The 143,629-nt window shown below is 45.1% G+C and overlaps 2 protein-coding genes across 5 annotated transcripts; both read right to left on the bottom strand.

Annotated features, from left to right (window-relative positions):
• Positions 1-14,149: 14,149 nt before the first annotated feature.
• On the bottom strand, positions 14,150-40,652 carry IL13RA1 (interleukin 13 receptor subunit alpha 1). Of its 2 annotated transcripts, XR_015259755.1 has the most exons (11): positions 40,532-40,652; positions 37,240-37,397; positions 35,010-35,145; positions 29,661-29,781; positions 27,313-27,497; positions 26,722-26,873; positions 25,373-25,505; positions 24,801-24,897; positions 24,119-24,203; positions 14,560-14,706; positions 14,150-14,334 (listed from the first exon to the last, which is right to left on the bottom strand). XR_015259755.1 is itself a non-coding variant. In XM_086756632.1 (10 exons), exons 1-10 carry the CDS (start codon positions 40,608-40,610, stop codon positions 23,262-23,264), a joined length of 1,266 nt encoding a protein of 421 aa, XP_086612758.1. In that variant the 5' UTR covers positions 40,611-40,652; the 3' UTR covers positions 20,002-23,261. The 2 variants fall into 2 exon arrangements, 1 of the variants encoding a protein (XP_086612758.1); XM_086756632.1 differs by lacking the exons at positions 14,150-14,334; positions 14,560-14,706 and adding an exon at positions 20,002-23,381.
• A 6,078-nt stretch (positions 40,653-46,730) lies between these two features.
• DOCK11 (dedicator of cytokinesis 11) lies at positions 46,731-132,265 on the bottom strand. 3 transcript variants are annotated; one of them, XM_086756729.1, is made up of 54 exons: positions 132,125-132,265; positions 112,538-112,654; positions 112,223-112,312; positions 111,418-111,500; positions 110,223-110,292; positions 107,930-108,025; positions 104,712-104,846; positions 103,324-103,501; positions 102,792-102,871; positions 102,142-102,225; positions 99,958-100,098; positions 98,096-98,305; positions 97,601-97,723; positions 96,595-96,677; positions 94,966-95,088; positions 94,708-94,784; positions 93,379-93,563; positions 93,211-93,276; positions 92,950-93,042; positions 92,429-92,552; positions 91,637-91,758; positions 91,098-91,184; positions 89,864-89,953; positions 88,239-88,357; positions 85,654-85,723; positions 85,451-85,576; positions 84,817-84,888; positions 84,079-84,225; positions 83,519-83,602; positions 82,975-83,086; positions 79,152-79,330; positions 77,041-77,157; positions 76,263-76,338; positions 75,852-75,955; positions 73,862-73,973; positions 73,669-73,735; positions 73,111-73,158; positions 72,832-72,909; positions 72,444-72,586; positions 71,726-71,841; positions 68,446-68,583; positions 63,598-63,780; positions 62,846-62,959; positions 60,909-61,124; positions 60,770-60,827; positions 59,207-59,313; positions 58,086-58,208; positions 57,057-57,170; positions 55,120-55,266; positions 53,849-54,059; positions 53,322-53,512; positions 52,586-52,686; positions 50,901-51,039; positions 46,731-48,334 (listed from the first exon to the last, which is right to left on the bottom strand). In XM_086756729.1, the coding sequence occupies exons 1-54, from the start codon at positions 132,224-132,226 to the stop codon at positions 48,212-48,214; spliced, it is 6,294 nt and encodes a 2,097-aa protein (XP_086612855.1). In that variant the 5' UTR covers positions 132,227-132,265; the 3' UTR covers positions 46,731-48,211. The 3 variants fall into 3 exon arrangements, with proteins under 3 accessions (XP_086612855.1, XP_086612857.1, XP_086612856.1); XM_086756731.1 differs by having other exon boundaries at positions 63,598-63,699; XM_086756730.1 differs by lacking the exon at positions 72,832-72,909.
• Positions 132,266-143,629: the final 11,364 nt, after the last annotated feature.

The following is a 143,629-nucleotide window of genomic DNA, read 5'->3' as shown; positions in this document are numbered from 1 at the left end:
CTAAAGCCAAGAATTTCAAAGTTAGGCAGTCTTTCCATCCTTAACTCACTGTGGTTTGAACCGAAAAACAAACTCACAGTGATGTTAGTTAAGGACAGGCTTGTGGCTCATGCTGGAATATTTTTTTTTCCGACTTGCCAGTTTGTTAAGCCTTTACTGTTATTAAAATATTTACTTTCTTCTGCACCTTTTAAAAAATAACATGACTTTTAAAGGCTTCTACGTGATAGTTACATGTCTATGTTACCTAGGAGCCTATAAGGGCTTCATTTTGACATGTGGAATATTTAAGGCAAGTATTTGCTGAAAGTTTGTACCATATTTTTAAATTAAAAAATGTTTTTGATAGGAATTTCTACTGACACAAAGCTTTTTTTAATTATGTACAGTGGTTCAGTAAATAGATGAATGAACATCCACTCATGGAGCTTCTGAATCCTGCCCGGTTCATTCTGCTCAAACATACTTAAAGCACTTCTCCTCTTACTTTTTAATGATCTTTAGAATATGACCCTTGAAAAAAAATGCTGATAAATGAAATACAAGGATTTTTGTTTCATGCTTTTAATGCATCACCGTCCCTCTGTTCCTCTTTTGGCTCTAAGGCTCTGCTTTTCTTTTTCTATCCTTTTGTTACCTTGATTTTTCTCCCCAGGATCCCACTAACAGGTTATCTCAGCCTTGTCTGGATTTCACAGTCTCCCTCACATATTTCCTCTTGAAGGCACCTATTTACTTTGTATCAGAGAGAGTGCTAATTGCCAGTCCATGCTTCCTGTTTTGAGGCCATATACTGAGATTTTTGGCTTTCTATGCATTTCTGACTTGCATGCAGCTTAATATCACATGAAAGGGACTGTAACCAATTTATGTAATAGAGTAAGCGCTATCCCAATTGCTATGCATGTGACAAGGTGTTCTCCTCCGTAATGAGATCTGTGGTTATCTCCCACCCATGGCAGATTGACCAAGAGAACTGCAGCAACAACACAAAGCCAAACGTTCAGCAGAAAGGCAGCACTTTTTTGTGCCGTACTCGCTCAGAAAGGCTTGGGATGATACGGTGAGCGAAGCCAGGGAGGAATATCTGTCAGGGGATCTTAAGTAATCAGCTGGTCACATAATGACTGAATCATCGAGCCAGGCTGTGAAGTGAGGTAGGCTGGCAGCATAACATCTAAGAAAAGGGTTGTAATATTGTATGACACTCTGTAATTAGCAAGTTCTAATTTGTGCATTAAGAAAGTCAGATGGTCAGTTGCTGATATTGCCGTATGAAAGACCTTCCCTGTCCCCTCCCAGTCCGCCCTGTAAATACCAGTTGCTGCTCTTTTCCAAGACTTAAAATGTGTCTATAATTCACTTAGAACAGCTCACGGGGCCTCACAGTAGTGATGTGACCCAAGACAGACCTTCTACTGTTTCATGCATTTAACTACTATTTTTGTGTTGCTGGTGTGAAAATATAATTATTTTTACATTGGAAGACTGCAGGGAGCTAGTAAAAACACTAGGCTCTTTGAGAGTGCATGCACCGTGTTAGCTGGTTTAGACCTACCACAAAAAATGGTAGAAATTTCTCTCAAACTTCCAAACATAAATGAATAAAATGTAATTACTTACACTGCTAAATAGAAAAGTACTGCATCTTATAGCTGTGGACGCCTCAGAGTGATTTGCTGAGGTGAGGGAGGTAGTGGGTGTCTGATCTGGTTCCAGCAGAGCTGATGCAAACTCACCATTGGGAAAGACCCCATCAGAGTCACGCATTTGTCTAGGAAATGCAATGCCTTGTTTCTATGTATCAGGGTGGATCTGGGTATTTTAAACTCTCATGCCTTTGCAAAGTTCAGCCAGCTGGTGCAGTGTTGACCCGGGCTCATGGATCAGCGCAGGATCCCATGTGGTGCATTTAGAGGTGACTCCACAATTCTCCTCCTTTGCCTTTGTCTCGGTATAAGCAGCCCAGCTAATGGGTCATCACACAAAAGTGGAATACAGCATCCCAAACTGGTAACATTCAATGCCTTTCATGTTTTTACGTTTGAAACACTCTGACAAAGATGTTGTGGAGGTTAAAGTTGACTGGGATGGAGAAAAAGGGCTGCATATTTATTTTATTAATGAGAAGACCAGAGATGTAAAAGGAAAAAAATGAAAATGTTTTTTTCAAGGATATAATTTATCCGTTCTTCAACATAAATCAGTCTCTGATTAATGAACATTAGGGAAGTCACTTTGTCATAAAGGCAACTTATTCAGCATCTGCAGAATTTCCAGCACTGCCGCTAGAAACTGCTGATACTAACATTGGAGATAGAGGTAGCTCTTGTCAATCCCATATTACAATTTTGATATTTCTCTATTCAGTTAATTGTTTAAAATTATAAAGCCTTGCAGTTGAACTAGAACCAGTACCACAGTACATCCACTTCTGCCCACCACTTTCCTTTCCACACCCTGTATCCACCCTCTTTGCCTCTCCTCATTCTTCCGCTCCTGCAGCATCCGACCTTCCCTGCTGCCCGTGCGACCCAGCATGGCTGTTGCAGCCCGAGTGCAGGACATGAAGCAGAGGTTCCCCTTGTTCCCAGCACAGTGACAGCAGCCCCATGCCACAAGGAGAACTGGCTGGCAAAAGCCTTCTCCAGCCCTGGGTTCCCCCAGAGGAGCCAGCTCAGTCATTCTGCAGGACAGCGGGTACAAGGAGCTCCTTCAGCACGAATGGTTTATTTAGAGAATTCGGCTGCCAAAATCTGCCAGTGTCAACTAAGGGTTCATAAACGGAGATTTTCATATAATATAGCCAACTTGTGTTTTTTTCTCCAGGAGAAAACAATGGCACATCCTTGACACAAAAATGATGATTCCATGTCCTCCCTATTTCTTAGCAGGGCAAAATGATACATCTTCCTGCAATCTTCTTCTTAGAAATGGCTGAACTATTTTTTAATTGACGCTTCCTGTACTTTTAAGGAAAATTGTTAGGCTGAGGTAAATGCCTAGAATGGAAAAGGTGGGTGAGGGATGCTGGTTCACCATCTCTTTCAATGCAAGGACTGAGGGTCATTAAATCAAACAAGCAGGTGCCAAGTTCAAAACAAACAGAAGTTTGTTTTGAAGGCAATTCTTCACACAAGGTATATTTATGCTGGCAAACTCCTTGCTAGAGGCCAGAAGTGACCAGACAATTTAATGGAAAAAAAAAAAAGAAAAAACAACATTGAGAAATACTATTTATAAAAACCTGCACCTCTGGTTGAGGAAGTATGTGAGCTGCAAACCCCTGCAGGTGAGTGCAAACGTTGCCCCTGCTCACTCCATTCTCACGCGTTTCCCTAAGCCCCTGCGGCTGGCTCCAGCCAGCGATGAGCTGCTGTGGTAGACGGGCTTTGTCCTGGCATGATCGGCCTGTTCCCATGTTGAAGTTTCAACTGGGAGCATCAACATTTGGCCAAGCCTTACCCAGCTGAGACGGGAGGAACTGTCCTGTGACAGTAGGCAAAACTACTTGCTAACAGGACAAGAAGACTTGGTACCCATGGTACCAGATGAGTCTGTAGCACAGTTTCATTTCTTTCCTGGGAGTTCTTCATTGACGTAATCTTTAATTTACCATAACAAGAAAAAGGTTCAGTAAGTTGTCTTATGCAACTAAGCTAATAGTGAGTGTGTATCGTATCGGTGTGGCGAATGGTGAATCACTATGTGACTAAGGATTATGATAAATCGAATGGACTGTTCACAAGTTCAAGGGCAAACTTTCCACCTCCAGCACAAGAAGATCCTTGAACTGGTGAACTTTTTATTTCAGTATAGTATTTGGATTAAAGCAGCCAGTCTTCTGTAGGGTAGTCCTGTGCTTCCAAGATTGCAACATCAGTGAGATGAGCTTAGTGTTGTGTTTCCAATCTCTTTGTTATAAATACACTCTACTTACACTTCCATCTGTAAAATAAACCAAACACACACACACGTATATATATTTATAGATAATTATATCCAATTCAGTAGTTTAACATCACAGAACATTGACCTTCTCAAATGAATGTTCTCATGTATTGTCCTCCCTGCTTGCAAATATATTTTATTATTTTAAATAACTCTTCCTTGCTCTAATTTCCCCCTTAGCAGGAAACCAAAATTTCAGCAAAGCTCACGCTCTTGGAATACCAAAAATAGTTTGGCCACAACAGTGGAAGGGGTGAAGGAAGTGAGTGAGAGGCCCCGCCAGTGGGCAAACAAAACACCAGCCCCATCAGCACAGTGTCTTTGCATAGCCGGTACAAACTTTTTTTTTTTTTTTTTTGGTGAAATACATACAGTATTTATAGAATTTTAAAAAATTCCATATAAGGGAACAGCTACAAGAAGCTGGTTCTGGTGGAATTCCTATACTAACAAAGCATTGGCTCCAAAGGGGGGAGAGGCTGATAGCCCCGGGCAGGGTGCTTGTGGGGGCAGGCTGCTCTTAGCACCCACTTCTGCCAGCACCAAGAAAAGGGTGGGGAGAAAGAAAGAGACAAGAGGGGTTAAAAGAGAGACAAACAAAGGAAAAGAAAGATACATTTTTTAAAAGATTCCCACAGAAAGACCAGGGAGGGAATTAAATGAAAGGGGAAAGGAAAAGGGAAAAAAATAAATTCAGGGAGAAGTGGTATCTCTTCTCAGTAGTTCTCACCTGGAATTACTGTCCTAAAGAAAGGGATCCCCATACCTTTTCTACCACATCTTCAACATTTTTTCGTGCCTGGCTTCTCTTGCTCTCAAGAAGAGGGTGGTCTCATCAGCTCAGCCCCCAGCCATGCTAGTCCAGGCCTGCAGCAAGGCAGTGATGATTTGATGAAGGCAACTGGGAGGAAAAGAAGAGAAAAATGAAGTGCTGGGAGCACTACCTGTGAGCAGGAGACTGCTTTTCCCCAGCCATGCCAGGCTTTCTGCACCAAAACAGAGCCACACAAACACGTGTATGTGTGCACACACACATATGCATGTGCACAGACACATGCACGCACACGCACACCCATTTTTCAGCCGGTCTCCCCAGAGCCTTAGCCATCCCTCCTGAGAGGCCAGGACCATCATCTCGCTTTGTGCTGCTCTGCCACATGCCTCCCTCTCAACCCCGTTCCCCTCCGCACTGGCTGCAGCGACAACGCCTGCCTGTTGGGCCCTGACAGCGCTTGGCTCCCGGGAAGAAGCATTCACACACGATGGCAGCTCGAGAGAAAAGTTTGAAAAGGAATCAAAGCCATCTCTGTTGAAATAAACATCTGCTCTGCGTTCAGTATCGTGGCAACAGGGCTCACAAAATGCACGGGCAGCCCTCCAAGGGCTCCTGGCACATCACAGCTATCAGTACCTGCTGAAAACAGGCTGGCGGAGAGGTCACGGCATGGTAGGGAGCACAGACGGGGACGCTGAGAAGATAAAACTTTGGTCAAAACTAGAAATAAATTCATAGTTCCCTTGGAGGAATACGGCTTAGAAATCCACCACCCCTGCAGCGATGCTGGCAGATAGGAAGAGACAGCAGCATCGTGGGTCCTTCCATGTGGCTGGGGCACGTGCTCATCACCACAGCCCATGGACGGTTTCTTGCCAGTTGCCCCAGTGAAGCAGGAGGAAGAAAGCAGTGGGATGCGGTTGTGGAGAAGCACTTGCCCCTGGAGCCCGTGCAAGGGGAGATGTGTGTCTGGTGGTGCTCAGTTAACATGCAGTTCCTTGAGGAGCTGCCAGGGTAGGCAGAGACCCATTGTCTACAGCTTCTGCAAGGCCAAACTGGGATATTAAATACAAGCATCTCTACTCTCTGTTTCTAGCTTTGTATTTCCGTGTCCCTGCAGAGGCAGCACTGTGACGTAACGGCGAGCCGAGTCCGAATGAGGCAGTGAGCTCTAACCATTGGGACGGTATTGCTGTCACAGCCAGCACACCCGAGTGCTGTATTTGTCGTGTATACCCTTTACTATCAATGACGATGCCTTAACAGGAGAAGGACCATAGCTCGGCTCACAGAGACCCACCTGAGCCTCCAGCTGGAACTTCATAACAATGGCAACGAGTCTTTTCAATGAGTGAATTGGATGTGATTGAGCCAGGAATCAATGGGAAGGGACAGCCTGATACTATCACTGTTACTGAGCTCCTTCTCAGAGCAGAAATGCACATGAAATACAGGAATCCGATACCTTCCTGGGAGAAGGAACAGAGAAATTTTTGTCTCCAGTCCAATTTACCCAAATTCCTCCCAGAGCATTAAGTGACAAACACTGAGAGCTTCAAAAGGAAATTGCTGTTTGCATAAAAGACATTCCAAGTTGAGTTGGTTGTTAAAAGGGAACTTGAGCAAGAAGAGGGAATGGAACAAATCTCTTGGAAAAATGTCCCAAACCCACTGGATTGTGGGAAATGAGGCCCAACATCTGTGTCCCAGTTGGGCTGTCACTTGATGAGAACAGCAAGCGCCTGGCTTTGGGTGTGCTGCTAGACATCACAGAGGGTGGCTCCTGTGTAGAGAAAATCAGAAGATGCTCAAGACTTCAAAAAGGACAGTAAGAGGGAAAAAGAGGGGACTAAGAAGCTGAGGTGAGGACAGTTTAGAGTTTTGCTAGTCTCACGGCAAGACAGAGTAAAAGGATAACAGAAATGAAAAGGAAACACAGGGTTACCAGAAAATCCTGCTAGGTTTTCATCTCCATGTGAATGTGTGTAGGGTGATCTGGAAACTTTCCTGCCTTCACAATTGTTGCTTCCCGGAAATGAACCCTCAAGCAACACTGCAAACCAACCCAGCTGCCAGTACATTGCAACTAGCTGGGGGGCAAACAGGGTGACGACAGGGTTGACGATTCTCAGTCCCAGTTCTGCAATCTGACTGGTACAAACAGAACCTGGTAGGTAAAATATAACTCCATGCCAGGGCCAGGGTCTCTTTGGGTGAATGGGTGATGCCAAGGCACCAGCGTGGTGAGCTGCCTGCATCTAAGTGAGTTCAGTGACAGAGGCTGCAGCAAGTAAGGGAAATTTCCAGTACAGCTCTGTGTGTACGGAGTGATTTTTCTGCCAACTGGGAGCAACTGAAGAGCAGATGACTCATAAGTCCACATCTCTCCTGGTTGCTTTGGGAGCTCTCCTCTATCTGATCCAACTGCTACATACACTTATCCCTTGTGCTGACGAGGAAGTCAGACATAAATAAGTGGATCAAGGCCAGCAAGGCTTCTGGTGAGACGGTAAATGCCATGATGGTGACAGTGTGACCCATGTGCTGCATCTATAAAGTACACAGCGGTTGGTGTGTCCTTCGTGCGGGCTAGTGCTTGACCACCCTTGCATCCAGGAAAGTGGCTAAATAATGGTGAGACTTAGATAAGTACCACCTTCCACCAGCAGATGTTGAGCAGCACACTCAGTCTGGGAAACTGCCACTACAAAGGTTAAAGTAAGGGGAGGGTATGAGTGAGAAAGGGAAGAAGGGAAGAGGAAGCATCGCAGACCCTATTACCATTCACTGCAAATGAGCTGCTGAATACATGGGCCATTGGTTCCCTCTTTCTCCATGTGTGAATGAGGAATGATAGCAAAATAACCTACCTACCAGCAGAGCAAAAGCATCCCCGGAGATGTGTCAAGAGTGCCTGACCTTCCTGCTATGTTTGGAGAGGCTGCCACAGGGCGAAATGTTTACTAGACTGACTCAGATACTAATGGGAGTCAGGGGATAAGTGGGAGAAGAGGGAAACAAAGAAGTCAGTGCAGCAGAGGAGAGCTGAACTTTCATAAGAGGGAAGTGAGGAAAGCTTGTTTATGAGCTGCTTTGCCAGGAAGTCCTGTGACTAACCTTATTTCACACACCCATTTTATGGACCAAAAATGTATTTATGGCATGCAGGACCAATGCAGAACAAAGCTGTGAAAAGGTGGGCTTGTTCTTCCTCTGTAAGGTTATAGCAAACTCCCTGACAGCTCTCCTGCGACCAGAGCAGCCCACCAGAGCAAGGCTTTGCCTTTGCAGCTGAGACTGTCGCGCGGGCGCCTGGGAGCAGATTTTGTAACCCCTGGGAGGAAACAAACCCAGCAGAGCTGTGTGTTCTTGCGAAAAGAACTGTTCTTTTTGCAATTTGAAGAAAGAAAATTTGACGTGCTGTAGTTTTGCGCTGTGTCGGTTTGATTGTCCCGTGCAGCACAACAGGGCATCTCTTCCTTTTCTGTTCCCCCTCTCCTGCACCTGCCCCCTCCTCTTTGCACTCAAAGGAAACTTATGGACCACATGGGAAATGTAAAGGATTGCACAGGGGCCTTCTCGAGCGGAACTTTCCACTTTCTGCCCGTAGCACAATGTGGACAGAAGACCAGAGGTGATTTGGGAGTTTGTGCAAGCCAAACAGGATGGACGTGAAGCACAGCGTCACCTGGAAAAGCCTGTGTTCATGGCAGGGCAAGTCAAGGAAGATGCTGACAGACTGAAAAAATCAGGGAAGGACAAGAGGGAAGGCTCAAGGGCAGCAGTGCCAATGCAGGAAGATTATAACAAAATAATGCTTGGCTTGGTTAAACATCAACTCACAGATAAGAGGAACAAGCCAGTCTCCTGAAAGGGTTTGCACAAGTCAAAAAGATGAACTGTTCCGGCTAGGCCATATAGGCATGTGTAACAAAACCAAATAAACACATAAATTAAGTTATTTTTTCAGAAGCAGGTGAAATAACAGCAAAAATGTCGCAGTGGCAGGAGGTACTAGCCTGGGCTGTGGAGCCCAGTGAGCGGAACGAGGTGCGTGTGGGATCTCAGCTTCATCGCTGCTCTCCGCCCACGCTGCCTGCACCCATGCCACTGATGTGGGGACAAGAGACTGGTGGTGGTGCTGCTGGGCAGGGTGAGCAGACACCGCCTAATGTCTTCCCTGCCCCACATCCTGCTGCCAAGGAGGGGAAGCTCTTCAAAGAACTAACCCTCCCCCATCAGCTCCTGGGGGAAGATAGGTCACGGATCTGCCAGTGTAAGGTCAGAAAGGACAAGTAATGTACCCAGGCTGACCTAACATGGTGCCAAACCACGGAGGTTTATGCTTCAGCTGCTTTCCACAGACTTTCCTCAGCCCATGAGCAGCTCGGGGCAGCAACAAGCCCTGAGAAACAGGCCCAGCCATCAAATATTTGGTCTGATGCCCCCACGGATTAGGTAGGTCCCACCTGGCCAGCTTATTGTCCTCAGTGTCTTCTCTGGCACATCTTCCCATGCTGCAGTTTGGTGGTTTATGGCTGCTCTGATGGATGAATTGATGGCTTGTCCCTGTGAAAATGCCAGCCTAATTACCAGAGTTGGAACTGCCTGCTGTTGGCAAGGTCACACCATCAGCTATGTTTTCATCTGTAGTGCTGTTCTTTTACTTCTCCCTGCTGTGGTGGGCAAAGAGGGTGGAAACCTCCTTTTCTCCAGTGGAGGGCTGTAGAGGGAGTGGGGACACAGCCAGCAGCAGTGGATCAGCCCCCGGCAGAGACGCACAGCATGGCACAGTCCCACAGGAGCTGTGGGTTTGCACTCACCAGGACACAGGGATTCTTCATGCCAAGTCCCAGTGGCACCTGTGCCCATAACCCTCCCACCCCTCCTGCTCCCAGCACAGGCAGTGTCACCAGAAATTCATCACATCAGGGCTAGACAGACACAGAAGCCTTGCTGTACAGTTGCATTCACCTCCCAGGTAATTATAGCTGGAGTAGATTGAAGCCTCTCGTGGTGCTTCCCTGTCTGGCGTGGCATGTTTTGGTGGGCAGGTAAGGGCCTGTCAGCATATCCCACTTCCCACTCCCTCCCTGTCCCCCCCATGGCTCTGCACAGCCCTGACCATCCAGGGCTGCCACACTGCAGCAGGGACCGTGCTGAACCTCACCTGCGTCTCCAGCGCTTCCCCTGGGTTTCCCCAGCACTCTGCACGGTGGTTTCCATAAGTGGTTTCTGTAGGTGGTTTCTGCAGGTGCTTTGCTCTGCTCCAGAGGTGCCTGTATAGGTGGATCCTGTTTAACCCACTTTGATTAACATGCTTCTGCTATCAGCTCTAGCACCTTCCCTCCCTCCATCCGTGGTGTGCCCATGCTGGTATTTCTGTGGCATGCAAGTGCCTGAATTTTGGAGCAATTCGTGCCAGCTGGATATCACTGCTGGTACTATATCAAAATGAAACACCAAATCTTTCACACGAATTTTCAAGTATCTGTATGCATAGCCTTCAGCCCCTGCTTTCCATTGCTGCAAGAAGCACCCTGATGCATCTTACAGCACTGCTTCCTCAGCCTTCCAGTTTTGTCCCACTTGTTCCCCCAGCCTGGGCTTTTTTCCTGGGGAGGGACCTGAAGAGTGGGCCATGGCACAGAAAGACCCTGTGTGGTTCCCTGGGGTCCAACATAGGTGACACTTTGCCCTGGACTGTCTTTTGAGACGTGCCTCCACGGGTGGCTGGCTCAGACCTGGGTGCATGTCTCTGGCCCATGCCAATGTGGAGGGCTACGGCTTCCTTCCCTGCAGGGCTCCCTGCAACTCCCTGGGCATTAAGGAGAAGGGGACCCTTGCAAGGAGCTCTCTGCAACCTGCTTCTATTTTCTCACTCCAGCAAGATGGCAGGGATGGGGGAGTAGTTTGAGCTCAGCATGCCCCTCCTCCCCCAAGATTCTACTCTGTCTCCAACCTAGGAAAGGAAAACACAGCCTGGCAGCATGCTCAGCCCAGCAGCCTGCAGTAGGACCAGGGTCAGAGTCAGATCTTATCAGGTCAGGTAAGGTGGAGATGGGAGCCTCCCTGTGCGAGCCAGCCCCCAACTAGGAGACTGAATCCAATTGACACCTGCTTTTCTCATTACAAAAGGCACTCTGAAGAACAGTGACATGTCCCTGCAAAGGTCCTATTCCCTGGAAAGCCATTCCACACCAGCCCTTTCCACCCAAAAGTGCCCACTCTCCTCTGCTTTGGGGGATAAGGGAAAAAAACAGAAGGCAAGCAGCAACCTGTGTCCTTCCCCAGCATTAACTCTCACCTCTCAAAGAGACAGCAAGCATCTGGTGAAGCAAGGCCTCTCCCCCAGTTTTTTGGTAGATATTTATCACATAACACCAACACCTGCACCAGCACTGCCTTTGAAGCTGATTTGTTTAGGAAACAAAAATGAGAGAAAATAACCAAGTCACCTGAGGTGTCTGAGCACGAAAAGTAAGCTCAATAGTCAATTAGCTTCCCTCTGCAGCCTGAAGTGGATGGGGATTTGGAGGCGGAGGAGATAAGACAGCAGATTAGCCGACTTTCATTCATTTGCAAGGCCATCTGGTTCAGCAGGATTTCTGGCTGCTGACATCAGAGCCAGACAAGGCAGATCCAAAGAGACGGTCTTTAGTGGCTTATTAATAAAATGTCACCCTTCCCTATCATCAGGGCCTGTGCACCCCACTCTCTGCCCCTAAGGGATTTCCCAAGGGTACTTTACCTTCACTAATTTGGGCTGTCCTGGCAGAGCAGACCCAAGTCCTTTCTTATTTATTTGTCCCATTGCACCAATTTCTCTTCATCTGGCAGGAGCAGGTATCATGTGTGTGCCGCATTGACAGATGCTCCTCTGGGTACCAGTGCTGGATGCCCATGATCCCACGGGAAGCCTGTGATGCAGAGGTAACCTGCTGACCACAGAGAGAGGCTTTATCGGTGCCATGTCCTGCATGCAGGGTGACCGCAGCACCCGTCTTCTGATACTGGGAGCCCTAAAGCAGGGTGTAGCACATTGTCAAACCTCCAAGAGTCCCTGCCAGAGGTGACAGGCTGCTCAGTCCTGCTTGTCAGAAAACACAGATTCAGTCAAAACAAGAAAAACAGATTTTGTTGAAGTATCAGAGACTGGCTGTTGCCTGGAAGCAAGGGCCAAAGGTGGCTGCAAGAACCCTCTCTGCAAAAGGGAATGTGAGATCTGCTCCTGACACTGGTTAGCTCTTGGGTAATGCAGCCATGAGCAGCTCTCACCTACTGCACTTGCTTGAAAAATAATTAAGTTTCAGGAGACGTATCTGTAGGCAGCTCCTGGCAGATACACACCACGAGGGCCGCATCCATCCCTCGCCCACCCCTCTCACCCTTGGGCTGCATTTTGCACCTCGACCAAAGCCCCGTCTGGTCTCACTGGGTGCTGCTCCGTGCCTGGCTGCGGGCAAGCAGAGAAGCGGGAAGGGCAGCAGGACTCTCCCACAGGAGCAGGATGTTGGCGGGAGGCTGTAGATCAGGGACATTCCCAGGCAGAACGTCCCTGTGCTCTGAGAAGTGTTTGGAGCTGTTAATCCCTCACAGCCAGACATCCCCCAGTTTATTCAAAGAGCTGGAAGGATGCGTTCCCGCTGCTCACCCAACAAGCCATGTGCCCGGTGTCAGCTCTGCTGTGGGCCATGCCTTGGAGCCTGCGTGTATGCCTGGGTATACCTGCATCCCTCCCCCAGCACTCTTGCACGCCCACGAGCACACCTGCACACCCAGCCCTGGGGATGCCGCCGGCCGCAATGCTACTGAGCGCCCAGGCACACAGGGCATGGGGGGCTGGATGTGCACAGAGGGTGGCTGGGCAAGTGTGGGGGTGGTCGAGTGTGCGTTGGGTGGGGGTCCTGGGCATGCACAAGGGTGGCTGAGCGTGTATGGGGGTGGGTGCTGGACGTGCATAGGAAGTGCTTAGGCATGCATGAGGGGTGGCCTGGCATAGAATCACAGAACAGTTTGGGTTGGAAAGGACCTTTAAAGGCCACCCAGTCCAACCCCCCTGCAAGGAGCAACCAGATCAGGTTGCTCAGAGCCTCATCCAACTTGGCCTTGCATGTTTCCAGGGATGGAGCATCCACCACCTCTCCGGGCAACCTGTGCCAGTGTTCCACCAGCCTCATTGTAAAAAAATTTTTCCTTACATCCCGTCTGAATCTGCCTCCCTCTATTTTAAAACCATTACCCTTCGTCCTATCACAACAGGCCCTGCTGAAGAGTTTCTCCTTGACTTTCCTGTAGGCCCCCCTTTAGGTACTGGCACGCATAGGGGGCGGACAGGGGTGCAGAGTGCGGCCGGTGCGGGTGGTGACAGCCCCGGGAGGGAGCGGACAGCCCCGGGAGGGAGCGGGCAGCCCCGCCAGCCCCCGTTCGCGGGCGGCTCCTGCCCCCCAGTGCCGGCTGCGGGCAGCGCCGTGCGCCCGCGGCCCGCCCGCTGCTCCCGCCCGCTCCCAGCCCGCGTTGGCTCGCCGGAAGCAGGGGGCTTGCAGCCGAACTTACTTTTAAACATCAGTTTAAACAAACAAAAACTCAACCAAACAACCAAAAAAATCGAAAACAAACCCAAAAACCCCACCAAACAAACAAACAAACAAACAAAAAACAACAACAAAAAAAACCCCGAAACCACTAAAACCTAACCCCCCCAGCCACAGAAACATCCCAAACGTGTGGGAGACAGGGACAAACTCCCCGTGGGCGTCAGCGGGTCTGTCCCCCCGTGCTGGCCGTGCCAGCTGCTCCCACGGCTGGTGACGGTGAGAGGCACCCCCAGCGCTCCCCTGCTCTTCTCTGGTCTCTCTGGTTTGCACTCACGTTTTACATCCCCATTTCTTGTGTAAACCTGACTTTTTGGGGGTGCAGGGTGAGGTCTGAGTGCTTCCCCTCCTCGCCAGAGTAACTTTTGGACCTTCTGGCAGCTTTCAGCTCAAAGGGCTCTTCCATGGATCTGCTCCTACGACCTTGTGAGGCTGGGAGATAGATGAGACCCATGACTGCGTCCAAGGAAAGGGATGACAGTGCATCTACCTGCCAAGGGGCAGTCAGGGAGCACACAGCACAAACCTGCATGAATCAAGACTTCATGCATTTTGGTGCTCACAGCCTCGTTCTTTGGCATGGAAAGTGCAACACCTTTCTCCCTGTCCACCCTCCGAGCTACGAAAACAAAATGTGAGAGGACCCCAAGTTCTCCCAAGGAGCTAGTTATCCTCCAGCATTCATAACTACAGACAGACGTGTCCGAGTTGCAGCTGGCAATAGCATCACCTCACAGTATCTTACTATCTGTAAACAAAGTGCAAGTAACAGCAGCGTCTGCTATGAATCTCAGTGTTTTTGACTTTTCCCAGAGCTCCATGTCCTGGAGACAAATGGCTACAGCTTTCCCCAGAAAGCAAAGCTTTTACCTTCCTTATTATTAAGAAAGAGCCAGGAACTCACCTGATTGCACCAAGAAGGCAAAGAAGCTGGGGGGGCGGGGGGGGAGATATTATGTCATCCATCTGTATTTGTGTTGCAGATCCTGATCAGTCAGTTTGGATTTGGAGCTTCTGGAGGTACAACATGATAAAGCTTTCAACTTTATCTGGATTTACCTTTAAAAATAGAAGCTTTTAAAAATTCTCCCCCATCTCCCCAAAGTGGAAGGTTTTACTCCTGCGACTAAGGATTCAAAACAGGACTACAACAGCAGCTTTCCTTAATTGTTTCTCTATCAGGCATTCAGAGGCATCTTGTAACAGTTCAGCAGCATAGCAACAGCATTAATTGTGTACCAGCTCCTGTAGAGGCCGCACACAACTAATTTATAACAGCAGCAGGGCCCTCGGTAGGAGGATCTGCTAACAAGTCTGTCCTTGGTATCACCAGCTCTGCACGCTTCAGAAACTGCTGCTTTTGTAAGCTTATTTCCCTTATCTGACCTAGCGAGGAAGAAAAGTGGAAAAACAGTTCACAAGTCAGGAGATTGATGTAACAGAAACACGTTTAGGAAAATCATTCAGAAAACACCTTCACTCTGTCATGTCTGTTTTTTAAACATGAAGTATCGTGGTTAGATTCCAGATCATTCAGAAAGACACTTTAATCCCATTACACGAGGAAAACTTGTCCCTTGCATGCTGGTGTTGAAGAGCTGGGTCAGTACAGACAGGAGGAAAAGCTGAAAGGCCAGGAGCAGCCGTGCCCAAGGGAGAGCACCCCGGGAGATGCCTGGGGAGGAATCTCAGGGCTGCAGCAAGTGGAGGGCAGCTGCCTCCAGTTCCCTGCCCTGGCCGGTCCATGGCGCAGGCCGAGCACAGTGGGATGTGTGCTGGCTCCTTGGCTGCTTCTCCGCTGATGGGGCTGGGAATGCTACTTCCGCTCCGAGTCAGCCGGCATTGCACCCCTTTCTGGGCTGCCTACCTGTGCCTGGGAGAGGGAAAACAGCTGGGCGAAGGTCCACTCTGCACTAGGGACAAAGCCCTCAGCTGGTCCCCCTTCCTAGTTCTTTACCAAAAAAAAAAAAAAAAAAAAAATTACATTTCCCAATACCAGGCAGGGTGTTGCATTTGCTCAAGAGGAAGCTGAGCTGTACAACAGCTGAGTCAGCTCCGGGTTGCGTAAACTACATCTCCGGCTCCCAAGGAGAGACATCCACTCTAATCCCAGCATTAGTAACATCCACAAATCCACATGGACCACCTCATTTTATGGTAAATTCCTAACCCTGGAGGTCTTCACATAAGTAAAATGAACACTACAAAACCCATGTGCATTAAGAGACTGCTATATAGCTCACCCACTTATAGATAAAATGAAAGGCTGTAGGTGTAAATTAGACCATTTAAAGACCAGTATCACGAAGCTGGGCCCTAGCAAGCTGAAAATCTCTTACTACTTACAGCGCGTCTTATGTGAGCACAACAGAGCCCTCAACTCTCTGGCTCCTGTTTCTTAGAGCACACTTCCCATTTTTATTCTACCTCAAGAGCACAGAAACAGAGAAAAAAAATTGCATTACATGCACTTTCAAAATTTTTTTTTCAAACATTTTTAAAATTACCATTGTCAAAACGGGTTGACGTGCATGCTGGCAGGGCTCTGCCTCCCCGCGTTCCCACCAGGCACTTGTACCATATTTGGTAGAGTAATGATGGGAGATGAGAGACCAGAAGGAAAAGCCTGGCTTGGCAGGCAGCAGACAATAAAGCCTGTTTTGTACAAGCTGTAATTTGTGGTCACTATCTTGGTGAGTACTGATGCCTTTCATTCACTCTGAGCACGCCCTTCCTCTGCCCTCCAGCCCTCACCCCACCAGGGACGGGCTGTGAACCAGGGCTTCCAGCACAACTGAGGGCATGAAAGCAACAGGCTAAAATGAGTCCTGATTAACAGGGGACAAAACAGACAAGAAAAGAGCCTTTGGATACCCTACCAGCTAAAGGAAGATAAAGTGCAGGCTCACAACCTGATGGGAAAGATCAGAATGAGCCCGCTGCAGTGAAGCTTGGTGCAATTTTTCATTTGTTCTTTTGTCTTTACAAAAAGGATTATATATAGCAAGAGCAAATTAACAAGCAAACAAACACACATCCAGATGAACAGGCTGCAGAACGTTCGGATCTAGCAGGTGTCTTCAGGTGGGCAGAGTCTTATTAATCCTGCAGCATGTAACGATCTAAACACGGATGCAACCCAAAACACAGGCAGTTTTCCTTTAGGCCTGTAGCACACAGAAGTCTTTAAAAACTGAAGGACAAACATCTTGTTTGTCTTCAGAAAGGAAGCATCCAAGAAATTATTGGTTCATTTGTCCAACTTTTATCCCTAGAGTAATTCTGGAACAAAGTGAACAGTATTTTTTTATCCCTTTCCCACATTGTTTACCAGTTATCAAGAACAGTTTGTGCCAAACCAGTGCAGTTTCCCTTTTTGACAGGCCTAATGTATGAGGCAACATCCCTCTAATCAGCTTGAGGAAATGTAACAGTTAATCACCGAGACGGATATACAGCTAGCTGAAAAAAACACCCAACCAAACACATTAAGGAGCATTGACCACCCAGCAGGAGAGTGAATGCTGCTGTTTCACAGGAGTCTGGCAGGTTAGCAGCTTTATTCAGCATTTTAAACAATTGGAGGCAATCAGATTATATCAATGGATAAATGGTTAGAAAGATGTCTGGGGACACAATTAGAGTATTAAAAAAAAAAAAGTAGCCATTTTCCAAATGGCACAGTAACACAAGTGACAAAAATGCAATTCAATAAAATTGTTAGAAGCAGTCCTCTCAGGCAGAAGAAATCAATTTTGCAGTAAGGAGTGACTGATAGGGCAGCAGCATTGCTAGAAGGCTCGGAAATTATAGAAAGTCACACACTGCGGAACAGCTATACGACAGCCCATTGCCACAGAAAGAAGCAGCTAGTCGCTCTGGACGAACGTGGAGAAAGAGAACTGAGAAACAAGTAAGGTCTCTGTTCTGCTGGCTTGGGGATGATGCAGTCTGGCTTAGATAGCAACATACTCAGGTCTAGATAAGACCAACAAGAATGATGAATTATTTAGAAAACATAATTTAGGAGGTTAAAAGGTGGAAGTTGAAAGAGTCTGCTTTTTTTTTTTTCAAAGCAGAAAAGAGCAGAGACAGAACTCAAGGCAGCATGATCAAAGTGCAACCATGCTAAACAACCATGGTCCCCAGTGATGGGAGGAAGGAGAAGGCAACTTAATTTGCAGTAAAATCAATTTAGGTCAGTAATTGGAGGAGTTTTCTAATTAAGGAGAATACAGCAGTGGGACAAAACATTTGGGAGACTCTTTCACTAGAGATTTTTTTAGAAGTTGGACAAACCTTCACCAAGAACACTCTATCCTGGCACTGCTCAGCAGAAAAGCACGGGGCAGGCAGTGCCCTGACAATTCTTCCAGCTCTATATAGGCTTTAATAAATGGAGGATCAATGCCATTTTACATACATCCCAGAAACAAACAAAAAAAAATAATTAATGTTACGCACCTAATAAAAATGACCTATTGTTTCCAAGGCTGCAGGATTTTTGCTCCAATCCAAGCTCAAACATATCAGCTTTTCTACCTTTTATTCCTCTTAGGAAAACAAGTCACAAGGTCTCGAATGTAATAAAGTGCTATGAAAATCAGTTGTGGAAAAATGTCAGCTCATGACTCTGCCTTAGTACCTGCTGGTCTCATCAGGGTTTTCTGCAGCTGAGTATTCTCCTAGAACATGATAGGATGTGAAGTTAAAATTAAATAGCGATACCCTGAATAACTTTCCCTGTAGCCAACTTTGACATTTGAAGGACTGAGCAGTTTCACACCTTTTGAGTACCTAGCTGGCATTTCTGAAGTTTCTACACTGACATTTTCTGTGAAGGAAGGAAACTAGTGAGGCTAAGAGGCTTTGAAATGCAGGATGGAGAAAGGCTCCAACAAGCAAACCAGATAAGACACGAGCTGATTTTGGTGCTCTCACTGCCATTGCCTAAAAAAATCACTAGATTTTGTTTCAACTTGCTACATTAAAACAGGTTCAGAAGTGGCAATGACATAGGTAAGTGCCTTAAAACCACCTCATTTCTGGGATTTCAGACTTTACAGAATTACACTGTACATGTGCAGAGAGCTCTGAGACAGCAATTCCTGACAGCATGGGATCTAATCGATCTTTCATTAGATCAATAGGAAAGGATGCCTGTTGCACACACCAATTTGTTCCTAACATGAAACACATTCTGTTGGGGTTTTTTTTGTTGTTGTTTTGGGGATTTATTTATTTATTTATTTAGCAGAGAAGATGTAGGGCCAGCTTTACTTTTAAAGCAAGACATTAGTTTAACTCCCAGTTCAAGCTCCTCTTAACTTTCGATCTAACTTCGTAAATTTTGTCCAGGTTCCAAAAAGTGGCAGCACCTGAGCTTAATGAAACCCATTTCTCACTAAGCTTTCAATCTCATCACGCTCTTAGCCAAGTCCATTTTTGCAGTTTGAGCCAAATTAGATAGAGGAAAACTTCAATGTAATAAGCCAAGAGTTTGATTCCTGGTTAACTGGAAAGCATCTATTTGTAGATGCTTTGTGCAAGAATCACTAATATCAAAATAATTGCAGTGAAAGCAAAACAAAGAGCAGAGAGTATTACTAGAATACACTGGCTGCTCTACAGCTTTGCAGTGACAGCTACAATCATCTTTCCCCGCCAAGTTACTACCTTCAGAAGGCTACTTGGCAATAACCAGAGCACAGCTGTAGAAGGGATGCTTTAGTGATAAACAACAGAAGGTTTACAAGCAAAGAGAAAGGATTTCATTAATCTAACCAATATAGCTGGAGAAAAGAGAGGAAAAAAAAAAACAAAAAAAAAAAACCTCCCCAAGAGTCATCAAGAAGCTTTCAGGCTCTTATGTGCTACAAACCTAAGGCAGAGTTTCCGGACCTTAAAAAAAAAAAAGTTTTCTCTCCTATGCCTCCCACCCAAACCCATATTGCTTTGCTGTGGTGATAGCGTGGATGTAGTTACATCAAACCGATCTAAAATCTCCTACTTTCACCATGATTCAACATAGCTAGCAGGAAACTCATCCAAATAGAGAGACTTTAATCTGATTTTGCATGTAGATGTTAAGTATTATCTAGAAACCACATTTCTACAGCTGGCAATATGAATGAGGGGGCTTGCTGCCACAAAGGTTTTTGCAAATATTGAGTAAAGCTGAAGTATTTGAGAATCATCTTGATGAACCTTCAATAACCCTGGTAGATCTGCTCCTCCCAGCCCCACTGTGCCTGTTCCTGGACCTGAAGAGCTCAGCTGCTGCCCGACCATGGTGCTGGGGTGAGGACAAAGGAGGGAAGTTTCTGCAGTGCCCTGACCATACCTGGGCTTCCACTCATATGCCTCTGCTCTTTCTTGGGTGAGGGGAAAACCCTCCAGAACCGAAAGTTGTCTTTTTTAAAAATGAAAAATAAATCAACATTTCCCTTCTAGGGGAAATTCTGAATATTTGAAGTTCCAATTCAGAACTAAGTTTATTGCATATTTTCCAGTGAATGGAAATACCCAGTCTATGAACAGTTCTACCTAGTGAGCACTGGAACACTATGGCTTACAATTCGGTTTGTTCATCTATTGACTCATTTAAAGCTATCCAACTATGTCATGGCATTCCTTGGTTTAAATAAATTAAAATTCACTCCCCCTCTTGTTTAATTTTTCTAGTATGCCAAATACAGAAAACTTAAATAATTTAACATAATGTATTAAAATAGGAAAAGGTCACTTATGAGAAGTGATCAAAATTATTATTACCACAAAAACCATAGAACTGGAAGAGAAAAATCCAAATGGACTTGCTTTTTAACTTTACAATTTATTTATTTACATTTGGGTCTAAGCAACTAGGTAATGGCTTTCATCAGTTTAGCAACCTGGCATATTCAATGACTTCAGCAGCTAACAAACATAAAATATTGGAGCTTCATTTTGTAAGGCTACAGCAACCTCAGTCAATTTCTAGTCTGAAAATTTATTAACTCTACAGCGTTACGAAAAAAACATTGCAAATATAAGAAGAATAGAGTGGCATTGAGTACACATGAGGTGACCACACAAGTCTTGTTCACAGCTCCATCTCAGTTTCATTACCCGAGCCAAAAAAATTACAGTTGTACCATTCCCCACTGATTGTGTGGCCCGAGTTTACTTTTGAAAGGGAAGATAGCAAAGCAACACTCTGTTTTTCTTCTCTAGGTTCTGCATGCCTCAAACATGGTTTCTCATTAAACCATTGCCATCTCTTCCACCTCAGTTTATTTTCTCAACCCAAGAATGAAATGTCATGCAATTATATTGAAAAATATTCAAACATATTTATTCATTCTCTAAACAAACTTACAGATCAAGTAACTGCAATGAAGAACAAACAAATGGTAGCAAAACTTGGAAAACTGCAAGCTAAAAAAAACCCCTAACCATAAACAAGACACATTAACGTTGCAAAATATACTCAGACACTTACTTTACATGCCAATACACAGGCTCAAGAAGTCCATCCATTAGGAAGTGTGTCAACTACAATTATTCGGGAAACAGAATTATCCAAAACATTTCTACATAGCGATCTAAACCATCCTCCACATTTAAGTCTTCCTTTTGGCTTTGCACCTTCCATCTGTTTTTTCCACTCCCTTGGCTTTATGAATTTGTTTGGTTGTTGTTGTTTTTCAACCAAATAAGCTTTGGTTTTACCACAAACACCAAAACAAAAGTAAAAAGAACTTAGGGTAAAGTACTGAGGATCACCTCCTAGACTGCTATACTGAAAGCCACAAAATTTTATATTAAACTGTTCTACTTATTTATCTTGAAATCATACATTTCTGTTTTCTAGTGGTCTATGATGAGCAACATTCTAGATGAGGTAGATTCGAGAAATATTTATATTGCCGTGATGATACAAATATTGCGGGGGAGAGGGAATGAAGTTGGCACAGGAATTTAACTACCCTTTCCCCCACACTATTCCTTTAACTCTGGAATATCAGATAGTGCTGCTAGCTGACTTTGTATAACCTGAGCTTTGTTTTATCTCACTGAAATCCCTGAGGCTTTATTCTTATTTTGTCTCATTAATCAATTTTTATGCCTTTTTTTTTTTTAGTCTGGTTGTAAGGAAATATTTAAGCTAATATGGTGCCTGCTTAGTTCTGCTACATTTCTCCTCCCCTTTCTACCATCAGTAATGAGAGGTAGATAAGAGATGTGGAGGAAACAGTATATTTAAGAGCTCAGTGGGGACTGGGGAAAGAATTGTATTTATTGAGAAGGAGGGAATACATAAGAAGGTAAAGGATGTAAATTTGTAGCTTAAAATCAAGCTCCGTTAGTTCTACTTCTCGCAGAACAGTATGTTCTAAAAATGTAGCATTTCATTTCAGATTTTTGACTGATTGGAGTCTGAGGACAGGGCTGAACTTTAAAAAGTTACTGGCTATAGAGTTTGTTCCTAGCAAACTTCTGAGGAGATCTCTGCTAAGACTGACTATATCCCTGACTAGTCTGCACTTACCTGGGAGGAGCAAGACATTCCTGAACACTAACTGTAAACAGCTTGCATGGATCCCTTTCTCCCCATTACATTAATTTCTGCTTCCAGCACAATCAAGGTACTGCTGTTAACACCCCAGCAGCATGGGGTAGAAACTAATGCTCAGAATTCAGAGCAGAGAAATGTCACAGTTGTGCCAGAAAACATCTGTTGAGCTTTGCTAGGTAAAGCAACCTCAAAACAAAACCATCAAAAAATGAACAAATCAATTCATGATTGTAAAAAAAAATTAAAAATTTAAAAAATAATAAAAAAAGGATAATCAAGCTGGTGCAGTAAAACACAGAAGAATTTTTTTTTTCAAGTCAAATCAGCACCTTGTTTTACATTGCTAAGCTCCTAGAGGGAAAGCTCAAATCACAGCCTCATCACTATAGAAAGAATAAAGCTTATCCTTTAGAAAGCAGGCCAAGGTTGTCATCCTGTCTTTCCCCAAATCTATCAGCTCAGCGGCAAGGATGGGTCTTGACATCTTTGAATTAATTTTGTTTTAGTGGTTTAGCACCTGCTAATCAATCTGACCACAGCTCCTTAGTCTCATGCATCCATTCTGGTAATTTTACTGGACAGACTGAGGATGACTCAGCTTCCAAAAATCAGGTGATTTCAGGCCAATATGGCCAAAGTATAATCACAATCTGGTGAGATACAGATATCTGCCACTGCACAACACAGGTAAAAAATTCTATTTATCATTTTAAACAAAGTATAATTAACCCAAGAAGCTAATGAAGGCGAAGTATCTGAGGACAGGCATTTGAAAGGATTAAAAAAGCCTTTTCTATGAATAGTCTGGATACCAGCTGGGAAGCAGAGAGGCTTTTCATACACATTTTTTAAGAAAAAATAACTCTCTTTTATGGGCTTTGACCAGGCCACAGCTGACACACATCAACCAGAAGCTTAAGAAGGTCAGTCCATAAACGGCCCATGCTCTGGCATTCTACCTGGCAGCAGCTCCATGTAGTAGCACTAATGAGCTATCTACTATAAACGAGCCTCATCTCACCTGCTGCAGAAGAGAGCCAAATAGTTCTGAGAAGTCAGTGCTGGCTCCAAAAAACCCATTTACAGTCTGAAGTAAGGCACAAACACTAGCACAAATGACACGTAATAGGGGAGAGCTGGCTGGAGCCAGAACGAGAGATGCTGCAATGCAGTCAGACCAAAGTTATGTACATGCTCATCTCGAATGCTCCAAGACGAGTATTTCTAGCAGAGGTGGAGGAATGGCCACTGTTAGTGATGTATCTTCTGAGCATCAGAGAAACACGGCTCAGAAAACTCAGGCCTCTTCACATCTACATTGTCACCTGAGGTACAGGAGCAGGAATGAAAGTTTCCTCATCTTTCACTGGTAAAGCAGAGTTTATCGGTTTTCTTTTTCAGAATTAACGTACTCCGGAGTTTCTGTCAAAATTAAAGAATGAATTTCTTCTTCCTTAATTAACTTGTCATAAGTATTCACAGAATCATCCTTCGCACAGCTCTGAAAGTGAACAACAACATTTTTAACAGTGCTTCTTCGCGGTGAGCATTGTTTTCTTAGCCCAGTAAGGCAGACCCATTTCACAACGCATAGGCTATATTACGGTGAAAAAAACAAGGTAGCTCAGTTAGGTTTGTTTAGAAATAAGACTTTCCATAATGAGTACTATGTTTATTTTTCCTGAAATAAGGGCCCATAGCATGTCTTTCATCAACCAAAGCCTGAAGCAGCTATACTTAGTTTTGTTCTTTTGCCAATGAGAAGCTAAACGTCCAGATTTACTTCATAGTTAACTGATTGTGATAAAAGTAAAAGCACTAAAAATAAAAATTTCTGGAAGTCAAATATGGACAGATTATTCAGCATCATAAATATGAGCAACTAGCAGAGAAAGACTTGAATGTTCAGAAGAAGTAGTTTGGTGGAGTTGCAAAAACAAACAAACAACAAACAAAAAAACCCCACAAACCAAACCCAAAACAGATTTAAGTGACTAGCAGTCTGTGAAATAACAGAATAATGCAATTCTATTAACATATCTAGAAAAGTATATGCAATTTAAAGTAAAAAAATTCCCTCTCAGCTTTGGGCAATTGTTTCTGAACAACTCTTATTATTGTAAATACTTACATATAAACAGTTGGTTTTAAGATAAACATAGATATTAGGAAAAAGAAAATTGGAAGCTTACAGATTCCAGTTCAACAGATTAGTTGGCCCAACTGCTTCCTACTAACCTGGGAATCCTCATTCTGCTCTCCAAACATGCGCTTAAGAATTTCTCTAGGGTCCGGAACTGGTGGAAGAATTAGTATCTTAAGCCTTGAGAAAATTAAAGAGAAAAGCTTTAGATAAAAGATGTATTAATTTAGAATTCACCATTTCAATGTTATTCTTGGATGTGGTAAAGAAAGTCCGTGGAGTTAGTTTTGACATCACTGGCCAGCTTTCATTCTCTGCAACTGTAGCCTATTTCTCATTTTTACTCCCCAAATGGAAAGTAAATGGGAATATTCAAACAGATAGATTCTAAATAACTTTCACGGTTGACAAAGACAGCAGCAAAAGTAGACTTAAAAAAAAATCTAGTAAAATATACTTTATATATAAGCTTAAGCAATTAAGTTGAAATTCAAAATTAAAGAGAAGGGATGTAATACCTGTGCAAGAAGAATCTAACTGTAAGCAGATATAAGCAATGTTACTCACGTGCAACCAGAGCACGTATACAGTCCACAACCTAATTCTAATGACTGAGGCACAACAGTGCTGTCATTTTTGTTACACATGGCATGCTACTAATAAAACTGATGCTATTGAAACATCATGGACAGTTACATGGAAGAGAGATGAATTGTAACGCAAGTCAAAGACCAGTCAGAATTAGTAGATTGTAAATAAAAGGAGCTTGTTATTTACCTTTTTAGATAAACTAGTAGAATTATCATAGATACTGCTACTATTAATGGAACGGTGATTATTAAAACAAAATAGAATGTAGAGTCTGTCTTCTCACCTGGAAAACAAAACAAAACAAAAAAAAAATCATAGAAACTTAGGCATGTTTTGGGAGGCTTTTTAGGAATAATGACAACAAATTAATTCTCTAATTAACTCACAGACTGAATGATTTTCAAATACACAAGCACTTCCATAGGCAAGAACTCATTTTGCAAAGCTTGCTATTATAACGTAGATACATTTGGCAAGAAAATTAAAACGCAAGACTCAGGGCTAAAAACCTGACAGGACTGGAAAGGGATTGTTGCACAGCTATATGGATGGCAACCTCATCAACATAAACAGCAGTACAGGCAGTAATTGATAGCACTGCTGAAGGACTAGAACTCTCTTACCCTCTTTTCACGCAAAATTAAACAGATCCATAGGAAGATGATCTTTGACTCCCATTTATTTAGCAGACAAAAGGTATTAGACGCTTTACAGATGAACAATAAAGTGTAACAAATTGCAGGAACAATATTTCTCACCAATACTCTTTTCTTCACTCCAGTCACTAGAGAGCTTGCTGCTGTAACACTCGGGCTTTGGTTTTGCTCTCACTTTGAAGACGTACTTCATATTCGGATCAACACTAGGAATTGATGTAAAATTATTTCCAACCTAAGGTAAAAAGAAAAGCTAATTCGCTTTGTTCAATTACCAATTCTCAGTCATTTACAAGCCTATTTTCATTGTGCAGTTAATGTATTCTGAATGTTTTGATGGAAGATCTTTTTATGAATACTGAACTTAATAAAAAAAGGACATGGTAGCATTTAACCAGCACAGACTGCCTAAATAGAGATTCCAAAGCTAAGATTTAATCTTATTAACTGCTACATCTATCATCCCGCATTTGGCATCGATGATTAAACTAAAACTCAGTGTCTGGAACAGTGGTGGGTTGGTTTTTTTTTGAGAAACATCTGTGATTTACGCTGCCTTCCCCTCTCTGCCAGGGCAGAAATGTTGATCCAACTTGGACCATACCAAACTCTTCTGTGATACCTCTACAGAGACACACAAACGCACTAGCTGGGATCGAATTTAACTTATTTTTGATCCAAAATGCTGAGGAATGCTGATATTATTCAAGTTTGCTAAATTGGAGGACAAACAGCTAAATATGCTCCACAGGAGCAGACTGCTGCCTTACTTTCAAATTTATCGTGTTGTTTACCATTCTGATCAAACAGTACAGACAGTTTGGCTATACATATACAGCCATGAGTATATCCAGACACTGAACTCAATGCTTTTTATAGGTAGACTAAAATCAGTGTATCTAAGAGCACACCCCTTCTTCTTTCCTCCCCATCTTCAGTCTTTTTATCCCCTTGCTTTTCTGTATGATATTCTGTGTTCTTGTGTACAGCAGCAATTAATTTTGCTTTATGGTAATCAAGTCACATCATTCAAGAACAAGGCAGTCATCTGATGGAGCGAAGACCAATGACAGGAAAACCCAACTCCAACAGACCAAAATCCTGTACCACTGAGAAGCAAACAGGTACACGCACCGCAGTGTATAAATGTTTAGTTCAGTATATACTTTTTTATCAGCCTGTTTTGCACATTACTGTTTGCTGTGACAAATGATGGCAAGGATTCAAGACTTGTCTTGTATGGATATTACTAACAGAAACCTACTGTACAGGAGAAAAATCTTATGTCCGCACAACACTTCCAGCTAGTGCACCAGACCCGTTCATATGCAGCATATATAATTTTTCATTTTTAAACAGCAAATATTTGAGTTACTGTGAATATCAACAAAAATTATAAAAGATACATAGGGGAAAAAAAAATCAGTTAACTGTAAGTAATTAAAGGTTACTTTAATTATCTGAGCGGTGTCCAAATCACCATTGTGATATTCAACTTCATAAAATAAACAGTTTCCTGGGAAGGTGTTCGATTCACTCCATTCTATATATACTTCATCATTAATCTTTGACAGTGTAACTCTTCTTGGTGTAGCAGGTTTTACTGAAATGCAAAATGGAAGAATTAGTTAAAAATTGTATTTCACTGGTAACAAAAGTGGTTAGAATTCCTGTATTGCACAATATTACACTTATATCAGTTTAGGAGCGGAAAGAGGAAAAAGTTAGCACCAAACAGTAAAAAAAAAAAAAAAAAAAAAAAAAAAAAAGAATAAAAACGACAAAATAATAAGAGTAGAAATGAGTTGAAAATAAGAAAAATTAAAAAAAAAAAAAAAACCAAACAAACCCAAACACCAAACATTCACCCCTCAAAACCTAAACCCTGTCTATGTAACTCCTAAATCAAAGATCAACAGAAAAGAGAACATCTAACCATGTTGTCCCATCCACAGCTTATGAGTTGCAAGCTTCTCAAACATAATGATACACTAGCAAACTTATTTTTTAAATTATTTTTTATAATATGGTGTTAATCTTACCAAGAGTAGTAGGATTTTTATTTGCACACAGAGGCCTAATTTCTTCAGAATCATCTGTAATCAAAATACTTATAGCTGGGTAAGTATTGATGACTTTTGGGAAGCTAAGATTAAAAATGCATTCAAAGATTCCTTGGTCCACAGAATAGTTGTTGCACTTCTTACGGTTTTTCAAACCATCAAACCTATAGGAATAAAAATATTTTTTTTAAAAACTTCAAAAGCATAGGACAGCAAGGGGCAAGCCTGTTTTTAAACCTGTAACAAATTCTAAAGACTAATCTTGTACTAAAGCTGTTCTATAGCATATATAGAAGTGAAGCTAAGCAAAGTAAGAAGCTTCTCATTTATTTCAAGCTTTAGAATGAATGTTATTTCTGTAAAGAGTGTAGCAGAAAGAGTTTGCTTTATATCCAAGCACCAAATAGTACAGCTGCTTTCAGCTTTGGTTCACATTTTCTCCATGGGAAAATAGTTTCAGGGAAAAAAAAAATATTTAGGAAGTAAACTAGTTTGGATCACTTCCCATCAACAGAATTTCACTTCTGAGATAGAAGGAGCTGTTCAGTCTCCTTCAGCAACGCCTCGGGTATCGTGGCTCTTGCATGAGACGGTTGAGTTTCACTTATTGCCTGCATTTGCTTTTCAAGATGTCAGTATTCACTTCCAATAACAGAGAACCTTCTTCCTTGCTTCTCTTTGCTCCCCAAATGTATTAAATTATTTCTTTTAAAGTGATACGGAGTAAATCAGAGTTTTGTTTAGGAGCACAATAGAAGTGACTTCCCCTACTTCACATCGCAATATGTAAGAGCTGAGGAAGCCAAAATAGTCTGTCCTGTTTTCAGGACAGACCTCTTTTTTATCCCCGCTTCTCACCTCCCCGCCCTGGAGATGAGGAAGACAGGAGGCATTCAGAGCAGACAGCACTGTGCTGACCTGCTCTCATAAGCCTCCGTTGCGTGTCACTGTGCACTGACTGGATTCGTTTGTTCTAAGCTAATGTCATACTCATGTTCACTTTGGATGAAAAGATCTGATTTTAGAGGAATATATCAACGGAGAACACAAAACAGAAACAAGCAATAATTTTTCAGGTCATTGTTCAGTCATTTCTGGGGGGAAAAAGAACCAAAACAAAATGAAGACAAAAAAAACCCAAACACACAACCAAAACCAAACCTTCACCTGCATTACAGAAAATGTATCTTTCAGTCCAAAAGTCAAGTACTTCCTTAATTTTCAGCTTTAAAACAACAAAAAGAAAAACCCACTCTTTTTCTTTCCAAGCAGCATGAATCAAAACACTTTGCTGTCACTGCAGCTTCATCTTTAATTAAAACTAAGAGGTAAGCTGAAAATATATAGCTCTAATTAAGCATTATTCCAGTAAGTATCCATATACTCAGAAATACAGATCTTCAATGCCTCATTGGTACCGCTTTTGTAATAAAGAAAAAAATTTATTTGAGTAACAGTTTAGAGACAAAAGAGTACTCTCTGCATTTAACTAAAGCAGCAAGTTTTCTGCTGTTTGCAGAAAATCGAACAGTTAGCTCGTGAGGCTGCCACTGGAGAGGAAGAAGAACAATTTTATTAAGTCAGTTCAGGCAAGAAACCAAGCTGATTTAAAACTACAATAAGGGGCGTTCAGAAAGAAAAATTAAATATTTCTACAGAAGCAAATGCCATCTGGTATTTCACAAGCCCCGTCATCGTGCAGAAGTATGCCTAGATTAGAGTGCACAGATCTTGCTGCCAAGTTTTTGCTCACACCACAACTCTGTTCCTTTGGAACAAGAGACTATTTATGGCAGTCAGCTGGCAAGCAGGGATGATGATAAAAAGATGTTCTTCATAACTTTCAAGGTGAATCAGTTATTCATGACACTGAAGATACAAACAAAACTACTGCTAAGTGTTATTAATGCTTTCATACCATTTTCCAATGATTTAAGAGCTGACATACACATTATTGAGTGATTCTGACTTAAATGGCCCATGTTTGTTGGGCTGCAAAGAAAGCAATATATTGGTCTAGCTCAATTCTTAATTCTTCTCTCTTTGAATCCACAATTAGAAAAAAATTAGAGAGCAATAGCAGTTATTTTAAAACGGGCTACAGAGGCAGACATTATACTTGTATCAACTTCCAAAAAAGACTCAGCAACAGCAACCTCTTGTCCCTTCAGCAGTGAAGTTTTCTGTTGGACAGGACCCAAAACTAACTTGTACACAGTGCACTGGGATCTTTCAAAGCAACAGGAAGCAGAGAAGTAAAATGTGTACGGTAAAACTAAAGATTAGGGCTAAAGCACTTGAGTTGGAAATAAGAAGTTTGTACGAACCAGTAGAATAACGTATAATTGGTATCACTGCTTGCATTCTCCCCAGGACGCCATGTACAAACCATGTACTCTAAATTGTGCCAAACACAGCTCAGGTCAACAGCAGCAGTACCCGGCATACCTGCAAGGCAAGTTGGAACAGTGTCTTAAAATGTATTTTCCCCAGTTTCCAGAAGTAAAACGTCCCTCTTTACATAACTGAAATTATCTGGAAGGCAAAGACGGGTTACCTCTCAGCCTGCACTGCCCGGCTCAGAACAGCCAACAATGAATTCCAGTTGTTTATTGCTTGCAATAGCTGAAATCTCAGCAGGGCAACTTCTAAATGCAAGCTAATCTCAACAGTGATCTCGGTTTCCACCACATCTGAATTACTACTTAGAGTTACCTAATGCTAAGGACAAGGTGTTGAGTCAGGAAAGTATTTTGTTCTGTTAAACTACAGATACTTCAAAAAGGAGTTGAAGTAAATGGCAATTACAGTGATAGCACTTAGCTCTGTTACAGTTATTAGAGCCATCAATGTTAAGCCATCAGCTTATCAATGTTAGAGCCATCAGGAGGTTCCTGGAATGCGTGGATGACAACTTCCTCCTGCAGGCAATAGAGGAGCCGACAAGGAGGGGTGCCATGCTCGACCTTGTGCTCACCAACAGGGAGGGGCTGGTGGGGGATGTGAAACTGATGGACAGCCTTGGCTGCAGTGACCATGATGCGGTGGAGTTCAAGATCCACGGGGCGGCAAGGAAACTGCACAGTAAGCTCTCTGCCCTAGATTTCAGGAAGGTGGACTTCGGCCTCTTCAGGAACCTCATGGGCAAAGTGCCATGGGAGGCGGCCCTGGAGGGAAGAGGGGCCCAGGAAAGTTGGTCCATATTCAAGGAGCACCTCCTCCAAGCTCAGCAGAGGTGCATCCCGATGAAGAAAAAGTCGGGCAAAAAGGCCAGGTGGCCAGCGTGGATGAGCAAGGAGCTCCTGGACCAACTGAAAGTGAAGAGGGAAGCCTATAGAGGGTGGAAGCTGGGACAGGTAGCCTGGGAGGACTACCGAGTGACTGTGCGAGCAGCCAGGGATAGGGTGAGGAAGGCTAAAGCCCTGATGGAATCGAATCTGGCCAGGGATATAAAAAGTAACAAGAAAAGCTTTTACAGGTATGTAGGGGACAAAAGAAAATCCAAGGAGAATGTAGGCCCCCTCCGGAAGGTAACGGGTGTCGTGGTTACCCGGGATGTGGAGAAGGCTGAGGTACTCAATGACTTTTTTGCCTCAGTCTTCACTGATAAGAACTCTTGTCTCCCCACCCAAGCTGTGGAAGGCACAGGCAGGGACTGCAAGGATGAAGAACCGCCCACAGCGCTCGAAGAGCAGGTTCGAGATCATTTAAGGAACTTGAAGGTGCACAAGTCCATGGGGCCTGATGAGATCCATCCGCACGTCCTGAGGGAACTGGCGGACGAAGTTGCCAAGCCACTGGCCATCGTATTTGAGAAATCGTGGCGGTCTGGTGAGGTCCCCGATGACTGGAAGAGAGGAAACATAACCCCCATTTTTAAAAAGGGGAGTAAGGAAGACCCGGGCAACTACAGGCCGGTCAGCCTCACGTCTGTGCCTGGGAAGGTCATGGAGCAGATTCTCCTGGAAACCATGCTAAGGCACATGGAGAGCAAGGAGGTGGTTGGTGACAGCCAACATGGCTTCACCAAGGGCAGATCGTGCCTGACCAATTTGGTGGCCTTTTATGACGGGGTAACAGCATCGGTGGACAAGGGACGGGCAACGGATATCATCTACCTGGACTTGTGCAAGGCATTTGACACTGTCCCGCATGACATCCTTCTCTCTAAACTAGAGAGGCATGGGTTCGATGGATGGACCACTCGGTGGATAAGGAGTTGGCTGGATGGCCGCACTCAGAGAGTGGTGGTCAACGGCTCAATGTCCAAGTGGAGACCGGTCACCAGTGGCGTCCCTCAGGGGTCCGTGTTGGGCCTGGCCCTGTTCAACATCTTTGTCAGTGACATGGACAGTAGGATAGAGTACACCCTCAGCAAGTTCGACGATGACACCAAGCTGTGTGGTGCCGTCGACTCGCTGGAAGGGAGGGATGCCATCCAGAGGGACCTGGACAGGCTGGAGAGGTGGGCCCGTGCCAACCTCATGAAGTTCAACCAGGCCAAGTGTAAGGTCCTGCATCTGGGTTGTGGCAATCCCAAGCACAAATACAGGCTGGGCGGGGAATGGATTGAGAGCAGCCCTGAGGAGAAAGACCTGGGAGTGTTGGTAGACGAGAGGTTCAACATGAGTGGGCAATGCGCCCTTGCGGCCCAGAAGGCCAACCGCATCCTGGGCTGCATCAAGAGGAGCGTGGCCAGCAGGTCGAGGGAGGGGATTCTCCCCCTCTACTCTGCCCTGGTGAGACCCCACCTGCAGTACTGCGTCCAGTTCTGGAGTCCCCAACACAAGAAGGACATGGACCAGTTGGAGAAGGTCCAGAGGAGGGCCACAAAGATGATCAGAGGGCTGGAGCACCTCTCCTATGAGGACAGGCTGAGATTGTTGGGGCTGTTCAGCCTGGAGAAGAGGAGGCTCCGGGGAGACCTGATAGCGGTCTTCCAATACCTCAAGGGGGCCTACAGGAAAGATAGGGAGAAGCTGTTCAGTAGGGCCTGTTGTGATAGAACAAGGGGTAATGGGTTTAAATTAGAAGGAGGTAGGTTTAGATTAGATATTAGAAAAAAATTTTTTACAATGAGAGTTGTAGAGCACTGGAACAGGTTGCCCAGAGAGGTGGTGGATGCCCCATCCCTGGAATCGTTCAAGGCCAGGCTGGATGAGGCTCTGAGCAACCTGATCTAGTCAGGGATGTCCCTGCTTCTTGCAGGGGGGTTGGACTAGATGACCGTTGAAGGTCCCTTCCAACTCTAACTATTCTATGATTCTATGATTCTAATAAGCAGCAGTTAATTATATCATCTTCTCCAGATACAACATTAGTTTTTCAGTATTCTGAATACGGAAATACCTGTAGATCCTAAACACAGACAAAAGCAAGACTGGGGTAAGTTGAATTTTTAATTGCGACCCATATACCTCTAGACATTCAACTTCAATATATTGAAAACCCAAATTACAAACTATAAATACGAATGAGTACATAGCAATTGTGAATAGAGACATCAATATATGTCCCAGACAGAGCAATTACTTTCATGGTCAATCTCACATTTTTGTACGGTACAAGTTCTATAGACTGTATTATCATATTACAGCGTATTAGATATTTTTTCTTTTGGCATGTTGCAACATCTCCAAGAACTAAAACCAAACAAACTATTAATTTTATCAGCAGTCCAGACTTTTATGAATAACAAACCCCAAACTACCTTCATTTCCAAGATTGCACTCTCCCTGAAGTAGCGACTCTCTAACAGTACAGGAGAATTAAATATTCCAAAAAGTATTAAAAAAATATTTTAACTGCAAACAGACTTTTAAAAGCCCCAACCTGTGTAATACATGCTGTCCTAACGATCTGCTTCCCTGATTTTCCAGAATACTCTACTGACAGACTTGCAGACATGCCTGATAACGTCTCAGATTCTCCCATCCACACGTGGTTTTCACCCCCGCTTCTGGGTCAGACAGACTTCTATCACTCAAGGCAAGGGGGTCTATTTCCTTACTGTACCCCCTAACTTCCAGCATCCAGCAGAACACATTAGTCCTTAAAATCTGCTTCCTAAAAATTTTACTATGTACCCCTGGTTTTATTTAGTGAGGGGGGGGACTATGCTGGCAGCTTCTGTAGGAAACTGCTAGAAGTTTCCCCTTTGTTCAGTGGACTCGGCCGGGCCTAGGGCGGACCCGCTGCTGGCCAAGGCCGAGCCAATTGGTAGCAGAATGTCCTGTGATAACACCTCTGCGATAACGTATTTAAGAAGCGGAAAACAGGAGGGGGGAAAAAAGAGAAGATGTGAAGAAGCTGAGCAGGGGCAGAGAGGGGGAGGCGCGAGCCTTGTGGGCCTTGCAGCCCTCACCCTCTGGCCTCCCGCCAGGCAGCCGACTGGGCCCGACTCGGCCCGGCCTGGCTGCAAGAAGTGGAGAGGAGATGAGATGTGAAGAGAACCTGAGAGGTGTCTGCCAGCCTGTTGTGAAGAATCTCTTGTGAGAGGAACGGCTGCAGATGCCAAGCTCAGTGAAGAAGGAGGGGGAGCAGTAATGCTGCTCCTGGCAGAGATTCCCCTGCAGCCCGTGGTGCAGCCCATGGTGGAGCAGGCTGTGTCCCTGCAGCCCATGGAGGCCCACGGAGGAGCAGGGATTCACCCGCAGCCCGTGTAGGACCCCACGTCGGGGCAGGGGAGGAATATGAGGAGTTCTTCCCCCGACAAGGAAGGAGCAGCGTAAAGTGACGTGTGATGAACTGACCATAACCCCCATTCCCTCTTCCCTCCTGTGCCACTCAGGGGGGGAAGGAGGTAGAGATAATGTTAAGCCTGGGAAGAGGGAGGGGTGGGGGGAGGTTATCTTGTTCTCTGTCTCATTATCCTGCTTTGGTTTTAATAATAAACAAATAGTTTTCCCCAAGTCCAATCTGTTTTGCCCATAATGGTAACTTTAAAGATCTCTCCCTCTCCTTATCTCAAACCTTGAGCCTTTTTTCTCATATTATCTCTCCCTATTCCCTTGGAGGGTGGGGGGAGCAAGAGAGAGACTGTGTACTCTGATCCCAATTGGGGCTAAACTATGACAACCCCTTATTTCCAGATGTAAAGAAAAAAAACCTATTTTTTTCCTCTATGCATCTTGCTATGCACAGCTTTGTAGACCTCTCATCTCTTTTGAAAAAGAGAGAATCCTACCATAATTATTTAATTAAGTCACTTATTTATTCAACGAGTTGTTAAATTTGCTAGTTTCAACCCTCTAACATTTACAAATGTAGGGTTATTCTAGGGACTTATGCTTGTACAGAAAAATAATACAAAATAAATTTAGATATTAGTAATGAACTCAGCATGCTTAATACAACCTAAGACATAACTTATGTCACAACTACAGCACGCAGGATCAAAAGGAATGACAGGAATCATATCGTTGTCTTGGAACAGCATTTAAATTTTACAAGCTTGCCCATAAGGATTTAAGCATCAGAAGACTCCAGCTGCGTTTAGACATAGTGTCATTGTTCTGTTTAAGGTCTATCAATTGACCTAGCCTTTGTGGTTGGTATCTCCATATTTCTCTGACTATTTCTACAATATTTTGTTAAAACAGCAGAGAAAACAAGGCTGTGTCTCCTCAGCCCAAGAGAGGTACGTCTGTCTTGGGTGTGGCTGCTGCCTGTGTTACCTTGTGGCACAAGGGAGGTCTCCACCCATCGGCTGGGTTTGGTGGTGTTATCATACTTGCATTCACTTCTCACTTTGAAACGCATTTCCTCATTCAAGAACATATCTGTCACACGGAAGCGATTCTTACTCCATCTCTGCGTTTAGATGAGGGGGAACAAAACCAGAAGAGATGACACATCATATCAGACTCATGGGAATGACTATTCATGTAAGAATACATTACAGCCCCTCGGAAAGGCTGCAACTCAAAGCCAAATGAAATGCATGCCTGACAACACTGGAAGCCTCAGCATCACTTAGCTTTTCTTTTTCCCCATCGGGCACACTCAGAACTCACCAAAGGAAAACTTCTCTTACTCCCTTCACCTACAGACATGGGCAATGGCCGGCCATACAGAGATAAAGGAACAACTGTAATGTGGGGGAAAATGGTCCTACAGTCAGTCTTCATGCATAATGCAAAATAAGCATGTTTATACTACAGCTATATAAACAGGAACTTCCAGATGTAACCTTCATCTTTCTGTGTGTGTGCACATGAGCATGTGATAAACATTTGGAGACATAACCAAGAATCAATGAGAAGAGCTGGCATGCATTTAAGCAGCAAAGGAAAACAATTATTAAAAAAAAAATCCATAAATGGTTATTAAATACAGTAACACCACATCAGGCCCAAGTGTCCATGAACTTCCATTTTCAGAAGATAATCGGTGTTTGTGTGAGAAAAAGGCTTTCCCTTTTCTCAAACACTTTCTTGAGCATCATTTATTGAGCTAGGGGGATGTCTTACTTAACTGGAAACAGAATGAAAAAAAAAAAAAAAAACCAAACAACCAAACCAACCAAAACCCACCAAAACCTCTCAACTTTGTTATGACCAAAGAATTGTGTAACCACTTGTGTATATATTTAAAAAAAAAAAGGTACTAATGAGCAATGAACAGACTATATTCTACCAGCTGTAATGCAAAAAGATGCAGACAGATGATAGGCAGTCTGGTTCATCCTGTCATGTGAAACCACTGTCCCACAGCTCTTTCACGGCTGCTGACCTTAACATCTGTTAGACCTTTCCACAAACTCATTCAGCTCATTAACCAAGCAGACTTTCAAATTATTAATTTGTTAATGAACCCATCAGAACAGGTAAATAGGTTTCTGCTGAGCTGGCAAGTTCAAGTGGCTCATCTAAAGGTCCACTGAAGAAGAGAAGGGGGTGTCAAAAAAGAAATATCCCCCTTTTAGCAGCGTTAAATCATTAAGTCAGCGCAGCTGTTTGCTGGCCTTACTTCAAGTCCAGGATATCTTCGAGCTCTCAGAAAGTACGGCACTCACCATGAAGAGGCCACTGTAAACGCTAGGCCATAAAACAGTAATAGGGCTCAACAGAAAGGCATTGTATCAATTTTAACCATATCTGAAGTAGCTGCACTGCTGACCTCAGAGTCAGTGCGTGTTCAAGACTTCAAATTCTGATGGTTTGGAATTACAACAGACTATCCTGTTGGCAATAAGTTGTTAAAATATTTCTGCTACAGCCCCTTGAGTACCGTGGCAATACTGCTGCCAGTCCTGACCAAAGAGCTGTTAGTCCACACCAAGGATCACATCTGGGCTGCAAACCGTCTAACACAGAAATAAAAACAAAAGCCCAAAACAAGGAAGTTTTATAATTTCTGCTCCAGGGAACAAACGTCTTTCATGTTGTATGCATAACACAACCCCCAGGGATAACTGTAAGCACAGGTGCTGAGACAGGGCAATCGTGAGATATGTTAGTACTTACCTCCAGCAGACACTGTACTGCCAAATCACAACTACACCAAGGTGAGCACACCTCTTTCTTAAACTGAGCTCCAAGTGAAGGAGATTACCCTTTGCAAATCGCCATTTAAGTCTTAATGATGTAGACTGCCCTGGATATATTTTATTTTTTCTAGAAAGCTGCACAGGCAAAGACTGAAACAAGTATTTTCACATTATTATCATTGTACTTCTGTGTTAGCAGTAGCAGCTCAATTATCAGAGAGCGACAGACAGATTTTTCAGATCTGAATATCCCACATTCTGGTATGACTAATTTTTGAGGTTTCGATTCAATGACAAGAATTAAAGGCTATATTCAAATTGTATTTATATAGGTATATATGCATACAGACACACAGTTTTATCACAATAAGACATTTACTGGAGCACAGCAGAGTTTAAAGAGATGATGCACTTACTGTTTTGTCCTGAGGGATCCCATCAACAACAATGTTGCTGGAATACTCCAGGTCGCAGCTACTGCTGATGTTCTCTGGGGGGTTCCACGTCCAATTCAGGGTGCAGATTTGGACAAATGAGTACTTCAGGTTGGATGGAGGTGGAAGAACTTTTGCTCCTAAAAGAAAGAAGTTATCGGTTATAACAGCCCTGTTGGTTCACATGTTACCATTATTAATACTGACAGATTTTTAACTCTCCAATAGAAATGAACACAGAAGACTTTTCAACTTCGTCAGCTCGTATTTGCTATCAGATAAGCTACTGCCCACTAAATAGCTTCTACTATTCCTGTTATCTCAGTCCATTAATCATTTAAATAATTACAAGAACACCCCCCTCACCCCCCCCAAAAAAAAGAATATTAAAAGCAATTTTTAAGAAATTGCAGCATGCAACAATGTAGTGGCTGTGGTAATGGAACCTATGCTTGTGAAGGGAAGATGAGTCTCATTTTTCAGTTCTTTTTTTGCTGTGAATTACGCATGTTGAATCTTTAGTAAAAACAGTATATACATTCTGTGGAGGAATTAACACTTTTGCCTACCCAAAAAATATCTATCAATGAAGTTTCAGAGAGAAAACTTTAAAAAGACAAGTGATTACATCTTGCAAGGAGCAACTGTACCACAATTTAGCCCAATCCAAGCAAAAACAAGACTGTTAAAAAAAAAAAAAGCAACAAAGAAACCACAATGCTTTTTCAATTACTCACCTATTAAACTTGCTCACTGTGCCAGAGTGCAGCATTAGAAAACCAGTGCGGGACAAACAGTAATTTACTGCTGGCTGCACTTCAGCAGTACAGTTTCTCTCCTCCTCAAAAAGCAAGACAGAAGCAGAGGAAGAGCAACGACTCAGACAGTTGCTGGGATAAATTCATTTGTGCATTGACCCTTCCTCACAGCTTGAACGTCATATTAGAAAACAAAGAAGGGAAACATGGCAGAAAATAGAAAACTTCCAGGAAAAATTCAAGGATGTGTCACACTCCTATTACCAATGGGTAATTCCCTAAGAAAATGAAAGTGATTTTTTTTTTTTTTTTTTTTTACTTTTAAAGGGCTACTGTCACATGTACTATGAGAAGATATTAAACAAGAGGCCAAGTAAGTCTGCTTCTCAAGGGTATCTACAGATATCATCACTGAGGCACCACCACCTATTTGTCTGTGGATAGAAAGTACCCTTGTTACGCAGTAGTTTCACAAACAGTTCAAACTGTTATCAACTGGTGCTGCAGGACTTGCTCGTCCCACAAAACCAGGTTCAACTTACCCCAGCATTTGGGGGAGCACACAGAGAAAGGGCGGAATAATTCCCCCGAGATCAGTTTTCCCCATCCACGCCATGGTGCAACCCTGTTTCCTTCTGCTAGCACAAGGAAGAGTGCAGTTGGAAAGGCAAAACAGCAAGAATTCTGCTCAATGCCTCCATGACACCATTATCTTTGATTTCCCAAGAGCCAGAGCTGCCAAAGCTTCAAGAAAAATTCATCAGACTCTGGGACCTTTCTCAGCCCTTTGCATAGTTAAAGGACAGGCAACAGTAGAGATCAGACATCATCACCCTCTGTGTGTCTGCGTGTACGTGCAGATACTGTGTGCTCGCACAGAAAAATAATTACTAGGATTTACTGTTTTGGTCTGAATATGCTTAGCTTTTTTGAATATTTCAAACTTCTGGGATTTTTGTTTGTTTGTCTGTTCAGTTTTACAGCTGACCTTGGGAACAGAGAAGATTGTATTTTTGTAAGAACAAAAATTTGTCTCCTCCAAGAAAACTGAACCTAGCCAGAATATATTTGCTTATTACCTGTTCCACTAACAAAAACTTATCATGGGTTTTAGGAACAGCATTGAGGGCTTACGTGCGCAAATATTGAGTCCTTTGAATCACATAAAAAAATAAATATATTTAAATATTCAACAAGACTACAGAGCTCCAAGCATTCTGTTTTTTCGTGATCACACTTTTTATTACCTACAAAAGCCACAAACCATTTCAAGAAATAGTGTCATCCCTGATCGGTGTTCTGAAGTTCTATGCATTTCTTTTTACTAGGTTTGATTAGAAGTTAATAGCACTTAAGCTTGCAGATTTCTAACCACGCAAAGTAAGAACTGGGAATATTCAAGGTTAGTAAATGAATAAACTGTATTAGCATAAAAAGTTTAAATCTAGGAGGTTTTAGATTATTCTATACAAATTCTGAATCTCGTGCTTTAATGTTGCATTCAGGTGAAGATTTGCTTTTCCTCATAGACTTGGCCAGTCTCATACTTCTGTTGTACAAAATACACATACAGTCTAATACTTTTGTTATTAAAATCTCATCACTACAGCAATTTAGCAGAACAACTCAAAGACCAACTATGAAACATTGGCAAGACTTTTTTTTTTTTTTTACTTAAAAACCAAAAACCACAGCGATGCTTCTAAAAAAAATAAAAGCGCAGCAGTGACCAGCAATTAGCTGAGGCAATCCTACAAAGAAAACATTTTATTTCTAAAAGCCATGACGTAGAAACATCAACAAATACTTTGCATCAAGTATCGGAAAATTGTAAAACATACTTTGTGTTATTTAGTCCTCCTGTGTTTTCTTAAGGTGTTTTTTTTTTTTTTTCCCCAGTTCTAAAACGATTGTAGCCAGTGTAAAAATAACAATTCTCTACTGTTTGCAACTGCATTTTTGCATAGCACTAGGAAAGACAGAATTAACACGGCTTCGAGCCCCCGTTCTTAAGAAACCCTCTCGGACACAGGCTCCCCTTTCCTGCTGCGAAACGCTCGTGCTTCCCACAGCGGGGAAACGAAAAGGAACAACGGCAAAGGCACCGGGCGCGGCCCCGGCCACGGAACGGCTCGGGCCCGGGGACCCGCGCTGAGACAGGCGGGGGGCTCCTGCCCGCGGGCCTGAGGGCAGAGACAGCCCGGGAACGGGAGACGGGGCTCGGCGGAGTAGGGGCAAGAGCAGATTTTTAAGCATCCCGGATCCTCTGCCCGGTGAGGGACAGGGCGCAGTACGGCACTGCTCTTGCACATAGCACAGCACGCACCGAGCCCCCAGCCCAGCGGGCAGCACAGCTCCCGCCGCCGCCCGACCCACGCGCGGAAAGGGCCCCGCAGCCGCTGCCCCGCGGGTGCCCCGGCCCCGGCTCCGGCTCTGCCACCGGGGCGAGCCCAGCCTGGCCCAGCCCGGTGGTCCCACTCCTCGCCGCCCCTGCCCCTTCCCCTTCCCGCTCCTACCTGCCGCGGTTCCCGCCGCCGCCGCCCAGCAAACGGCGAGGAGAAGCCGGCACCGCAGCCGGACAGCAGCTGGACCCATGCCTCCGGCCACCCAAGCGCGGCCCCTCGCTCGCACTTCCCGTCGGCGGGGGCCGGGCCAGACGGGAAGAGCCGGGCCGCGGCCCGCCCAGGTAACCCGATCCGAGGGGCCGCCCCCGCTACCTGGGGCGCACCGCCCCGGGGCTGGGCTACCGGCTGCCGGCCCCCGGCCGCCCCTGTGCCGTCAGGGCTGGCCCGGAGCTGGGCTGCCGGACCCAGTGTCCCTCCTCTCCCCGACACCGCTGCCCCGGGGCTGCGTCTCCCCGGCTGCGAGGGGAGCTTCCCACCACATCCCCGGCCCCGCGCCGCCCCCAGCCCCTTCCGTTTCTTGTCACCCCATGTGTTACCCGCTGCCTTCCGACTGCCGCTGCCTGCCGCACCCACGCCACGGACCCTGTTCTTTGCCCCGCAGCCCTCCGGGCCTCCCGGCGCCCTCCCCAGGCCCAGAGCCGCGGGGTTGCTCGAGGGCCCGCAGCGCATCCGCAGCGCCCTGCCAGCTCCCCTCGCACCGCGCTTCAGCACGGCCGTGAACGTTTGGGGAGTCAAAAGCTATTTTCCATTTACATCCAGATCCATCCTCGGCTCGAAGGCGTTCATACCCTCTCACCGGGAGAGAAACTATGTTAGCACATCCCCTACTAGTTCTCTTGGGAGTTAGTTACTAGTTACTCAACGCCCCTGGCAGAACTCTCTTCAAAATCCTTCTTGCAATTTCAGGTCTTTTCTATAGTTCTCATCCGTACTAAAAATGCGTATTGTTCTTTTTCTGATCTGCTACTACAGATGCTTCTTTCTACGAACTTCCCCAAACCTCCTCTGCTTCAGCCCGTTCCAAACATGACATAATCACTTGCAGTTTTGCTCTCACATTTATTGGTGTGACGTGGCAAACAGTTTTCCCAAATTTCCACAGAACTGGGAATATCAAGTGGCATTTCGATACAGGACAAGAAAACATTTGGGATAAGGGTTTTTCTTCTGAACTAGATTTTTGTGGTAGCTAGCAAGCATGCTCCTGGTTGCCACCCAAATACAGGTATTATAAAAATGGTCCAGATCCGGCAGAGAGGAAACTGTGGCTAAGTTTCAAGGCAAACCAAAATTCATTATTGAAAATTACTTGTTCCTAAGCCAACAGAACGTTGCAGTGTTTACTTAGCTCTTCAAGGAGTTTTGCAAGACTTCATCTGCTTTTTAAATACTCATTTTAGAAAAAGGGAAGCGGATCTTTTTATGATAGGGTGGGGAATATCCTGTCTTAATGCTGGGGTTTTTTTTTTGCTTTTCTGCCTGATCGTTTTTATACTCCTGGGAAAAAGGATGTAGCAAATTTCCTAGTTGGTATTAGAAAGTGCCCAAGGACCTGCAATTATAATAAAATAAAAATTGTGGCTTAAAGTTTCAGGACATGGAGCGCTTCAGCTGTGTGACTGGGATCAAACTGTGCGACTACCTATAGGCCGCATGGACTATGCCTGCTCGTGATGACCTTTGTAGAGGGTCAAGCTGGTCCAAGATACAACAACCTCTCTCTTGCTTTCGGTTTCCTTGGTAATGTTTTTTCTTTCCTTTAGTTTTGTCCACTCTTTCTCCTGGGAGAGCTAGGGCCAAGCACACATCCAATGGTTCACATGCTTTTGGCTGCCTGCTTATTGTTGGAGACATCTTCCTCCAACGTCTCTCTTCCTCCTCCCTGAGCGTTTGGCTTGTTGTCACATTCCTGTCCCGGTGCACGGGGATCAGAACTCCTGCCAAAGCCTTTGATTCCTGTCACCTACCCAACACTTTGCGTTTCTCAATCTCATTGAGTCCTGTCCTGCATCTTTCTGTTGCAAGTGTCATGCTCACTCATGTTCTTGTTATTCAATATGCCTGCGCTGTACTGACTGGAACTCATGGACACACCTGAGGTATCTTTGAAATGATCAGTCAAATAAGTACTTCATGCCTGGTGTAAACTGATCTACGATCATGCTGGTGATCTGCCCTTGGCCATGCGTTCCTGCCGTTTGCACCCACGCAACCCAAGTTAGTGATCATGGGGCTGTGCAGCAAGCTTGCCCAGGCATTTAAAAAAACCCAAACAACTAACAATTTTTTTTCTAGACATGTTCCCTAACTCAGATTAACAAACGATGCTGATGCATGCTGTGGCTGCATGGTCCAACAAGGTCCAACAAGAGGCAGCAGTAATCAGCAGCATGGAGCTGTGGGGAATTGTCCCTTTTCGGAGCTGAAGAGTCCTCCATTGCCCCACATTGATGGTGAGATTCCTTCTTTTTAGTTTCTGATTTTGCAGCGGCTTCTGTTGATACTTTAGGTCTCAACTGACATGAGCTCTTCAGAAGATGGCGGGGGTCAGTTCAAAAAAAGGGCTCAATTAGAATACAGCTGGATCTGAAACACAAAAATCCAAAATTGTGAGCTGAAAAAGTCCGGTCTAACTCATGGGTCCTCTCCCTTTTTGACCTCAATGTTTCTGGGGGACGTCTAGAGTTCTGTGATACGTGTGTTCAAAACAGCCATGAACTCTGCAAATTCTCTCTAAGCTGCTGCCCAAGCATCACCGGAAATCAGAAATTACACGGAATAAAAACTGCATCCTTTGAAGAGCACTTCTGGGTAGATGTGGAACCAAATATGCTTCTGAAAAAATTGTATCCCTCTCCAGTAAATTGCTGTTGCAATTCCATGCATCAACTTTTCTGCTCACAGTTCCCTAAATACCAAGGTCTAGTTAATTCATCTGTTTATTCGGCAAGGGTGTAACTCCTTTACCCATCAAGACAGGCAGGGCACAAACCTGGTTCTACAGCTGTTTGGCCAGGGCTTGCAAGAGCACTGTACAGGAAGCCTCAGCAGCAGCAGACAGCAGTTGTCCTTTATCCACTGGTGAGGTAAATAACAATAGTTATACGTGACTTCCATTATGTTGTGTAATAGCCAGTACAACTGCCTGAGCTTGGCATTTGCATTAGTATACTAGCCATTTACGTTGACTTAGTTGGAGAAGAGTGACAATTAATACATTCCCAAAGAGCAAAAGTCTGGGTTTGAAAATTGGAACTACGAAACAGAGCAAAAACCTGATCACAAACTTATTGAATATTCTTTAGGGAGGTAGGGTGATTTGCTGTGACATTTCCTTAGTACTGATTTACATCTTCTTTCTATTTATAAATTTGTATGCATTTCTATGTCTGCCTCAGGTTTCCTGATGAATCATGTTTTTGGGATCCTCCGAGCTGGATGTGTGGCATTTATGCTCCTTCAGGATTTCTGGATCAGCATCTTCTGTTTGCTGTTGAATAATTTAGTGTTAACAATTTCATTTGGTGTACTTAAGTATTTGAAGATTTATTACAGGAGTCTTCTTTAGAAGCAGCATATGTGATAGCTCATTTGACTAGGTTTTAGTCCAATGAATCTTACCCCAGTATTAGCTTCAGATCACTCATCCTGTTCTGTGAAGGGGAAAAAAAACCCTAAGCAAAACATGTTTATTACAACACTTTTTTTTCCTGTTTTTGTAGTCTTTTATTTTGACCTGGAATAAACTCTCTTTTATCTGGATCGGCTGAAATGTAATTTGCCCTGGCTTCTTGCCAAAACTATTGATTCTTCAGGAAAAAGAAAACAAGACTAAAACAAGCAATATAGGATCACCGGTCTCAGAAAGCTCTGGAGCAGTGTTGTGTATTACTTGGTGTCACAGGTACATCGGTTGACAACTGAGGCAAACGGGATGTACCGTTCTGTCATCACACACAGAAGGTTAAACAGGGCTTGTACAACACACGTATATACAACACGCACAATAAAAGCACTTCCATTATGAATATGTAGTAGCAGGTGTTAAATTTACACGAGAAGAGAGTAAATTACATCCAGAATTAGTTCACTATTGCTTGACACAAGCATATTATTTCAAGCACTACAGTCTGTGGTTGCTAATAATTTGCTCTACACAGTATTCCTCAGTCCAGTAAAAACCCCTTGTTTAATTAGAACAGCTCAGTGAACATCAAATGAACACATGCTGCTCTCCTCAAAGTGGATAAATTGAGTAATATGTGACTTAGTTTGAGCCCATGACTTATTTTTTCCCTTATGTTCACTAATGGTTTCCTCCAGTTCTTTTGGGGCTGTGTCACGTCAAATTGTAGGGTTATTCTGAAGCCTGCTGTGAAGTCCATGGGACTCTGTCTTTACAGGAAGGGAAAACAAACATTTTTTATCTACTTTGAGGCAAAAGCTGTTATGTTTATATAAACTCTTATTCTATATCCAAGTATCATATGGCATATATTCAAAAGGCTTCTGAAACAAAATAAACACATTACACACTACAGGTATTCTCACATCCATGATTTTCCATTTGTTGGCTTATCTCATGAAAATTTCTGTTATCTGAAGAAATTTAGAACATTGAGTAGTATGTAGAAATAGATCCTTGGATGCAGTAAATTCTGCGTTCCAGATTTTTTGAGGGGAAATAAAAGTAACTTTTAAGTTATTTGTCTTAAAATACTACTTTCTAATCTTTCTACAGAGACAAAAACAGTAAGTCAAAGATGACAGTAGATGTTTACACTTCACTTACACATCTCTAAAAGCATGTTCTTGTACATAAAGTGCTGTCAGACCCACTGTTGCTTTATACGTCCTATTTGCAAACAATCTGGCTCTAACACATACTATTATCCAAAACAGTTCTGATACTGAGAGTAGCCAAGTGCTCTTAATCCTCATGGACAGACACTTTATTCTATTTCTTCTTCTTTTATGCAAAATTACCAATTCATCCTGTCTGAAGACTTGATGTGTTATGCAGCAGTTTTGCAGCAAAAATAATTAGAGGTGTACATATGAAATATGTTTGTGTAGCTATATTGATCTATAGAAAGAGTGCATGCCAGGTTCTGATTTGAAATTGGTTTACTAAATTTTATAGACCACAACACTCCCACTGTTCCTTAGGTGGTATAAGAAAAAGAAAAGTGATAATGAACAATAAACACTTATATTCTTCAAAAAAAGGTAACAAATAGGAAGTACCCAATGTGAGTACCAGCTACATAAAAGAGGCACATATATAGTACACATATATAGATATACCTGTGAATTAAGCTATTTCAGCCAGAAATCAGAAAAAATCTGGAGGACTTCTTTGAAGTGTGGTGATTATGTAGGAAAAAGATAGGAAGAGAAAATGTGAACACCTTCTTGGCACTGTCGTCCACATACAGCTGTGAAATATCTAATGACCGTTCCCTATCACTCCTAGATTGGTGAAAATGTAAAGAAAAAACCAAGCTATTTTGTCAGCAGTCTTTTTATAACCCATCTAAAAAGGACAAATTTTCCTTTGAGATTTTTCTGTTAAAAATCCAGTTGAATTATTTACCTGCAAGATAGAAGGCAAATCCTTAGGGCATGATAATTTTTGTTATGCATCAAAACTGCATATAAGCATGTATTCTGAACTGTACTGACTATATATATTCTAATTGGACTGGTATTAAATACTTTTTTTTTTGTCTGAATAGCTTTCCTGTATATTAAATTGAAATGACAAGACAACTCCAATACCAACATTCAATTCAGAAGTTCAGCCAAAAAATCATCTTGGACTATTAAAGACATCCAAAGATATGAACAAGAATTTTACTGGAATTCCAGTAAAAATAAAGAACAGCAATTGAAAAGTTAGCCAACAATGTTATTTCAGAACATTAAACACATCAAAAAACATTATTAATTTCACTGCAATTCCAGGAAAACTGTTAGGTTAGCTGCAGTATTTAAAAGAGCTATAGTGCAAGAGCTTTTCGATGTCCACACCTCACCAGTGCGGATTATATTCAAGATACGCTTTTAGTGCTGATGTTTAGAGTCAACTAGCTCCAAAAAAATCTGGTAATGTATCCACTTTTAAACAGCTTCATCACCTTTTAGTAAAGTAATTTGGAAAACTCGCACTATCTGCCTTTAAATATTATTTGTTGAAAGATGAAAATCAATAAGGTAGCAATCATATTTAAACATACTTGTCTCTCTTCCTCTTTCCTTTAAGCTAAATTTAGAGCCTGCCTGTCATAAACGCACATACAAGCAGAAATGGGGTCTGTTTGTTACACAGGCACATCTGTATTTTGCTTCCAACAGCTAATGGGTAAATTTATGGATCACAACATTATTTTCTCAGAAGACAATTAATTTTAGGTATTTAGAATAATGCATAATAAACATATTAAAATGTGGCCCATTATTATTTGAAGATAATTTTTGTTACAGAAACTAGAAGCTCAACATTTTGTAAACACTATAGCCAAGCTAAATACCCAGTTGGAGTCCTTTTATTACAGCATTTTGTTACATATCCTTAAAAAACCCACCCTTACCATATAAACAACTGGAACCATATTTACAATTGATGGGATTTTGAAAAACATGGATGTTAGGAACGTTGTTGGAAAAAGAATTACTGATCTGTTTTCTTCTTCCTACATCTCAATGTGTCTTATTAAAAAGAGACAGAGATAATGTGTTAAAGATTTGGGAAGGGGAAGAAGGAATAAAATAATTCTGGAAAACATATTTTCTCCAACCACCTGTCAAACAAAAATAACGGGCTTTCAGAAAACAGATCTATTGAAGAGGAGGGAATATGCATGTCATAGGATGTTAAAAAAACCTCTCAATTTTGTATGAGTTATTTTGATGTGCTGCTTTTTTTTTTTTAAAGCACATCTCACAGATTATTAGATTTTTTTTTCTGAAAGGTGTTAAAGCACTTTGTATTCCCCAACTAAATTTAAGGTGTCCTCAGAGTTTATATTTGTGTGAGATATGAGTGGTAAATAGAAAAATTCTTATCAAATGACAGATCTCTCAGGTTGTCCTCAGTGAGTACAATCTATCCTCCTGCAGGCGTGAAAGTTTAGCCAAAACTGAAATCAGCTATAGTAAGCTCAGCTCTCATGGAGGTTAGTTTAGAATGATCTGCTTACAGGACGTATGAAAATTATAATTTCTGTCTTAGGTTTTAGTTATTCCAGACTAGGGCAAGTTTACTCTCATAGTCTGAGTGCAACATGGGCATCTGGACCACAAGTTAATTTTTGGAAGAGGAAGGTCTCTTACTAGTTACTAAAGTTTCTCCTTCATGTTCCCTGTCCAACAAAGCTTTTAGCAGCAAATATGATAAAATGCTAATTTCTATATACTCTATACTCCTACTATTTACAAAGTAATTTTACATTTTATTATATTCCATTGTACAACTTTACATAGTACCGTTATCATTTCAATTCATACTTCAGCAATTCAATAGATATTTAGATAACTGCCTTTCCTTGTCCTGTTATACATTTAGCTTAAAAAAAAAAAAAGTAGTAGAAAACAAGCACAGTGGTGCAATGTCCAGGCACTTTCAAGGTTGCTCAGCAAAATAAGCAAGCACCCAGTTTGAAAGCATGGCAACTTTTTGGGAAAAAAAAAAAAAAAAAAGAATCTTTGCTCATCATGTTTTTTTTTTTAAACATCCTTTGTACAGTTCAAGTATTCCTGAGAAAGCTCTGTAAAACATGACTGATATGTTTATATTTCAGCAGTTGGTCTGAGTGAACAGTAACTTCCATCACCAGATGTTCCACTGATTGCACAGAAGACATGTAGGGAGTCATGCATCCATGGCGAATGCATTGTATCTTCATGGTAGATCTAGACAAAACAAAACAATCACAAATTCAGTAAAAGTTTCAGTTCATTATTATAATCAAGCTGTTTAAAAAGGTATGCAAAAGAGATAGCCAACCTTGTCTTCAAAGCTGTTTCACAAAGGCAGCATAACAAAGAAATGAGAAAGAAGAGTAATTTAGCAATTTCTGTAGTGTTTATATATACTCTGTTATGTGTTACTCGATCATCTTTAGTTACAACTACCCAGAATAGGAAAGAAACAATTCTCTGTATAGCAATCTTCTATTATATCTTAGCAGAAACAGAATTCTAATAGTGTTGGTTTTTTTGTTTTTTTTTGTAAGCATCTGGAGAACCTGTGGCTAAATACAGTAAGCACTACATCTGTGCCATGAGGCAAGAGTTTGCAGTTTATACCCTGAAAGATGGTCTTACAGCACAGGATCTAACTGCACTGGTAGGGCTGCTCTAGAGCTGACTGTGTATCTGTTTTTCACCCGGTGGTTCACCAGTCAACAAGTTAGTTAGCCTGAATTTACATCAGTGAAACTGAGATCTCTGGCCATCATAAACAGTTTCTGGACATTCAGCTTTCTGCCACTCTCTGAGGCTTTCTGTACCTGTTCAGCTGCAGTTTAACAATGTTTAGTGTTTATGTTTCCCTGACTTCGAAGATCTGTAGACAGGTCACAGGCTGACCCAGTGGCTTGCCCCTCCACCCCACCATCTCAAACAAAGTGCACTGCCTGTGTTGTTTTGGAGCACTGACAATATTTACAAAAGCATATGTTGTTTGCAATGTGAACCCTAAATTAATGTAATATACTTTTTATGTTTAGCTAAGTAATTTTGCAGCAAAGGAAAACGTGTTCAATTACGTTTGGTCTGTTAGATACTTCGGTTATTTGATGGCAATACAAAGTTCAAGTCAGCAGTTATCTCCGTAATGTACAACCATAAAGAACAGTGCTTGTAAACATGATCTTTTAAGCTGCCTTTTGATCTAATACAAGAAGAAAGTGAAAACTATATCCTTCTCAGTGAGCCCCTCACTTTGACATTTCAGTTGCTGTAATATTTTGCCCATTAATCAAAGACAATACAAGAGTGGATTTGTAAATGTAACAAGATAATAGGGAGTGTGCTTTAACAATGCTGCTTTGTTCGAACATAATCTTAACTATTGTACTGCAATGGTGCAGAACCGAGTGATTTGGTTTTGATTTGACTATTGCAGAATTCAGAAACCACAAAAGTTCCAGCAGCTGCATGCAAATTACATGTCTTGGAAAGGTTTACTTGCAAACAGCTTAGAGTAAGCAGGCAGCAACTCCCATGAACGAAGATCTCCGAGCAAAATTCAGCAGTGGAGTATACATGGTAGGTAATGTGCATTAAAAAAATAAGTGTGCCAAATGTGCAAAATCAGTAGTTTGCACACTAAGAAAATGGTGTTCATTATCAGAATAGCAGGGAAATCTAACAAAAGCAAGGGGGATGCAGTAGTCACTTTTTCTCAAACAGATCCTCCCTTACACTCCTACAACAAAATTCAGCCCCAGGAGACCATTTCCTTTAAATTATATTGTACTCTTCCATAACAAGACTCTATTTAATTCCCATAAGCATTATTTTATTGTAAATAAACCTAACTTGGAAACAGCAGCCTGGAGCAGTTGTATTATTTTGCCACTTGCATATTTTTGCATTAGTTTGAACTTATTGTGGAATTTGCCTATGTATTTTTAGTGACTTAAAATATTGCCTTTTTAATTAATAGTCACATATGAACTGTATGTTGAGTAACTGGGAGATTCTGAAAAAATTATTCTAAATTTCAAGTACTATGAATCACAATGCAGTCTGTACTGTTCATTTTATTTGCTTGCTACTATGAATCTACAATGGGCTTTCTTTCGTCATAATGAAGGCCAAATTAAAGAGCAGAGGTACGGAGATTAATTCAGAAAGACAGCTTTCATATAATTTCACAGCATGCTCCTAAGTAGAAGTGCAAGTGTTCTTTGAATCTCTCACCTCTCTGAATCTACTATTGAAATGTATTTTCCTAGAAAGTTCCAAGAAAACATTAAAACACAGGTCAGATAAATTAGCACAAATATTTTAACAGTGTGTATAAATAGCATGTTGGTGTTAGGCCAAAATTAAAATAAAATATCCTTTAATGAAAAAATTTTTTTAAATGAATTGAAGCTGGATATAACTGAGGAAATGGAAATTTTGCCAGAGAATTTCGACCTATGACTTATCACAGGATTCTTACAATGTAGAAAACATGAGGCAAAACATGGCACAGGATTTCTGATGACCACGGCAGCCAGGAAACTAATGGTATGTGTCAGTGAAGACTCCACCCTGAAGCATGCTGTATACCAACACCAGGCTGAGACTTCCAATCAACAGAAACCAGTTTGAGGAATCCTCCAAGTGTATAATTTACTTTTCATCTTTTTATACTAAGCTAAATAACATGAGGAGTTATCAAATCTTCAATTAATTTTCAGTAAGTTTTTGGCATTAGCTAGTTTTCCAGCAAAGGGAACCACCTCTGTGGTGCAGTACGTGCCTGTTCGTGGATGATGTCAGAAAGCTCTTTCACCATATCCCGGAAGTTTGATTTTAGCCCTTCATGGTACTCCACTTGATCCTCCTTAATGAGTCGCTCGTTGAGCTCCAGAGCAATTCCACAGGCTTGTATAAACTTCCTGGGGAGGAAACAAATGAATTTTGGTCATTTCAATAGCCCAGTCTTTTACAAAGCAAACAACCAGATAGGCAAATCTCCGCCCCCCCCGCCCCCCCCCGACCTTTTCGCCAACATTTGGGACAAGTCACATCCTAGGGGCACCCCTGGCACAGTGGATCAGGGAATGGAGAGGGACTGCAACACAGGATTGGGCTTTCTGCTGGAGCTCCTCTGAGCCCCTGTCCTCGGTACTTGGGATATGTGCACCTGTGGTGCAACACAGTGGTCTCCTACCTTCTGCCCAACCTGTAGGACCACACACAGCTTGCAGATCCCAGATAAACCCAACCAGCTGCATGTGGGGTCACAAAAGAGAGGGAGGCCATGGTCAGGCACAGAGGGGAAATCAATCATGTGGGGCTTGATAGATCTGGACGTATGGGATGTGGCACGTGCGCTTGAGGTCAACTTGCTAACAGCAGACGCAGAAATTTAGATCATAGGGAGCTGTACTATTTTCTTGGTTACTGTTACTCATTTTTTTTAGCTTCATTTCACATGCATATTTCTCCTTTTTTTCTAGACTATAATGAAAATACAAGCCCAACTGGGATTTTCTGGGATTTTTTTCAATGAAATATTGATCGTGTTTGTTTTTCTGGCTGCACAGCAAGGCTGGATAGTAAAATCACCTTCCCTTTGTTCTGTATCTATGTGTGGCAGGTTTGCAGGGATTGTTCCCTTATTTGTTCCATGGTTTGCTAGTTTACTCAATACACTGCAGGAAAATAGGATTGGCCCCAATGCTGCTCCTTCCATACAGTGACCAACAGTTGAAATAATGGGAGTCACCAGCACCCAGTAGTGAATGCAGGAGCTGGTGGGCAACTGGTTTCTCCCGAGAGGTCTAAAAATCAGTGTGGTCCGACTGTCTGATTATATCTTGAAGGACACTTTCAAGAGGGAGGTAAAACCTATCCTAAGGGATAGAGTTAGAAAAACACCTGTGCAAGTCTCATAGTTTCAAAAATCAGCAACAGAAACAAGAATGATGGTCCTCCATAAACTGTGAAGAGATTTGCTTTAAAATTTTTCAAGTTCATCACTATGTAGTAAAAAATCCCTTTGGAAAGATTGGGAAACAATGCACAACATGAAAGATCCCTGCACACAAGACTATCGGACCTCTGGTTTTCAAACATACTTTCTTCACATGATCCTCTCAAATACCCACACAAACGGTTGAAGCAGGCGTTCAAGCTAATCTTCCTATGGAAGATTATTTTAATATTAACATATTATAATACAGTAATATATTAATATATTCTATAATAATATATAGAAGATAGTATTATTAATCACAGCCCTGAGTTTGGGAACTCTTGATACATGCAGTTACATTGGATTTTTTCATGTGTGAGCACCACAACCCTCTGAGACCTGGATACTTAAAAGGCACATCTAAGCATTCAGCATCTGCTGATTTGTGAGACAGACAAAAACGTAAGCAAAGCAGGTACTATGTTCCAGCCAGCTGGCTAGATTTATTACATTAGAAATCCTACCTGAACATTTCTTTTAACTCATTCACCTTCTTAGTAGGATATTTGCTGGACTGGCTGTCACTTAGGAAAGCTCTGGCATAGGCTAAGGGACCAGCATTAACCTAGAACCAAAGACGTAAGAAATAATTTATGCTAGAACTTCTGTTGAGTTGCTAAAAGCAGTTGTGAAAGGGAATAACAATTTAAAAAACCAAACCAAACCAAACCAAACCATTAGCATATTATTTGAATTCCACCAACTCTACATTACTAATGTTACCAGAGGCAGCTGAAGTTTCAAAACCTGAGTATTAGTTTTTCTATCTAGGTTTTTTAAGATCTAAAGATAAATGGAGATAAAAAAGAGATACAAACTGTTTCCTCATACTTTCTTCTTAGTTCCGTTTGGAAAAGCAATATGGTCTGAGTCTTAATGTCATTTATCCAGCTTCAGAAGTCAGGGTCACAGAAAGGCTATTTGTGCCTGATACTTTAGAGTACAATCTTCAAGAATTAAATATATTTCAGCATTCACCCATGGCCAGCTAATGTGCAATGACACTTGGACCTACCACCATGAGCCACTCGCTATGTACCACTGTATGCAGCCGGGCAAGCTGGGCTGGCAGGCTGACGGCTGCAGTGCTGCAAACAAGGTAGTTAATGATTTCTGAAAGTAAATGTGTTGTGTTGTGAAAAGATGACTCACTCAGAGATGTGTATATAAATGTAGTTTTGAACGGTCATCAAGCCTTACCTGCACAGAAACACAGCCTTGCAATTTGAGTTGCAGCTGGATCATGTCAACATCACCAGCAGAGCAGAGTTTCTGCAGCTCTGCTGTCTTGTCTTTTATTTCATCAGTAGCAACATCAATTGGTTTTAAATTAACCTGATGTTCATAATTGACTGGAATTCTCTTCTTTACATATGGAAAGGAGTTCAAAGCTAGCAGAAACAGCAAAGGAAGTTCATTGAGTGAAAAGTCATGCAGCAAATAGGAGTACTCTTCGTAGAACATCTACAGGCAGATCCTTGCCCTCAGGGTTTTACTCGGTATGTGTGCAATCCCGAACAAGGCTATCATTTACAAGCACAATTTATTAATTTGTAAAAATTAATAGAAATATAAGGTAAATTTCCCCTCCCAACCAGACTATTGTATCACAATCCTGATTAAGTAGCTGAGAGAACTTCTGACTCTTTCAGGATATTTTGATAAGCTAAAATAGTCCAAAATAGCTGCTGATACATACTGTCTCATGTTCAGATGCCTGCACTTACTAGTTAGAATGGTCCTTTTTTTACACTGTTCTTCCACACTGCCATGCTTTTTTCCAGATAAAGTGTAAGGAGTTTCAAAAACAAATCTGTTGATGTTATGATTTCTTTCAAATTCAGTCTTTCTTTCAGAGATTTCCTTGTCTTCAAAATAGGGCTTCACGTAAGTCACTTGAATATGGGCATACTTAGGATCAAGGTCTTTAACGTTGACCTATGAAATAAGAGGGTTACTCACTAGAGGAGCAAAGGTTAATAAATTAATCTTATAATTGGTTAATTTCTCTACTGGGATCTGATTTAAACTGATTCCCTGCTGGCCCAGCCCCATTGCATGCAGGTGAATGACACACAAAACACTCCTGTGACCTCAGCTATGATGTCCAGAGTATCTGCTAGCAGACACATTGTCTTGTGACAAGGAGGTGTGGCAGGAGAAATACCTCATCTGGGGCCAAAGAATCTGCATTTGGAACAGGCAGCCGTATCACCTTATCCATCAATGCAGCACATGCCTGAGCTACTTATTTGTTCTTATATGACCACACTGCTTCAAGGCCACGAGCTAGTGTTCATGCAGCACTGTGCTGTGCATGCAAATCTGCAGCCTTGCACAAAGCAAGTTTTGGGATCGCCAGTATCTTCTTTAGTAACCCAGACATATCCACAGTTGCAACCTAAGGGTGGAAACAGCCCTTGCAGGGAACACAAATATGGTATTCAATAGGAAAACTTATGGCTGCAAGGGCACAGAAGATTTTCTTTTAAAGTTGCAGCCTCAAAGCGACAAGTAACTTCGCTTCCAATCATCTGCTCCTTTGCGCTGGTTCCTAGCGCTTCCCAACAGCAGGGCTCAGTCAGATGTGCATTGCAATTTCCGATTCACAATTCCCAATTCATTTATTTCCACCTGGGAGCCAGATCAGCACCAAAACCTGTCAAGCTGTGCAACATGTCTACAGAGGAGCATGACGATGCAAGGGGCAATTGGAAGCAAGGTGCTTGCAAGAGGGTGGAAGGCAGGGCTCACTCTTCCATTCCTACTGGCAGAAGGAAGGGATGCTCTGTCATCTCCCATCTTCAGCTCCACACAGCAAAGCTCAAGCCTTCTGTGCTCCATCTGCACAGTGCTTAGAGCAGTGCAGTCCCAGGCCCTGAACAGTATCAGAATAAAATTGACATTTTTGTCACACTCATCAGTGCACTCTCTGGTGTGGCCCTGACATTCACTGCTAATAGCATTTTGTTGCCTTGTTCATGCAGTTTAACTATACCTTGTTAGAATCCTGGATAATTTTTACAGTTTCCGATCCAAATTTTTCTCCATAAAGTTTAAGAAGTCTGAAGGAGATCTCTGAGAGGCCTGTCAGCTTGGGTTCCTTATAGATGTATTCCTTCCCATCTTCTTCTTCAAAGAATGTCTAGCATTAATCACAGTGAGGAACAGTGAGTTTCTTCACTTGGAAAAATATTTTAGATTTGCTACTTTGAAAGTAACTTTCTACTAATATTCAGAAAGTCAAGAAGGTTGAGAAGGCTATGACTTGCATAAAGTCTGACTGAACTTGGCTTGTTTAATAGGTTCCTTCAAAAATTATGTAAAAAATAAAATTTCTTAACCAACACAAACACGTCATTGCTGAGCACAAAGGCTTGAGTATGACCACTGAGAAATATAAACAATGTGGAAGAGGGGTTTGGCCAGCGGCTGACTTTTAGGAAGAGGCAAGCAGGAGAAAAACCACAAAAACAAGGCACAGAGAAGGAGCAGAAAGACACATCTATTGAAGAAGCCCTGATAGCAGAGCCACAAGAAAAGTGCAAAGAGAAGGATTTTGTGTAAGCTGGAAGGGACGTCAAGCAGTAAATAAAGAAATGTGTTTCCTCTGCTTTGATTCCTCTTGTATTCAGGGAAGTGGAACTTGGTGTATTTGCTGTAAATAGAGACAAAATTGCATTAAAGGTCGTGCGTGCATCACTAGTCCTCCCTGTAACGGAAACAGCATGAAAGTGTCATGCTTTGGCAAGCTGTTCCAGTGGAAGTTGTGACAAAGTGTTAAAACTATATCTGTGTAGCTGGCATATAAAGCCAGCAAAGCTTTAAAGCGCAAAACTGGATCAAGTCTGGGTTGTCAGAATGATACGTTGCATAGCTTAGTTTTGGGGGCTGATCCAGTTATTTCTACAGCTTCTAGAAAACTAAGCTAGCAGCTGTTTCCTTTTATCTATTGCTAACCTTATTTACTTTTTACATATCCAAAGCTGAAGGTGAGATGAGATGACAAAAAAAAAAGTATGTTTGCTGCAGCCAAAGTCAATGCTCAGATACGTTCTGTGTGTAATGACTGTGGTCTTCAAAGGCACAAACCCAAGGTGGTTTCAGGGGTATTCATCATCTCCTTTAAAAGGAGGAAGCAGGAAAGGCAGGGCTCATATTATCTAAATAGCATTTTCTAAAGAGGGGTCCTGCATCTCCCCCGCAGTTATGGGTCCACAAGCAGAACCAGAGAGTTCAGAGACATGAGGGAGTTGAGGGGTAACACACTTTATTAGAATAACTACTATAGCTGGAAAAAAAAATCAAACCACTACTGCTTTTAGGCTCAGAAGATGTCATCAGATATGATAAGATCATGCTCCTTCTTGGGACTCTGAGCCCCAGATCTTGTCCATTTTTCCAGCTACCTTGGCTGACAAAAAATACTATCTATCTCTACAAGTATGTAACCAACACTGATACATATTTTGCCTCCTGTTTCTCTGAATAAACTTTACTCTACTAGTATCTAGAAGGGAGCAGCAATTGTCTGTAGAAGAAAGTGTCTGTTACTACCACTGTTTATATACCGTGGTTATATACTGTTACTGGTTATATACCATACACACTAAATTGTGGTTTTGTAACTTGTAATACCTATAATTACAAAAAATCCCCTGTGTTTTCTGAACCAACTAAGCCATTTCCTAACTGCTGAGTTGTTTTATGAAAATCTCACCAGCAGAAACATAAATGTTATAATAAATCAAGTGCTCCTGGAAAGAGACAAAAGCCCTCACCTCAAGGGTGCAATAATGAAATGCTCAGATAGATGTGCCAGTGGCTGCACCAGAGGAGCTAGCGGGTTCTTTACCTTCAGGTCTGACAGAGCAGCAGCTTTCGGGGCCAGGATGCCTGATGAGGGGTAGCTGGCATGCTGGTGTATATACTTACTTGTCCATAAAAGGCGACTCTGAAAAAGGTTCCAAGAAGCCTCTTCCTTGTGTGCATTACTTCCAATATCTTAGCATATGCTCCATGAAGCGTTCTGTACAGCTGAGTAAGCTTCTGGAAATCAAATCTGGACGTCATTAAAGAAGAATTTCACAAGCAGGAAATTCTAGCTAACACTGGAAGCTACTGAGATAACTGAACACAATCCTTTTGAGGCTTCAAACTTGAATTTCTAAAGAGGTTGAACTCATGGAGTTTTCTTTGAAAAACTGCATGAGTCTGAAGCACATGGTTAGGTTTAGGTCTGATAGGTACACAGACTGCAATAAGACCACTATCCTTAGAGCAAAGGCTGAGCCTACCGTCTCAGCATGTTCCCTGACTGAGCCTTTAAGGGTAGAGCAGCTTGCAGTATTTTACCCAGAAATTCTTTTTTGATTAAAACCAGGTTTATGATGAAAAAAATAGATCAACGCTTCCCCTAGCTTCAGTTATATAGTTGGATGCTGTCCTGATGTGGAGGGGTCATGGGAGAGGGAGGGAAAGAGGAGCAGTATTCAGCAGTTGAGCAATAGCCTCGCCCCAAAGCAGGGGTGTTAGCAGGTGTTGGGAAAGAGTAAGTCGAGTGGTAACAGCTTCCTTCCTTCCTCTCTACTTGCTGCTGAATTACCTGCAGGATCTAGTTCCTTCTTTGAACAGTTCACTCTCTTTTTTTTAACCCTCACAATGCTCAAGTTGCAAAAAGAATCAGTGGCTTTGCTGAGCATATGGGATGATGACAGCTTCATTTTAGGGGAAGGAAAGTGGGAATTATTCACTAAATATAAGTCTTCTGTGTCTTTAGCTGTAATAATTACGCTCCAGACTATTGCTTTCACAAAGTGTTTAATGACTAGCAAGGAACCACAGTGTGTGCTTTACTGACACCAATTAATTAACTCATAACTTCAAAAATAAAAAAGCTTCCTGTTTTTTTCTTAGCGATCTAGGAAATTACCTGATATGTTCAAAACAGTACAAAATGCCTACCTCAAATTCATGTCGCTTTTCATAAATAGGAATGATCAGTTTGGAAACTTCAGCAATCATTTCATAACGTTCTGCTTTCCACAGGCCATCTATACATTGCTCCAGCAGCTCCACCAGGACTTCCTACCAGAACAACCAAATGAGTGTTATTAATAACAGTCAAAGTTGGACGATAAAACCATTTTAACTTCAGATACTTTAACATGTTCCAGTGTAAGTGGCCACAGTTATGTAAGTTTAAACCCTGTGTGTTCTTGTCCTTTCCAAAGGCCAGGTACGCAAATTTTGGTAAATTGACCCAAAGGTCACGGTTACCCAAATTTTGGATAAATAAAAAAGAAAAAAGCACAAGTTATTTTAAAAAAGTTTTTAATTCTTAATAAATCATTAGCACAATAGCCAGCAAGTATGCCTTGGTTATTTAGCTGCCTCCTCAGGAGAATGCCAAAACTCTGTGAAGGTATAGAGTTGGCAGCCCTGGACGTGTTTAAGGTTTCTTAAACACGTCCAAGGAACATGTGTGCAATAGTAGAGGGATATGATGCTAAGGATCCTCAAGCCTAGTCTGAATGAATGGGCAGCTGGGCTGCAGGGCCACCTCGCTCAAACATGTGGCCCGCCCAATGCAGCTGTACAGGGATGGTGCAGAAGTAATTGTGAGACTTTATGACTCACGGGAGGATCTGCTCACTTCCCCAGTGCCCTGCTGTGGTTTCTGGATTGTTCTGCTAATGAGGTGTCCTGCAGCACAACCTTAACTCAAGGCAAACCTAAGCTGACCTCCTGGTTGGCAGAGCTTGACTTGCATTCTGTCCTTCCTTGGAAATACCATACTGCACTACCCCGTGCTGGCAGAATTAGCATTTGCATAATGTAGCAGGCAAAGATTGTGGTGTAGCTTGTTCAGTCTCAGTGCTAGAAAAGCCTTTCAAAGGAACCAAGAACTTACACCAGTCTTACCTATCCAAATTGTACACAGAAAATCCTTCAATGCATACTTCTCTTGGGAAATTGCTGTGAAACAGCCTTCCTTATGGATGCCAGTTCACAACTATAATTTGTGAGAGCTCACATGAACAAAGTCTAAAACTAAATACTGATCAGCTACTATAAGACCTCACCTCACTGTAATGTACATCCATCATCCCGCCATCTTCTTTCATTGCACCTTCTTCATCAATGTTGGGAGTGATTTTCCTGAAGGCAGTGCATCCACTGGGGAAGAGTTCTGCAGCAGATAAAAGCAGATGGATTTGGGGAATAACATACCTCAAATGCATTATGCTTCAATGGCCAGGGAATAGCTGACAGCGAAGTCCTACAAGTAGCAGCAGACCTGACTCCCATTTTTGTTATTGATTTGCTACATGAGAGCAAACACATCAGAACCTTCCCAGCCATCTGCCATGGGAGTCATTCTTAGTACATAACTAACATCAAGCACAACAGATTTTCTGGTGTGCTATCTGGAAGTCATCTTTGACCAACCTAATGGGCTGCAACCAACTGAAAGTCGGGAGAGAAGGACAAGGGTATATTTTTGCACAGAAGATACAAGGAGAAGGCTGTTGCTGGATGCTGGAGAGCTGAACAGTAAGTGAACAGGATTGTACACTGCTAGCAGAAAGTGCAGTTCTTTATGTACTCCAAACCTTTGGTAGTTCAGCCTTTAGTGAACCCTTTCCAGCCTACTGATACATAAGGAGTGCCAGTAACAGAGATAACTCAATGTATTCACTTGATATTCCTTTGGATTTGTTCCTCTTCTTTTTTAGAAGTTCTCCTTTACCACTCATTGTGGTAAGCAGCCTCCAGGGTACAAATAAAGAATTGCCAGCTTTCAATACTCTCCCCTCTGCAGCCATGTGAAATGTGTATACATATGAGAAAAACAAGTCCTTATTCTTCCCACTTAGCCAACACAAAGTACAGAATTTGGAGGGACTCCAAGCCCCCCTTGCAAGGCACTTAAGACCTTTCCAACCAAGGCAGTGCATGTACTCAGCTTTTATGCAGCCATAGCTTTCTGAAATGTTAAGTGTCCATTTCAACAATACTCCCTTACATGGAAATGAGAAATGGGGTCAATATATCAACTGTGGAACAGATATTTTTAAGAAAACCTGCAAAGTGGTGTTATTTGAGAACACACAAGTCTGTCTTTCCTTCCTGTTTTGCATTAAACCACTACACTCTGATGTGTTGTTTCTGATTGTTCTTTACATATTTGTGTAGTTAGGCTATACTCTCATTTTTTGACTGAATTTTGACTGCTTTATTCTATAGTTTTCTGTACCACATATAGTGATACTTCTGATCAACATATTGACAGAGTTTTCAACGCGGGCTTCCCCCGTAAGCGTATTTCCTAATGTAAAATACAACTGAACATCTAAACCGAGACATGATGTGTCAGTTCTTATTTTAATCAGCAAAGTGCGAATATGACTGACTAAGCAGACCTGGCCAGCCTAATAAATGCCTGTGTTTGAACTCTTGGATTCCTTTCTTAAAAAATACCATCTTCTTATAGTTTTATACACTGCATTATTTTTTTTTCCTTTTTAGCTTGTTTTTAAAATAACAATTTACCAAATCAAGAGACACTTATCTTTAGAAATATTCTCATCCCCCCAAACCCCATCACTGCCTCATTGTCCTTGTGCCTGCCAAACAGCACTTACTTTTCCTGTGCAGAAACTCTGCAACGAGGGCTGCTACATGAACGTAACACATGGCTGCCTGCAAAGTACAAAGGGAAAATTAAAATGTCATATGTACAGCTTCCTTGTTGTGCACCATGTTTTTAATTATATAAATTACCTCTGAAAAGTCTCCATTTTTCACATGTATCTTTGCCATACTGTCCAGCCACGTTTTCCGGAGCTCTGGGGTACTTGCGTAAGATTTGGCTAAACTGTATTGTAGATCTATCAACATTTCTGGATCCTTTTCATGTTCTTTCATTTGAGCAGTAGCCATAAGCACTGTACGGATTCTCTTTGTCAAATCTTTGACTTCAGAAGGAAAAGCAGTTGCCTGACACAAAACAAATCTAATTAGAAGCAAATATAGAAATAAATGGTGTTCCAGGCTTTGCCAAAGACGGACAGTTGCTACCCTTTCAGCCAACACACCACTTACTGCCAAACTGAAAACACAGAAAGCACAGGAGATAAGACTAACTGGCTTTTACTTACTCAACTCACACTGCATACAGTATTTCATATGCAATTAGAGGCATTTCAGTCTGGGTGTGCACAGGGCCAGTCTCTCCTGGTCATGTGCAGGACACCAGGTTGGCTGTTCCCGTGCTGCAGTGAGGCAGGTACTTTGGCATCCTGAGGAGCTGGTGTGAGAGCAAGACAGAAGTGGTCTGTGCATGCGAATGTCCCAGCATGGGACCATAAATAATGCCTGAAGTATTTTTCACGTCATTCGACATCCAGCTTGTTAGTATCTGATGTGGTCACTCTTTAATTCCTAAAGCACCAAAGGCATTTCTAGAGCTTTCCACCACAAGAATGTAATAAATATAGAAGGAAACACAGGCTCCAATCTGATCCCCTCCTCAGAGCAGGGCCATCACTGAGTTACAGTAAGGCTTGTCCAGCTGAGCTTTCTAATCTCCAAGGACAGAAATCCCACCTCCTTTCTGGGCCCTGTCCCAGGGCTGCGTCATATTCTTGGGAGATAATTTTTTCTTTAAGTGAAATTGGAATTTCCCTTGTAGCAACTTGTGCCCATTGCCTCTTGTCCTGCCACCCCACACCTCTGTGAAGAGCCTGACCTCCTCGTCTCTATAGCCTCCCTTTTTGTTAGTGGAAAGCAGCAGTTAAGTCCCCCCTCAGCTTTCTCTTCTCCATGATGAGCCTGGATCACGTTCCCTCTCTTTGGGCTCCTGCTCCTTGGCTATCTCTGTGGCTGTGCATGGCATCCTCTTCAGTGTATTGAACTCTCTCTTGTACTCTTGCACTTAAACTGGATATAATGATGGCCTCATGACGTCAAATATGATCAGCAAAGTATGGCTCAGTGAAACCTTTATAAACATCTGTGTGCAGAAGACAATTGAGGTTTTTGCCAGGTATATTCTAATTATAACTTTGTTATAGCACAAATTCAACACCTAAGTGAGGTTCTCATTCCACCTTTAGGTCATAGAGTAATCACAGAACTGCAAAAACTCTTACCGATTTCCTCTGTCCTATCTTGATAGCTACAATGCGTGCAATGGAGCAAGCTGTAGTGATTATATATTGTTTAATGGGTTGGGTAGAAGCTGTTAAATTCTCACACGATGACAGACAATTATTTTCCAAATAAATACAACCATTAATCTCCATGAAAGAGTGCTTTCTTAATATTACTGACATTCAATTAAAATTAATTCCTGCTAATTATTACCTTCAGGCAACAGAAGTACCAGACCCTCCCTTGTTATTCCTCTCAAAGCCGGCAGTTCTTGGAAAGCTCTTTGGACACCCTTGCAAGCAGCACACTTTGCAAAGCATAACCTGAATTGCAGAGCTCTCTCCTTTTGGCATGAGGCCTCATGGATGGAGCGTGACCTGCCTGTGCAGCTGTCCCTATTGCTGTTGGCATAATACTTGTTTACTGAGCAAACACAGCCCAGTATGAGCTTATAAATCATAGTTCCAACCATTAGCCTTACCCTTAAACATTATTTCCTTGAGTGCATCCCTGGTTTTGCATTAATGGTGGACAGCACATGATGTGATTTAACATCTCCAACTTACCTTCATAGGCCTGTCACTGTTTGCAAAGTTGTTAATGATGAGCAAGGAGTCCTGAAACCTCGTCCCACCGCTGAGTGCCACATCTGCTATTAATTGGCTCACTGCAATTATTATCTGTTGGGACAGGGTAGGAGCTTTGTTTAAACGAGCCCTAATAGAGGAGTTTTATTGTCACAGTTACATAAAATACTCATAGGAAAATATCACGACTTTCCCACAATGTAAGCAATAGTTGTGGCTTTGCTGTCACATCTCCCAAGGATAAACACTCCCCAGAGGACCAAACTGCTTTACTGAATAGCGAGTTCACAGAACCCTGTTTGTACATTAGTTACCTTCTTCCGTGATTCATTACAACCCAGACCATATTCGTCTGCCCCACGAGGTATCTAAATTTGTTTAAATAGCACAATGCTGCAAAAGCAGCTCCAGGAAAATCCCTCATCCTGCCTCAAAGGCAGCTATTCTTGTCATCCCTTCCAACCCATCCTGGCCAGCCACTGGGGCAGAGATGCGTGTTATGTCTCTGATTCCAAAAACTCAATCGCTTGGAGTCCTTGATAGCAGTGTATTCTACCCAAAAGGCCCTTGGCCAACCACTGGAAACAGGAATTAGGCAAAGCCTGGAGATCAAGAGGATTTTTGTCCATATAACAACGGCAAGATCCTTTGCAGGGTGACACGGTTATATTGATATATCTGTTCACCGAATCTGAGGCATTCTGCTCTCTGCCTTTTCCCCAGTCACTGACCTGAAGATGCGTTCTCAGAAACGTTCTCCTTTTAGTGAACTCAAAGTTATTTCTCATCAGGAGATACAGAAGAGCGGAGGCTTCGTTCCTCGTGGAGGACACCTTGGAAGTGCAGCACTTCAGGATCTCATAGCAAAGGGCAGCGCACATGTTCACCCTTCCCTTGAAAAAGGCTGAGGGAAACTTCACAAGAGGCATGCAAATATTAGAAAATACACCACTAAATTACACCCACAGGCCTCAGATGGGCAAGAGGATGGGGCAACACACTGGGCTCCAGCCTGGATAGTCTAAATAAAGCCTCTGTTAGAGTTTTGAGCCTGAAAGTATTTGTGGGAATGAATTCGGGGCCTATTTTAAACCATGTTTCTAGAGCAATGTGAACTTTGCTGTCACACTTTTGGCAGATGCACTCATGCATGCCCATTTATCCCCCCCCCCCAACAATTTTTGGGTTCATTGACAAATTCTCACCAAATTGGACAGACAGAAGTTTTATGTCCTTACAAAAGCCATAAACACCAGCAGCCGGGCAGAGAGGAGAGGTCCCATGGACATTCCCACCAAAGGCTGTCATCTGGGACATGAGAAAATCTGCTGGAGCCCACCCAGAAGTCCAGCCTCACTGGGAAACATGACCTGTGATGCTCGCACAGCTACTTATACATGTCCCCCAAAAAAGCCTAAAATCATGCTTGCCCTCAGGAATGCAAACAAGAGACTTGCTTGTCCCAGAGAGCCTAAAATACACAAGGACACGCCATGGCCCCCAAGATGGAGCCGGCCCCAGGGAGCAGCAGGATCAAGCTAAACCGCAGCGTGAGCTACCGTGGTTAGCAACGGGCCTCAGAGATTTGCAGCAGGGTTAAGAAAAGCAGAAGGGGAAGACCAGCACCCTGTACTGCCGTAGCATGTCTATTGCCTTACCAAGCACTTACTTCCAAGCACGTCTGTGGGGGCAAGCTCAGCGGCACCTGAAAAGCAGATGTCTGCAGCAGTGCCCTGCCTCAGCAGGCAGCAGCCTCCACACAGGGCTTGCCAGAGGCAGGGACCCCCCAGCGTGCATCTGTCTGGCCGCAGTCACGAGTGGTGGCTGACAGGGAGGGGGCACTGCACATGGTTTCCTTCCACCTCGGCTGCAGTGGGCTGGGCACAGGGAAGCAGAAGAAGGAAGGGTTTTGGACTGGCACGCAGCCACCACCGCAGGCACCTGGCTGGAGAGGGGTGATGCCAACACCTCCGGGAGGGAGCAGAGGCTGTCTGAGCATGGCGCAGTGGCACTCTGCTCTCTCTGCTGCAGCTGGGGACCAGCCCCAGGGAATTTGTTGGCACAAAGAGGCAACAGGGGCAACCACACTTTTTGTCTGTTCAGAGGAAAGATATGCTCTGTTCATTCAAAACCCAATGGTCCTCATGGGGCATGGTCCCTGAGCCACTTCTAGCTGCCCCACTGCCTTCTCCCTTTGGGAGATGACAGTAAATACTATCAGAGTATTCATTCACATCCTCCAAGTCAGAGCCTGGGGCTGTTACCATGGCCCTCTACTCCTTGTATTAAGTATATATGATTCAGAAAAGCTGGCAGGTAGTGCTGTGGCCACCACCATGGAGTGCTGGAGAAAGGGTCCCACTACAGGCTGTGGCTAGCAAGACTACACCATTGGGATTACATCAAGCCACACAGGTTACAAGGCAACGTGAAGACACTGCCCAAATACTTGGTGTTCACTGTCTCTGGCCAAAAATATTTTCAGAAAAAAAAGGGGAGAAACAAAAGCAGCAAATAAACACCATAGTAACACAGGGCCCAGAGGATCATGTGTGTGCTTGAGAAAGGAGTTATTCAGTAACTGCTGCCTGTTGTAATGCAGTCCTTCTCCCATAGCGAGATGGGGTCATGCTCAGAACTGGGATTAGCCCAGAGCTGGCCACAGCGATGTGTGACTGGGCATGCATGGGCAGCACATGGGCACCCAAGAAGATATGTCTGGCACTTGGTCTCAGTGGGGACCACTGCCTGCCTGCAGAGGCTTTTGTGATCCAGCTCTAGTATGAAGGGCCAGAGCAGGAGTCAACACAGCAGCACAAAAGGGATGTGAGAGCAGGTCAGTCGCAGCAGCGGACAGGACACACACCAGGGGCTGTAACAGTGCTGCATCCTGAAAGTAACTAATGGGGAGGGAAAGCACAGCTTGACATGGTCAGGGGGAACTGCTAACAGACAGGAAAAAGCTTCCCAAACTGTCTGTTGCAGGAAAGGAGCAAGGCTCTGCTGCCCTGGTCCTTCAGGGCCTGGGATTTGTGACACCTCTAACATGTTCTGCTAGTGCCAGCCCACCAAGGGACAGGCAGCTGCATGGGGTTTCCATCACTCTCACATCCATGTGTCTCAGCTGCTCTTTAATGCAAGGCAAATTATCTCAGCCCCCTCCTCCGTGCATGTGTTCCTTCATGATCCTTAGTTTCAAGATCATTCCCAAGTATTTAAGTATGTAATTATCTGTAAGTGATGGTCTGAAAAGAAGAGTTTAGATATGAAGAAAATCTAGGGTATAAAATAAGAGCAATCTAGCTTTTGTTGATTCTTCCCAGCCAGGAAAACAGAGACAGCTTTCTTCCCAAAGTCTCAGTACACATGCATGCAGGCAGGGTTCATTCTAAAACCAAAACCAAACATGCAAACAATTATAGACCTTGTTTGTTCTTTGCTTTCTTGCGACATCTCTTTTTCTTAAGTCTTTTGCCTATCAAGCAATCAGATTTAATGCAGAAAGCAAGCTACTTTTAAGACAGATTTTGAGATGCAGAATAAATCTCAGGACTTTTTTTCCCCTTTATAGACCATTTTATGTAACCATAGATAAGAGGGGGATACTTTTCATTGTAATTATTAGCTACAGAAGACCATAAAAATGACAAATTGTCCATTCTAGCTGCGTCAAAGGTATAAGTCACTTTTGGTTTTCTTTAAGTTAACACTAATTTATAGCTAATAGTGATACTCAACCCAAAACAAGCAGTGTAGCTTTCATATTTGAAAACAAACTTGCAGGAAAACATGCCGTCCTTGCACTTGTCATGAAATGCAGTGAGCCCCCTGGCTATTTTTCTGTCACTTTGGGCCTTAGAAGAGCCCTTCAGAGGACTTAAAAGGAAGTTGGAGACTCATGTGGTTATGGAGTTGGCAAAGAAAACACTTCCTTATAGATACCATCTGCTGGGCTCATATCTTGCTTTTACAGAAGCAACCCTGTGTCCTGTCATAGGGGAAATGTGAGAAATTAACTGAAATAATTCTTTCATATCTTTGAAGACCCACAATGCCAAACTCAGCATGGATTCAGGCTGGTGTAAATCCAAGAAAACAACCCCACTGCCCGTCCTTGCAGCAGCCAAGAACGCAGCCTGAGTTGCTGTCATCAGCATTTTGGAAAGCGAGCCTGGAACCCCTGAAGGGCTCCAGGTTTTGAAAGTTGATAGTGAGATCAGATTGAACATGTGTGCAGGTTTGGCTTCGCATTTAAACAACCACAGAAAATTTGCCAGGAAGGCAAGGAAGGTCTCTTGTTTGCTATAGACACAAACCAAATACTTCTGGCTAAACAAACTTTTTCCCTGACTAATCAGGGAAAGAGATGCGCAGAGAGACTGTCTGAGTGGGGTGCGTGCAGATCTGCAGCGGGATGGATCTCAAGGCTCTCCAAGCAGATCACACGCAAACAGAAAACTCAAAAGAAAGGTAGAGCACTAAACATGTACTGGACTCTGTAGAAAAACTGAATGATTCCTGCTTGTGCCAGCTGCAGGCTTTAAGAAGCCCCATGGAAAAATATCTCGTAGGATACCATGCTGTCTGGAGCCAGATAGGGAGCTAGCAAGACTTCTGCATTTTCCGATTCTCATGTGTTTGCTTAGGACAAACCAAAATTCAGCTCTAGATATACCCATACTAGCTCTCAGCTTTGCTGTGGGGTTATAGCAAAATGTAAATAGCTCAGACTTTTGCCACCTTTGAAAAACAGTTTAGCAGTTTCTTTCTTTAATCAAACTTTGTTTGGCAACTAGTGCAAGTCCTCCTTTGGAAGTAACACTTTGCTGCATATCATTTGCATATGGTGCTCTGCCTGGCTGCAGTATCACGCCACATGGATTTACCTCATTAATGAAGTGTTGCATTCAAGTGATTTGAGTGGTTTTAACTAATTTTGAATTTATTATAACTGTGCAGCTTGGAAGGAATGGAGTTTGCATGCACATCTGGTCTTGAAAATGTACCTAGACAAGTAGCAGGTTTCGACAAGCATGAAGGGAAATGTCAGCAATAGCATCAGTCATTGCTCTTACGTGGTTAGCTGCAGCTTTGACGCTGCTTGAGCTCAGGGGATTAAACAGCCTCGCCGTGTACCAGAGCCCAGAAAAGTGTAGAATGAGGTTGAGCAAGTTACTACCCCCTTTCAAACACAGTAGGAGAGAAGCAGCTTGTCAGTACAAGTATTATTCAAGCAACAGCACTGCTAGTAATACTGACAGTTTAGGGCAAAGATTAAAGAAGCACTTGCTTTTAGTCAAACTGATAGTAATCTTTAACAGCAGTTTTGTGACCAGGGCAAGTGAGGGAATTCCTTGCGATTTCTCCTTTTGTTTCCTGATATCCAACAAATAATACATAATTGTTTAAATAGATAACTTACTTAACCTGGGCTGTTTTTTAAATCAGTGAAGAAGTTATTATCTAGAACACATCTCCAAACAGCACAAAATACCAGTTTAACAGGAATTTAAGCGTACTGATCTCTTCTGTCATACCTATATAAATTCTCCTGCACTTTGGAGTTGTGTATTACATACCTTACTAATGAAAGCTCTCAGAGAGGCAAACACATGCTTAAGAGCTGCTTCTGACTGTCCGTTTTTGAGAAAAGCCAGATGAATATCAAAAACCTTCTTCATGAGTGGATTGTGGCCATCATTGCTCAAAAGCTGGGTCTGGAAAGCAACAAGAGAATTTATTTTGCAGAAATGTTGTGCCTGAAGCTGTAAATTACAGAGATAATATTGCATAATTAATCACATCACTTCTTAAGCCAGATAAGGAACAGGGCCTTCAGTAAAAATATAACCAGTAAATATGAGAACTAGTACAAACTTACACTAGTTGGTCAGAGGCTATTTTTATAGCAGAGAATGAAACAAAAATATTTTATCACTTTTGCATCACTAACTCCAAAACCTAATTCCATAATCTGTACAACTTTCACTGGTTGCCTAAAATTATTTTAAATAAAGCAGGCTGTTACCAACATAACTATCACACTGTTTAACAAGCATTTCACTTGCAGCCCAAAAGAGAGAGAAAAAAATAATCACAACTTTTCACTGGACAGATTTGTAGCTGTAGTAAGTCAGTGCACTTCCCTTGTCTCCTGTAAAGATTTGACAGTTTGGACCTGTCCTGGTTTTATTTAGTGAGGGGGGGGCTACGGTGGTAGCTTCTGTAAGAATCTGCCAGAAGTTTCCCCTTTGTCCAGTGGACTCGGCCGGGCCTAGGGCGGACCCACTGCTGGCCAGGGCTGAGCCAATTGGTAGCAGAACATTCCCTGATAATGCCTTTGTGATAACGTATTTAAGAAGGGGGAAAAAAAAAAAGAAGACGTGAAGAAGCCAAAGTAGGGGGCAGAGAGGGGGAGGTGCGAGCCTTGTGGGCCTTGCAGCCCTCACCCTCTGGCCTCCCGCCGGGCAGCCAACTGGGCCCGACTCAGCCCAGCCCGGCTGCAAGAAGTGGAGAGGAGATGAGATGTGAAGAGAACCTGAGAGGCGTCTGCCAGCCTGTTGTGAAGAATCTCTTGTGAGAGGAACGGCTGCAGACACCAAGGTCAGTGAAGAAGGAGGGGGAGCAGTAATGTGGCTCCTGGCAGAGATCCCCCTGCAGCCCATGGAGGCCCACGGAGGGGCAGAGATCCCCCTGCAGCCCGTGGAGGACACCATGCCCGGGCAGGTGGGTGCCTGAAGGAGGCTGTGGCCCGTGGAGGGCCCACGCTGGGGCAGCCGTTCTGAAGGGACTGCACCCCGTGGAAGAGATGACCCACGCCGGAGCAGTTCACAAAGGACTGCACCCCGTGGGAGGGATCTCACGCTGGAGCAGGGAAGGAATATGAGGAGTTCTTCTCCCGATGATGAAGCAGCGGCGTGAAACAACGTGTGAACTGACCGTAACCCCCATTCTCTCTTCCTACCCTGTGCCACTCAGGGTGGGGTTGGTGTCAGGGTTACTCTCCCTGTGCCTGCTGTCATCCTTGCAGGTGCTGCACAGGAAGCCTGACGTATCGTGGCCACCCAGCAAGGATGTGGATGCCCCATTATCGATAGGAGATCAATAGTCCCTATGTCACTGTCAGTCCATACAGTCCTTGGGCTGGCTCAGATTTGTCTTTTGACATCCTCTGCACATCTTACAGCAGGGTAAGTTTAGGATCCGTACTTTTAAAATGAATGCATTTACTCTGTCAGTAAGAACAGTATCAGCACTTTCACTGCAGTTTAGAACACACTTTGGTGCAGTAGCATCTTATGACCATAAAAGCAAAGCAGAAGTCCATTAAAGCGGAAGGGAATCCAGTCTATCCTGTGGTTTGAAAATCACATTGTTTTGTGGTTCAGCTATATTAAAAAAGAGGCAACTGAGAAAGTCAAGCAAGTTTTAACTCCTGCATCTAAATTCTTCTGCTGTCGCCAGACTTTTAAGGAGTAATTTAACATATGCAACAGGATGGCTTTTTGGTCTGTAACAAAAAAGAGCAAAGGATATGAAGCAAAGAATATTATGACCTTTCTCTTCATATTGTTGCCCTGGTTTTGGCTGGGATGGAGCTAATTTTCCTCTCAGTAGCTGATGTGTTTTGGATTTCCTATGTGAAGAATGTTGATAAACACACTGATGTTATGAGTTGTTGCTAAAGAGACCAACGCCACTGTCTGGCCTCCCAGGTCTCACTAATGTGCAGGTGCAGGAAGCTGGGAGGGATACAGCCAGAACAGTTGATCCCAACTGGCCAAAGAGAGCATTCCATGCCATAAACGTCATGCTGAGTATATAAGTGGGGGCTGGCTGGGGTGAGGCATCTCTTTCTCGCTCCTTTGCTTGCTGCTTGGTTTTGTTTCTGTCATTGTTGCTTGGGATGGGCTGTATCAGTCATTGGGATGTCAAATGGTGAGAAATTGTGCATCGTTCATTTTGTATCCATATATCCATTTTAGTATCCATATATTCTGTTATTATTGTAATTTTCCTTTTGTATTCTAGTAAACTGTCTTCATCTCAACTTACAGGTTTTCCTTTCTTCCCAATTCTCTCCCTCATCCCGTTGGGGAGGGGGAGCAAGCAACCGTGTGGTGACTAGGGCTAAACCACAACAGTTGTTCAATATATCGAAAAAGGAAACCTTCATTATGCTTACTCTGAAATCTGGAGTTGTTCTTTTGACATTATGTGAGACACATTGCTATGAGCAGGATTCCTTCAACTACACTACAAGGAAGAGCTTTTCTGGAACGGTATTTCAGTATTTTGCTGCCAGTCTGGAGCTCGCTTCACTACAGAGGCTTTGATTCTTGTAGATGACAATGACTGCTGTGAATCACCATATGGAGAAGATTTCTACCAGAAGTACTGGTCCTATCTGAACTGGTAACCAGAGCTGGAATGCCTCAGCCTCAGAAACATTCATGTACATTCAAAGAAATCTAGGCCTCACTTCTAGGCAATTTATGGTAGAAAACAGTGGCTGTTCTAAGAATGCTAGACCTTCATTTCCCTTTCCTCTAGTCCCTTCTTTCTATATGATGTACATTTCCTCTTATTCTATTTTTGTAATGCCTACACTCACGGTATAATGTCCATGAAATTTTCTCTGGCCTTGCAGTTTTGAAGACATTGCAAGATTGCATAGGTGCACAATTACTCTGAAATCTCATGAAATACATAGTGTTTTGTAAAATAAACAAGCTGCAAATTATTTGCTTTTGTAAAGCTTTCCATAATCTGCCACTCTAGGAGAACGGATCACTAAAATCAACACGCATACAGAAATGCAGCACACTTTTCTATAACAGCTTTGATTTCAATGCTGACCTTGAAGCTCTGAGTGAAAAAAGAGATGGTATCCAGGACTGTCAGGCACACTTCGGTGGCAATATTGCCCTCCAGTAATGCTTGGTGTACAATATCTGCTTCTGAGGTGCCTGCATCTGTGAACAGAAAGCAAATCAGGAGAAAGGAGTCTTCAACCATCTTCAACCACAATATCTAAACGCTGATATAGATAAGGTTCTCCCCTTGCGCTTCACTGGGTTTGGGAGATGAGGTAAGAATAGCAAGATGCTGAATTTGCCAGCTCCATTCAGGGAAGCTGCCTGAGCCTGATGCCAACTGAGAAAACCAATGTCAGCATTTCTCCTTAATCTCACTGTCTTTAAAGCCAGACAGAGAATGAGGTGTCCAAGTTGTATCCACAGAGAGGAAATGGCAAGGTGTGTCAACGGGACAAAACTCACCCACCTAGAGAGGCTTAGAGCAGATCCCGACTCAGGCCTCTGTGTGGGGCAGGTCTCCTGCTCACAACCCAAGGAGCTGAGCCGAGACAGGCAAGAGGAAAAAGCCATGCAAGTCCTAGTGATTTTTAAGGGGCTGGCTTAAATGTCACCCCCCTCAATCTAGAAATGCTGCAGGGAGGAGCAGTGACCACTGTAATTCTGCAGAGTTTGAATATCCTGAAGCAACAAGCTGGAAGGCTACATGCAGTTTTCAGCAGGCTAATGCTCACTGTCCCACCTCGCTCTACTGTACATACTGTGGTTGAGTGTGAAGGAGGTCTCCAAGCTGCCCAGATGCTGGAGCCGCACCTGCATCCCCCCAGCTCTGTTGCGGAGTGCTGGCATTGTCTGGGATTTCCTATCGGCTGCTGTGTGCTTGGATAACCAGGCGTCGTGCACCCTGCAAGGGGAAATGAAGACTGCAGGTTTGGATAAGCAGCAGCAGCCACACTATTACAGGATTACATGAGGCACTAGAATGGAGACCTGGCCTCCCTCCAATGCACTGATCTGGTTTATCCTGGACAATCCCAGTAGGACTGACCAGGCTACCCTGGTCTTGCCTGTGCCAGATGGCCCTAGAGCTAACGGAACAGCAGTGCTGTTGCTCAGGAAGCAAAGATCCATCCGTGACTCGTGTCTCACCTGCAGCCAACCACGGGGGACACTGCCAACCTGCGCGGGCAGCCAGCAGCGCTTGGGCCTGGGGGTCTCATGCAGGAGCTGGAGGGGAGGGAAGGGGCAGGGTGCTAAGACAAGGGGACTCTGCTTGCGGCATGGTGCTGAGCAGAGTCCCAGCCCCGCAGGCTTCCTGCCTGCTTGGGTTTGCCTGGGGTGGATGTGTACGTTCCCTTCCTGCCTCACCTGCGGCAGGGAGCATGGGGACAGCCCCCCACCCTGGCCCCAGACAGAAGAATACAGTACCTGGCAATATTTCTCTTCCCCATGTATCTGAAGTGAAATAAACACACCCTAGAAAGAAAATAAAATATGTATCTGTTACAGATCCTGCAGATCAGGAATGATCGAGAGCATTTAAAATCTACCCTGCCCTTATCTGCAGACACGCTTAGTGCATGAGGCTTTGGGTCCGTATTTACAAAGTCACTTGACCTCACACCCTCGGTTTCCAAACCCTACGGCACATCCCTGTCTCCTCACCCATCTGTTCCACCAAACCTGCTGCAAAGTGGAGGCTGTGCCAGTTATGGTGGGAGGCTGTGCCCTGCTCTCCTGTGGGTGGGGGGACACCCGCTGCACAGCCTGGACCGAGCACAGGGCACCGCCGCTTCACCGTGCTCCCTCAATATACACCTGTTTCTCCTCAGAGGGAGGAAGGGCATTTCATTACACCCTGGTCAGACTCCTCTAGTGCTGCACAGGACCGTGGGCACCCAGTGAGGCACACCGCGCTTATGTCTTCATGGCCAGTGCTGCCCACACAAAGGCACAGCGTTTGATTTACAAACTCACAATACTCACTCCAGAAGCACAAGGACATTGATCAGCTCTTGTGCAGAGAATTTGTTCCAGTAAGCTAAAAGAGTATCTGAAAGAAAGAAAAAAAAAGTCCACTGAGATTAAAAAAGAATAAAAGGGGAACCTTACAGACCAAAACCATCAGTGATGGTCTCTTGTCTTTCTGGCTGCCCCTCAGTGAGCAAGAGCCACCAACCTTCAGAGATCATCTTCACGACGTAGAGGTAGCACATCAGGAGCGTCCGGATCTCAAACTGGTCTAGGCGGCTGCAGTGTGACACACTGCTCCTCGTGGAGCTTCTGCGGATCTAACAGGACACAGAGATGAGGCAGAGGCCGGGGCCCCGGGTACCTGGGCTGTGCTGGAGCAGAGTGTGGGGCCAGACGCTGTGCAGCCTGGGCACAACAAATCCAGTACACACCAGATGTGCTGGCATTCCTCCTGACCCCTTGCATCTGCACCCCCACAGTACCATGCTTTGGAGATATCTCATCCTTTGGGGTTGCTGCCCATCCAGTGACAGGCATTTTGGAAATCCTGGGCACATGGCCGAATGCTTCTCTGCCCAGAAAAAAAAATGTCTGGGCAGAGATTGATGGCTTATCCATCAAAACGCACGGCAGCCCTGCTCTCACTTCCCCTGCTCTTTGCAGCATCGAAGCTCCCTGACATTTTTGAAGTCAGTTCTTGTCAAACAAAAGAGTTCTTTAGTTGTCACAGTTCAAAGCAAGAATCTAACTTTGTTAAAGACATACACTTCAAAACAAAATGTCAGTTACTAAAAAAACAGGACTTCCAGCTTAGGAAAAGAATGACTTTTAAAGCTTTACCAATTTTTTTTTTTCATTCTCTGTGCTCACCCTAGCTGTATCCTCCGACAAATGGCTACGATTAAGCTCTAAGCAGGATGCTTCTCTTAAAGCTGTGCCTCACATGTTTGGAGAGCAATCCACAAATCTTATTTGTTGTTTATTCTGGGACAGGCTGTGCATGTGAGTCATAATAAAACAGAATAAAACATTCAGTTTAGAGCTGGAGATACAGTGCTATAGCCAGGACTTTGCTGTTGACCATGCCAAACTATCAAGTCAGCACACAACTCACTCCAGGGGAACAGGAGATAAGCAACGTGTCTGCCTCTGCAGAGCAACGTTAAGGTGTGCTCCTCCACGTGGCATTGCTTTTACACGGTTTTGTGGATATTGTGTTCCCTAACAGAAAAGCTGTTTTCAACGACTGAAAAAAGTACCTTCAGGGGCACAGAAGAGGATGTCTAGCTGTGGGGAAGAGCCGAGCTGCAAGCAATAATGCTTTCTGCAAACCGCTGCCAGCAGGGTTCAAGCATATGCTCAGAGCTTTGCTGAATATGAACAGTTTGATAGCCAAGTGTTTGGCTATACTTGGTCTTGTAGCTTCATGATTCATGTGGGAGAGTGCGAAAGGCCCCACCTCTTCTAAGCATGTCAGGACACAGCCAGCAGGAGCCCAGATGATCTTCGCTTTGCTCGTTGTAAGCCTAAGTTTTTAAAGATGCAGCAATGATTCATGCCAACTCAAGGCATCTGGAAAGTGCCCTGAGGAAAACCAGAGGCTGGTTTGCACAAATACTCAATTTCCATGTGTGCAATCTGCCAATGAGGAGAGTACAGCCTCTCTGAATAGTGGCCTCAGAGCTCTTTGTGGTGTGACCGCGGTCATGTTCTGCAAAATTTAGAGCTGTAGTTATTAGCCTGATTTTCCTACAAATACCTCATCTTCTCTTAAGCCAGTGGTCACTGGCAATCTCACATCACGGTGCGTTGCCTCCCAGCTACATGTGGAAAGCAGTTCCCAGCACTGTGCACTGGGCGCTGGCCAGGCTGAGACCCATCCACGCACAGGGAGCACCTCTGAGATGCGCCATGGAAGCAGAGATTTTCCCCACGGATTTTGCCTTTCAACTTCGGTAAGTAATTTGTCAACAGTTGTATTTTTGGCTCAGAGACCTTTGAAGAGGGGAAGCATACCAGACCTGTGAGTCTGACCTCCTCTGTTCAACATGAATCTGTTTGTTTTCAAAGAGAGATATTTATAAGTTGGCTTTTGAGAGTGTTACCACAGGGAACTCCTTTTCCCTCCCCCTTATTTAACACAGTCCACAGACTGGTGCAGCGAGCACCATCCTTTCTAACTCCAGATACATTACATTTTCAGTCTGATCCGGGGAACTGGTTGCCCCCTCTGAATTCAGGGATCCTTTTGAGTCCTCTCGCTTTATCGCATGGCCATTGGGAACTGCTGCTCCGCAGGCTGAAAAAACACAAACCCCACAGGTAATCTCTTTGGGCCGGCAATCCTCAGCGCATCACGGACAGGGAGTGGAGGATGCAATGGGGACAGCACAGACAGGGCTTGCTAAAGCCCCATGTCGAAAGCTGATTAATCTGGAAAGGACAGCTGGGGTGACACCACATCCAGGGAAAGGCATACAAACTCCGAGAGGCCCTTTGACAAATGGCTATTTCAGGTTTTGGGTAATGGGTTTTGGGTTTTTAGGACTGGTAATAGTTACACTGAAAACAAATGAGAAAGTTAAAGTTTAGAAAAATTAATTTACCTGGATCTTTGTCTGCAATCAGGCTGGATCTATTTGAGGGAGACACAAAACTGCACATGAATTCATCCCTGGATGCCTGTAAAGCAATATAAGGTTTTTGTGACCAATGGAAGATAACACCTATTCTCTTATAGAAGAGAATAATGAAATAAAAAAATAAATTGGAGCGGCTTTTAAAATGCAGACGGAAAAAAATTCTATTTCCTTACTTCCATAACAAGGAGACAAATGACTTGGAGAGGAATATAAGGAACAGCAGAACATATTAAAGTAAGTCATAGCAGTTTTTTGCCTTCTGTTTTTCATCATTTCAGTTAAAACTTTGATTTTTTTTAAATGTCTTTTTTCTGTTGTTGTTTTGCCTGAAAGAGGAAACTCTCATCTGCAAAGCTTAGCCTGCCTGGGAACCACACAGAACCCTCAGGCAGACGGGCAACTCCCCAGAACAGCTGCTAGAGTCCGAGGCTGAGTCCTGTTGCAATTCACTGCACTTGGAGGGACTTACCTCACCTCACAACACTACACATATCGTAAAGAAACATATTAAATGACAGCAAGCAAAAGGGCAGAGACATTGTACCCAGCACTGCAGACAGAACAAAGTCGTAGGAAAGGCCAAATTATAACAAACAAGTGCATTACAGGGCTGCAGGGAGAAGAAAAACACACTTGTTTCTAAAGCTGAGCCTGGCTGCAGGCAGTGGAACTTGCAGAGGAGGTGTGCGGGGAGAGCAGGACCAAGGAGAAGGGCCAAAACACATCGCTGGGCTTTACTCACAGGGCTGGAGGCAGCCGTGCAGGAGTAGAGTGCCTCACGGCTGGCCACACGCTGGAGGTTCTCCAGGAGCAGCCCAAACAGCGGCAAGTAGAGCTGGGCTATTTTTGCCTGCTGGTTCTGAAACAAGATAGGGAGAAAAATGTAGGTAAGAGCTCAGGCTTTCAAAGGAGTGAAAAAAGAAAACTCTGGAGCCAAAACAGATACACACACACACACACACATATATATATATACACACACACACATATTTACACACTGTATAAGGTGCCTGAGGACATGGGTTGGTTTGGCTTCTCATCTCCACTTCCAGAGCTGCCAGGTAGGTATTACCTTCTAGCAGCAAGCTCAGGGCACTCAGGGATTTTAGGGGCTGAATAATATTCCCAGTCATACAGGATGTGTGACAAACTAAATTGAGATTTCTTAACTCTTTAACTGGCACTTCACTCACATGGCTTGATTTCCAAATGCGACACCCAGAAGAAATGAAATAAAGACATTTGCTTCTGGCCTGGGTCTGGCTATTACTTCCAGTCAGGAATTCTGCATAGCAAATGATTATGTTAAAACAGTTTGTAGGAACAGATTTATTTGGATTAAGTGATACAGATCAAAAATAGTCTGGTTGACATTTTCTAAATGCAGTGCCCTCCTGCATCCAATTCTTTTTTCTTTTTTGTTAAAAAAATGTATTATTCTGGACTTGACAGAAAGGTTAAAAAAAAAACTTAAGGCTTGCGAATTGAACAGTGTATTTTGACCAATAGAGGAATCAAATTTTTTCTTCTGATTCAGTATGACAAAAAATAAAACAAATCCTGAAAACATTCATGGGTTGAGAAAACCCTCTCTCAGCCATTGATGGAGTCGAGGCTTCTTGGCTGGAGCAAGACTGCAGCAACGCACTGCCATGCTCAGCCTGTCCTGCCTGAGATGTGATTTTTTGCTTTGGTGTCTTGGGACAGGAGCTGAGCATCCTGCCCTGGCTCCAGGCAGTGTCCTGGTCACACAGCTCAGAGCACAACACGTACAAAAACCCAGTGGGACAATTTTAGGACACATGTTGTTTTGGAGGAGGCAGGGAGAGAGCTGCATGACAAGGCGGCAAACAGCTCCTGAATTGGTGTGAGGGTTTTCAGGCACCCAGAAGAGCAGAAACAGACTGCCTCTGACCCAGTCTTGGCAGAGAGCTGGCAAATCTCTCCTGAAATATCAAGTCTTGCCAACTGCCATGGGCTGCAGGCTGTGCAAGTCATCAGGGTTCCTCACCACAGAGAAAAGCAAGCCCACCTCCCACTCAGCCCTTCCAACCAGGCAGAGAAGGGAGAGGAGAGAAACTGGCTCTGCGTCCGTGAGGGGGCAGGAGCCCTGGGCACATTTGGGTCACTTCTCCTACCCTTCATGCCCAGGAGGTTATCCACATTCCCAGATAAAACTCAGGAATGTAGCATACTAGGAGCAATTTGAGGAGCTAAACTCTAAACAGAGTTTAGAGTTTTCAGCCTAGGTAATGTCCGCACAGGTAGCTCAGCACTTTCAAGGACATATGGGTCAGCAGGGACCAGCATCAAGAAAGAAAACAAGCCCATCTCCAGGCTCTTTCAGCAATACCACACGCTGAGCCTCTGACCGAAGAAAGCTGAAAAGTACCCAGTGGAAATCCAGCACCTCATGAGAGTCCACAGATCCCCTGCTCTGATTCACTAATTAGTAAAACATGCAGCTGACTTGTAACAGAGATCAGTCCTGCTTCCTAATTACAGTATATTAATGCAGGATATTAATTTAAGTCCAAGACCGGAACAACATTGATGTTGCTTAATTTTGTTGAACAGCCTCTTGGCTAACGACACTCTCAAGTTCCTTAATGGCTCAGGGCTTCATTTTCTAAATAATAAGCATGAACATGAATGCTGCAGTTACATGACTGCATTGTTTGTGTTCCCAGATAATTTCTCAGAGCTGTTACTGTTATGCCATAACTATCAGTTACTTACAACAGTTCCCTAAAATGTAATGAGAATACTCTTGGTGCACCATGCAAGATCTAAAACTCTGTTGCATGTTTTTTCATAAATTCAAGAACAAAAGCAAAAAAAAATATGCCTGACCTTGTGCTGGTATCTGTTGTCGAAGGCATGCTTTATCAAGAGATTTTTTAAGACTGAGATGGCCATATATCTGATATCGTAGTTGTCCTGCAAGGCAACTGAGGCTTCTCTGAGAAGCATCCCCACCAGGAAATGATGCTTGCAATACTCATCAGTTAAACTGTATTCAAGATTTACATCTGAAAGAAACAGCAAGGCAACAGTTAAGGGAACCGTTCTGAGGATCTGTTCAGAGGAAGAAATAAGGGTCATGTAGGCCCCAACTGTCTGCAAGTATGGTTCATCATACTCTCTCCTAGAGTGCACTGATCTTCAGGCATCAGGCATGCCTGAGCCTGAAGTAATGCCTGAGCTGACTACGGTTTTCTCCACCACTGAGTTAAGTCATATCAAAGAACTTGGCATCTTCCAGTTCAGGCTAATAATTAATTTCAGCCCTTGTCATTTCAGGATTTCTACAGTGTGATGTTTACAAAGCTTAGTGCTCCAAAGAGTAATTTGTAAAGTCAGAGATGGATGAAACAGGGAATGACAGCATGATTTACTGCTTTGCTCTTGACTGGGGATTATCCTGTAAATCCTCAAACTACCCGGGCAGTGGAGATGCCAGCATACCCTGAGCAGCTGTGAGGGTGGTAATGGGCAGTGGAGATGGTGCGTTTATCATGGTCACCCAGCCCTAGCAGTGCCATCTCTGCAGGTTGTTCCATGTCCCCCGTGATATCTGCACTCCTTCTCACCAGGTGAGAGAGCAGAGAAAAGGCAAATACTCCTGCTGGGATGAGGGATGCAAACAAGGACATGGTGCCAAGGGACCGCTGCTGCATCCTCCAGCAGTTTACGCAGCCAGGCTTCCTGGCCCTGCTGCAAGGACCAGGGAGCTAGGGCAGGGTTCCAGACAGCCTCTTGCCAGAAACCATGAGACTCCCTTAGCTTCCCATCAGCAGATATTGAACACAACTCCCTAAAAGCTGCACTGACTGCCAGGAGAAAGGCAGCTCAGTACCAAATCACTCCGGTTAACTTAACTTGCACCCTGTGTGTCACTAGATTCAGGCGGTAGACTGTGATCAAAGGAGCGGCTGCTAAAAGCGCAAGATCATTTTCACTGACTTGCCTGGATAACGCAGCAGAGAAGTGACAGAGACAGAGATTTCAGTGCAGGGTGCGTGTGCACTCGAGCTGCTATGAATGGCCTTGCCCTGACACAGTTATCTCTGTCAGGCAACCCACATTCCTAACCAGAGCTGCGACAGGCACCATTTGACTTGTACTATGGCACTAAGCCTCCCAGGGGGATAACCCCAAAGCTGTGCGTTCTTCCCCCAAAGGGTACAAATCCTGTCTGCTCAGCTCAGACTTTTCTTTTTTGAAAACCCCACAGGTGTGAAAGTTTTTCTGTGGTAAGGTAGGGTGCACATACACAGCTTTGAAAATCCCAGCCAAAGGGTTCCAACAGCTCTGCGGCTGCAGAAGATATTTTTAAGTTCATTGATTCGTAAGTAGCATTTACTGGTTTGTGAAAGTCTGATTCAGAGGAAAGAGAAAGCAGTCTAGAGCACTATCTAGCTTTCATTGTTAGTCATGTTAGCAAATGCCTAAGTGTCACACATTATGGTTATTTCATTAGTTGGATGCAAGCTAATTGATTGAAAGCTGTGTTTAATTTGACATTAGTGATCCCAGTTGGACCTACCTACTGAAGTGAATCGTTCCACAGCAAATGAAAAAAAATCTAATTCATGTGTAAAAAGAAAAGGGACAAATAACAAACCAGCAAAAATAAACAGGAATAAGTAATGCTCTAAGTCTTGGAGAAACGGTACAGTACGTCATGTTCTAATATTTGTAAGGCTATTGCTTAACTCTCAGCTTCTGTCAATCTCTTGGGTTCTTTGCTATCACAAGACTGCAAAAACAATTCTGTGCTGCTGGTTGCGAGGGCAGGCTTGAGGCTTTCCTCTGGCTGATGAAACACACATGTCCCCCAGGCGAGGCAGCAGGGATGCAGACCAGCAACCGGCCTGATTAGCTGAGATGTTTCAGAGAAACTGCTCCAAGATGCAACGCTCCAACTCAACAGGATGTGGTCACAGGGATGTGCTCTGCCTGCAGGCACATCTGCTCCAACTTCTGCTGCAGGAGCCCTCTTTATCCACTTTCCCTGGGGCTATTCCTTCTTTTCCAAGAAACATAGTAGGGGCTGGGCACATCCCCTCTCTTCATTCAAGTAAGCTGATAACGAGGTGAGGCACGCTAGTAGGATATCTCCTTGGTGACGTGCACATCATATCTGTCCACGTCTGACCCCACTGTCCCCTGTAATCACAGGTCTGTCCATAAAAACCAGACAAGTTTGCAAAGGAAATGCATCACTACATGCCTCTGCCCTGGCAGGCAGAGCACAGGCACCATTAGGATAGGCTGCTCTACTGTCAACAGATGTGTGTGAATGACAATTGCTACCACGATTTTAAAATATATATCTTCAAAATCAAACCTCAACTGGTAGGTCCTAGTCACAGTAAAACAGAGGAGGAAAGATGAGTTGCTTTTACAGCTTTTCAGTATAATCATTGCAAATGCAAAGGTGAATGTTAACCAAGAAAGAGCATCCTTATGTTATCATGCCACTAATAAGCAACGGGGAGCGCTGTGGCTGTGTGTTTTTCTCTCTCTCAGCCATTTCTAGCAGTGCACTTTGTTAAACTATGCCAGGCAAGCAGCCAAACTGATGTTAAATGTAAGATTAGCAGCTGGTCCAGAAAGCTCTGAGTGGTCAGAAACACACCAGAATAAGGAAAACTTGACAGTTTCTGCTGCTTCTGCCACCTGGATGTTCACTGAACCACTTTGGGATTTGTATGGCTGCACCCTGAGGCACCCCTTGCCTGCATCAGGATAAATCCACAGGGCTTTCACACAGGGGAATCCCAAACCTCACTCTCCTCTCTGGTACTCATCTTGCCAGGCTACTAGGATCCAAACGTGGCAATCTTCACTGTATTTATCTAACAGAGATGAGTAATCAGGACCCAGAGAGTACGAGGCTATGTCTATAGCAATCTTAGGAGGCCAGCGAGGCACGCTGGTGGGCTCAGCGCTGTGTCCCCGCACTGTCATCGGTAGCACGGCTGCAGCCATCCACACTGCACAGTACCTCTGCTCAGCCCCTTGCAAGCCCCATCTGCCCCGTGGTGAGCACCATCAGGACCAAACGGGACATGGCGTGACAGTGAGAGCAGCCTGGACACGTGGTGCTGCCTTTGGTACACACTAAGGACTGGCATGGGCTCAAGTTCTCCACTGACTGCCTTCAGCCCAGGTTTGAGTACAGGCTTGAACACACTGTGCACTGCTATACGCTTGTTCAAAATGAAAGCAGAAGGTAAATTAAATCACCTTCCCATGGCCACAAAGAGAGCTGGCAGCAGAGCAGTGAATTCAGTCTGTTCTCCTGTATCTCCATTCTCTACAGCACTGACCGATGAGACACCCTGCTTCTCAGGGGATGCCGACACTCGTGGAAATAAAGGCTTACACTTGCACAATTTGTGTATTTACTGAAATAGGGGCAGTTTCTTTTGGATACTGTTAGTCCCACACAAATGTAAATATAGAAAACACTGAAAAGACTGACTGCATACAATTCTGGAGCAAAATGATGTAAACCTGCCAGAACAGCATCTTTTCCTGAGGTTAATGTAAATCAGGCTAAACAGGACATAAATTTCCTTCACACTAAAACAAATTCCATCTGGTCAGAAGCCATCAAGCCTAATAAATTATAGCTCTCTCACCAGTCTCTTGAGAAAGGACATACCTTGAACTCTTTGCAGCTTGGGTTTGGAAAAGGTCATTGGTAAGTTCAGAGGAATGTAGTGCTCGTGATTGCAAATGGTTTGAAGAAATTCAAACTTGTATTCAACCAGCAGCTGAGAAAAAAAAAAAAAGAAAGACAAACACAAACTATGTTTTCAGTTTCACTCATTTGCTTCTAGTTCAATGTGTTTGTTGCACAAGGACTGGGGAATCTAAATAGCATTTCATGAAATTCAGTAATAATTAGCAATTTTTTGTGTTGTCCCCTCTAAGTGTCAGTGCACGCAGCTATCATTTGGGATTTCTTTACTTTTTTCATCCAGACTATTAACCAATCTCTCCTTTAGTTCTGACTCTTTACCTTGTCTTAAAGCTTAGCTGCATACAAGCCTTCGGCCCACACAAAGAGGTCTGTGCCTCCAGAAGACTCTGCAGGAAGAGTGCCTAAAAGGCCTTAAAGAGTCATATAAAATAATCACTACAGAGCTTTGATTGACATAGATATGTACAACCGCAAACAACATTTCAAGAAACATACTGCTTACCTTAGGGTCTTTTGGGCTGAATCCAGAAATGTAATCATTTATCAAGTTAAAAACAAATCCTCTGTCCATAAAGGTCAAACAACGCTGAAGGAAAAAATAGCAACATGTGATTGTGATCAATCACGAAAAATAAAAGCAATCATCCTAAATTATCTCCATACTACCATCCTGCCAGCAGCCAGATTTGATCCTCGGGGCTGCTGCTGACTTTCCAAAACACACTCGATCCTGTTTCTCTGAAATTATTTGGATGACCTCGGTTAAGTCTCCAGTGGACAACAGAAACATTTAAAATGACAGCACACACATTTCCTCTCAGGTTTTGAACAGTTGCTAGGCATGACTGAAAGCCCTGGATAACATATAGAGTATCATAGTCCCTCTCTTGGAAAGAGAAAGTTTGTTTCCTAGGAAAATCTCATCCCCTCCAGAGTTTTCATCATTGAAGAAACCGAAGAGATGGTAAAGCACAAACACATCTGTTTGCTTGCTGCATATTTCTAATTTGTTTTGTTTTGTTTTTCTGATAAAAGGCTGAGAGAAGGAAAAAAACTGCTGACCTTCAGGAAGTTAGCCAAGCTAAAGTTGACATTCCTGGACTCTTCGGGGATTTCGTTATAGCGAATGGTCACGTGAGGAATGATGGCAAGCAGCAATGAATGCAGGGCGTGCTGGTAGGAGTCGGGGAACCGCTGGCCTCTGGGCAGCTGAAACCAAAAGCACGAAAGCACGTCCTACACTCAGTGCTGCAAGCGAGCAGCTGGGGAGAACTGAGCGCAGGCACACGTTCCCTTTAGCATCTTCCTTAGATATAAAGAAAAACTTTTTTACAATGAGGTGGTGGATGCCCCATCCCTGGAAACATTCAAGGCCAGGTCAGACAGAGTACCCTGATCTGGTCGGAGATGTCCCTGCTCCTTGCAGGGGGATTGGACTGGATGGCCTTTAAAGTCCCTTCCAACGCTAACTGTTCTATGATTCTATGACTTGTTTATGTTGTTTCCTAAAAAAACATTCGCTCAAAGAAAGCACTAGCTGAAATTGCAGTAGCTAGTAACAGAAAAGGAGGCTGCTTGAGCCATAAGGAGATTTGGATTTTTTAAATTACAATTGACAATGAAAAGGGGAAGAAGGGAACAGTAAAGTGGAAAAAAAAAAAAGGAAAGATGTGGTAAGCTGTTCAGCTTGTCGAGTTGTTTTTTTTTTTTAATACAGAGTTACATAGTTTCTCAGAAAAACTTTTGGAGAGTTAGTTTGCGGTGGCTCTGTAATGCAGTATTGAACAAATGTATTTTTACCTTGATTTTGTTTTCTTCCAGTAAGTACATTGCCATTGACTTCGCCAGTGCTTCAAAGAAAAACCACGAGTACTAGAATGAACAAAGAACACTATTATTTTTCTAAGCAGAATTGAACATGTTTGACCATGTGGGGAAGCAGCACTGTGGGAGGGAGAGCTCACATTCAAATGCCATTTGTAAGCATGGCTGTGCTTGCACAGCTAGCTCAGCATGGGTGCCTTTGCTACCTGGAGGAATCCTGCAAGTCTTGGGTGGGAACATTGCACATTGTCCACCCCCTCTGCACCCCCACGTGCCCTGCAAGGAGCCTGCAGAGTTTGGGGTGCAAGCCCGGCAAAGACCCAGAGAGGCAGAAACTCAGTCTGCCTCCCGTGTGGCTTGAAGAAAACAGATAAAACTGGCAAAATGAAAAGGCCTTTGCTGTGTCCTGCCATGAGTCTTAACATAGCCAGGTTCCCCACAAGAATTCCTCTCTGTTGTAAGGGGAGAACCTCAAGGATGGGGATGCGAGGAGCTGCCCCGGTAGCTTTGCTCCTGCAGTGGGTTTGGATGGGTGGAAGTGTTAGGTGTTATACCAGACCCCCTTTTCCTCCCTTCCACCCTTGGCAGCCAAGTATTGCCAATACTTCACCTTGAGTAGCTTATTGATGGCTAGAAAATCTGCCGATTGCTTCAAGATCGTGGCCATGGAAAGGACCAGGATTTCATGGGTCATCTTCGCCTGTGTGACACTGGGTTTCTCAGCTCGAAAGACGTACTGAGGCAAAAGGAAGAGCGTCAGCAGCGTGCCTGCTTCCAGCAGGGAGTTTAGCAGAGCAGTGTGTCATGACTGACCTTTATGAAGGAGCGCAAGTAGTGGTCTAGACCTTCTTCATGGCACTGGGACACGATGTGCAGAAGAACCCTGGGGAGAAATGTGGTTTGTGTTCAGCACGCAGTGTGAGGGCAAGTTCCTCCAGCTCATGAAAGCAGACACCGTCTATGTCCCATCCTGCGCAACCCCAAAACCCTCACTGCTGGCCAGGCTGATTTGCAGAGAGGCAGTACTTGTAGGCTGGCATCCCTCACAGCTCCTGTGGCTGCACCATCCTTGCCACAGCACAGCCCCATGACAGAGTACTCAGAGCTCAGGCAGCCAAAGCCTCTTCTCCGCTTTGGTGCTGGACCAGGTGTTGCCCAGACCAGCTGCCTTCAACACTCGAGGCTCCCCGTGCGAGGAGCTGAGATGGAGCATTTCTCTGTGGAGCACATATCCTATTCTTTGGCCCCCGTGCATACCAGGATTAAAACCTGCAGCTACTTAGGTTCATGTTGCAGTGAGCATTAGGCACCTGAACAATGCTCAGGGGTTAGATAAGTCAAAACCAAAAGAATTAACTTGATCTGCTCTACACGCAGTTCTCTTTGGCTGTACCTACAGACCTGCTCCATGGCGAGCAAGCTCACTTTCCCCTCCTGCTCACTGCACAGCTTATCATGTGTTGAGTCTGTCCTCACTGGGAGCCCTTTCCTATGATAATACAAGTGACAATTAACAACTATACCACTGCATCAGGCCTGCAAAACAAACACAAACCCCCCACAGACTCTCTGCTGAGAAGCACGGAAAACATTCTCTGTGGTTGTTATACTGACACCTTCCTGCATCCCCAGAATGTATTAATTCTGGACGGCTCTTTTTTACTGAATTTACCTCAGATGTATCCTCCCTCCCTCCTTGTTAAATGCAGTGCATTATTTTTTGGGCTGTTGCCTTGCAGATCACTGGGGACAGGCAAACCCTGGAGAATGTGCCAGCCCTCTGGAAGCACTCCAGAAGACTTATGAAGGCAGCAAGCTCCCAGTTTCCCCAGCCAACACTGGGGATTTACATTCCAGTCCCAACCAGAGGGAACAACAAACTTTTGCACATTGTCACAGGCCCCACAGGCCAAACCACAGGAAGGAGTTTACAAGCCATTTATCAGATAAAGCGGGTTTTAAATTCCACTCTGAAAAGTCTGGATGAGAAAATGGTTGTTATTAAACAGAAAGCTACTGACAAACTGGAAAGCATCAGGCCAAGCTTTGAAAAAATTCCTGGAAGTGAAGGTGGGAGCTGGTCACCCAGGAGGTAGTGGGGGTCACTTGTTCCCCTGTCCTTGCCCTCTGGTGATTCAAGCAGAGTGGAATTACAGTGCTCTGCACATAAATTCCCACAACCTGTACCACGTAGCACGGGACTGGGATTGCAATGGGCCCTGCATCCCTGGGGGACCAAGGCTCAGCCTCCAACCTCCAGTTTCATGGGAGCATGATGCTTTTGGTACATGGATGGTACAGTAATAGTACCTCCTGGAGTCAGAGGAAGATCATGCAGTAGCATCCAGAATCCCCCTGTGCACTGCAGCACTTCACAGAGGAAGAATCATAGAATCATAGAATAGTTTGGGTCGGAAGGGACCTTTAAAGATCATCCAGTCCAACCCCCTGCAAAGAGCAGGGACATCTTCAACTAGATCAGGTTGCTCAGAGCCCCGTCCAACCTGGCCTTGAATGTTTCCAGGGATGGGGCATGCACCACCTCTCTGGACAACCTGTTCCAGTGGTTCACCACTCTCATCATATAAAATTTCTTTGTTATATCTAGTCTAAATCTAGTTTAGTTTAAAACCATTACCCCTTGTCCTATTGCTACAGGCCCTGCTAAAACCGTGGGAGGAAGAGCGATGTTTTAATGCATCCACCAGTTTAGAGGGTGTTGTGGCCAGAGGTAGGCAGGAAAGCTGCTTTTGCACCTTTTGCTCCCTTTGGGCCCTGCAGAAGCCTGCACACAGCAGAAACTTTCCGCAGGGACCAGGCTCTGGTCGGTGCTGCCCTCTTGGGGCTGCAGGCCCTGCAGAGCATCGCTAAACAAACCACCGCTTGCTTCTGGCTCTATATTGAGCCAACACGGATGTAGTGGCTACTTCTCCAGCCTAACACACCCAGCAGCAGGGGGTTTTTAGCACTATTTCTGACAGAGGGGACTGGTGTGCAGGGATGAGACCGGAGCATCACTCTCGCAGTGAAACCACATCTGTCATCTGCAGCTGGCATAGCGCAGGTGCTCTGGAGCCTTTCGATGCCCCAATAACTCAGCTCCCAGAGCCATCCCCATCAGCAAATCCTTTTTCTTTTGAAAAACAAACCCGGAGTATCTTTAAAATACTGCATTTTTCCCCAGGCAGCTCCCAGGACAAGGTCCCCATGCTGCCCCATGCCACCCAGACGTGCCAGAAGACAGTGGCCAGTGTTTCACAGCATGGGAGCAAGCAGCAAGGGACAGCCAATGCTGTCACTTGTCACCTTGTACTGGGAAACCACACCCTGCTTTGCACTGTAGTTTGTGGCTTTGCATTTGTAACTGAAGAAAACCGGATGGTTTACCAGACACTCACATGGTGCAGTTGACAGCTACTTCATCTTCCTGGGTCACATTAGTAAGGACTCTAAATAGTTGCATAAGAATTACAGGTAGAAACTGAATCATTACTTGGATCTCCATGGCGTGCAAACACTAAAACAAATGTTCAAAACACAGACACTTTTAGTTCGACATTTTGCAGATGTTAAATATTTACAGTGCACAGACATTTCTGTGGCAATAGGAAAGGCTTTAGCAAACGCTTCAGGGTGTGGGCTTCAGCCTGCCAGAGGACAGGAGGACTTGGACCCATAGCAGCACTCGTTGCCTGCCTTCCAGCTGGCAGATCCCAGCTGCATGCCTTTCGGGAGCTACATAAGTCACTCATGGCAGGTATTAATCCTCCTCTCAGATGTGCCCAGGCAGCTATGACTTAATTAGAGGCCACATGCTATGATTTGACCCCAGTAACCCAGCATTCAAGGCTGAAGTTTTGCTCCCAATTCTTCTCATCACTTGTGACAGTTTTTTAAGTGACTAAGTCTCATTTTCAAAAATGCCTTTGGAGCATGGAAACCTGATGTCCGATGACTTGCAGTGAAACTTTTATCTAAAGAGCATAGCTTGCTGTCTGAAAAGGGATTTAAGTGACTTGGTGAAGGTCAGGATCATCTGGTGATGATCACTCTCCACCCATCTCATAGACCTCTTTTGCCTGAATCTCACGATATGAGTCTAGGAAAAACAGTGCATTTCATTTTCAGTTTTCAAACATGCAAATCTAATGAAAGGTTCTTAAATCTGTATCTACTTATTTAAATTACTGAAATTATTGAGGTATTGGTGGTAAGAAGACCTCACTTGTGGTTAGCATGTAAATGTCTTCCTGTCTGCAGGCTGCAGCGAGGTCACTGTGGCTGGGCAGGGCTGGGACCAACCCAGCCCCTTGATGAAATGCTCACAACAAAACAACTGTTCTTTCACTGCTTGGCTTCAAAACTTGCCATTATTTCTATTTCTTAAAATATTTATACATTATCTGAAACACGCCCAGTAACTTTGTGATGATAAATCCCCACCACTGGAAGTGGAGCTGTTGCTACAGCAGCACTCTCAAAAACAAGCAGTTACTGAAGGAAACAAGGACAGTAAACAGCCAAGAAATTTATTCCCTGCAGAAGCCTTTGCTGGATCTGCTCCAAGGCCTCTACTCATGCCACAGCGATTGCCAAAAAGCTGGGTTTGCGTCACAGGTGACCTGTGGTCAAATCTGACTGACTGATAATCTCACAGATCTTTTTCAGCCTGAAAAAAGCCTCCTGTTTTGAATAGATAATCCTGAAAACAAGGAATTGTGCTACAGTTTGAAAGTCTGAATTGGATCTAGGGCAGCAGGGGAGGAGGGCGTGAACCCACCAGGGGAGGGTTTGCCACGAGCACGGCAGAGCGATGCTGACTGCTTGTTTTGCCTGCCCTGAAAGGCAGTGGGAAGCAGCACACAGACAGCAGACAGTCATGTCAGTAAGCAGAGGTAAGGATCTTGCGCAGTGTGCCAGTCCCAGCACTGCAGCAAGTGTGTGTTCCTACAGGGCAGGGCTCTGGGTATTTACTTATGGTCCGTAAAAACACCAATGAAGCCCACCGACAGGCACTGTTCACCTTTAGGTATTTAACAAGCTCTCCTGGGACTTCCTTAGCTCCTGCCTGAACCATCTGGCAGTACTGGAAGAATTTGTGCAAGTGCATGTCCTGGAAGAGAAGAAAAATAAGTTCAACACAGCAGCCTCAGTATTTGTCAATCCCTACTCTGCAGCGTACACTCGAAAATCTGCTGACATACCCGTGGCAGTGGGCCATGTCCATAGCAAGCCCCATGTCACTACCATGTACTCTTGGTGGCCAGCTGCCATCTCCCAGGACTACAGTACTGCTCCCTGCCTTTTCCAATGTACCCAGCCACCGCCCATATCCTGGCTCCCAAATAATCTCAAGATTAAGCACAAAACTGCCAGTAGTGTTAAAGTTCTCCTGTGGTTGCACTACCCTGAGCCCCAATTCCCATCCAACACTGGTCTGGAGAAGTGGGAGCCCTTCTGTCCCAGCTGGGACACTTAGAGACTGCCTAACCATCTGCCTCATCAATGTCCCACTGTCCATCTGAGGAAGACTCTCCTCCCAATTCCTCTCCCTCCTTCTTCAAAGTTAAATTTAATTACCTTAGTTATTTAACCCTGAAAAGCATCTGGGAATGTAATTTGGTGGAGAGTGGAACTACTGTGCTGCTCTTAGGGCTGTACAGAATCAGTAAGACCCTGAAACAGGTTTAGATAATGCTGAAAGTGAGTTGCTGTGAACGTAAGTGCAGTTGATTACATCCAGCATGGGACAACAAGCCCTGCCAAGGGCATTTCTCCATGAGTAGTGCTGACAGGAGGTACCACTGAGCATGTGCTGGGGATCTTTGCTGCCCATCACATGAAGCTTGGGGAAGTCCATCAATACCATGGTTAGAACACATGAGGACTTGATAAAACAGCCTGAACTGGTTTCAAAATGAAATCAGGACTCTTGCTATCTTGTGTCTTCTGTTGTCAGAAAACTTTTTTTCATCGAAGCAGCTCATTTGCTCAAATGTTTCCTTGGTCCTGTCAGTTACAGCGCAATTGGCCAAGAAAACATCAGCCTCTCCCCAGGCTCACTGACTCACACAGCTGCCTCATCACATCTGGACAAAGCAGCAGATCTCTGCAAGTAATCCCAGATCTGCTGCCACAGAAGTATCTCAGTGCTGCTCTGCAAACACAGCACCTACGGCGTAGCAGTTGTAGAGATTCAGCAATCACTTCCTCTGCGTTTGTGTTGAAAGTCTGTAAGAATGAGGTGCTCGACTTACTTGGGTGTAAATGGTTGAATCCAAATGGATTCTGATTTTAAACAGCGGCTTTGCTCCATCCACCCACTTCGCATCCACGCTGGGCTGCTGCGAACAGACAACATTCAAACACTTGGTTTCAGACTGCAGTGAGATGGTGGCAGACAGCCACCTGGTCAGAAGGTACAGCCTGGAGTGGAAGAATGGGGCCCCCTCCAATGCAAACACCAGCGACCTGACCACAGCCATGGCAGGGCAAAGGCATTCCCGCAAGAACGTGCACACAGGGCACGTGCCCACTATCCGGCTCTGCACCATGTGCACTAGCTCAGTCCAGCCCACCACAAAAATATTCTCAGCAACCTATACAGCCACAGAAACTGGAATTAAAAGTGTCCTGTCTCCCAGCCCTATGAACTTTAAGCTTTGGGGGCTGCCCTGCAGCAGGGAACTTCCCAGCTCAGCAGAGTACCAACACAAGCCCAGAACTTAGAGTGGTAACAAAAGCTCAGCTTTCCTCTTCCCTGTATGTTTAAGCCCATTTTAATTGGCCTTCCTACCCTTCGTGACTCTGTGTCCCCGAGACCCAGGTAGCCAGGTGGAAGGTTGGATGAAACTGGCAAATGCCGCTCCAGGGTGACAATTCGTCCATCCTTCAGCAGCGGGGCCCAAGCGTATCCCACTGCGGAGGCAACCAGTGGACCAGAGTTAGCAGACACACAGCGATACATGTTTAGCTCAAGCTCCAAAAAGAGCTGTGTCTCATCCTGAGAAGATTGAACTCGCAGCTGGGCAAGCGGCTTCAATGAGGCTGAGACTGACCATGTCAGCCTTGTTAAAGCACATTTTACCCAGCGACTTGGTGAGTGAAATTCAGACACACTCAACCAAGATGAGGAGTGGGTTAGAGGGGCAGAAATGGTGCATCTTGTGCATCATGGCAAAGGTCCTTCAGTCAACCAGAGGACTGGTTGAATGGAAAGGCATCCCCACCAGTATGACCTGGGTGCGCTCAGTCTCTTACACGTTCCTACTGTTGGCAGGATCAGTCCCTGAGACTCTGATCTTGTGTCAGGTTTTTGTTGGTGACTTGACTGACAGTAGGCCCATTCATACAAGCCATGTCAAGAACATGCAGAAATAGCTGTCAGGGTGCAGCAAAAATTTGAGCTTTAGTATACACTAAAAACCTTGTGTTTTACTCCACTTTAGACCTACAATTTTTATTAGGTTGCTTTCAAAAAAGAAAATTCAGATAGACTAGTATTTTAATAAAATATTTTTTTAATGTCCCTACATTGATTTTATCTTGGACTCTTATCCAACAGAAATAATTTAAGCAGTGAACATACCTTGAGTTTCAACGGTGTCCTGTTTTTTCGATGTTGCCTTTGTATTAATTTCACAGCTGACATGATAGAAGGTGAAAAGCAAATGATGCTTTTGATGGAGGTGAATTGGAAGCTCAATTTTAATCTAAAATGATATCATGATAGATAAGACTGTATTTTTAATTGTGGAGTAATATTTTAAGTTCTATTTTATTTCACAAAAGCTATGTTGTATGCAGTTACACAAGACACATTCTTACCCATCTTAAATAACTTCTGGCTAACATTTTAATCACATTTGCACATTACTTATTAATGGGAGTGTGTGATTGGAGTGCACAAAGCATGACAGTAAAAACAGCAGAACACAAACTGGCATTAAAAATTGACAAAGTCTCTGGCTTTGCTGGGCCCTTCTATTGTGGCAAGGGCTGATGATTATTTTTATCTGTATTTCACCCAGCCCTGGAAAAAGAGATATCCTGAAAGGCCCCTTGGCTTTGTAGCATCCAGGGAAAACTGTTATTTCCCACCATCTTTACCTCGTCGTAGAATTCCGGACTCTGGTTATGATGGAGCACGGCAGCATATGCGTTTGTAGTCAGGAGATGGCCTCCGGGTTTGCCATATATACACTGGAATCACAAACGAAGAGTTGGATTCAGGGCTGCTGCCACCCTAAATTAGCCAGCCAAATTAAAACAGCATGGAAACTCAGTGCTTTGTTACATGTCCTGCTCAGCTTGGCTGGCATACAGTAGACAGTAGCAAGCCCCCAGTCCCGAGAAATAAGAGGTACTCACCTTTAGCGGCCTGGCATCAGCTTCATCTGAGTCCCTGAACTCCACACAGACAGCAATATTCCTTGCCTGCAATGGGGAAGAACAGAAGAATGAGCCATTGCCACAGGTCAACAGTATCACTCAAGGCCATGCCAAGTCTGGCTGCAGCCTGCTCTCCAGGTTGCTCACCTTTGCAAACACCTTCTGGTTCTCGTACTTCAAATGCAAGGGGTAGACGTAGAGGTGGTTCTTGTAGACAGTGAAGGGATAACAGTATTTTGCGACTTCTGGGACAAGTTCCTCCACTTCCACTGCGATGTCCTCACAGCTCTTCTCAAAAGGCTTTACAGGAATGTAAGAAGCTGTGACACAATCTAGAAGAGAAGGAAAGCTTGGCTAAGTGCACACTCCACACATGGGAAGTAGAGCCTATGTGAAAGGAAATTCATCCGTCTGAGACTCTGCCATTGCCCTCGAGCATCCAGTTGTCTTCACATCAGAGGATGTGTGTGTTGACCACGCAGCAGGACCTGGACCACTCCCACTGAAACCATTAAGGGAAATTTCTCCCCTTGATCATGCAACATGTGGACCCCAACTGCATTAGCAATGCTGTGAAAAGATGAGTGCACAGGCACCACGGGGCTCTGCTCTCCTTTCCAGAGGGGACTGCAGAAGTGGCATTTCCCTGTAGCTCTGGGCAAAATCAAAGGGTCTTGTGAGCTGCCAATGTCTGGCAGAGATGGCTGCTGTGCACAGGGCCTGCACCTTGAGGCTTCCGGGATTTGACCCATTAAGTTACTGCTTTATAAGTCATGCAAACATCACCTGACCGAAGCAGACAGGCTACGGAGATGATGACTTGAGACTGACATCTCAAAGTTCAACTACAGCAGTCCTTTTCCACTCTCTGCTCCGGAAAGATGTTTGATGGTTATTTTGCCTCCAAATACCAGTGCACAAGCCCATCTAATTCACTAAGACTCATATCCACCAGGAGGAAGAGTTCATCTCAAGTGATGGCCTTTCAAAGAACAAAAGAATTAAGTCCACTAGAAAAGCCTTTTGGACCAGGGACCAGACTACAGAACCTGTGACAGGAACTGCCAAAGGCCCATGGGGTGACACCGAACACATCACAAGTCCTTTCTTTGCCTCAATTTCTTTAAATGCAACGTAAAGAATCACACTGACCATGTTTGTGAAGGAAGATCTCTGGTGTTATGGATCAAAAATATTATATGAGATCGGTGTAATAATAACAGCAAAAGCAGGCAGGTGGCTTCCTTTAAATTTGGGATGTGATGGCCAAAATGCAAAGCAGATTCACCCCTCAGGTAAACCTCTGCACTTAGACCACATGCCTCCGCAGAATCCATGAGAAAGACTTACAAGTCAAGGCTTGTGCTGAATTATTCACTGCAGCCCTGAGATACTCTTGTTAATGAAACAGCAAAACTCCCCATAGAAGCATTAACTCCTTCCATCAGCATTTATTTTAAGATCCAAGATCCTTACTTGTGAAGTCTAGTGGGATGTCTTTGATGATAATATTTAACTGGGCTGGAATGACCTGTAGTTTTGTCTTCTCTGGTCTGCATTAGAGAGAAAAGAACAAGAGTGTGAACCTTGAAAATTCAGGTGCTGAACACATCAGCAGGGCTTTTTGTTTTCCTCTGAGTATTTTAGAAATTGTCATCTCATGCTTACGCTGAACTGTTTAAAAATGTATCTTAAAATGCCTGCTCAGCCTCTGCACCAGTCCCTTACACTTACTTCTTATACTCTGCTAAAAGCTTCAGCATATCTTCGTTTGAGAGTTTGCTGCTGTCTTGCTTGTACAGAGGTGAGAATTTTCCTTCAGCATCAAGAGTGCCCTGGGAGTCTTTGAAAACTGGTCTGCAGAAAAGAAGAGAGAAATTTCGTAAATGTTGGTAAATACGCAGACACTGATGTCTTTGACATGCCAGGCTGAAGGGCCGTTTATCAGGCAGGAGGTTCACTGGCTTGTGACTGCTCTGAACACTACCAGACCTCCCGATCACCCTCCCATCCTCATGTCACACCTTAAACTCCACACAGACTGCAATCCACCATGTCACATAGAATTGTATGGGACATCTCCCATTTCCCTTCTCTCCAGCCAGGTGAGAAGGACACACCCAGCCCAGCTCTAAGCCTGGTTCACAATCACAAACACCCTTCAATCCTCTTCCACTAAAACCAAGTGGTAAAGTATCTTCCTAGTTGCACATGGGATCAGAGCAAGGAAATCTTCCTAGGAAAGGAGTGTGCAGTGAAAACCAGTCTCAGGACAGACATCAGCTTCCTTCTGAAGCAAGAGTAGGAGATTGGAATCTGCCTTGGATGAATACTGGCTCTTGAATATAAAGGCTGCGAGTGTCTGTGTGCAGCAGGAACTGTACACAGACTCCCATCCATACTCCCTTTCTGTACAAACAGCTTCCTCTCAAACCCACAGGGAAACTGTTTCAGTGACACAGAGCAACACAGCTCCCCACAACAGGCTGCTGGCCACTCAACTCCTTGGTCTCTTTACCCAGCAGGAAGCCTGAAGCCTGTCAAAGTCAGTGCCCATGCAGAACCACCATTAGGCTGAGGCACCACTTGAAAGAGGGCTGGGGCACTGCACAGGCTGTGGGCTGGCTCCCAGGAGCGAGCTCCAGCCCAGAAACACCGACTCAAAGCTGAGCAGCCAGGGTCACAGGAAAATCCAGCTCAAGAATACACATTGCAAGCTGTATACCACCAAATCCCATCCCACTGTAACAGTTGTCTGGTGTTCCCATGTCATTACCATCCCTTTTGTCAGCACCAAACAGCAATTTTGGAATAGGAGGCAGTAGCAAAGGGATGAACTTGCCTTCAGAGATTTAAGGGAGTTAGCACTGATGTACATTATCAGTCCCAGTAACAGAACAGCGAGGAAACGGGATCACTATCTCCAGTCATGCCCAAGAACATTAATTAAAGCAGAGTCTTAGATGGGAGTCAAAGCCCAGCAGATTGCCACTGCCAGGCCAGGAGGTCCTTCACTCACATCCTGTCCATGGCAATGGCTGCTGCCAGGAGGGAATTTCTGCACCGATTCCTGCGGTAGCATGGGCTGGGCTAATTTGTCCCCAGGAATGTTCTGCCCTGATAGCAGTAGCTACAGGTCAGCAGGAAGGTTACTGTCTTCCCAGCACTGTTTACTTTTTAATATTTTGTTTCTAATTCTAGACAGAACATTTCAGGCCAATCCTCATTCTGTCCTGGGAATCGGAGCCAGATTCTGCCCTGACTTCAGTCACTTGGCCCTTTGCCCGCCTGGCCGGATCGTGTCCCGGATAACTGGCAGCAGCAGCTCCCACCGTGGCCAAAGCGCAGCCCAAGGTGACTCACCTGGCAGCCCAGCCGAAGGGCATCCTGTACTGTCCCAGACGGCTGCACACCTGCTTGGCCACCTTATGGACTTTCTGGGCAGTCTGCAAAACATGGGAGAGGTCAGTGTGTGGCACACTGTCCTGGAAAAGGAGTAAAGAGCGCTTCACTCTCCAGGGAGAGGGAACTCTCTGTACTCCGCAATGCACAGCTCTCCAGGCACACAGCACAACAGTCACTGAAGCAGCTGACAGATAATCCCTGTCACTTCACACCAGGTGTATTTACTTTTGCAAAGCAATAGCAAACTTGTTGCAGGCACAGTCATATTGAAACTCCTCTTGAGTCTGCACTAAACTGTCAGGGTTTTAGTATTTTATTTTCCAAAGGCTATTAGTAGTTTATTTTCCAAAACTGACCATAATTGACTCATCCTACACAGGCTTACGAAGTGTGCTGAGGAAATCCCTGGTTTTCCAGGGACTAATTTTAACTGGCTGCAGCAAGGCAGCATCAGCTCCACCTGGCAGGACCAATGATCACCCTCTGCATAAGTTCGCCTATATGATCATGGCACTCTGCATGGAGCAAGACAGAGGCAGAGCGAGCAAAATTAGGGTGAAGCCCATGTTTTGCTGCTACGAAAACATCAGTGTTCCCAGCCGGTGTGAGCAAGGACCAGCGTAAGACACTGTGTGCAGCATCGTATAGCGGTGCAGCCCCTTTCTCTAAGGATGAAGTGTCCCACGTATTTGCTGCCAGACCAGGCTTTTCCTCATTGAAGTGTAGCAGGGAAAGGTCTTCTGCCTCAACTGCTTAGATCTTTCTAAAAATTCTCTGCCTCCTTCCAGGGGAAGGAAATGACTCTCCCAGGACAGCCCGGCTGAAGTAGCAGAATGGATGAAGATCAGTATTTGCCCAAAAGCGGCTAAAGAGCAGCAGAAACAACCCGTGTTTCAGACCACACTACTCCCCACAGCAGCAGACAGCACCACTAAGCAGATATTCTCACAGCCCCATCCAATACCTTTCCCGGGTCCGAGTTTTTCATGTACGGCTCTGCACAGTGCGTAATGCTGCCCTGCAGCACCTTCTCCACGCGGGCCACCAGGAAGATCTCAACATGTGGGTCACTCACAGAGAAAACACCCTGCAACAAATAGACAGTAGGCTGTCAGAGAGCAGGACACCCTACTTGCAGCGCTGGGTTTGGCCCTGATCATCTCGCTGTCCCTTCCCACAACCCACACAGACCCTGCTCTGGTTGCTGCTGCAGATGGGCCATGGGGCCTCACAAGGCTGGAGCATGGTCAAGTCTTGAAAAACTCTACCTAGTGCTTTGCTTATTGCTGCCAATGAGCCCGAAGTGGCAGTTGGCCTGAGACACTGACCAAAACCCCACAGCTCAAGAGAAACCCTGACTTCTGCCTTCTCCACAAACTGGATAATAACACACTGCAACACTACTGAACAGCTACAGCCTCAACAGAGATAGAGAATGAGGAGAAAGTCAGTTATTCACCCGTTTTACATAGCACAGGGAAGACTCAGGGACTCCGTGCACAAGGCTCTCGCCTGGCGAACGTCCCTTGGTGCCCTCTGCTCCGGACGCGGAGTTATCCAGCAGCATGTCACGGACAGATGGAGGGTTCAAGTCCACGTGGAAGTCAGCTGAAATCTTGCAATTATTTTTCAGGTCAAATAATGCCAAACTTAGGAAAAAGGGCTCAACCTGGAAATTTGATACAATATATGTGTCAAAAAATGCACGGTACAGGCTCAAGAGTATTCCCACGCATTGCGTTCCCTGCTAGGTTTGCCTTCTGCATCTGTTTGTTCCTTTAGTTTTGTACACAAGCATTTTACAGAATCCTTACAGACAATCCATGTTTATTTGCTTTATAAATACAGCAAATAATTTTCCCCTGCATCTTCTTGCATTTTGATATAGTAAATTTGAACAAAGCTACTTTAAAACCACGAATGAAATACAAAGAACAAAATCTATAGGGTTTTTTTATATATATAAATTATAAACTATGAAGTTAGGAAGACAAGATGACCCCAATCCATCAGTTAAAGCTGTTTATCCTTTGCAATGAGAAAGACAGACAATTAAGAGTGTTTATGTTCACATGCTAAAGACCACTTCACTTATTGTCCAAAGTCCACCAGCTCTGCAAGACACTCAAAGTGTTCCTCACCAGCACAGGAGCAAAGTTAGCTCTCCCAGCCAGGGGAGCTCAAATACAAGGCTAACTCCACTGAGGAACTGACTGTGCAAAATCTGCCAACTCATTTGTAGCTATTGACCTTGACAGCACAAGGCAAGTGGCAACAATTCCATGTATTTTTAACTCAAAAATCCTAGCAGGCATGCGTCCATGTAAAGACAAAAGCAAAGGCCTGAAGATAAGGATGTAGCGTGTTCGAGACATTACAGCATAACTTGGAGGCATTACATCAGTACTGAAAATGTGCTGATTAAGTCTGACTCTGGGCCTGATTAAGGATGAATAACAATAATCTCTGCTATCAGTGATGCATTCCTCTGCTGGGAGTTACGGAGGAGAATGAGCCTGGTGAAGCCTTCACAAAAAAGCCTTTGCAATTCTAACAAGCATCAGACAAAGTACCATCAGCAGAGACTGATCAGTGCCAGTGCTGCTGCCTCTCCTGCGATGCTATCTGCTGCTCTGGCACCCTTGCATGAAGGCTTGGCTCCAGCCAGAAGCAAGTGCAGGACATGATAATATGCAGTATGTTTTGGGAGGAAAGGCTGGACGAGCCTGGTCTGTTCAGCCTCTCAGAACAAAGACTGAGGAGAGATGTAATAGCTGTGTACAGACAGCAGAGGCTCAGAAAATACAAGGAAGAGCTTATTAGGCTAAGGCACAACTTTCATACAATAACAAATGCATATAATAAAGTGGCTGTGAATACAGTTAGGCTAGGAATCAGAAGGTTGCAGAACAGGGAAATCCTTTGCCCTTAGGGGAAATGAAATAAAACACAGCAGTGAGTGATATGGAGATGCAGCTTAATCATTTACCAACAGGAAGTTCACAGGGACCCAGAAGATGGCAGATGCATGTTCCCCATTCCTTATGTCTCGGAACTGCTGGTTTCCCAGTAGTTCCAGTTCTTGGCAGATTGAGGCATGTCAGGGCAGATCTCCCCTCCCCAACACATTTTTGGAACACCAAAATACCAAGGCAGACAAATCCTCCAATGACTCTGGGCCAGCAGCCACTGCCTGCCCAGGTCCCATTGCAGCTTAGGGTAGCATGGGATGTTTTTATCCATCCAGATTAATCTGCTGAGGGTTTTTGTTGCTGGAGAGGAGAAAGATGACAAAGCAGGAAACACTGGACCTTCCCTTACATTTGTGGGTCCTCCCTCCGACCTGTCACTGAGCTGAGCGAGGAGGTTGAGGGAGAAGTCCTGGCAGCATACCACAAAGCGTCTGCTGCACTTTTCCTCAAACGGCTTCACGTCTGGCTCAATCCTGGAGAAGTCTAGTCTCTAGACAGCAAACAAACAAATCTGGTCTCATTAAAAAAGAAAATAACTTTCTGTATAATGTTAAGGGATCACATTACAAGCAATGCTATCTTAACCAATTTTTGGTTTTAAAGTGGTACAAAAGGTACAAGACATTCACAAATGAGTGCCATTTGGTGACGTTACACAAATGTATTCAAGACATGAATTCATGGGGATGTATAAATTTTTAGCAATCTGGTTTGTAGAGCACAGAAAACTAAACCTCAGCATGATTTCAGTTCCTTCGTGCTTTGCTGTAACCCTGGGGATCTTCCCAAACACCATTTACAGCTTGGGGAAGAAAGCAGAACATAAGCCGTCGTTACACTCAGAAAAGTATCTTCCACTTTGAGGATCTGACTAGTTTAAGAGACGGTCCCTGTGCCTGAAATAGAGAGAAGGCACACGCTGTTGGGATCGTGAACAACATCTCAAAGTGGAAGGCATTTCGAGATGCACAGCAATAACCAGTGTGGTTAGAAACAACAAAGACTGTCTGCAGAGTCAGTTGGGAAATCTAAACAGTCTTGATTATAATCACCTCCTTCCTAACCCAGAACACCCGTGTCTGGTCTGTGCCTCGACATTTGCGCTTCTCAGCGAGCAGACACGTATGTGACCTAAACACCATCAGCCAGATAAAGATCCTCAGCCTTCACCACACCCTTTGTACTGGGCACAGAGCCACCAAACACCCCTAAATACCAGCACGTCTCTGAGTGACAATCTGGCACAGTCCTATTAGTTTTATCCCCCTCAAATCCTGCAGAAACCTGCATGCCAAACTTGGGATGCTGATAGCTCACAATCAAGTAATTTCAGCAAAATAAGCTGCAATTGTTAATCCAGTTCTGCAAAACTCTTCCCATTGTTTCCCCTATTTCCTTTCAGCGAGGAAAGTACATTGTGGGTACATATTCCTGCTCCCAGTTTCCTTAGCACCAGGCATACAAGCGTACACACCAGCATTGACTAGGGCAGTGACTTTGAGTGCTCAGTGTTACAGCAGATCCAACTGACCCATGGCAGAATGAAGAGATCTGGGTACAGAGGGAAGGCAGTAAATTCAGCATAACCATTCGGTTAGGTAAAAAAGATATCTTAAACACTCCACACTGAATAGTATTTTCATTTTTATTATCTGACTAGAGTACAGAAAACTTCTCAAAGCTTCTCTTAAAAAAAAAAAAAAAAGCCTCCTGGATGCTTATCTTCTTCATGTTAAAGACCTTAAAGAAGTGCCAAGAGGAAAGCTCATTTTGTACAACTAAACCTTTTAAAGACTAATTACATTTCCTTGTTGAACCAGAATGTTCTTTTTTACAGGTGTGAACAAGCCAAAGCATGTCAGAGGGAGAATCAGAAACTATGAAATAACTTGGAACAATTCTCTAAAACTGCATTAACAATTGCAGCTCATTCCACTGAAATTCCACACCTGGACCTTGGCAGAGAGCTCAGCAAAGAAGTCAAAGCTGAAAAGAAAACAAGCCAACAGTCAGTGAACCCCTACTCCAGTGCATGAGAACAGCATGGGGTGTTTTTTCTGTTTGTATGTCTCCTACATTTGAAAACTCCCTGAAGACTCAGGGTCTCCCTGTAAACCTGTATCATGGTCTTTAACATTGCAGCTTCCTGCTCCGGACGTGTGGAGCCCATGTAGCGTTGCAGGTGCCCTTGCAATACCACTTCCACTGCTTCTGCAACCATGAGAACCCCTCAGATGGGTCTGAAATCCAGCAACGTCAAGATGCATCACACAGAGGCCAGCAAAGCCAGAGGGAGGCCATGTGTGCGGCTGCTACGAGCCCTCCCTTTATTTAAGTTATCACCTGAGCACTGACAAATAGTTCAGCTCTCACTGACAGGGACACAAGCTGCACTTTTATCCTCCAGTCCACGGAAAACCACACTGCCTCTGTAGGTGAACGCTGTGGCCACACAAGGGAACAGGGGAGGCATGACACCAAGGGAGCTCTTAGAGAGAGCAAAACCTCACATTGCCATCATGGGGATGTTTACCTGGACTTCTGGGTCAAAAGAAAAGAGGTTTTGTCTTCCATCATTTCTGCTCAGTTTGTTCAGCTGATCTGTTTCTCTGCCATACTAGGACAAAGGAAAGCATTGATATTACTGGCTGGCCACACAGAGACAAACATTTGTTATTTAGAAAGAATGGAAGCAAACCAAAACATTTTTCAGGTTCCCTTTGTGATATGTGAGACAATGCCAGGCTTCTCGGCTGTAGCCACCAACACGGTGCAATGACTGCAAAGCGATGTGGCTTTGCCAAAGGAGAAAGCAGACAGAAATAGGCAGCCACACTCTGGATCATATAGGAGGTGGCTGCCACCTAACTGTCCCTCCTGCCACTGCCAGGACTGTCACCCCTGCTGAACAGGAACGAGCAGTACCAACCACAAGCACCCTTAATTCGCTCCAAGTCTGCTTCATCCTTAAGGGCCCCACACTTGGACATGAGGAGTGTGCAGCCTCCAACTGTGGGGCTCCATCCATGAAACAGGTCAACAAGACAACAGAGACCCCAGCAGCACTTGGTGCCTGCTCAGGTCCCCCAGAGATGAAGAGACAGAGTGTGAAAAACCCCTTTTACAGACATGGTGGAGAGAAGTCACTACGGGCTGGGAGAATGATCTCTGCAAACATGATACCTTCATCAGCTCTGGATGCATGCTTCTCTCCAGGCTCTCCAGGATGTTCTCTGATTTTCCCTGTGTGCTTGATTCATCATCTGCAAGGACACAAAAAACAGATGTTCAAAACAACTGCAGGAGCACCGCTCCGCCAGAAAGCATCCTGCAATATTTGCTTAGAATAGCAGAGAAACAGTTCATGGAGACTTTTCCATTCCTCAGGAGTAAGATTTTTTTCCATACATTACTAGTACTACAGTGCACTATTACAGCCTGCTAGGTCTTTCCAGAATAGAACTTCAACACACAGCCAGTTTTCCAGGAGTCCTGAAATTTTGCCATGGATTTCCCATCCAGAGGAAGAGTCATGTTTCCCTCCACTTTTATTCCTCAGACTATTGTCTACATTATACCAAGCCCTTTTGCACGATATCATGCGTCAGCCACAATTCTGGCTATTAATCCAGAAATAAAAGTCTATACTTCTCCAGGCACACTGCTGGCATCCTGCTGGAGAAGGATGAAGATAGGTGTGTATTTATAAACTGACCTTGCACAGATTCCACAGTGTCTTTCTTCTCTTGCACCAAACCCTCACTATTGCTCTGAATGATCTTTCTCAGCGTTACCAGCCACTCCTCCATCTCCTGCTCGCTTTCAGCTGCCAGGTAGTGGCTGTACTTGTCTATTGTCTTCAGTTCAAATGCGTAACGGCGCATTTTAGGACACTGAACAAACAAGAAAGAGCAAGATTCATGTTACATTTTCCTCAACGACTCAGCACAGTACCTGCCATAAGGGTCCTCTCTGTGAAAGCATTCTGAACTGAAATATCAGGACAGGGAAAAATCACATAACAATATAAGCACCCTCCTTGACACAGCCCCTCTCCTGCACTAATCCCAAAGGGCTTCATGACTGCGATCAGGCAGTACACAGCTCCAGGGTTGCCAGCTGCTCTGAGAGTGGAAGAAAGCCAGAACCACAGCCATTGCACTGAGGAGCAGGAGCAAGCTCCTTCTTATGTCGTTAGACCTTTACAATTTACTCAGAGAAGCCAGGATTCGCCTGACACAGTAAGAAACGCTGCACTCTGGGACACTCAGAGGCACCTATCTTAAAAGCAAAAGGTTCAGTGCAACTTTTCTAAGCTCTGCTGGCCTTTAAATAGCATTTTCCAACAAGAAGCCAAGGCAAATCTGGTGCAACTTGGGAAGTACATCCTGTACATCACTAAAGCATGTGCACTGCTGCTTTTACTGTGTTCAGAAAGATAAACACAGCTCTGACTCATCCACGCTGAAGCAAACCACCAGAGTAATTTAAGCTGCGCTGTACCAGCTCCACCACACTTGGTGCTTGAAGCTTCTGCAGAGACAGTAAGGCAGAAGGCACAGCAGCAACTTCACTCTCAGCATAGCAAAGAAAACCCAGGTTTAAGCACGGTACAAATAGCTGCTCCTAAAACTTTAGAAGCCCTTTGCAGGTCATAAGTCCCAAAGGGCTGTACGTTTGCACAGACCTATCGGGATGTAACTTAAGAAACAAGAAGCTGGTGTGAGCAGTGAACAGAGGAGGAAGGTGTCCAAGGCTAAGTCACAGCAATTACTTACTGGCTTCAACCCTCAGGGTGCCCTGGAAGGCACTTGACCTATGATAACACAGGTAAAAGAGATGGACAGAGCAGGGAGTCAGCAGATGAGGCAATGATGAAACACTTCCATTTTACTCTGACAACAGTTCTTCTGCTCGTTGTCTTACTGGCCAAAAGTATGGCACCCTTATGAAACTCCTTGCCTGCCTTTTTGATCAGATCAGTGAGTTTGTAAATCCATGCCCTCACCTCTCAACAGCACAGACCTTGAGAGAGCATGTCTGTCCTGGAGCCAGCACAGCAATGCTTAAGCTCACGTGCAGCCATGCAGGAAGCACACTTACCTGAACAACATCGTTGCAAGCGTCCAAGAAAATACAGCCTTTGGATTCTTTTGAAATTTTCTCATCTTTGTAGGAATTAAGAATATAGGAGCCATCTGTGAGTTGTGACAAGTAGAAATACCTCCTCTTGAACACCTGCAAAAGAACAAAGTCTTGCTCATGCAAGTATTCACTCTGTGGTATATCACAAACCACAGTCTCAGTTTCAGTATCTGCCCTCCTGCTATTGGGAAAATACGGTAACAAGAAACACCAATGACCCTCGAGTGTTGCAGACTCAGCCCTTTGAGTGTGACTTGTTTTTGTAAAGAGAGATTTCATCATCTTATTTCATTTGAATGTCCTTGTTGCTATTATAAGTTTGCCCATCTACAGCAAAGCCCCAGGGCTTCCAGCTCGTCTCTCAGCTGGCTCCAGCCTCATTTATCTTTACAAAGTAATACTGCACGGTAAATTCAGATCAGCACATCGCTTGAAAGTTCATCCCACCCTAAAGCAGGTATTTCCAGAGCCTTTTTGATAAAAATCTCAGTTAGAATTACAAAGCAATTCTCCAGAAGACTTTGGAATGGACATCTGGAAATTCCTAGCACTCAAATGCAAGCCAAGGGACACTAATCCATTCAACTGCTCAAGTTTTTGTATGGGTTGTTGTTTTTTTTTTTATATACAAACCTATTTTCATGAACTGGCTTTGGCTTAGTGTTCAATTCTCACCTCAGAAAGGAGTAAGTCTGGGAGAAGTGTTCCTATATTTGAGTCATTATGTTTTATGAAGACAGTGCATTCATTAAAAAAAACCAAACAAACCAAAAGCCAACCAGCTCTCCAGTATCTAAGAACACCTTTCTTCATGTTTATTAGCCAATAAGCACTGAACTATAATTCAGGAGAACATTTTGGCAGCAATTAGAGTAGCAACATGTGCTGTCAGGTCTGTAAGGAGTAGGGTGCATTTCACAGTTGCTGGATATCTGTTTTAGGAGAATCACGAAGGAAGCTGGAGCAAGCGGCACTGTATTTCCACTGTTCTGCATTTCTGGAAAATCTACAAATACACACAGCATTTTTCATCCCAGGTGGGAGTGTTTACTAGTAATTTCCTGCTCCCATTATTACTGACACTAGCACATGTTCAATAAAACCACTCACTTGCACAGAACTGGAAGGGAGCATTGCACTCTGAACATCTGGCATCATTTAGATGAGTAATTAGCTGTAGACATGCTCCAAAAGTTGTTGAACTTTAAGTTTTATACAATTTAACTAAACCCATAGTTCAACAAAGCATAAAAATACACAGAAAGCTAAGTATGATAAGTGGTAAGCCAGCTTAAACACTGATTTAGCACTTCACTGAATCAATCTCAGAAACTTTGGCAGATAGATCTCTCTAGATGTTACAGGGTTGATATCCCTCGTGAGTATGGGATTTCATGCTAAACCATTTGCATCTTCTGAATTCTGTTCAAAAGGAAATGCAGAAGCAAGCAGCAAACATTATTCCTATGATCTTCCTCGCTTGTAAAGACAGCTGTCAGAAATAATTGTCAGAAGACTATGATCATTTAAAATGAATACTATAAGCCTTGGAGCAGAGGGAACATCCGCTCTGATCAGGATACAGGCGCTATTGGTGAGCACAGCAATCGCAGAGGGACAGCTAGAGATCTGGGGAAGTCCATTTGGGCAGAGATGAAAAAGAAAATCCTGATGCCGTGGTTGGAAGCACACTGACACACTGCAAAACAGAGAGCAAGAGAGCTGGGCCAAACCAGGAAAGTTCTCTGCAAAGGAAAGGTTACTCTGAAATAAAGGTTGGCAGCTATAGTCTAATTACAATTTGCTCGTGGGCTGGCTCTCCATAAAATACACTCTGCACATGGTTAGCAACAGTGTGAGGTACCAACGGCTCAATGCGTCACAGCAAACAAAAAAACAGCACCAAAAACATGAGCACGTCTGCTTCTGCGATAGCACAGCAGCCTCTCAAAGCGGTGATAAGGCTGAAGATGTTTCCAGTTCTCAGATTTCTCTCATATGCCTTAGGAGGTGTTTTGTAAGACACAGAATTAATCAGGACCAGCTCAGAAAATGGCTCCTGATTGTTGGTACTTTGATTTCTGAGTTTCACAAGAGACTCAGTGGATCTTATTAATTGAACTGAAGCTAGTGTTGTTCAGACAACATCTCTGAAAGGGGGGTCTGAGGTGTTGGGCACTGAGGCCACCAATACCACAAGTCACTCAGTCAAGAACAGACCCAACTAACTGCTTTGAGCATGTCTGATACATCCTCCAGCAGTTACAGGAGCAGAAATTACTTCAACGTTGCTGCTTGGAAAAGCAGAGGATCAGAAAACCCTGTTCTGTCTATCACCTTCAAGCTCATGAGGAGTCATTTTAAAACTCAGATTAAAATTAGTCCTATGAACTGTCCTGTTCGACTTCTCATGAAAGCATAAGTTGTTGAATTGAACCTCAGAACAGCTGAGCTTTTTGAGACTTACTAATATCTTTACAAAGCAGCGAGCCGCACTGCAGCCATCCTTCAGCTGCACAGTTGAGCATAACTCCCTAATATTCTCTCTATGCTGTAACAAGGCAGCTGCGTGGTGGAACAACAGACGGGCTCATTTCCACAGCAAAAACCTGCCATGGAACTACTAAAAAGCTCTGTTGCAAAATCTAAGCAATGTCACGCCGGATTACGAACAGCAGAGAACAGGAGACAATGCAGCTGTTGCTTCTAGGTCAGTAATGCTCCGTTTTCTCAGTGATATCAACCCCCGCTTTTAAAGCAAAGACTTGTCATTTCAATTTAAAGCTGGCCTCTGTACGTATTTCCTACCAGCAAGGAAACTATCAATTTGAAAAGTCTTGTTTGCAGGGCAGCTGTTTCAGTAATTTAAATTGCCTTCCTCTTCTAGGCCTCAGCTGCTCATCTGGAAAACAATCTTGGTTTTCTAGAACACGCTTCACCTTTTTGTTCAGCTTGCCTGTCAAGATTTGAAGTGCATTGGTTTCATATTCTGGGGAGAAGGGTCAAAAGCTGTTACCAGAATGGGTTTTCCAGTCCATCTTGGGATACTCTACAAGAGGGATGGATGTCCATCCAAACCCAAACCCACCCATTACACTCCCGACAGCTTTAGAGATGTGGTCTGAACTGAACCTCGTGCCTCATTCACGATTAACATAACACTGGATCAAACTCACCTTCATGGTAACAGTGATTGTGCTATTTACATTGGCTTTGTGCAGCCAGCCTTGCTTTATCACACCACCCTTCTGGGAGCATAGGGACGAGGAATCCTGAAAGAGAGCAAAAGATCAGAAGAAGAGGAGGCCAGGTGAACTATCTTCCATGCAAAATTCCCCATGGATACTAGGGATATGTCCACCCTGGAAAGCAATACTGCTTTAACTACAGCAATACAGTCATGTGTATAATGTACGTGTAAGATGTACAGCTACATGTAAAGTGTTATCACAAAAAGTTTCAGGGTTATCTTTTTCCAAGAAAGAGGCAAAACAGGCTAGTTTGCATCACCTTTAAAAATAAAGATTGCAGAGTTGCACAGTGATTTTGCAAGGAGGAAATATGTGTTGGTTCTTCAGCAGTATTTCAAAAATCTGAGGAAGAACGACATTTTCAAAACGGTCTGTTTAGAAAGCTGCAAAATGCAGAACTCCAGACTTACTTCATCATTTCCTTTTGTATAAATCAACTGTCCATATTAAATTTAGGCAAAACCGCCCAAACCCTTATAGCTGAAATGTAAATGACTTGCTTCACATTTAGCAAAACAAAAAGTTTCATGTGATCCAACCAGGCTGTTCTTTGCTTACCAGCTGAGATTTCCATCTCTGCTCCTGTCCCATGGTCCCAGAAAGGGAGAACAGCTCTCCATCCGTACCTAACTGTGACCTCCACTGGGAAGGGAGGGAAATGAGATCCCAGACTGATGACAAAATCTCGCCCTGGGACTTCCAGTGACTCAGCAGCAGAGGTAGACCTGGACTGTCTGCCGATGGGCTCTGAAGGGACCGGTTTATATTGTCTCCTGCATCCCAGATGGCAGATTTTCACTCTTTTCTTGTCAGACTTCCAATGACAAAGTAAATTTTCTAACGTTTTATTTCCCTGGGTAACAGAACTCTGCTTTATAATGGTTCATCTTTTTTCATCAAGAGATTTCTTTTACTTGAATTTCCATTAGATAATTCTAAAATAAATGTTCTGTCAGGAAATTGTAACAGAATCCTTGAGACATGGCCATGCCAAAAGATATAAATGCCAAAATATCTGCCAAAGCAATTTGAATACCCTTCCATAACCAACATGGGTAACTTCATTTGTTTGAGTATTCAGGACACCAACCAGAAGAAAAAAAGGTCTCCACCAAATTTTGATAGTATGTTTTCATCCCTTTACTTTTTTTCAGAGGCATGCTGATAACATACTGCACAGCTCTGTCTCCAGCCCAAATTAGATATTATTAAAAATGTAACAGCTCAAGTTAACGATGTAACACAAACCAACAACACAGCCAAAAAAAATTAAGGCCAAACTTGAAAATACATTTCCATTTAGGAAAAAGCCATCCCAGTCCAGAACTGAGGTGTGCAGGGACATACACAGTAATTGTGAGAAATGTGCATGAAACAGTCCCTTCAAATCTTCAGCTCTGCAAGAAACTTCCCTTCCCTTTCCCTCTGTAAGTTCCTCAGCAGCAGCATTCTGGAGCCAAGAGGATTTCAAACAGTTCAGCTAAACTCTTCCCACTGTAAACTAAAGCTTCTTAATGTCACGTGCATGAATTAAACTTTATGTGGCACTCGAGACAGAAAAATGCTTCCCCTCCCTTTTGTAGCAAACGTGACACACACAGGGAAACATGGCATCTGCATCGCCCAAAATGACCACGAGGTGTGAGATGTTCCAGTTCTCTAGGGCTGCAGATCTTCCCTGCAAAGAGCTGAGCACAAACATGCCGACTACCAGAGGAAACAAATGCCTCTGAACATTTGCACAGTGAATACAAAATGGGACTGGCACACTGTGAATACGTTGGGTAGAAGTGACTGATTCAGAATTGCAGGTTATGTGGTAGAGCACAAAACTTTTAAGAGGAGGAACTCAATATCGTTGTGTAGCTGGTAACCAAATTGCCCAATTTTAATTCTGGATGGGAAGAATTTTACTTAGTAATTGCTTGGCTTCCTTTTTTTCTCTTCCACTGCTGCAGTGTTTCAAGTGAAAAAGCCATGAGAAATATGATGGCTAATCTTCCAGATAATTTAGGAGATCCTTGGCTCCAAGCGATTATCTTGTCATACTTTGAAATAAAACACTGTCTCAGTTTTGGTCTCATCTTCACAATTCGAAGGATCTCACCAGAAAACAATTCCCAAGAACTGAATTCTGACTTTTCTTTGTGAAATCTGCTTTTTAAGAAATCTTAAGAGCAGAATATGTAAAAAAAAGAAAAAAAAATAATCTCCTTACCTCATCCTTTTCAAAATCTTCATCATTTTCAAACACATGGCTTGGAATCTTCTCTGGCCTAAAGGATTTGCTGAAATCACAACAAATTTTCATCTTTAATGCCTGGGAAATGAGGGTCCTCCAAGCCAGCAGCTGATGCTGGATGCAGAACCAACAGCCAAACTGCAGACTACAGAACACAGCAGAACTGTCCTTCAGCAGAAGACAGATTCCAGGAGACCTACAGCCCCTTATAGCTAGAGAAAGCTAACTTCTGAGTGCATTTCACGGAAATTAAGCACAAGTAGTATGTAATTAGCTTTCTGCATGTTAGCTGTCTGATTCTGCAGAGTTTTTGCTGACTGGCATTTGTGCAACACAGAGATGCAGCAGGCCAGTCTACCTTCCACGTTGCTAAAAAAAGAAGGAAGATCAGATGGCAAGGTTATTCACAAATTTTAATATGACGTGATCAACAATTTTGCCCCATTGCTGCTTCACTTCCCTGTGAGATCCTCAGAACAGACCCACTTCAGCCAATTAACAAGAACAAGCATTTAAGAAGCTGCCAGCACACGAGCAGCCTGAACTGTGTTTCAGACACGCAGGGAGCACGGGGAGCGAGAGCAGAGCAGGCGCCACTACGGAGAAAATACAATCCAGCAGAAATCCGAGATGTATTTGCCTGTCTGAAAAACCTGATTAGCTTTGGGGCTGGAATCCATGCCAGCACAGATTGGTATTTCAGAGCACATAACTCAACATGAACAGCAATACTATACCAGTGGACTGAAGTTGTACAACTTCTCTGTGACAGGGGGCACAAACAGGACCTGCTCAGCACGCAGAGAACATCAGCCCAGGGGGACAACCAGGCTCCTGGCTCAGGGTGAGCAGACACTGCCAGCACTATTTATCCTGCCACGTGCCCAGTCCGTCCTCACCCCAGGTGGAAGGGGCTGTTTGCACGCTGGTGGATGGGATGTGAAGCAACGACCCATACTGGCAATATTGTCAGCATCTCCCTGACACAGCTGAGGGACGACGGCGTGATGACACGAACCACTGGCTCTCTAACCCCCAAAGTGACATACACGCGGAGAGGTGGCTGCTCGTGGGTCAGGCATCAGGAAAAAGAGCAGGCTGTTCCTCCTGAACCTGATCAAACCCCACCCTGTGACCACACATCAGTATTCCAAGGGAGTGCGACACTTACCATGGCAACATCCGAAAGTCTCCTGAGTATTCCTCATACTTGTAGTTTACCACGTGCCAGTCTGAGCTGTAGGTTTTAATGCACTGAAAGGAAAACAATACAGCTCTTTGAAAGCTACACCAAGCAAAACAAAACCATGCACAAGTCTGAAAGGTTACAGACTGCCGGGTGAGGTAAGCACAAGTGGAAAGGGTCTGAACAAGATGCTTCACTTGTTTTGCATTGTGATATGGAATTTCGTAAGGAACCTTCTCAGCACAGAGACAAAATCACACAGCACCCGCCCTGGCACACAGCTACTGATTTTGTTTTTACATTGCTCCAAGGCTTTAAAAAATGGAGTAATTTGGGAGGGAACTGTTTTCCAGAAAGCAACAATTTTCTGCCCTTGGAAATGTGGTGCCTCTAACTCAACATCGACCATCACTTGGCATTTACTTCCACTGCACTTGGAGGGAATGGTCCTAGAGAGCAGCACTTTACAGGACAAACCTGTGGCCCTCAGGATGCTCTGGGGAGGCTGTGCAGTCCACCCCTTGCCCTGCTGCCCGCCCACACCTTGCAGCTCAGGCAGCGGTGCAAGGCCACACATCTTGTCTGCTGCGTACAAAACCCCCTGGGAAGAAGCACCGCACAAGAAGCACACGTAAGAACTATCTCATGCAGCCAGCCTGCCAGTGACTGGTGCTTCCCACACAGGAAAAACTAAGTGATCTGCAGCCTCAGAGACCAGGAGCTACAGCAGAGCATCTTGCCTAAGGGAGAAAGTGCTTAAGGCAGGCGTTGCGCAGGCTTCTGCCCCTACCTCTTTGACAAAGAGACTCTGAGCTTTCTTCAGAGCATCTTCTGGCACCGTAGACTGGACAGTCCTTCTCTGTCGACTGACGACTGAGATCTGCAGGGAAAAGGAGAACATGATTTCACTGCAAACTGGGTCTTCAGGGCTTGATACTTGCTTTAAATAAACATGGTGGGCCCAAATCATCAGTGGGTCATTTCGGTTTTATGTGTCAGTAATGTAGCCAAAATCAACATGTGGTTAACAGCGGAAATTTTCCAAGGTAAGCAGGACTGGAGATGAGTGAGGCTCAAACGTAAGAAGTAGCCAGCACAAACTCACAGATACATCTTCGATCGGAAATATCAGCAGGTCTCGGAGGGGATCACTGTAGATCTGAACTTTGCGTTGAAGGATCACATTCTCATAGTCCAAGGGTTCAACCACTTTGGTTTTTTCCTGCAGAAAAAATAGAAGATGATAAAATTTACACATATAATACGTAAAATAACTAACATCTTGCTGCTTAATTTAGCCTCATAATTTTAAATTGTTACGGTGTTATCAACGGATTGCTCGTTAATTCAGCAATCTGACACTCATGTGATGCAGGCAACCACTGACGTGTATGTTTTGCAAAGGAGGAAACAAGGGGTTAACTTATTTGTGCTTGGTAATAAGCTACAAGAAACAAAGCACTGTGCTGCTTTTGTCCAGGCACACTCTCTAATTTCTTAATGGAGCAACAAATCCTCCTGGACAGGCCACAGCTTTAACAGCTGCAAGCTTCAGCATCTTTATGTACGAGCAGCTCATCCATACAGCTGAGAAGAAATACGGCTCCCACACTGGCTCCGCTGAGCTCAAAGCTGGTTTTGCTGGAGGAGCTGGTGAGAGTCGTGCTCTCTCTGGAAATGTGCTGCTGGCGAGATGAGAGCAAGCTGGCTATGATGACCTGCAGAGCAGGAATCTCGCCCCATGGAAGGAAGAGTGGCATCCCTCTGGAAAGGGAGGAAAGCCCTCTCTATAAATCACGCCTCAGCCACAGCCGAAGGCTGGAAAAATCTGGGACCTGGTTTTGCTCTGACTTATACTTCTGGGAAGCAAGATGAACTCCTCCTGGAGTCATGAGTAAAAACTAGGAGGAGAACATCATTATGTTGGCTGTTGTGGTATTTTTGCCTGTGTTACAAGTCCAGAAAACACAACTTTAAAAAAAATGTGAGAAAAGCACAAACTTTTGAAGTAGGAAAACGCCATCTCAGCTGCCCACCCTAGACCTCAGATTTCATAAGCAAGAGTCAGGCACATAGCACTGCAGCTGTGAAAATTAAACTTTATGCCAAAAGCAAACCCATGGCTCTGTATATGAATGGTCATAATAAAAGAGGAAGCAAATTCAGATACATCAATTTTGCCTTGTTTTGAATCTTGACCACAGGGCTGTCGACATCTGGCCACGCCACAGACAGCGTTTGTGAAACCCTTCCAGTAGCCTCGTGACGCCTGGACGGCACGTGCCTCTGGCAATACCGCCCTTGCAGGATGGCATATTTGGGCTCTCCACCCTTGGAAAAGGAACGTCAGACACTTCCCCATCAGCAGCAGCCGGTGAACGCTTACATCCCACCTGAAAGGTTTTGCCAGGATGAACTCACGTAGCTTGCTTCCTGAGTTAAAAATGAGACCAGTACAAGTCTCCCAGTGAAAACAGCAAAACCTGCAGCCTGAGAAAATGAGTCCAAAATGAGGATCAAAAGCTCAGCACCATATAACACCGTGGGGTAAAGTGCTGCAAAACCAAGCATCCAAACAGTCCAGTGTTGCCTATGATGCGTGAGATAAGCCAAGAAATCAATATTGCTCTTCCAAAACCAATCATAGCCAAAGGGTTTCTGTCCTGTGCCTTTGGCTCCTGACTCTCTGGGATGCATTAAGTAATGTTTTGAAGCCCTTTGCAGCAAATGTGAGCCAGGGTTTTGCTTTAATGACAGCTGAGCATCTCCTGCGTTGAAGTGGAGCTGGTGCTGGGAGTCTGGGGAGGCAGTTGTCATATGAAGGAGGAACAGCCCCAGGCAAGAACTATTTGGGGATGATCATATTTTAATCCTGTTTTAATACTGTTCTGAAATGTTGCAGAAAATATTTGTATGGAAATATCTTCTCATACACCAGCATCTTTAAAAAAAAAATCAAAGAATTGAAAAAAAAATTATTTCCTTTTTTTGCCACACTCTGGTACATGGTAAAAAGAGAATAAAAATCCAGCGTCTGTAGCAGATCTGGACGGTCCATAGGGCTGGAACAGCGAAGGCAGTCATCCTTCTTTGGCTGCTGCTGGCTTTTCTCACCCAAAGGACCAGCCTCACTGAGCAGAGGCCATTCCTCTGTCCCAGGTGCACAACTAGCAAGCTTTAATACATTCAGAAAGCAAAAACGAGATGAAAGCTTTTCCCCACAGCACTTCAGAAATGCAAGGCGGGTACTCTTCACAACGTATTTCCCAGCACTGCATCCCAGCAGCAGAACGACATCCCAGCATCTCTCTGACGGAGGACAGCAGAGAGCCTATGTGCAATTAAGGCCTGTTTTACTAATGTAGGTGATGCCTGGGTCCCGGGTGAGCCTCTGGGCAGAGCAATTTCTGCACAGCATTTTGCTGAGCACCTGCTCTGCTGTGCTTCTGGCTGCCCACAAAGAAGCTCTTGCTGGGATGGGGAAAATATACGCCCTGCCCCAGACAGTTTTGCATTCAAAACGTCTCTTTTCCACACTGCAGGAATCCAGCATGGATTAGCTCAGATATCTGAAGTAGTTCCCTCTTAGACGCTCCCTGGAAACTTTACTTCACTGCTTGCACAGTCCTGAAACAAACCTCACAAGCCTCAGTGCCGTGAAGCACTGCAGCCATCGTGGGAGAAGCCCACCAGATAACCGGTGGGAATGACAGAGGTCACTCGGCAGAGAGCCCACGCTGGCTGCCAGAGCGGCTGGGCGCTGCCGCCCAGCTCCCGCGGCTGTGGGGGACTTGGGGCGTGGGGTGGGGAACACTGCCAGCCCCAGTGCTACGTGCTGCCAGCCTCACTGCACATGGAGACCCTCTTCCTCCCGCATCCAGGACGTGAGCTGCATGGGAATCTCATAAAAATGAAAGAGATCATCTGAAAAATAGGAGTCCCAAAAACCCAACAGGTAGATGGAGAAAAGGAACCCATTCTCTCTCAGTTAGTCTTATGCTCTTTAAATGCTTAATTGAATTTGATTAATCATCTGAAATACTGGTCTTATTTCAGGATAATACTACATGCTTCTGAAAATTTGCCAAGCTTTGCAAATTAATGTGAATGAACAGGACATTCAGGAGCTGCTCTCCCATTTGCAGGTCTGGATCCAGATGTCCCCAAAGTCTAGCCACCCTATGAGACCCTGCAGACCAGGCGTACGGCTCTCTGACGACCTGTCCAACTCACTTTTCTCATTGCTAATCACTGCAGCAATCCCAGCAACACTCAGCGGTGTAAGCTGGTTAAAGCCGTGCCATGAGCCTGAGCGCTCGCTTACACCAACTCCCTGCCTCGCCTTGCCCCAGCCGCAGCTCTAACGGTAAATCAGATTCCCTCTAAGAGCCTTTCACATCGCTATGGCATTAAATAGTGGCTTTGGGTACACAGAACTCAGGCCTTCCAATATTCTTAGTCCTTTTTTGCAACATGTTCCTGAAATTGGGACTCTGTTTCTGAAGTTGTTCTTTTAAAAAATTGGGGTTTTTTTATAACATCTCTCATGTAGCTTTGACATCTCTGATGACCAGCAAGACAAAGTTCTGGCAGTAACCCTTGTGGGATTCGATGAGAATGAAAGGGTAAGGAATGAAAAGGATCCCACATCCTCATAAGAGGCTTCAAAGCCCATAGACCACTGCCCACCACAGATACGAAAAAGCTCCTTAAAATAACTCACTACAGCCCTTCCAGTCTTGTGGATGTAGTGATACTGGACAAAACACATGGTGCAGGCTGGTGCTGTGATCTGTATCCCGTGAGGCTGTGTGGAGTCCCAGGAAATGTGGCCAACGACCCTGGGAGCTCCAGGAGGTGAAGGATGCATGTCTGCAGGGCTGCGGAGAGCTGTCACCCAGACAGGCTTTGCAGCACCCACAGATGGGCATTTCTCCTCCAGAGCTGTTAGAAATGCAGTTCCCAGAGTTCTCCTTACCCAAGCTGTGTGATTTCCCTGTTCCCGCACCCAGCAGCTCTCCGTCACCTGCAGCACGGCGTCACGCAGGCCATGCTCGCACCCAGCACGATGCAGCCAGGCTGTCACAGGTGGCGACAGGAACCACAGCGATGTGTCTAAAGTGAAGCTAAAAGATGAAGGTCAAGCTGTTTGCAAGCAAAGCAGCTGCTCACGGAAGGATGCGGCTTGTCCCCTGCCTGCCATCGAGGAAACACAGACTCCTCCGTCCATCCCGAACCATGCCGGCTGCCCGGCTGGGCCAGGCGTGCTCACGCCCCTGCAAACATACCTGTGGATTAAGGAGGGAGCCCTTCAGCCCTAGTGCCCAGTGTCCCAACAGGGTTGGAGATAAAGCTTTAAGCCCTGAAAATCAGATTTCAAAGTCTTAGATTTTCTGACAAGCGTGGTTAAAGCACGCACCTCCCGGCACCCAGGGCTCAGCCCCGCACCAGTGCTGTCACAACAGCAGATGGCACCCACCAAAGTCACTATGAAAGCAAAGGAAAAACTATTACACTAAAGCAATTAGAGTCTTAGAAACCACAAATTCCTCCACAGGGAAAGCCAATATCCAAGAACAAAGAAATGCTGCCAGTCCGACAAAAAAGGCGACCCATTTCTGCAGGAAAACATGTGCGGTGCAGCCCAAGCCATCCTGTTCTCCGGCAAAGACGCAGCAGTTATTCACCCAGGGCAGGCAGACTGGTGCACCGTGATGGTCCTCAGCTTCCTCCGATCTCTTGCACAACAGCAGCGCGGGCAGGTTGGGGTGAGCTGCCTTCTGCCACGGCCCCGCACCCCGAGCACAGCCGGCAGCAGCTCCCAGCCCGCCACCATACTGGGATGAAAATCAAAACCCATGGGAAAGACCTCGGAGTGGAAAAGCATAAACAAACATGATTTAAATAAAAAGATAACAGGAGAGTAGTGTAGCCCCTCTGTTGAGCCCACTCACCTCTCTTAAAAAAAAAAGATCGGTTCAAGGCCTGCCCACCAATCTGCTCCCAAAGCCACACCTTGCACTCTCTGTGCCTCTGCTTCTGCCCCAGGACTGCTGCTCCCCGGAGCACGGGGCTGTGGGGAGCACAAGGAAGAGGGTCGTCTGCCGTGCTCGAGCCCCAATCACTGAGTCACGAGGCTGCACTTGGACCACGGCACTGGTGAAACAACAGCCTGGCTATTAAAGTATTGACTCTCCACCAGCGAGCAAGTTGGCTGGCATTTTAACAGGAAACTCAATGAAATTACTTCAACAGAAATGTGCCCACAAACGCCAACGCAAGGCTCTGCCTTTGGCCAAGCACAAGCACAAAGAGCCCGGCACAAGGAAAACTCCAAGCAAAGGTCCTCATCCTCAGATCCCTGCTTGTCCTGCTGCGCTCCGCCAGCCCCAGCACGAACCCCTGCCAGACAGAAACCACTAGAGAGAGTTTGAACTGAAGGTTTAGCACGGGAGTTACCCGTTAACCAGGAGGGAGGAATTTTAAGAATTCAGATTAAATTGTCACCTTTCTGTATCCATTTGCAAAGCTTAAAAAATTCCTTGTATTTACTCTATAAACAAGGCTTCACAATGACAGCTGGAGATATTAATGTGAGGAAGCACAGGAAAGGACATTTCTATTTTAAACTTTTATTGCCTGAAAAACAGTAGCCACTTGTCTTCCAGTGTTCTGCATTTGTATACCATATAAACATGCCAATGTTTTTATTATTCTGAGATTGTTTTCTCACAGAATTACAATAGGTATAATCCAAGTGATGTGAATGTACAGAAAGTGAAAGAAAAATGTTTAATTCAAGGATTTTTTTAAAACTGCAGCCAAAGGAAAACCATCAGAAAGCTTTTGTATTTTCAGGCTGACTCTCATTTAAAACGGACAATATTTAGAGAAGACAACAATTCAAGGGCAAACCCGGCTAGTTTGTCTCCACTTCAACCAACACGCTCTGCCCTTTGCATTCGCACGAGCCCCACGGCGTTTCCTGTTGCGCGGCGGAAGCCAAGCCCAGAGCAAACCCCAGCCCAGCGCAAGAGCTGCACCATGGATGGCCACACTCAGAGAGTGGTGGTCAACGGCTCAATGTCCATGTGGAGACCAGTCACGAGTGGCATCCCTCAGGGGTCTGTGCTGGGCCCGGCCCTGTTCAACATCTTTGTCAGTGACATGGACAGTAGGATAGAGTGCACCCTCAGCAAGTTTGCTGACGACACCAAGTTGTGTGGTGCCGTCGACACGCTGGAAGGGAGGGATGCCATCCAGAGGGACCTTGACAGGCTGGAGAGGTGGGCCCGTGCCAACCTCATGAAGTTCAACCAGGCCAAGTGCAAGGTCCTGCACCTGGGTCATGGCAATCCCAGGCACAAATACAGGCTGGGCAGAGAATGGACTGAGAGCAGCCCTGAGGAGAAGGACTTGGGAGTGCTGGTGGTCGAGAAGCTTAACATGAGCAGGCAATGCACCCTTGCGGCCCAGAAGGCCAACCGCATCCTGGGCTGCATCAAGAGAAGCGTGGCCAGCAGGTCGAGGGAGGGGATTCTCCCCCTCTACTCTGCCCTGGTGAGACCCCACCTGCAGTACTGTGTCCAGTTCTGGAGCCCCCAACACAAGAAGGACATGGACCAGTTGGAGAAGGTCCTGAGGAGGGCCACGAAGATGATAAGAGGGCTGGAGCACCTCTCCTATGAGGACAGGCTGAGAGAGTTGGGGCTGTTCAGCCTGGAGAAGAGGAGGCTCCGGGGAGACCTGATAGCGGTCTTCCAGTGCCTCAAGGGGGCCTACAAGAAAGATGGGGAAAGGCTGTTTAGTAGGGCCTGTTGCAATAGGACGAGGGGTAATGGTTTTAAAATAGAGGGGGGTAGATTTAGATTGGAAATTAGGAAAAAATTTTTTACAAGGAGAGTTATAGAACACTGGAACAGGTTGCCCAGAGAGGTGGTGGAGGCCCCATCCCTGGAAACGTTCAAGGCCAGGCTGGATGAGGCTCTGAGCAACCTGACCTAGTCAGGGATGTCCCTGCTCCTTGCAGGGGCGTTGGACTAGATGACATTTGAAGGTCCCTTCCAACCCTAACCATTCTATGATTCTATGATTCTATGTTCAGCTTTCACATCTCACGGCACACACGGCAGCACGTGTAGACACACACTGCTCCATCTCCGCCCAGCGCAGCCGGACCTGCAGTGCTTCCTCCGTGCCTTCGATGGAGAAACTGCCGGGTTCGGCAGCACCCGGGACGTGGGGTTTTCTCACATCTTTAGAAACGAAGCTCAACCCAGTGCACGCATCCACACTCACAAAGCAGCTAGAGACACGAGTGATCCGAATATTAAATGTGACGGCTTTTTAGAGCAGCTAAAGAAATAAGAGGAAATAGCTCAGACCACAGATACATCTAAATGCATTGCCTCAGACCGTACAATTGTTCCCCAAAATTCAGTGAGCATCTTAAAGCCTATCTATTTACTGCCTCATCTGTTGCAACCCTGTAATGCATTTATGTGGCAAGCCTGGCAAAGCCCAAATTTTAAAACAAATCCCAAAGGATCAAGTAGGTGAAATACACTGAAAATAGGAAGCAAAGTAAATCTGGGGAACTGATTGAAAAGCTAAAGGGGGGGAAAAAAGGAAGCACGCAACCACCCTTTGGACATACTAGTCACAGTCACATCGCTTCTGAGACTGGCAAAAGCCCAGGGCAGAGAGGGACCACTTCCCACTGCAATGCGCAGTCTGGAAACGCAAGGATACCTCACAGACTGCAAAGAGAACTCCCCATTTTTTATTTTGCTCATGAAACCTGACAGTACATGGGAGAAAACTTACTTGGCAAACTGTATGGGCACATGGAACTGAGGAATTTCTATCCATAGAAAAGCTTTTCCGAAGTCAGGGATTCAACGATCTCAGGTCAGGGCTCTCCCAAACTCTGTAGTCTTTAAGAGTTTGTTTGTTTTTTGGTTTTTTTTTTTTTTAATTGTATATTTGTGACTCTTCCCTTTTTCTGCTCCCAGTTCCTATACTGCCATCTGATCCTGTTTACAAGCTCTGACTCTACAGAGCTCCATTTTAAAAAGCTGAGATTCGCACATAATTCATCATTCCAGGAACCTGAGTGTAAGAAAGAGCAACGAAAAGTGGGAAATCCAGAGCTTGACTATCCAGCACCTGAAACTGCCATGACCCTGTACAAAACCAGAATAAAGTCTCTGCCCCAAAGACTTTGGATTCAAAAGCACAGGAGAGAGGGGAGAGGTGGAAACAGAAATGAGGGGAGGAAGGGCAACCAGGGAGACAGCGTGAGTCAGCACACATGGCAGCAGTCACAACACGACGCAGCCTTGCTGCTGCCAAGAGGTTTGTGGGCTTCTCAACAAAGCCAGATTTTGGGAGGAAACCAGAGGAGAGGCAAGGCAGCAGCTCTCAGCGGGTGATGGGGAGCTTGTGCCCCTGAGCCTGCCGCAAAGCCCAGCACTCAGCTGGATGTAACAGCAGGGCCCAGGGCAAGACGCAGAGATGGGCTACAGTAAAATCACAAGGATGAAAAATAGTCAATAAAGCTGGGCATGAGCAGGCCAAAACTATTTTTACACTGGCCAGAGAGAAGGAAGTTTAAAAACACAAGAGGAATGCCCAGACAGGAATCCTGGCTGTGCTGAACGCACAAAAATGCTGAGCTTGAGATCACGGGGGACAGGGGAGCGATGGCCTGTAGGACGGAAATACAAACACTGAGCGTTTTGTGAAATGCCAAAGGAGGAAAACCTCCTGAGAAGGAGGAGGAGAGGAAGCAAGGAGAGGGAAGGGTGTCAGGAGCTTGTCCCAGGTGCTGCAGGGGTGGGTGGGATGGGGGCTGTGGGTTTGGCTCAGCTGGGGATGGGGCCGTGCTAGAGGCAGGTGAGTGCAGATGCAACATCATGGGAAGAGGGGCCTGTGGAGGGGCTGGGGCTGCGTAGCTGGAAGAGGCGGGAGATGGGGACAGGGAGGCCAAGAGGCGGTGGTGGAGTGGGTGTGAGCTGCAGACAGGAGAGAGGAGCCCTGTGGGCAATCAGGGTCGAAGGATGAGGTGAAGGGACCCAACAGGGAGAAGCTGGGTGCCAACATGGCTCAGAGCAACACTCTGTACAGCCCTCCCATGGGCAGCGAGCTGCCAACCTCGGAAACAGCTCCAATGTGTCTGCCCGCTGCAAGACAGCCTGTCCTGCACCGCACTCCCTGCTCACCCAAATCCTGCATCCCAGAGCAAAACTGGCAGCACTGCCTCGCGTGGATGCTCACAGCACACGGATGGACATGGATGCTCTGTAGCCCAGAGCAGAAGAGGAAAGCAGGACACAGGCTTGCATGGGCCACACCAACACATGGGAGCAGATCCATGGCACGCCAGCCCTGTGTGGGCTCTCCTTTCCCAGCAGCAAGCAGATCCTCCCTCAGGCAGCGTGGGTTCTCCCAGTTGCTAGGTCATGTTTTCAGCAGGGTACCCCAGCACCTCCTTTTTCCCCTGCAGTGCTATACCCTGAAAGGAAACCTTTGTGGTCCAGGCAAGCAGAGTCGCCCTTCCTCCATCCACAGCACTCCCACAACAAGCTGCAGGACTCGCTTTGTCTCTTTTACACCCAGAAGTGGGTACACAGGGCAAAGGGAGCCCAGCAGCCAGGCAACAGGAGACACAGCTGCCAGTGCATCATTTCCAGGGGTCTCATTAGACGGGTGTCTGGGTGAGAGCCCCCGTGCTCCCATTTTCATACAGGAGTTATGTGCCAGTCTGCACCACGCTCCAGCTCTGAAACACAGCGCAGACAGCACCTCTCTATCCCTGCTCTGCATTAAATGGAAATGGCTGCATCTGACAGGAGCTCTCGGAGAAATAAAAAGCCATGTGGTGAGGAAGGGGAGGATGGGTGCACAGTCCTGGCACCCTGCAAGAAAACACTTGCAGTGAAAATGACTCACGCTTTCCACCCGAAAGTACGGAGCAAGAGCCTGCCCCCTCTCCTGTGCTTCCCTCCACCCCGCTCAAGTCCTGTGCAAAAGCATGTCACCGACCTACATGTCCCTCCTCCTGCCTCGATGGCCCCTGTGGCAGCAGAACCTCATCTGAGCGCTAGGAAGGGCAGACTGGGTTCTGGGATTTTGTAACTCAGATGTCTCCTTTTTCAATGTAATGTCCAATTCTCTAGTGACAAAGCAAGCGTCTGCAGATATCAGCACTGACTCTGAGAGTGGTGTAGTATCAGTGCAAGGCACTGGCTTGGAGGCAACTTCAAAAAACAGTCAAAAAATTTATGTCAGTGTAGACACACAAACATTGACCTGTCATTACTGCTTAGGCCTGGCAAATAAAACTAATTTAGGCCTCAAAATATCTTTAAACTGGCTTAGAAATTTCACAAGTCAGAATAATCAGTGTATAGCTCTTCAATTCCCTTACACTTCTCTAGAAGTGGACTCCACACTTCACAGCCTTTAGCAGATCCCATTTTGAAACTTAGTTCTGCAGCCACAAGGGCCAGGAACGCTGTTTTTTCCTGAAAGCTTGAGATTTTTGCATAATCACTTAAGCAAAGGAAACAGCTGTCAGAAAGAAGCTGCACTGCAATGAAGCAGTGAGAGTTCACTGCCAACCTGTGAGCAGCCCCGGCTGCGTGGCAGTGTTCCCACTCCAGCCCACATGCACTTTGCCTCCACACATCACCTCTGCAAGTGGTGCCCTGAACGAGTGCAGTCAATAGGAAAAGCTCCGTCGGAGGTGAGCGGTAGCTCCGTCGGAGGTGAGCGGTAGCTGGAGGCATGGCCTATCTCTAGCAGAAGCACGCACAGGATGGTCCAGCGCTGCTCTGGCACAGGGCAGCGAATTAGGGCAAGCATCTGAGCTTGCTTTCAGTGTTCTTGTCCTCTGTGCGCTGACCTTCCTCAGGATCACCAAGTGCTTCCGTATGAGAGACATCAGTGACAGCTCAGTACAGACTGCCACGGCGTCTCCAGTCCCCAGACACTGGAGTCCCCTATGTCCCTGCCTGCCCAGATACATCCTGGCTCAAATCCAGCCCTTCTGCACAGGGAGCAGTGTGTTTCTCCATCAGTCAAGCTGCACCTGCATCCAGCTGAGCATCTGCCGCAGAGCATGAGAGACGTGACAGCACAGCACAGCTTTGATTTTCTCCTTGGAAAACAATAGCATTAATAGAAATTGGCAAAAGGGTACTGGCTTCTATGGGACAGCTGAATTTCGGCCAGATATGACTTCTCTAAACATTCTGTAAGCACAGGCGTGCTAAAAAAGGAAAATAGTAATTACAATGACAATAATACATGTTATTTATATAAGTTCTTAACTGGAGCATCCCAAAGTGCTTTTCAGATGTCACTGGTATTTCATCATTTATTTATGTAGTATCAGTTTTATATTTAGCAACCCATTCCAGAATAGCCAGCTTCAGAATATCTTAAAGCACATGAGCAGAACCCCTCCCTTTCCTGCCTGCTCTTAAAAACTCTTGTTTTTCACTCAAGAAACCACTTGTGCATGGGGCCGAGCCAACTGCGCAGCCCCTCCCCAAAGGCGAGCAGGCGAAATGCTCCTCGGCTTCAGTGGGCCACGAAGCAGGCCGGGCAACGGTGAAGCGACTCACACAAGCGCGTCCAGCAACGCTGGGGAAAAACGGAGCAGGAAGTCAGAAGACGGTTTTGGGTTGCCTTAGCAATACAGCCAACAGCCCCAGCAGGGAAGTCAAACCCCAGAGATGTCAGCGGTGGTTTAACCAGCTCAGGAAGTTGTTTGTTTCAGCCCCATCTATCCTCCTTCTTCGGGCTGCAGGCATCAGACGCAGGTGCACATCGCTGCAGCCACTTTCTTTTTTTAGACTCTTCTCCCCAGCAAATGCAGGAGGGCCTGTGGACGGGCGCAGTCAAAAATGCCGTTGTTGACAGACGCACTTCAAAGTTTTCCCCGGATGAGGACACCCACACGAACTCCAGCGTTATGCAAAGGGACAAGGGAGTTACTTAGGGCTCCCCAGGCACAGCAGAAAACGCTGAACTGCACGTGAAACCTGTCTGAGCTGAATGAACTCTCTTGGATCCCCAAACTGCCACAGAAAGAGGCTGTCTGTTGGCAGCTGGGTTTGCCTCCCTGAAAACCAGCTTTGTGGGCATTTAGTCCACCTCACCCGGTACCATCACCTTCCTCCAACAGATGGATGGAGGGTCCTTTCTCCTTACCTGACCGTGCCTCTCCTACCTACAACTATCACAAACCCAGCCCCCTGCCAAGGCACAATGCTTCCCTCCAGTCCCTGCTCTGGCCAACTCTGTGTCCCCGAGGGCAGAGCCACGGGCTTGGCAGGCTGGCAGGTGCAGGGCCAGCCGCCATCCTGAGCCACGGCTTCCTCCAGATCTGCTGGGAGAGGTGCCCTGCTTCGCACAGACCCTGCGGCCCAGCTCCAACCCGCATCCCGGGCTCCTGGCCGCTGCCAAAATACAGTCAGACACGTGGCTGTTACAGAGAGCAACGCACAGCACTTTGACACAACCGGGTCCTAATACCGCACAGGGGAGATGTCACCTTTCCGGCTGCACCCGCGCAATGTCCCCGCTCTGGGGACAGAAGGTGCGGTGGGGATGCCACCCAGCACGGGGCCAGGAGGAGGATGATGGGGCAGGGAACGCTCTGGATCGAAACAGGCAGGGTCTCCTTCCAGCTGCAGCCACTTCGCAGGGACAGCACTGTGGCAGGAGATATTAATAGCGGGGAGAAAAAAATTGCATTTCAGCAAGAAAGGAGAGAGGGGTGAGAAGGGGGTCAGGAATGAGCAGATCTGACCCCATTAGAGAAGCAGCGGGAGGCAGAGAAAAGCTGTAACGATAAGTCAGGGCTGCATTGAAGGAAAGCGGAGCCAGGAAGGGAGAGCTTTGATTTGTACTTTTTAAGGGAATGAAAGAAATGGAGGGAGAAGGTGGCAGGGAAACATACTCCAGCGATTCTGAGATGACAGCAATGGCCACAAAGGCGTACGAAACCACCCTTTTCTTTCTTGGACAGAACGGGAATGAGGAGGCCAATTAACCAGCAAAGCTAAAGCACACATGTGCTCTGAGCCTGGCTGCTGTTCAGCTGCCGTGTGTGACCATGACTTGCACTCTCAGGCCACAGAAATGTCAAAAGCTTTGTGTAATTTTGAATCATTAGAGATGATAAATCAGCGTGCAAAGGGCTAAGTGAAATGCGGTAAGAGCCACCAAGCTGCATATATAAAAGGATGCTAAAATATGCACTACAGCAGGCAGTCCAGGTTCAAAAGCTTCTGGTCCTGGGAGGGACTCTACAAATATCTCCAGATAACAGAAGAGGCTGAAACAAAGCCTGAGAGCCATCCCCTCACTGGATTTTGAATGCACCCAATCCCCAACCGCATTGCTGGCATTAGCTGCAGGCACCAACAACAACCATCTGTTCCAGGCGTTTCACCGCATTGACGGTGGCAGGTTGGGGCAGACGCTGTCAGTGCAGGGATACCTGCGTTTTCATGACACTGTCCTTGGCACAGAACAAAGCACTCTCAACCTTGTCCAGCAAGAGCTAAAACCCCAGCCACATGGCCAGGAAAATGTGATAAAAGGTATATGCACATGTGCGTAAGGGCTGGATGCGTTGTTCTCCTCCTATAAGGGGCAGGAGGACATATATATTTACATGATGCCTTGGGAAGGATAAGGTTTAACGCCCATTAAAAGCTTGTCACAGCCTCCAAAAACCTCAAGAAATGGACACATTGACTGCAGCCCATCCTGTAGTACCCACTCCTCAGCGCACAGGCATGCGTGGGGGAGCAAGGCATTGCTCCGTCTCTTCTGGACTGGGTATTGGTAGGAGCCATGACAGAGATCTGCTAACTGGCCCCAAACAGCTGCACAGTGTACCTGGGTCCTTGCTCCTCTCCAAAAAACAGAGAAGAACTCCTCTTCATTCAAACACTCCTCTTCATCCCCTGCACAACCGATGTGAGCTCAGGCAGGAGTGAACCAGGACATTTCCACGGCACGTGCTACCCAGAGCCACACCACGGCACGCAGCCAGCACTGAGCTAAATTCAACCCCTTACAGCACATGAACCCCAGTTCAGGAAAGCATGTGATTAATTTTAAGAATGCTTTTAAGTGTTTTCTTGAATAAGCCCCTGTGAGCAATAATCTCTCTGTAAGCACTTCCACAGAAGTCACCCGAGCAAGCTGCGGTGGCCAACCCCGGCGGCACCCTTCCGCAGAGGCCAAAACCTGCCCCGGCTGAGCCAACAGCAAAACTCCCACCCACTTACGCAAGGGCAGAACTTCCTCTGGTCTCTTTTGATGTAAATTATGCAAACACCCAACAGGGAACATGCATATATTCTGCGTCTCTCTTGAGCACCAAGATCACTACACACACTGCATATAAACAGTCCTCACATTGATCAAAGTGAATTTAGCTTATCAAAGGAAGATTCTATGCAGAAAGCCAATTTCCTCTGCATGAGTATAAATTCTGACACTAATAATATTGTTTGAGCCGAAAAATACCACAGAAAGAACAAAATGCCTTTTTGCTTCCAGTCAAAACCTTCTTAACATCACCATTAAGGAGCTTTTTATCTCCTATTGTGTGTCTGCCTGAAACTGAGCCACACATGCAAGCCCAGCCCAGCCAGGATCAAACAAAACTCATCTCCTCGCAGGCTGCCCACGATCTCATGGTGAGGTTTCAGGGTGTGCATCCCACGGCACCATGTTAACACAGGAGAGCAGATGCTTGGTTTGAATACGTCCGTACAGCAAGAACTGATGGGGTTGTTTGCAAGCAGAGGTTCTCCCACATTGCGATAGCTGGGCGTTCAGATGCTGGCAGACGTGGCCGAGAGCTGTGAGCGTGGCTGGGTGCCACTAAACTGCACCTTGGGGTGCCCAGGGACGCACCACCAGGCTGTCTGACACCCAGCGGCTCCTTCTGAGATCAGGGTCTGCATCCTTTGTAAATCTCTATGGTGAAGCATTAAATGTATCTTCACTTAATCTGTATAGAAATGATCTAAAGAAAATCGGAGTAATTGCGCGAGACTTAAAACCACCACCAGATGAGTAGTTTTGGCAGCACTGTGGGAAAACGGATTGTCTGGGTTTTGTCAAGCGCTTGCTCCTCTGATCTCATGTCTCCCATACATTTTATTTCTCTGTCACAACACAGCGAATGACACCTTTGGAAAACTTGCAACTGTCTGGAGACACTGCCCTCTCCTCCTGGGCCCCTGCCGCTGCCAAGTGCATCGCTCCCGGAGAGGGGAGGCGCAGGGAGGCTCTGGCTCAGCCTTGGCCTTACATGCAGGCAGGGCAACAACAGACCACGTGCAGCTGATTCGGGTCCTGAGGCAGAAGGTAAAGCCTTTGCTATTCTCCTGGCAGTGCCACAAGACCCAAGATTACAGATCTCATTCACCTGCATGTGTGCTCTTAAACTGCTCAACTCTGCAATGCTCCATAGCACTTTTGCGGGCAAAGCAAAGATGGGGTGAAGGAGAGGTGCCCAGGCACCTCTGCCAGACCAGGGGACCACGCACCAGAGCATCCCCCTGGGAAGGGCTGAGCTCCATCTTGCAACTCTCCCACAGCCGCCCAGGTCCCGAGTCGGCCAGCGCCTTGGGGCAGACTTCTCCTGCCCTGCCCCAAGACTTTCCCTTCCTTGAACACTCAGTGTGGAGAGGATGGGAGGAAGGAGATTGCACTGAAGGTCTGAGCCAAAAATCATTCGTGCCTATCCGCCGCCAAAGGTCCCTGGCTGTGCTCCTTGAGGTCTAGCCCAGATGTCTCTCCCAGATATCATCAGCACTTTGCACTCTGGCTCTGAATTTGCACTTCTAGCACAGTATTTTAATTCTGGTGCCCCAAGGTTTCAGCTGCAGGTAATCCCTTGGTTAAGAATGGTTTAAGTTATCACACTTAAAAATTTCCTTCATATTTTACTGTCATTTATCCCACCTGCCGACTTAATGCTTTTGCTAAATTTCTCTGTTTATTTAAACAGTGACCTTGTTTGTCAGTTATTCTGCCAAAACTCCATCCATGAGTTATAATCAGTAGCACACATCAGGGACCATTCAAAGCTGAAATTGATACAATCTGCCCTACAGCCTCGCAAAGAAAAGCGCTCAGAGAGAACCAGGGTTCCCACAGACCCTGGCTGCCTGCGGCACCACCAGCACTCCCAACTCCGCTCCGCAGGGCTGTGCGTGCTTTCAAGGGATTCCTGCTGAACTCTTTTTCCTTGCCAAGACCTCCCTTACACAGGCTGTCCATGAACATAATATAGGGCCAGAACGACAGCCGGGACACCGGGAACACCAGCGCAGCAAGAGGAAGAGAGCCCCAACTGAAAGCTGTCTTCATCCTTCCCCATCCACGGGGACTGAAGTGCCTCCAAGCTTCCTGCCGCAGCCTACACCTACTTTCACTGCTACAGCTCCGGATTACAGCTCCGCTTGTACCATGACAGGAACAGCACTGACAGCATCCTAGCAGTTGGTCCAAAGGGCAATGGGTGGGATACGGGTACCCCTGAACACCTTGGAAAGGGACAGCCTTCCTTTGCTGCTGCTGTCTGACCACCGCCATATCCAACACTCCCCTTTTCCCAGGTACAAAAGAGTGAAGCTCTGCAAGAAGTCACTGACCAAGCTCCCACCAACTTCATCCCAGCTTTGAGCACCAAAGAGAAGCATAAATATTCTCCTGGTGCTAGACAAGCATAAATCATAGAATCATAGAATCATAGAATGGTTAGGGTTGGAAGGGACCTTCAAAGGTCATCTAGTCCAACCCCCCTGCAAGGAGCAGGGACATGCCCGACTAGATCAGGTTGCTCAGAACTTCATCCAGCCTGGCCTTGAACGTTTCCAGAGATGGAAAACCAGGAACAGAAACAACATGCCATGAGCTTCCCTGCACCTGCAGGACAGCACTTTCAGAGCTGCATCGTACCAGACATCATGCTCGCTCAGGCCAGCCGCGCCAGAGCACAGCGCTCCTGGCTGGAGATGTGTCTCAATTTAATGCACAAATTACAGCTCCATTCAAGCTGACTGCTTCCATGACATTAAAAGCTTTCTTTGCCAAGGCGTTTTAATGTACTAGTATTTCATTCACTGACTACAAATGGCCTCTTACTCCAGACAGTTCCTTGTCTCGAGGGAGTGCCTTGAATGCCCAAAATGCTGAGCTCAATCTACACATTGGAAGAGTCCTGTAGCACCCACTCTTCCTGTGTGCTCTCGTATACGCAGCACGAGCTCTGCTCCCCACCCCTTCATCTCATCCACCCTCACCACCACAAATCCTCATGGTCTCAGCTACGGTTGCCCAAAGGCAAGCAGAGAGCCAAGGTATCCAACAGGATCACCGAGGGACAGGCAGGGTGTCCCCAGGGTCCCTCCCCCAGGGGAGTATTAAACTACTCACATGCTTATTGCCTTAACATCACCCGCTGTGTCCAGGCTGCGGGAAGGGGATGGGACCTGCCAAGCGTGGTTCCTAGTGCAGCTCCAGCCTGATTCAGACTGACAGAAAGCCCCAGCTCCCCACATTCCGGCAGATGCCACACTGCATACTGGCAGCCTGCTCCACCCACTTACCAAGCACCAGCCCCTGCTCCCCATGTATCGACCACCCCCTGCCTCCCAGGGGCACCTGTGAGCTCGGCACTGCCCCAGGGTGAGGCAGAGCTGGGACTGCAGCTTGCTGGCATGCACCAAAAATGCTGGGGCCTTCCATTTCCCCAACTCTGCCTGTGGCAAGGAGTGGGCAGACGGGTAGGGGATACATTCATGCCACGCTCTGCAGCTGCCCAGCTCGTTGGTGCCAAGGCTGAGCTGGAGTAGGATCAGAAACTGCAGCTTTTCAGTCTCCTCCTCTCTCCACCCTCCCGACAGCCAGCACACCAGAGCACAGACATATCTTCCTCGCAAGGACGATAACCTGGTAAATGGAGAGGAACCACCTTTTTCTTGGAGCAACCTGGAAAGCACTAACCTCATCCTTAAACACTGAGGGAGGCCAAAGTGCCATCTCAGACAGCCCGATAAGTTTATGCCACCTCCTTCCCCGCTCCCTGAACACTGCAAGTGTCTCATGGCTCTTTCTAGTGATGCAGAAGCACTGGAATTTATCCCTCGCTGCTGAACTGTTGAAAGCAGGAAACTCTGCCAAGACCTAGGAATCAGAGACACCTGCCCCCACCATCCTCCAGCGCTTGGCTGTGAACACATGAAGCAGCACAGCAGCTCTGGGGGATGTGCCTGTCAGAAAGAGAGAGCTGGCAGGGACCGTGCGGGCAATGAAACCCTAGAGAGGATTAGAAAGAGCATGGCAGCTGACGGATGCTGGACTCCATCGGTTCCTTTGGGTTGCTGTCAGGGTTTTATTTATTTTCACCTGCAGTCCCACCCACCCCTTCCCTCTCTGACAGAAGGCACCTGGCAAAGGCACCGAGTAACCATCTGCCTGTCAGATATCAAAGCTCTTCAAGTCCTCTACAAGCAATTCCATTTTTAATGAGAGGTTCCATCAGCCTTTACAAAGCATTTGTCCCTATGTATTGTTGATGAAAGAGGGAAAGCAAGTGACACAGGAGCCTGCAATGATCCCTGAACAACCGCACATAGGAAGCAATGGCCATGGCACTAGGAAATCAGACTGGATTATCACCCTGGCTTTTTTCAGCTCTAGAAATCAGTAAGTTTAGAAGAAAACTCTGTTTTTTTAATAATTGTTTAAAAGCCTCCATTTATTTAACAGCACTTGCAGACAGCAGAGAACTAATAGGAGCTACTCACTGAACTTGTACTGCACTTTCTGCGCATCCTATTGACTCACCTTCCATCAACGCCAAGGTCAAAGTTGATTACACGCTAGAGTAATTCAATGAGCAACAGTGAAACACATCCAGCAAAGCCCAGGGAGGATGCGAACGGGCCCCAGCATCCCCTCGGGGTACAGCAGCCAGTTTGCACAGCTGTGAGCACCAAGCCAACCTGCTGCAGCATCCCACACGCTGGGATGAAACGCATCTCATAAAGCACGTGGCTTTCGCCCTGGACACTGGAGCGTGATTCCCGGGATACATCGGGCTCTCGGCTGACGCCAGTGCCCATGCCCCTCTCACCTCGCCAGGCCGTGCCCCCCAGCCCCGCCCTATTTATTTGCCAGTTTTACACTGCCCGCGCCCTGTGCAGGGTGGGCTCTGCTGCCTGCTCGCTCAGTGCTCCGCACGGACCAGTTCTTGCTCATTCCCGCTCCCACCGCACCGGCACGGACGGAGCCCGGGCGCTGGATCCCTGAGATCCTCGCATCCCCGGGCACGGCGATGGCCGGCGGGGGGAAGGGGGAACGGCGAGACGCGACACACGCTGAAGAGAGCCCGAAGAGGGAATCCCGCCCCTGTCCTTCCTCATCCTCATCATCCCCATCCCCTGCCTTGCTCAGCCGTGCCTTGCCCATCCCTTGCCCAGCGTTTCCCAGCCCCTGCCTTGCGCGTCCCCCACTCTGCCCAGCCCCGACCCAGCTCTACCCCTTCTCTATCCCCTGCCCAGCCCCTTCCTTTTTCTCTTCGCCCGACCCCGCCCGGGAGCTGCCCCGAGCCCAGCCGGACCGGGCCGAGCCGAGCCGCGCTCACCAGGGCCAAGGAGCTGCGCACCGCCTCCGAGACGCTCTGCCGCAGCTCGGCGGCCGTGCCCGGCTTGCTGAGCCGCTTGGTGAACTTCCTCACTTCCGACATGGCGACATGCTCCGCGCCGAGGCGAGCCGAGCGGGGCCGAGCCGAACGGCGGGTGGGCGCGGCGGGGCCGGGCCAGGGCCGGGCGGAGCTGCTGGGCGGAGCCGGGGAGGGCCCCTGCTCGGCCCGGCCCCCGCTTTGTCCCTGCGGCAGGTGCCGGCCCGGGGCCGGTGCCTCTTGTGTCCATCCCTCATCTCCCGAGACCCTCGTACTCCGGCACACCGAGCGCGGCCGGGGGTCCGTGTGTGTCCGTGTCGTGTCCGTCGTCGTCTCCCCCCACCCCCCCCCGCTGCAGGGGCTGTTCCCTTGGCGGAACTCCGGGGAGGCAGCAGCGAGGGCACAGGGGTGCTGGGGCCCACCCGAAGCTGGCAGCCTACAGCCGAAGTCACTGGACGTTTATAAGAACGCTGCCCGTACGGCTGAGCTGGATCCGGGATCAGATCTCGCTACTGAGCATCCCCAGCCAGAGAGGGGTCTGCTAGAGGAAGGTGCTTGGGTTACACAGGCCCCCATCCCGTACGCCTGCCCGGCTGCAAAAGCGAGAAGTAAGGATGGGGAATGAAGGTTCCTTAGGACTGGTTAATCCCTAGTCCTTGTTACTTTGCCCTTGTCCACTGTTTTTAAGGATGGTGATTTTGAAATTATGATAGAGGTAGAGAGCCATTGCTCCTTGATGTTTTGTACACTAAAGCCTTACTTTAAGACTTTTTTTTTTTTTCTTATTTTACTGTGTACTGTGTCTTCACAGCAGGATACTGAATTGGATGGAGTTGCGATGTAGTCATACTCTTAAGGAATTTACACATATTGTGCCATATGGCTGATTAAATACTATTTACAAAGACTTCGCTGGAGTTGTATGCATGCTGTCAGCCACACAACGTATAGAGAAATTGTTTAGATTATGAGAGCCAATCTGTAGTGGGTAATGAATACAGCTATTATGATCTAAACCATTCATTATTTGTGACTTCTAAAGCATGCAGGCTGGTTATAGTTCTGTTTTTAGAAGTTCACTGAAGGGGCAGCAGACACCATTTCACATTAAACTGCTCTGAGTTTTTACACCACAGGCAAAACAAATCTAAAAGTTTGTTAATTACCAAATATCTATTAGATGAAGGACAGAAAAAAAAAAAAAAAAAAAAGAGTTTATGAGCCAGAGAAGTAGCATTTTCACAAAAACAAAGCTATTCCAAATCTGTCTAAATTAAGATTAAAAAAAAAAAAAACATTGTGAGGCAAAATGTAGCACACAGATGTTCATTTCCTTATCCCCACACCCATGCACATTCTTGCAGAGATTTAATCAACCGCTGCAAACCATCACATCATACAGCTCCAGCAACAGCACTGCTATGAGCTGGGCTGGGCTAGAGTGGTAAGTAAAATCGCTTAGGTCTCCTTCACCTGGAGAGGTAACAGAACAATGCTTGTCACAGTGCGGGGTAGCCCGGTTCACCCTGCCTGCTGGGAGAGTCCCTGACCCCTGCAGAGAGCATGAGCCAACACAGCACTGATGATTGTGGGCTGTGCACTCACGGCAGTGTCATTTCTGCCTTCGGTTGGCTAGATTAGGAAGAGTTCTGAGAACCGAGGGGCTGAGGAGAAGAGCGCTGTGATGGGTCACTTGACAGGAAATAAAGTCATCCTGAGAGCACCCAGCCCTTGTTTTTCCTGTCAGAAGCAAAAAGTTCCTACTAATATTATGAGCTTGGTGTGGTGCCAGCGAGAGGCTGCATCTGATCAGCTGCACATCAGCAACCCACTCAACTGAGCTAAGCAGACATGGAAGACCGTGAACAGTGAGGCTGGTTTTTTTTCGAGCTAAGCATGAAAGCAAAAGGAAAATAGAAGCAATGGGAAGGACACATCACATGCAGAAAGCTGTGACTCCCTCTTAGGAAGGCCAAACATCAGAATAAGAGTCTCAAGCACAAGGAGTACTAAGGCAAGACAACAGCAGCCACAGCATCACCGTGACAATACAAGTCCAAGGTTGCAAGGATTGTGGTTTTCATCTCCTTTTGCATGGGGAAGAAAGGCCAGCAATGGTTTATCAGCATAAGGCAGGAACCCAAGCACAGGCAGGGGCATTCTGCAGGTGCTGAGGAATTGCACTGCCTCAGATAACCACACTTTCTTGAACCCAGCCTACCATAGGGAACTCACAGTTTCATTTTCACCTCTTTATTGAGACTAGAGCTTCAAGGTTCCTAGTATAATTTTGATTCCACACCTTTCCAAAACATAAGCATTCCTTGAAATCACTTCCATTTTCTTCTCATGTATGCAGCTGCAGCATCTCTTTTGCCTTTAGCATATTCAATCAAGAGCCCTGAGCACCAGGCTCTCCAGCTGATGGGCTACAGCTGATGGATTGCCTGCCCTTGTCCCATGCACTTACTGAAAGCACAGGAACTGCAATAAACACCATTTCTCTGAAGAAAGAAAGTCTTTGCTGCAGGCTGAGGCAGCTCTTCCTATTTGCTTTCCCTATCACCCTCTCCTCATCTAGTTCAGACAGGGAATTCCTCTTTCTGAGGAAAGAGTTAAATTCCACGGAAACATGCTCTGCTACTGGGTAGGCTTTATGACCCACCCAACCCAAAAGGAAATTTCAATAAGACAAATATCAACACAGAAAAAATAAATAAATAAAAGGAAAAAAGAGGTGGATCTGCTGAAACAACACAAAGTTGACTGGCAAAAGGGTGATCCAAAGCTCCCAGCCTGCAGCAACTTTTGACTTTGAATATCAGCCTTAAAAAACCTGAACCATCCTTACAGCAAGCACGGAATTAAAGCCATGACCCTAGAAAAACAGTGGAAATTTCAGTGTTTTGCATTACGTGTGTTGATGGTGAAACCACACAATACCAGGGTGTGGGCAGAGCTGTCCAGGCTACTTCAGCCAGCAGCCAAGGAGATTTGAAAGGGAGGGAGAGATGACACCACACTACAGACAATCTTTTCACCCTAGAAATCTCAGTGTTCTCAGAGAAAACAGCATAGTCAGGCAACCTGAGAAAACTGCAAAAGGAGACATATGCATCTTTACACGACTTTCTAGAAAGTTAAATTCTTATCCACACCCATTCCAGCCTTCAGAACAGCTGAGGTTTGCTTCCCAAACCATCAGAGGCATCCACACCTTCCTGGCTGATCAGAGGGTGAGCAGCAGCCCCAGCTCACAGTGACCAGGGAGGAAACACACCAGAAGGTATGGCCAACATGGGTGAAACAGCTCTTCTGCCACCTCCGCTCCAGATCTGGCGGGGAGCACAGACCACAAGAAAACAAAATTTGCACAGGACATCAAGTGTGGGAATCCTTCTCATTTACAGAGGATGCATTAAGGCAGAATCAGGGTGTTTTTTGTCTAACATCTGTCAGTCGGCAGCTGACACTGATACAAGGTCTGGAACCATATATAAGGGACTCCTGGACCAGCTCTGAAAACCTCCCAAATGAGTGGAAATGTGAGTGGCAGTTTAGGATTTCATTTCTCACAAACCATCCAAGATAAATGTCATTTAATAACATCAGGAAATAATTCTCTGTTTTGCACTGCCTTCTCTAGTTATCTGTGGGCCTTTTTATCACCTGCAAATGGGCCTATCCCAGAAAAACACTTAACTATGTGATCAACCTTAAGCAGGTCATTAATCGCAGTGCTTCACTCCACTGGAGAGGGGCCTGCATTCCTGCAGTGAACCCGCAGCACTCAGTAACCCAGATCCAGACAGGCTTTTTTGCTGGGGAGGGAGAGGATTATAAACGCCATTACATCTTCATTTCCCAGCTTTAAAATTCCTGTGAGATACAGCTGTGTGTTTTAATGTATTTCAAATACTTCAAGATTTAAAAAAAAACAACAACGATGTGGCCTTATACTTACCTCTCTTGATAACAAAGCCAAGACACAGGCTGCTGCAGGTACACAAGTGAAGAACTCTTTAGGCAATTACAATTTCTTTTTTTTTTTTTTTAGTGTGTAGCTCATGCCTCCTGTCAAAGCAAGGGAAAAATGATGTATCTGAGTAACCTGATTAGACCTCACTCCTTAGCCATATACACAGCCAGCCAGTACTTCTGGTGCTCTCAGGAGAGGTCCTGTTGTGGCACCAGGGTGGTTATAAACGCCCTGCAAGGCTGGATACAGCAAGGGCAGCAGTTGGGGCTCCACAGCTTCTGCTGTTCCTGACTATGTGCCACCTGTCCTGTCTGCCAGCTCGTATCACGTACTGCTAGAGGTATCAATGGGACTGTCAATAAGCAGCTACTTACTGTTGGCTTCGCTATGCCTGTGAAGGGAGCACGCTCCAGCTGTGCAGCAATAAATTGATGCTTAATTCAGGGCCACGAAGTCCGTGGTGTTAAAGGGCTGCCCTCTGCTGACTTACCCAGGATTGCATGGACACAGCTCCTCGAAGATGGGGGGAATGCCAAATCCAAGTGCTGCCTTTCCCAGACGGGCACCGTCCGAGTTAGCACTTAACTCAGCGGGACCAAACACGGCTGCGCTTTGGGAAAGGGCTGCTGTGCTCCTTGTGTTCACCTGCCGCAGTGCCTGGGAATGGGAGTTGCGGCAGCTACGCTGTGTCCATGGCTGGTGGTGATGCATGCTGTGAGGTCCCGCCAGCGTCCACCTTCATGGGTGGACCCTTCAAGGGTCTGCAGGGGCCACAGGTAAACTCATCCTTACACGAAGGGTCAACATGAGGGGAAAGATCACCTCCTTTGAACTGGTGCCACACTATTCTTCATGTTGGCCCTTGTTTCTGCATCCTGGGTTACAACTAAGCAGATGGGAATGATGGTATGAAAGTACAAGGTTTGGTTTAAGAAGTAGAGCTGTATGGTAATGAAGCAGAATCCAGCTTATGAGTATTCCCCTATTTATCTTCCTCCACTTGAAGTCTTTAAAGATAATTTACAGTAACTGCCACACAAGAGGGTTATTAAGATCTCACACAACTCCCATGAGCATCTCTCTAGCATGGACAAAGAAGACAGCAATTAAGAGGAGGATATACACAGCTGCTGGACATCCCACTGGGGGTCAAAATGTCATTGCTGCCTGGGCTCAGCCCAGTATTTTACAGGACAAGTCTGTGTAAAAAGGCAGAAGAAAAAAGTGGTAAAATCTCCTTCTTGTTTGTTTGCTTGACATGCTAGGCCAACTGGAAAACAGCATGAAGGGGTCACCATCGTTCAAACAAATCTATTTCGCAATATGCTTGCCAGCATTAAGTACTGCACTTAAATCAGGCCAGTATAAGAATCTCTCACCTTTTCAAAATTTCTGAAGTGCGTTACTGCTCTTGAATATGTTTCCAGACAGCAAAAGCAATGAGCCACAAAGGCAGCTGTGTGGATCTCCTGCTCCTTGTGCAGGAACACATACCTGAGGAGTTGAGGTTGTCTGGGCAGTGGTCTAGGCCTTTCCAATTCTGTTTTCTGGATGCCTCGTGTAACTTTGACCCTCCAGGGTATGACAGTAGATCCATTTGAGAGCTCTTGCCTGCCAGAACAATTCTTCATCTTCACCTTGAAGACAAGAAGGCAGGAACAAGGCTGAAGTCCTGTGCTAAAGGGGATGCTTCCATAGGCAAAACTGTTTGACCAAGCCCAGAAGCAAGACAGGTCTATTGATGAAAAACTGGGTGATTTAGGGACCTGGCTCTATCACAGTATTCAGAAGGGTGCTGATCACAGACAAAGAAGGAACTGCAGGCTGAACAGGTTGCAGCATGGTCTGGTCTAAAAGAAGCTCTAATTGGTATTTATTTTGGAACTCCGTGTCTCTCTTGAGCCACTTTTCCACATGAAAGAATGAAATCTTGGCCATCAGCCCCACTACCCACTCAAGCTTTCCACATCTTTCCTCAGAGGCAGAACAGTGATGGTTGGCTGGGGTTTTTGTACAGAAGGTATTACAATTAATTCTTGCAGACACTCATCTCTCCTTCCAGAGACAAAACTTCCCTAGCTTCAGTGGCATCAGCAGAACTGACACTGTCTTAAAGTGAAGCAGGTATGACAGCAGCTCCCACCCATGTCTCACAAGATAGCTGTTCTCATGTGAGGAGCTCTGCTGAGGTTAAGTCTACCTGTTGATAGCACTGATGCGGGTTTCTCCCTTTTGACCGTTACTTTTCTTGCTTCACAGACGACAACATGCATACTTCAGTTCTTCAGGATTTGGTAGGCAGATGTTCATCTCAAGGCACCCAAGTGTCTAGGAGCACAAGCCCCACTGAATTGGATAATGTAACTCCAGGATTTTCACACTTGTGAAAATCAGATTCACAGGTTAGATTCTTCATCAAGGAAACTAAAGGTTATCTTAGAGGAGACAGCCTGCTGTTGCCTGACATTAAATTCACACTACACAGGGCTTGTCAAATGCTTCCTGGGTTCTGAAAGTCTTGTAATAATTTCCTGGGTTTGCATTGGAGCCAAAGGTCTTTTGTCATTAAAAAGTCCATGTTCAAAACACAGAATGATAGAATAGAACAACACAAGCCTCTTGTCTGGGTCTGTACTCAAAAATTTTTCAGTGCTCTAAATCAGTCCAGCATCCTGTGTTTGCAGCCTTCTCCAGACTGTATCCTATGCCACAGAAGTTTATTTAGGCTTACAGACAACAGCCAAGTGCAAAAAAAAAAAAATTAGAAAGTTTTTTTTTTTTTAAAAGTTTTTCTGGTTTCAAGAATAGCATTCATGTACCAGAAAAGGTCTAAATCAGCAAAAGTGCATGGATAGCAGATAGAAGCAATGGCCCCACAGAACTGAGGAAAGATTCCATTTTGATAACAATTTCATCCCCACGATCAATTTTCTTTATAGTTTTCCTCAGCTTAAGCAGAGTACCCATTTCGAAGTATCAGCTCTTAAGGTTACTGGCTGTTCCACAACGAACCAATTCAGGCGATGATCACTGCTCCTCAGGTAACCACTAATTTCCAGTCCAGTGCCCACTTAATTTTGCCTACCACAATGAGATCCAAAAGCATGATGTCCTATTGGCTGTCATATCTTCTGAATTAGGAAAAAAATACACCTAATCTTACTGATTTTTAGAACGCTCAGCAACATTTGAAAGGAATTGTTCCTTAGTTTTTTTTTCTTTCAAGTACAACAGGTCTTTAATGTCCGTTTCTGCTCTGAATTAGCCTATTTCTCATTTGAAATCACATTTTCCCAAGCTTGACTGCTTTAAACACAAATACACAGTAGTTTACTATGAGAAAAAAGAAAAACAAATTTAAATTTAAGTAAATGCACACATTCACTCATCAATTATTACTTTTTAATGTTTTAGAATAAGTTAGCTAGAGCACCAAACAGCTGGGGATATACTGACGTGGTTTGTGGCAAATAATAAGAATCTTACATACACCTGTGACAGGACAGAACTAGAGAAATATTACGCATTTTTTAAAGGAGTTTATGTCCTGCTCAGACAACCTATAGCACATACACTGGGGAAATACAGAGCATGTTTGGCAACATGCTCACCTCCAGTACTAGAAAAATCATCACCAGGGGTACAAGCATAAAACCTACCAGCTCGCCATGTAATTTGAGGAAAACCAACTCCACTGAAGTCTCAAAATCCTGCTTTTCACAAATTACCCCAAAGCAAATCCAAGTACCATCTGAGTGGCACTGTTGATCATGCCGTTCAGAATGTCTATAGTATCTTGCAAGAAGCATGACCTCAATAAGAACTTACTGAATTTGTTTTTGCTGAGTAAGTACATCCTGTAAAAGTTAACAAGGCCTCCAACTGTTGAGCCTTTTAATTGAAAACAGTTTAGAGGAAGCTCCAGCAGCATTGAGTTTGAAAAAATATCGTGCAAGGTCTTTCAGAGCTTTCCATGAACTGGAAAGCTTTAGTCTTTCTCAAGTTTTCAGTCTTGAGGCTACAAACACTGAAAAGCCAGGGATTAAAATGAAGTGACTGTTAAAGACACGGATCAACAATTATCCCAGCTTTGTGTCAGACTGTTGAGCAGTTATTTCCATAAAAACAGAACCTGTGGACAAACTGAACAACTTAGACACAAATTCACCTAAGCGAAGCCCAGTAAGACTAAAAAGACCAAAACAGCATTGGGACATTTAGATACACAAGTAGAGGAAGTAAGTGAAAAAAAAAAAATTGAAGATGAGAAGAAATCACTGTGAGGCTGGTCAAACACTGGGACAGGCTACCCAGGGAAACTGTGTAGTGTCCATCCCTGGAGATATGAAAAGCCCAACTAGACATGGTTCTGTGTAGCTTGCTCTAGCTGAGCCCATCTGAGCAGGGGAAGTTGGACTAGAGCTCCAGATGTCTCCCTCAACCTTGCGTATTGTATGATTCTGCAACAAGCTCTTCTGATAATCACCATAATACAGTGAGAGCCTTTACTCAGGAGAGTACTTAAGGATATGCTTACATTTATGCCTGAACCCTACAAAAGTCACAGGAGTTACAGTTAGTGGAAGCACAAACTTATTTGCATAGTTCTAAGCATATGCTCATTACTTACTGCAGTTAAAGAAAAATTTACCCACAGGCTTAAACAAGTACTCAGGTCCTTTTCTGAATGGCCTTTTATCTGTTCCTTTGTATGCAGCACTTGGCCTTACTAGTTTTTTTTGTGCTCCATTTATTTAGTATTACAGTCTCATCAGACCTCCACACAGAAGCCTGAAGCACTGTCACTAAGAACATACAGGAATAAATGACCAGCTTCTAATCACGTGAACTGAAAAGCCTCTGTAGCATCCTGGCAGCAGGCCAACACTATTAGCAAAATACTAGGAAAGCAGAAGTAGCAGCTATAGCCATTAGCATCAAGAACCTGGAACCACAACTCCAGTACCATGTCCTCAGAAGTAGGCAACAACTCCCCACAGTCTTCCAGGTGGTCCCAGTTCACAAAATGAAGCAACGTGCTTTTATGCAGTTCTCAAACAAGATATAGAATCATAAAATGGTTTGGGTTGGAAGGGACTTTAAAGATCATCTAGTTCCAACCCCCTATATATATACGTATACCTATCATATATGTAACTAAAGAGAGAAAACACACATTGGCAAAATAGAAATAAATTTGCGTTTCTTGATATTCCAGTAAAACGCAGCATGCAAATTCGCTTCAGAAGATAGCAGCTTAGCATTCACTTGCACTCACAAGTTCACTTTGAATTAAGTTTGAAGAGTGGGCAGTTTCCAACATTTTCCTGAACACACATGCAGCAAATTGCTAATGGCAGGCAAAAAAGCATACAGCAGCTTTCCCTGTGCCTGACAAATTGATTCTGCCATATCTATGGCTAATGTTCTTATATTTAAGAGCATTAGTATCATGTCAGTGGCTGAGTTCATCATTGCTTTCAGTTAAAAAAAAACCAACAAACCTCAACAATCAAAAGAAACATAGAACTTCATCCTTTTCAACTTGAGAAAACATGACTTGTTCAGCATTTAAACACCCAATTTTAGCATTATTCATCTACTTGAATGGTAGTTTTTGTCCTCTGCACATGCACTGGGCTTGATGCCCAGCACTGAAAGAGACAAAGGTAGTAGAGAAAGAGCTTTGTTTCCTTTCATAGCTGCTTGCTGCCAGAATCGGCACAAGGGAGCCAGTTACAGTAAAATTAGGTGTTGAAGGGAAGAGTTCAGTGATGTGTGATACTCCAATCAGCTCATTTTATTGGTTCTTGGGAAGTGACTGAGTTAATTCAGACATCTCCTGCACCAAGGTCCTATACAATGTCAATTCCTCACTTCTGACTCCTTGGAATTTTCACTTATATTCTGTATGCAGTTCCTGTATGCAGCAACTTCTGTTAAAGGACAAAAGATTAAGCAGGCACTTGGAAGAAGCAGTCCAGAGAGGAACCCTTCAACGCAAGGGAAGCGTTTTAATTTAACAGACCTCCACCCATGCTTTGCTTGTGTTCAAGGGAATATCACATGATGTACATACAGTGAAGGCACTTCAATGAACAAAACAGGCTCAGCAGAATAACTGACATTTACCTGCAACTTAACATTTACCTGCAAGGAGAAAGTGGAAGCTCTGGACAAAAGCAGAACCCAGCTGTGTAAGGTACCAGACAAGCCTTAAGACTCAGTAGTGGATGAGGTTAGACAGGACACAGCACCACTGAGACTGGAGTACCAGTTAACAGATGCAACTTTTGGAAGGAGAGAGAAAGAGGTACTGATTCCTGAACCATTAAAAATGTGCAGAACAGTTCAACTGAGGAAAAAGCATAGAGAATACCAGATTACTGCAAAGAAGCATTGGAACTGAGCGCTGGAAGCTAAGTATCAAGATACATGTAAGTCAAACATCTTCCTCAAGATGTGCTTTGTTTAGTGCCTGCACAAGACCTTGGGTAACAAAAACCTACAAGAACCTTTTTTTATGAACACCTGAGTTCTTAAGGTTTTGTGTTGGACCTGTTGTTAATAAAGCTTCTGGCAGCTACAAAGTAAAACTACCGTTCCACTTAGGTCTCCAAAGCAATCATGTTTAAACCTTCAAAATCCAAAACATTCAAATCATAGAAGAGGTTACAGAGGAGAGTGTGTAGAACATTTAAAACAATCTGCCAAGATGCATGCCATTAACGTTGCAGGATCCCTCCTGAAGCCCACTTAGTCCCATATCTGTATCAAACATTGCATGTTGACAGGAGCCAGATCTCCAGTCACCCTGAAACGCTGGGCTTGGACCCATCCTCTTATTTGTATTTCTTACCAGCTGGTAAATGCTCCTGCCTCCTGTGACTCATTACCAGTTTTTGCAATTGCTATTTTAACTATAATAAGGGGAAAGTTATAGGAATGGGATAGCAAGAATGGGACAACGGCACATCTGAAAAAAATAAGCATCTGCCCAAAAACCAATGCAAACCCCCTATGTCTTTTCCTCCAGTCTGGGCTTCTACTTCCAGAGACATGAAGGCCACATGTGCCAAGACACTAGCGAGAAGGCACCTGTAGGCAAAGTGATGATGTTTGTACTACACAAAGCAGTTTCTTCACTTGCATTTGTCACTAAACATGTAGAAAACCTACAGCAAACTACAGAAGTGTCTGGGACCAACCCATAGGACTGACAGTCAATTACAGTCTTCTACATACATAACCTATTACAGAAACTCATTTTCAGAGTCACAAACCAAATGTCCTCTTGTGTCACCTCCTCACTTGTGTCAATTCAGGGGAGCTCAAAGTAACAAAAGAAGTCTTGAGAGAGTTTAGCTTGTCTCATCTATACAGGTATTTTCAAATCTGAGACTCCAAGTGTGTCAACTGAAAATATTTTTAAATAGCATTTTTGTGTTTATTTTGTCTGATGATATACCCCTTGCAACTGCCTTTCTTGT

Source organism: Chlamydotis macqueenii, chromosome 11 (genome assembly GCF_036417535.1).
Source record: "Chlamydotis macqueenii isolate bChlMac1 chromosome 11, bChlMac1.mat, whole genome shotgun sequence".
Taxonomy (NCBI): domain Eukaryota; kingdom Metazoa; phylum Chordata; class Aves; order Otidiformes; family Otididae; genus Chlamydotis; species Chlamydotis macqueenii.
The sequence above is the reverse complement of the archived record's forward strand: the minus strand, read 5'-3'. Positions and strand labels throughout refer to the sequence as shown.

What these genes read in the sequence shown, in the direction of transcription:
- IL13RA1 (XM_086756632.1), bottom strand. Translation starts at nt 40,610, where the DNA reads ATGGGTCCAGCTGCTGTCCGGCTGCGGTGCCGGCTTCTCCTCGCCGTT. An exon ending in TAAAAATCCTACTACTCTTG is followed by an intron (nt 26,874 to 27,312) that starts GTAAGATTAACA and finishes TTTGCATTTCAG; the next exon opens with TAAAACCTGCTACACCAAGA. An exon ending in CTACTAGTTTATCTAAAAAG is followed by an intron (nt 24,204 to 24,800) that starts GTAAATAACAAG and finishes AATTTTCTCAAG; the next exon opens with GCTTAAGATACTAATTCTTC.
- DOCK11 (XM_086756729.1), bottom strand. Translation starts at nt 132,226, where the DNA reads ATGTCGGAAGTGAGGAAGTTCACCAAGCGGCTCAGCAAGCCGGGCACG. An exon ending in AGCTTGTTAAATACCTAAAG is followed by an intron (nt 88,358 to 89,863) that starts GTGAACAGTGCC and finishes CATTTGTTTTAG; the next exon opens with TGTTTGCACGCCATGGAGAT. An exon ending in ACAGTGACAGGCCTATGAAG is followed by an intron (nt 61,125 to 62,845) that starts GTAAGTTGGAGA and finishes GTTTTGTGTCAG; the next exon opens with GCAACTGCTTTTCCTTCTGA.